This window comes from Artibeus jamaicensis, unplaced genomic scaffold, assembly GCF_021234435.1.
Source record: "Artibeus jamaicensis isolate MK-2021 breed Jamaican fruit bat unplaced genomic scaffold, CSHL_Jam_final contig_466, whole genome shotgun sequence".
NCBI classification, from domain to species: domain Eukaryota; kingdom Metazoa; phylum Chordata; class Mammalia; order Chiroptera; family Phyllostomidae; genus Artibeus; species Artibeus jamaicensis.
Genome location: NW_026521844.1, coordinates 16,193,100 through 16,337,278, shown reverse-complemented (window position 1 = coordinate 16,337,278; position 144,179 = coordinate 16,193,100). Strand labels below are relative to the sequence as shown.

Here is a 144,179-nt window from a genome sequence, read left to right as displayed (position 1 = left end):
GTTTCCAGGGAAGTCTGGGTACCGTTGCCAGTTGGGATGGTGTGGGATGCACACACATACCCCTACACCCCAGTGTGGTGTGGGGCCAGCCCGGTGACAGCATTGCCTCCACTGTGTATCCACACAGCTGCACAGTCATGGAAATGACCTGTGGGCCCTACTGCTGCATATATCCAATGAGGACCCTTTATTAACGGGCCAAGTCTGAACAAGGAAACGAGGGAATTACTGTGCAGATTGCTCTAATCCATCCAGTTCTTCTTCCCTCTGCCTTTCCTCATTAGTCCAGATCTTTTCTCTTTACTTATCCTCTTTCTATAAAATCTGTCTCTCTTACTTTTGCTTTATTCTACATTTACGCTGCTTTCCATTATCATGCACACACACTGCCAGAAGTTCACCAATCTTCTCCCCGCTGGCAAGAATTTCTTTTCTAAGCTAGACTACACACCCCTCACTGTCTGTAATTTCTTGAGAAGTATTGGTTTCTGTAGAGTTCTAAATCTCATAAGATGAATAAATATGCACACTACAGATGGTGATAATTCAGTGTTTGACTAGAGTTTTACAGGAATTATACAGAGTCACTCACTTCCAGAGAAGAACTGTTAAATTAAAAAACAGTCAAATTGAATTACCTACATATACACGAGCAATGTTTATAAAATTACCTTAAAGATCTAATTACTCAGATCTACACTATAGCTAAAAATAGTGTGTCAGTTGTTTCTGCATTTGACTTTGCAAGTACATGCCTTTTACCTCTACCTAATTTAGGGGGTTAAATTATTTATTTTTCCAAATCCACTCTACCCACATATTCATGCTATAAGATTAGGTGTACTGAAAGTTGCAGATAATGAAATGATGCAATTGCCACCCTTCAGGAGGTTATAACTCATTTATCATATTACTATAATATAAAAAGAATAAAAATCTGCAATCCTAAATGTTAAGCCCTGCAGATAGATCAAAAGAGTAAATTGTGTGTAACATTCCTTATTGGCACCCTTGCCCATTTTCATCCACCCACATCTACCTAGAAGCACTATGTTAAACAAGAGATATTGAGTAAGTATTTAAAATATTCCCCAATATTCATATATTCATCCCACTTGCCCTGAGACACTGTATGTATCACCTCTCTTAGTCTCTGGCCTCCTCTACGTTTAACTTAACCTGGAAGTGGTGAGGAGGAGAAGGCCCCTGGATTGTGCCTGCTCTGTTCTTGGGAAGCTTTGTGACCTTGAAAAAACTTTTCACTCCTTCTACAGCTCAGTTTCCTCATCCAGTAAATGGTGTTTACAATAGAACTTATAAAATGTTGTAAGGATGAAATAAAATAATCATAGTATTTAGATAACAGTATTTGACACACGGTACGCATTTAATAAACATTGACCATTGTTACTACTGATCCAGTGGCTTGTGGCTTCTTTCAACAGCGTCCTGGGACTCGGGAACCAAGCTGCAGACATGCACCGCCCGCCTGCAGCCAGATGGTGCTGTCAGACAGGGAGACCCCTGGCACTGAGCTCTGGTAAATGGGACACGGGGATGTCTAGAGGAAAGATAAACTTGCTCTTCCAATTTAGCAGTCAGATAAGGTTTCACAGCAACAGAAAATGTATTGCTTTCTCACACTACCACATAATTATATTTAAATTCTATTTACAATGCTTGCTTCAAAAATTCGAAACAGACTTGCTTTCCATCCAGGTTGAAATGATAGTGTGCTGCACTGGCCCACGACTCCTTCACTGAAAATAATCCTGATACAGGACCAAAATATTCATCTTAAAGTTTGACTGAAATATAATGTTGTCTTGTTCTTTAGAATGCACTTTAAACTGTATACGTGCTTAGCTCTTTACTCTGAGAGCCTCATAGAGGCATTTAAAGGCAACCTCAATTCTAAGGAAGGAAAGACATCACAGCAGGTGAGAAATGTGAACTACGGGCATTCTTATTTCTGTAAGCAGAGCCATCAGCAACAGACTACACATAAAAAAATTAAAAATACTACTATCTCTACAAAGAATGTAAGCATTCTGACACCTGAAGTAAAGAAAAGCTACACAAAGGAGGACACACTCTATGCCAATGGTTTGGCTTTGAGTGACAAGGATAATTTACATCTTTACAAATTAACTAGCAGTATGGCAAACGTGAAACCAGTTGGTATTTGACTTGGGGACATTATTAAATAACTACCATCTTGTAGTATATTTAAATTAGTTCATTTCTTTCGATTCATTCACTTTTAAATTAATCGGTTCTATATGTCCTTTTCACAAATCAAAAAGCTGGCAGGATTTTCCTGCAGCTCAACATCGCTCTCCTGTGGACTGTCTGTCAGTCATAAGATGGTATTTCAGATATTTAAGGAAGAAATAAGAAAAGTATGCTCCTATGAGACCAGTTTTAAAATAAGCAGCAGGTTCTCAGAATCGCGCACAGCAGCACACGTGTCTGGCTCCGCATTTCTAATGCGACCGCATCATATTCGAACGCCTCCCTCTAAGGATCAGCTCTTCCCTGAAGACAGTTCCCAGCTTTAGGCCGTCCTGTAGTCCGGTGGGCAGTTGTCACCAAAACAGGGAGCCACGTTCCAGTCAGTTAGTTAGTTCACCGAGTCTGGCCAATAGTTACAGAGACTTCCAAGGAGATTTTTCTTACTGGGCATCAGGTATTATCTAAGTTAAAAATTTTAAAACCTGTTATATTTCTGGGACGTGTGGTGAGTTTAAAAATAAGAAAATTTTCCATTAATTAAGTATATAATTCCTTGTCAGTTTTACACCCTATGCTGCCAGAGAGAAATAACTTCTTCTAGGAATTCCACCAGAACCTCTGGACTGAGCTTGTGTAAGAGAAAGTGAAGCAGTTGGGACTAAACAGAAACAACCACCAAGTCAAACAACCAAAGAATCGAGGTGGATCAGGAAAAAGAAAATGGGAAGGATTGGGAAAATGCTTTTTTTAAAAAATTATTTTCTGAGAACTTTTATAGGAGTTTATTTCATCCAAACTGATGACATAAGCCATGGAACAAGATTGTCAGTGTTTCAGGGAATAACAGTCTTGTAGCTTCTTTCATGCATTTGAAATTAAGAAGGGGACGTAAGGAAGATTAGAGAAGGTAAAGTGGGAATTAGATTATAGGATAGTTAACAAGATTATGTGCTTTCTTGAGGGTTAATAGCCCATTTCTGGCATTTTAAAGGTGTCTTAATCTAGATGCAAAAGAACAATGTCCAGGGCTGCCTTAAAACTTTCACTGAAGGAGTTATAGGCCTGGGTAGTAACCACTCACCATGGCCTGCCCAGTTAGGAATTTACGGTCAAATCATCCTGTGAGGTTACTTTTTATAGAACCCTTTGCTTTTCCCCCACAGTTCCTTCTTTTGGGAATAAATTAGTCTGGAGGATGCATCGATGACCAAGCTTTTGGTCGGGTAGTGTGGTCTCATAGCACTGGAAATGCATTGCTAGGAAGTCTCTGTAGTGACATCATCTTACTGACCACTGGAGATGGAGCAGTACTGTAATCAGAGGATCTGAGTTGAGGCTGAATTTTCCCCCAAAAAGGAAAGAGTAGTTAGGTTTTTGGCCTTCATTGTGAAAAAGCACTCCGGATCATTTCTATCCTATGAACTATCATGATTTGGGTTTTGCCTTCTCATCGTTCTGTATTCAGCATTTAGTATAACATTCACTAAAAGAATATTAAACAGATATCTTACACTTGTTCAGTAATCATAAGGAGTTGGACTGTACCGAAAAACCTAAATAACAAGTATAACTATTGTTATGACTAATATCGCTAGCAGACAGGTAAAGACAATCAAATGAAAGTTTCTGACTTCAGTATCAGTCTGTAGAAACGCAGGCCTTGTCAGTGTCCTGGGAAGGCCGTCTAGCTTTCCTGCCAGCAGCCCCTCATCCTCAACACGTCTTTGATGCTCACAGACAGGGGGAGATGTCTATTCACATTTAGTGCCTGATTAAGATCCTTTCTAATAAGGTTGGAGTGTGTCTTTTATTAGATGTTCTTTCCAAAAAAACATCTCCAGGCGACGACGATCTTTAAAGTCTTTGGCTTCTGGGAGCCAGCCAAGTCAACCCGATGTGAAGCAAGAGGCCTGTGTGGCACAATGGGCCCTTGTTTGTACCCAGAACTGGGGTCAGGTCCAAGTCCATGGGGTGGTCCTGGATGGCCTTCTTCACATTCCTGCCAGCGACCAAGAAAATGTTGATGCCAGACCATTTCTCAGCTTCTGGAACCATCCAGTGTCATCCCTGTGGTTTCTGCAGCCAGTACAAGTCACAGTGGGGCTGACTCATTTTTTTAAAAAAACTAGAAGTCATTGGATTTACTTTTTAGAAATATCCCTTTTGGAAATTAATATTCAATTAATGTTGATTTAATTAATATCAATTAATATAGTTAATGTAAATTTATTAATCTATATTAATGTTGAATTACAACATTAAGAAAATGTTTTATGTCTACTCAAATGATGATAAAAAGAGTAAGTGGCCCAACATAAGTCGCTCTCTTACAAAGTGCCCGAGTCATCGCAAAACAATTACGGGTCAGTCTAGGATAAGTCGTTTTAACCTTTGTCAGCTCAGTTTGCTCATCTATTGAATAGTATTATCATTCTTATTTTTCAAGTTTGAAGGTGTAAATGAGAAATAAGCTGTACAAAATGCCTTACTTAGCACATATATTGATTGGTACAGAATGGCAGCTATTTGAAAGATGGCTGATGATTAACAGTAGCCATAATTGCTCTCTTAGATTTCAGAGATACAGTTTACATATACAGTTTAATTTCATTTTATAATAGTATTGCAGCCACTGCTCTGTGGTAAAACTTCCCAAGCATTTTCAGAGTGGAGAACAGAGAGACCATCTAACTTGGGAAATTTTAAGAGTAAATCACAAATTAACCATCTCAAGACCAAGTCACAAGAGCACAAACTTTCACTGAAGCCTTATTATAAAAATCCACATGCATAATTTAACATGATTTCAATTGCCTCCCACTTTGGTCCCCTGTAACCACCATAAAAATCTGTATTCCAGAAAAAGCGGTGGGAACTATTTGCAAAAGAACGAAAAGAAATGAGTCCAAGACCTTCCAGCCAGGTCGATTGTGCATCATCCTCAGGAGTCTTTTGGGGGGTCACCTCTTTTCCCTGGGGGTTCTTGGTGTGCAGGATGTGGAGCTCCAGGCACTCACTCGACACAGACTTTCCTGGGCTCAAAGACTCCGACTGTCTTGGTCCCAAAGCCCAGTTTAGGTCAGATGTAGCTTTTCAACATCCAGCACACTTATGCAAGTCAAACAATCATCGTAAGTTAGTATGAGGAAGGTCAATATTCCACTTATTATGCTCCAATCACAGAAAGAAACCTAGCAAGTCTTCTGAGGCAAAGAGTGTGAAGGATGTCACCTGCAGCGCTCACCACAGGTAAATTCAAAGGTCTAGTTGGTGATATCATCCATCTAAAACAGCGATTTTCAACTGGTGTGCCACAAAAAAATTTAAAACATGAAATACCTGACTCCTTAGTCAGGGGCACTGACCTCTTTCCCTTAGATTGTCAAATTAAAAAATGACAACAGCCAACATAACAATAGCCTTCTGGAGTGAACAAAATTAAAGTTGTACCCATTTGTTTTTGTCAGATTGGCAAAATACGTATTTTTTGGTGTGTCACAGAATACCAGTAATTAGTTTATGTGTTTCATGAGATTAAAAAAAAAGGTTGAAAATCGCTGATCTAAAAGGACACTATCTAAGAAAACAGAAAGGAAATGTAATCCAGACTGCGAAGGCATATGAAAAATGAGTTAATTTTTAATCGCTATTCAAGCACTGCTCTAAGTCCTTCTCATAAATTGACACTTTTAATCACTATAGCAAACTTACAAAATATGAATGTATTATTGTGCAGATCTTACAAGTTTGCAAACTGAGATCCAACAAAAGAAACACTCCTTAATCGAGATCACACATGTAGAAAGTTGCTGTACCCACATTAAAACCAAACATGAAGCTAATATTCAAATCAAACATGTCTGATTGCAGAGCCTAAGCTCTTACCACTCCATGATATTGCTTTTCTAAGTTATTAAAATTGTTCATGCATATTTTTCCTCTTAAAATACACCCCAAATCAAAGATATCTTTATGCTGGTTAGGAGACCTAGTAAGCTTTATTAAATGTGTCTCCCTCTAAGAGGTGAAGTGATAAGCTGATATGAGGCAATGAAACATCATGTTTTCTTCTGGTTGGGGAAAGAGGTTTGTGAAAAGTCAGGTTTTTTTGGAAGAGTAAATCTTCGTGAGAGTGATATGGAAGGTCTGGTCCTGACTCACAGACCGGAGTTGCTGCAGATGGTATTACACTGCCCCGGATTAGATGCTGCCCAAAGACACAAGCATACTCTGCTATCTCTCTCAGCCATGAAAAGGGGGAGCCATGTTCCGCAGCCACAGAAATCAATACCTGCCCCAAGGAAAAGAGTGTCTTCCCCCTAAAATTAACATATGCTAGGATAAAGACCAAAGAATCATAGTCAATGACACTTTCTTGTTTGTTTATAACACCCAAATAAATAGGCCTCTTGTCCTTTAAATAAGTGCCCGATGTAAAAGTAATTGATTTAGTTGGTCCATTCTCTTGTGAGTGGAACAATTTACATGAGCTGCTGGAAAACCCATCAGGCTGTATTGGAAGGTGTCCTGGAGCAGCCTCTTAGACTGAGCCTCCCCGATGATGTGCTGGAGGACTAGAACAGAGCAGGGTACGTCAGGGGCCAGACTGGTAAATTTCAGAACCAACTTCCCACAAGTAGAAAGGTTAAAGTCAGTTACAGCACACATAAATCAGAATCTCATTCAGTCAAAAGAAAATTAGTAAGCATTAGAGAACAGTTTTATAAACTCTCTGGAGATCTGGCTCTTTACGAAAGAACTCCTAACCTATCAGAATATTAATCAATTTTAATGTAAATTGTTTATTAAAAACTATATTGTTTTTCAGAACAATCACGAGGCTTTACCAAAAGAATTTTATTCAGGAAGCAAGCACATTGCCAGGGAGGGACATGTGGCAGTCAATTGGAAATAATTGTATATAAAACTCAGGTCCTGCTCACTTTGAAAAAGACTTTCATCTTTGAAAAGATGAAAAAGACTTTATTATTTGAAAATAATAAAGAATACAAAGTAGTCACTTATTTCAGACTTGGAAATGGTCAATTTCTACAATGTTTCAAAGGAACACCATTCAGAAACAAAAAAGAGCCAGTTAGAGGGTTTGAGCCTGAGACACATTAAAAAAAAAAAAAAAACCTTCCCACAAGATTTATGGTCCTAAACACAAATTCAGCCTCCAGAAATACAGTGTACACCATAGCTGCACAGATTTCTTTTCTATATTTGAAAAGAGTTAGCAAAAACTTCCCATCTTCGATAGCTTATTTAACTCCATTTTCAATTAGATATAAAATGTTGCATGATGCATCATCTCGTTTAATTTTTTTAATAAGTTAAATATTTCTGTGGCCCCAAAGTTAAAAGGAAACATGGAAAACTATTTGAAAACGGGCTCCATGAAACTGACTCCTTGTCCCTTTATTTCCTTGTTCTCTGCCCTGTCACTTAGAGGGATGAAATAGCAGAATGGAGAAGGGAGAGGCAGACAGCGCTTAGGAAGGAGCAGCAGTGTGGAGAAGGGGCGGACATTCGTGGGGAGGAGGGGAAGGAAGAGGAAGAAAAGGAAGCAGGGAAGAGCGTAGTGCAATGAGAACTGAGGGAGGAGGCAGGTGGAGGAGAGATAGGAGGTAAGGGTGGAGTAAGGAAAAGGTTACCGATCTCATTATTTCACTAAAGTATAGGATATCATTTCAAGAGTATTTGAGCTGGAGTCGAATAAATTTTCAAGCTATGGAACTGTGAGTTTTAAAGTTGCATACTTTGAGTGAAAAAAAATTAGTTCTAAAGGAAGGCAGGAGGCCAAAAGTTTTTTAAGTACATCATCTGATGATGAGTATATATGATGGTTAAAAGCAAGTCAGTGGCTTCAAAGAAAAATGTGGAAAGATACACAGTATAGAAAGCCAGCCACCTACAAGAAAATATGGAGAAAACATTTCTGGTTATGTTAGTCAAGGCTGGTCTTGAACTAAGGTTTTCCAGATTATTTGCCAGGCTGCTAAAATGGCAGTATATATAAGATGTAATTATTGGTTTGCCCATTGAGAATTATAGACCTTTGAGATGAAAGGAAACCATCGGAGACATCACAAGTCTAAAGTCCCTTAGTTTGCAAACCCTGGAGGTCAGGGACATGGTTGCACTGCCCTAAAAATGCTCTGTGCTCTCCCTGGTCATCCCTCCTTCCCCACTAAGACCAGACAACCACTGATCTTTAAACTGTCTCCACAGTTCATCCTTTTCAGAACATAATATGGTTGGAATCATAGACTATGCGGTCTTTTCAGATGGTCTTCTTTCACTTAATAATATGCAGTTAAGCTTCCTCCATGTCTTTTCATGGCTAGTTAGCTCATTTGCTTTAGTATTGAATAATATTCCTTTTATAGATGTACCAGTTTATTTATTCATTCAAAGATTGAAGGACATCTTGGTTGCTTCAAAGTTTTAGAAATTGTGAATAAAGCTGCTATAAACATCCACGTGCAGATTTTTGTGTGGACATAGTTTCTATTTGGGGTAAACGCCGATGAGTATAATGGCAAGAATGTGTTAAGTTTTGTAAAAAAGCATCAAACTATTTTCCAAGTGGCAGTGCCACTTTGCATTCCCACCAATAATGAATGAGAGTTCCTGTTATTCCAAATCCTCATCAGCATTTAGTATTGTCAGTATTCGAGATTTTGACCATTCTAATAGGTGTGTAGTGGTATCTTGTTGTTATTAGGAGCTCAAGACACTTTGGTTAAAAGACCAAAAGTAAATTGCTCAAAACTCTGGCTTAATTTAATTAATAGAGAGAAAGAGAGAGAGAGAAGGGATGGAGGGAGTGAGGGAAGAACGAATGAAGGAAGGAAGGAAGGAAGGAAGGAAGGAAGGAAGGAAGGAAGGAAGGAAGGAAGGGAGAAAAAGATTAAAAATGTGGTACTCACTTCCTCCCACAACCACACCAAAATTACAACTAAAACTACAGAACAACCATCATTCTGAACTGCCTAAAATCTGGCTGAATGAAAGTATTAAAACCAATGATTTGAAGTTGGTTTGATGTGAAGAAGCCACATCAAGACTGGTAGGAGGGGCAGAAATGTGGAAAAAGCTTATCCCACAACCACTTGTGGCAGATAAAAATAGGGAGGGATATAGGCTACAGAGCTCCTCCTAAGGAACAGGGTCACAGCCCCACACCAGGCCCCCAGCCCAGGGTTCCAGTGCAAGAAAGAGAAGTCTCCATAACTCTAGCTGTTAAATACCAGCCATCAGCAGATTGCTTGGTAGCTAATGCCAAGTGCAATGGGTCCAAACACAGGCAGTTACTGACCAGGAGCCCTGCCTGGGTAGCTCAGTTGGTTGCAGCATTGTCCTGATATGCCAAGGTTGCAGGTTTGACACCTGGTTAAGGCACATACAAGAATCAACCAAGAAATCATAAATAAGTGAAGCAACAAATCTCTCTCTTTCCCTCTCTCTCTACAAAACAAAATCAATTAAGAAGAATTAAAAACCAGCAAGAATTGAAGTTGAGGGAGACAGAGGGTTACTGGGGTCCCAGGCAGTTCCTCTCAAAGGGCCATACAAGAACTTACCCGGACTCACTCCATATGAGCTTCAGTATTGGGCCAGTAGCTGGAAAGGCACCAGTGACATATGGGGAGAAACTGAATAGTTTGGCATCAGAACCAGAGCTGGAAGGATGGCTTTCTCTCAGACAGAAGTGTTGGCAGAAGCCGTTGTTCCTTTAGTGAACTCTTTCCCCGCAGAGCTGATAGGCAGACACCATATCTGAGACTCAGTCAACCTGGCTCTCATTGTTTGCCACACCCTGGTGATTCCCTGAGGCCCCGCCCTACCCCATTTTTGGACCCATCCGACCTGTCTTCAGTGGCTTTTCCATGTGAATTGCCTGTCTTGGCTCATGTGTCAGATTTTCCTAAAACCCCTCTAATAAACAGCATCTGACCTTGGCATGCCCCCTTCATTTTGCTAAGTGGCCCAAGCCTGGTACTTAGCAGCAGTTGGCCTTGGTTCACAGCTTAACCCCACCTGGGCACCTCCAAGCCCAGCTCAAGCAGCAGCCATCAGCACATCGCTTGGTAGCCAATGGCAGATACAATGGGTCCGAACACAGGCAGTTGCTGACTTTGACCTGCACCTCCTGGAGGCCCCAGAGTGAGCACACCCAGTGGGCAGTTTCAGACTACGCTGAATTGCCACCAGCCAACCACCTCCACAAGTGACACTCAAGGGAAAAACTCAGCAGACAGCAGAGCCTCACTGAAGTAAGTCCTGCTCCGTGGGATGGGCCACTGCCCAGCCGATCCTCCATAATGGTAATAGGTTGGTGGTTGATGGTTTCAGCCAGTCCTTGAAGCTGATTGACCTGGGAGTAAATCAATCACAGTGATGTACCAACAGCAATCAAGGCTCAGCTCTAAGAGGAAGTTGTATGCAGTCCACGTGGTGGGCACATCTCCAAAGCCAAGCTTGGGTGATAGGGGAAGTTGTGCCACTGTACCCCACGAAACACCTACTACATTAGGCCCCTCTACCAAACCTAGGAGAGATATAGCAGCTATACTTAATACACTGAAACAAACACAGCGAGGCTGCCAAAATGAGGAGACAAAGAAACTTGGCCCAAATGAAAGGATAGAGCAAAACTTCAGAAAAAGAACTAAACAAAATGGAGACAAGAAATTGACTAGATGCAGAGTTCAAAACACTGGTTCTAATGTTCAATGAACTTAGTAAGGACCTCAACAGCATAAGAAAGATCCAGTCATAGTTGGATCTTTCCATAGAATAGAAATATTCTTTTTCCAAATATCTTTTCCCAAATATCAAATCAGTGATCTGAAATATAAGGAAGCAAAAATAAATAAATTAATTAAAACACTCAATCAGAACAATGAGAGGAAAAAGGAATCCAAAAATTAAGAATAGTAGAAGGAGCCTCTGGAACAACTTCAAATGTACCAACATTTCTACCATGGGGGTGCTGGAAGGAGAAGGGAGAGAGCAAGAAATTCAAAGCCCATTTGAAAAAATGATGAAAATATTTCCTAACCTGATGAAGGAAGTAGACATATGTAGGAAATGCAGAGAGGCTCAAACAAGATAAGCCCCAAAAGGCCTACACCAAGACACGTTATAATAAAAACAGCAAAATTTAGAGACAAAAGGAGAATCTTAAAAGCAGCAAGAAGAAATTAGGTAGTTACCTACAAGGATGCTCCCAAAACACTGTCGGTTAGTTTCTCAACAGAAACTCTGTAGGCCAGAAAGGACTGGCCAGAAATATTCAAAGCGATGAAAAGCAAGGACCTACAACCAAGATTACTCTACAATGCAAAGCCATCATTCAGAATCAAAGCTCTAAAGAGCTTCCCAGACAAGAAAACGTCAAGGAGTTTAGCACCACCAAACCAGTATTATATGAAATGTTAAAAGGTCTTCTTTAAGAAGAAAAAAATCAAAAATATGAGCAACAACAATTTGCTATTGATCAATAACAACAATTGATTCTCCACAGTTCTGAGGTCTGGGAAGTCTGGGATCAGAGTGCCAGCAGACTCAGTGTTGGTGACAGCCCACCTCCTGATTCACAGGGACCATATTTTCTATGTCCTCACATGATGGAAGAGGATAACTACAGTCTCTTCAGCCCCTAAAAGCACCAAGCTCATTCATGAGGGCTCCATCTTCATGACCTAATCATCTCCTAAAGCCTCAACTCCTCTCACCAACACAGTAAGGATTGGAAATCCACAAATTAATTTGGGGGACAGAAAATTATTCAGTCTACGAAACCTAATTAGAATTTCCCAAGACCTTGCTGCTGTTTTATAAAATGGACATAGTCTTCCTCAGCCTCAGATTTCTGATTTCTGGGGAAGTTTTGGAAGTAAACTAAACTTGAAATGCAATAGCACTGTTCATCTGCTGGCCTGAGGAGTGAATTTAACACTCTGTACTCCCAGCTTCCTTTCTGATGCAGGCACTTAAAAGAAAAATTATTGTTGCTCAATTACAGTTGTCCCCACTGCCCCCGTTGTTCTCCCCTGCCCTGCCCACCCCTCCACGTCTAACCCCGCCCCTACCGTTGTCCTAGTCCATGGGTCCTTTATGTACATGCGTGTTCCTTGACTTGACCCAGGCATTCTTTAAAACAGCTTATGTTGCACATCACAAGGGGTTACATTTTGGACAACTATTTTAAACCAAAACTATATGAGATTTTAAAGACAGTTGTAAAGTGGTTTTGTAAAAATTATGTATATTGATATATTGACTATCCAAAAAAATACAAACTTTTCTTGCTTACTTTAATGCAGAGAGTCTAAAACCCATATATTTTTTACTATAATACAGAAAGGCACAATTTTACTGGAATCGAAGGCAGCTCCACAGTCTTTTAAAATTCCATTTTTCCGAAACATAGAGTTCCCATCCAGAAGCTAGTAATTTAGTTTTGATGTGACGGCCCGCCCAGGGAAGGCTGCGAAATTGAATATTTCCACTTTCTAGTCTTGATAGTGGAAGGAGATGAGACCTTTGAATGGCTCGTAGGTGGCCAAACTTCACATCTGCCCATAAACTGACATTCTGGATGACTTGGTGAGGAAACAAATAAGGCACTAAAACTTAGTATCTGGAAATGAAATTCTTCTGCTCAGTGCGGAGTATAATAATAGCCTTTGTAACAGTATTTACAAAGTGTAAACAGCCTTTACAAAGTGTTGGCCCTGCTTAAAAACCAACAAACAAAAACCAGATGAACTATGAACTATGTAAACTCTTTAAATAAAAATAAACGGAAGTGTTTGCAGAGTGCATTAAAATAGTGTCCATAAAATGTTGTTCCTTACAGGACAGTTGATCTTTCAATAATGTAAGCCAGATGTTGACCAGATGCTGCATATACTGACTTCATCTCAAATGGGACTTTGCTGTCACTGTGGGTAAGCTCCAATAACTGCTCTCTATGCTTTATTTAACCTAGGCTTGTACACTTTTAAGTCATGGCAGTCCGTGCTCTCAAAATGCATGTGTGGAAACCTCAGGACTGTCTGCGTGGCACAGAGTACAAGCACGTGGAACTGGAATGTTTCCCCAGGGAGAGCAGTGGTGAACGAGGGCCATAATTAGAACCCAGTTACAATGTGATAAAATGCATAATGATTATCTCTTTAAAAGTTTATTCTTGACCAAAGTTCAGGAATTTGTGAATGAAAATTCTTGTAGGTACTACTTTTTAAAATACACATCAATAAAAAATAATAGATTGGCAATTCGATGACCCTTTTCTGGAATTGTTTCTTTGTACAATGAGTTTGAGATTCTAAACTGACCTTCTCTTTTAATGAATATAAATTCCGCTTGCACTTTTTGTTTATATACACATGAAAAAATTTTACACAGGAAACCTAAAGTGGAAGACAAAAAAGACTATGAATTATATCCAGTTTTTGACCTTTAAAGATAGGAAATAATTTGGAGTTCAACAAGGGAAAATAGGTTACATACATTAAACTTATTATGGGGCTATATTTCTAAATTCTAAACATTATTTTTTAACTGAAAGCAGGAGGTATAAACATATTAAGATTCAGGTAACATTTTCTACCAGTTTCTCTTCCTAAAGGTTCCAAATGTATTTCTCCAGCCCTCAATCTAGGTTCAGCCAAATGACGTGCTTTGGCAGAGGATCAGGTGGCAGTGATGATGGTCAGTTCCAGGTGTAGACCCTCAAGAGGCCTCCTGTGTTGCCACTTGCCCTCTTCTACCCACACCTTCACCAATAAAACATGCTGGGGTTACCCCTGGGGACTGGCAGGGAGAGGAGAGGTGTGTAACAGAGAAAAATCTCACTAAGCTGCCCCCAGGCAACTCATAGATCCCTGAGATTAAATTAGCGTTATTTTAAGGCACTTGGTTTGGGAGTGGTTTGTTATGTGGCTTTTCGTGTGGCAAAGGCTAACTGGTATCTGATATGTACAGAGAAACCAGTCTCTAGCCTCCACAGGATCCCAGTCTTAGGGTAACAGCAATAACAATCAAGATGTCTAGGAAGGTGTTCAGACAAAAGAAACAAGACAAATCCAGTTTTAGTCAATGGTGTATACAATTTCCCCACTGGACTCAAAAGCAAACAAGCTTCAGTACTATTTTTTTACTTAATCTACTTGGGACAATTAAACACTGAGAGGATTAGAACTGAGGTGAAAGCAAACAGGACTGAATCTCTAGGTGAAGGTCTAACGTGTCCAGAAGTGGAAACAAATGCTGGGCAGCTGGTAGTGAGAGGAACACCTTAGTGGCTTATAGAGAGGACTGGGCACAGTAGTAGCCCATGAGTCTTCTTTTGACTTGGCTCTCAAGAGAGCTTAGTGATAGTTTTGTGTGGGATTACAACCCTTCTTATCTTCATTTAATGTTATTAACATCATTCCTTCGAACTATTTCTAACTCAATTTAAGTGGGCATGACAAATACTATGAAGCCTATGAACTAGTGCCTCCAAAATTGTACATTATAATCAGCAGCAAAGTACTTAATATACCAAGAATAATCGGGAATACTACATGAGGGGACTCCTTGACTTAAATAAAGGGCCAATAATGTTTTTTAATGAAATTCTAATTTACTATACTACAACACTAGAGCAATCTAACAGCTTTGAAAGAAATGCCTTTGCCAAAGGACCCTAAGATGCAAGTTTGAATAATTATAGTTATTTTAATTAACCCCTACTCAGGACCATGATTAATTTCACAAGTACCTGAATGAAAGTTTTTCTGCTGCCAAACTTTTTCAAACAACACTCTTTTTAATAACTGGAAGATACCAAAAGTCAAGGAATAAGAAGTAGTTTAATTTGGATATGCTTTAAGACTCAGTATATTAAATAAAAAGACAGCCACTAGCATAGGATTAATGCATATTTTATTTGGAAAAACCTTGAATTTTGAAAGCCATTCTGTATCCCGTGCTTACTGGGCTAAGTCATTTGCTATTGACTACCATCAAAGTTTATTCAGGGTACGATTTTAGGGTGCTTTTATATATATTACATGTCAACCAAATTATATTATGCATAAATTCAATATAAGACATGTTAAATTGAAATTGAACTATAATTTTTTAAATATCCTTTTCAAAGTTTTCTAAACACTTTATAAGAATTAGTAGTAATTTCAATGCTTTTTGTGAAGATTGGCTTTTAAAATTTTCATTTGGGAATTCTGAAAATAATATTATCAGAGATAATTTGGAACACAGAAAAAGTCTGATATTTGCATTCAGATTTTTAAAAAACGACATTTACATACAGTTCAGAAAAACCTCATTTAAGAGCAAAACTCATTTTGTTACATTAGAATCACTGAGGCACTTAAAAATATACCTGTACCTGGGCCTTACCTCCAGGGATTCTGGGTTACTCAGTCAGGGCTAGAACATGGGCACTGGTATTTTTTTAAAAATTCCCCAGGTGATTTTAATGTGCAGCCTGGTTTGAAAACCACTGATCTAGTGTTTTCTCCTGGATCACTATGGTGTGACTCCTATACAAGGTGATGAAATCTTAAGCTTAATTTCTAGAAGTACAGTGGACCGGGCTGAAGAAAGAAAACAGAACCTGCAGTCGTTGGGCAGCTGTGTCCTATCCCAGGGGACAAAGGAGAGAGAAGCAGGGAGTCACAGAGGACAGGATGATGAGATGGTCGTGAAAACCTGCAATGGTCGTCTTGGAGAGCAGATGCAGAAAAGTTACAATCCGCTTGCATGGTTAGCACACTGAAAAAGGCATTCAGTTTAGTCTGTGCTCCTCCAAAAGGCAGACCTAGAGGCAACTGGAAGAAGTTAGGGGGCACCCAGCAGCAGCTCAATATAAGAAAAAGCATTCTGATAACAAGAGCTTTTCGACCACAGATGAGAGATCTCCAAAATGCTCAAGCAGAGGCCAGTCAGTGGTCTATCATGGACATGGGAAGGAAGTTGAACTATACGTATAACCTTTTTCTTTTTACTTGTACAAATAATTTGAATGAATATTTTGGAGCTTCATAAAATTTCTTAAACTGTCCTAGTGTTTTTGGAGCTAAAGCAGAAGATATGTCCGACTGAGGAAATTCAAACTATCAACTGGAACTAAGGCCATCTAACCAGGAGCTATTTCTTCTTTGTGTGATCGATCGATTGCACTAGGTTTAACACAACTGCCTTAGCACTGGTCAAGTCTCCGGATGTAGCATACCCTCAGGAGCAAACAGTTTTGTCTTTCAGTATAAACGTTTTACTTGTAGATTTCATTCTGATTGCCATTAATGCTTGATCAGACATTTTCATTTAATATGGTTCCATTATTAGCAAAATAATTTCATGCAATAAACTATGTTAAAAGTATTGTGTAGTGATAAAAATAATCATTTATCTTTGCTTAAAAAATTATTCAGTGACATTTGTTAAAGCACAATAAAGCGAACTTATCCAGGACCATTGTAATAGGTATAGGAACTACTGCAGTAGAATTTTGCAGTGGGAGAGACTGGACTGAACTTGGAATATAACGTGGGCAAGTGAGAATTTATAGCCAAGGAGCAGTGTGGGGATGGGATATGGAAATGCCTAAGAGGAAACATCTGTAAAAAGGGGGCGATTCTAGGTGACCTCAGAGGATTCCTGCTGAAGGCAGGCCAGGGTGATCGGACGTCATCTGGGGAATGTTGGAGGACGATGACCCCAATCGTACATCAAGCGTGATCAGATGTTGAGGGCAGGGGTGTTCCTGGTACCCTGCCCAGGAATGAGCTTAGGAGAAGGTTCAGGAGCCTGACTAATGTTTGGCCAAGCAAAGAATCTTTGTTACATTTAAAGGCTAAGCAAAGTCTGATCTTTCCAACCGTTGCTTCTTATTGGAAGCACTTAGGGGGCTTTTTAAAATAATTGATGACCTGGCCTCACTCCCAAAGCATGGAATTTAATAGGCCCATTAGAGGGTCACAGCGGTCAATGCTTTTAAAACTCCCAAGTGATTCTAAGAGAAGGCCAAGGCTGAGAGCCCCTAAAGTATATAATCTCTAAGGAAATTCTCTAAAATTTCAGGATTCTATGTTTATTTTCATTTAACTGTAAATAAGTACATTGTTTGTTTTAAAAAGTAAAGTAAGAAATTCATTCCCATAATCAGCTCTCTGATTAGAAAGTTCTACAGAACTTAGTAGTCCATTTCAATGCAGGCAGGACTCTCTGCAGTGACTTGTAAACTACCACGACCCTGCAGTGTTGCTGAAGGTGCTCATCATTGAGGTGTCATGAATCAGAAGGAGAATGACGATATTATGTCAAGTTAAAGAGTCAGCTTTCATTGCAACTAGCTAACACTGTAATCTCAAACTAATAAATGAAATTGAATTGAATAGCATTCTATACTTGGATCAATGAAAACAAGAAAGTAAGTCCTATAAAGTGAAGTCAGGGCTCAATAGCATCCCACATGAACGAAAATAAAACTTGTACCTGATTGTAAATTGTCAGCCATACGACACAGTGGCCCACTCCCACCAAAAGCAATTTGATATTAGGTTGTATTAACAAAACCCCAAACTATGAGTATCCCTTTGTTTATATGTAACATGTTTATTTAGCATATTGAATTTACATCTGTCCACCACCATGGACATAGTGATGAATGACTCCAAGTGTCAGGACAGTGGCTGAAGTACTATTAACACTTTGTAAAATCGGCAAGCTATGCTCAGCGTGGTGGGTCTTTCAAAGATAGTCATACAGGGAAATTCTATTATTGGATGATGTAAATTAAATTGCTGAACTCTAAAATAACTATAGGTTTTTATTACTTTTTAAATTAATTCATACCTAAACCCCAATTAAATATATATTTTTATCACAATGATTTTTGCATTAGGTAAAAATAAGCTACCTTGCAAGCTTTGACACGGTGGCTTCACTTGGCCTTGTGTGTATGTTTCAAATGGGTGAATAATCCACATCACTTCTCTTAGGCCACTGGCCCAAAGCAGTTACACAACCCACCAAGCTGGGAGTGGGTGGGAAATCTGGGAAGCACATGGATACTCAGTGAAAACTCCATGTAACCTTCACAAGAGTAAACCATCACTGAAGACTGAGATTCTGGGCTACACACATCTGAGAGTAGGTGGCAATGGACCATGTGACACAGACAAAAACATCTGCACTTCTTGCTCTGACCTCATTGCGGATCTTAAACAACAGTGTAACACTGGACTGATGTTTGCAAGAAAGTCTGTGGGAAGATGAAACTGTTTAAACAGTGACCACAACATGCTTCCCAAAAATCGAATCTTACATTTTAACGTCAAGACATTTGTCCCAAATTAGTAAATCTGATCCCTCTAATCAATGGCAAGTTTATGTCCATTTTTGGAACATGGATTTGTATCTATTTTTCGCAATCTTACTTTGAAATATAGTTTGACTATAACTTTTGAATCTCATACTCTGTCCCAAGTTATTACCACTTTTCACACTGCAGTTCACCTTGTTAACTTTTATATGTTTAAGACCTGCCAAATCCTTGACCAATTTTAAACAGTTAATACAGCCTCTGTATTTACAGAAAAATAGCTTCCCAAGTCTGTTTATTCAAACTCTTACATGCAGACAAAAAGATTCTAAGTTCTGATGGTTTTTTGTTTGTTTTTCCTGCCGTCACCCCAGTTACAGCTCTCTGAAACAATTCAGTTTTTGAACAGATTCATACAGATCCATCCATAGACAGAAGTTTTGTAAGCTGTGTTTTCTGTTTTTTTCCCCCGACATCATAACCAGTTAACGGCTCTCCTAAACAATTCAGTTTTTGAACAGATTTACAAAGGTCCATACTTTTGAAATTACAAGATTTTAATTCCATTACTTATCACATCTCTTGGACCCTACCGAATAGATACTAAAGTGATGTTGGGTTAAAATCAACAAGGCACACCCAACAAGCGGGGCCATCTGTAACCAGAGTAACAGTAGTTCCAGAGAAAATACACATTGAAGCCACACTCTCCACAGCGTTTGGAAATCCAGTTTTCACATTTCTAGTTTAAAACTGTTTTTAAGTTTAAAAGTGGGAGGATAAAATATAGACTTTTTAGTCAGTACATTGACATAATGCTTTTTAAAGTATTTTTCAAAAAACTGTTTTAAAATGCATAAAACCAAATCCATTCAATTCAAGAAACTTATTGAAAGTCTAAGAAACATAGAGCCCTAAGCGGTCACTCCCATACTGACTGATGTTTGTCTCAGTCCTTTGTGCCAGAATGTTGAGGGTTAACAGTGTTACCAGTTTCTTTGCATAACATCTTAGCACATCATTCTCTTCAACTCAGGGCCACCTACATATACCTCTACTTAGGAATAAATATACAAAATGTCTTAAGTCTTTATACATCATAATCAAAATACATATTGATTTATTTTTATTTTTGGTCTACATGCTAAATTCAAAACTCCTATTCACTCCAGGCTGTATGCTAGGCTCTGAAACAGTAAATACTAAGTTCCAGTGGCCCTACTTAGGCAAGGTAAATAAACAATCCACTCTGCTAAATGCTAAGAAAAGCAGACACCATTAAAGAGGCAATACAGGCAAGTGACCCTGTTTCAGGTATCTGTTGTAGGCTAACAAACTATGCAAAACTTCATGACTTAAACAATGGTATCTTTATCTCTCGTGGCTCTGTGGGTTGACTGGGCTCAGCTAAGTGGTTCTCCCTTGAAGATTCACATGCGGTTGCAGACAGAAGTCAACTATGAGGACAATAGTCATCTGTAGGTTTGACTGGGTTCCATGCCCAAATAATTCAATCACAGGGGATAAAGAAGACCAGGAGCTCACCGTCAGCTGTGCCAGAGGGCCTCTTCATGTGGCATGGGCTTTCCAGAGAAAGTGCCCTAAGAGTGAATGCTCCAAGGGATGGAAGACACAAGGTCTCTCACGACTCATCCTGGAAGTTACGCGGAGTCACTTACCCAGCACTCTCTTGGTTACAGAAGGCCCACCCAGATTAAGCATGGGAGGGAGTAGTACAAGCATTCAACTCCTGGGAGGCATGATTCATTGATGGCTATCTTTGGAGACTTGCTATTACAGGCACCCAATCATTTAGGTTTCAGTAACACATACTTTTAAAAAATGTTCTCTTTTCTTAGCTCATGGATGGTGTGAGCCCATAGGGAAGCTGCCTTAAAACAATATGAAAGTCAGTGAAGTCACTCTAGCGTTAGATGAGGGGCACCTGAATTCGTTCTAGCAGCCAGGACTCACGGTGAACCACATGGGGGAAGGTCCCAAGAAAGATACGTTGTCAACATTTGAATGTACTAGAGGTGAAGTAAATTAAAACTACTTAATACACCTAAATAGGAACAAGTTTTTTAAATTTTCAAATGCCAAACAGGTTATTATTTTATATTACCAACACAAAATATTGATAAAACATATTATCAGTGTATCAATATAAATTTATATTGGCTTATTTAAATTTATATTGATTTATTTAAATTTATTTAATTTATATCAATATTTTAATCACAGGAATCCTATCCTCATTACCATAATGAGTAATTCTGTGATTATAAAGAAAAAATTACTGTGATTTACCTTTCCCAGCCACAAAAAAATTTTGAAAATATATTTGTTTTCATAGTCAAAATCTCTGGAACTGTTCCAGTGTTATGTAAATTCTCTTGTTCGCTTAAAACCAATTACTGGGTCCGTTGTAACTGAGTCTGGCCACTTCCACACTAACTTTAGTATGAGTCCAGGCCCATATTCCCTAGGGAATATAAATTAGCAATTTACATAGTACATAAAAAACAGTGAACAAATTACTTCAGCAGTATGAACTGTAAACACAGTAGCTATCTTATTTCAGAATAAGGTGTCCCAATTCCTCCTTTCAAAATTATGTATTGGATACCACAAAAAAATTCTGAAAAAATTATCTGATCTAATGTTTCTTTTATATTATAGCCTTTAAAAAAAATTTTGAAAGCATGACTTTTTTTTTTAATGTAAAACTCTCTCTTTTCACTGAAAATTTAGAGCACAGTAGTCATCTACAGTAGCCACAAGGTAAGCCGGAGATGGCAAAATTTGGCAAGATTTGTAAATACATAAACTATGCAAACACGGATGAAAATAATTTAATAGTTTAATAGGATAATGTCATTTTCCAAATATGTATTTTTTTGAATTAATCTATTACCTAACCACTAATGCTCAGAAGAAGAAAAATATGCTTTAATTTACCCATTTCTCACTTGGAAGTTATTGAGCTTTGTCAAAATGTAAAATTCTCCTGAGTAGGTGCAGAATTATACAACACAGTGTGATTTCCTTAAAGATTCTTTCTACCACTTCACAATAACATTCCTGAAGAAAAAGTTACTGAACATAAATTATTGTTAAGAATGTCTTTTAAAATTAATGTTTAAAATTATTTTATAATTAAAGAGTTCACTCATTACAAATCAACATAAAAATGTTCTTCTCTACTCCTTTTTTCTTTTGTAGACTAATATTTCCTTTGGTTGAGGATGTTTTCAAAGAAAAGCATTTTCTTATTTATGGCATGCATAATCTGTTCCATTTCATTTATTAAAACTATTATTTAAGTTGACTACTTGTGTTTTGTATTATAAATAGGCAGAAATTCCTTTCTAACTTTCAGAAGAGCATGCATATTCATATTTTTTAGTCAGCCATTTCTCAGGAAAGACAAAACAGCATGTAAAAATAATCACTGTTACTTGATTTATCAAAATAATAAAAATTAAATACCACTACCTCAAAAAGCAACAAAACCTACTTTTCCAAATGAGTATTTTCTAATCTATTTTAATATATTAAAAGACAGTTTGGTATCAGGTATTGTGATCCCTCCTACTTTGTTCTTCTTTCTCAAAATTGCAACTGCTATTCTGGGTCATGTATGGTTCCATATAAGTTTTGGAAGTGTTTGTTCTGTGTCTGTGAAATATTCCATTGGTACTTTAATAGGTATTGCATTGAATCAGTAAATTGCTTTGGGTAATATGGACATTTTCATGATATTAATTCTTCCAATCCATGAACACGGTATATGTTTCCATTTGTTTGTGTCTTCCTTGATTACTTTCTTCAGTGTTGTGTAGCAGAAAGAAAGAAGGAGCTCCCACCCTTTGCAACAGCATGGATGGAACTCGAAAGCATTATGCTGAGTGAAATAAGTCAGGTGGTGAAAGACAAATACCATATGATCTCACCTTTAACAGGAACCTAAACAACAAAACAAACAAGCAAAATATAACCAAAGACACTGAAATACAGAACAGGCTGACAGTGACCAGAGGGAGAGGGGAGGGAATTTCAGGGGAAAGGGGGAAGGATTCACAGGAACTAGTATAAAGGACACATGGACAGCAACTAGGGGGGAAGAAATGGAGGGAGGTGGGGAGAACTGGGGGGGTGGGCTGGGATGGGAATAAAAGACAGAAAACTGTACTTGAACAATAATTAAATTTAAAAAAGAGTAAAGACAAAAATATAATTTAAAATTAATCTTTAATTTTTAAAACCTCTCAGGAAGATTTAAGATTTATAAAGTCCACAAATCCCTAGTATGTATATTTACCTATCCAATTTTTCTAATTCCTTTTATTAGAATAATTTATCTATGTAGTACCTGCATTTTTAAAGCATGTCTACATGTATTTTTCCTACTGCTTTCATTACTTATTTTTAGTTTATTTCTCTTCAAATTTAATCCAGAATTTGCTGCTTTCATTAAATAACTTCATACATATGCCTGCTTTTTCTTACCTTTGGCTTTTTCTTAACAAAGTGTTTTTCTAAAAGAAGTCAGTTATCCTTTAAAAAAAGAGAAAGTCTTGCTATTCTAAAAGACCAAAGGTACACAGTCTTATTTGACAAAGGCTGCTTTCATAAAGTCTGAAAGACTTTAATTTTCCAAAAATAGTCAACATCTAGTCAAAGAGAGGTATTTACTGAAACTGACTTCCAAACTCTGACTAAAAGTTTTATTTGGTTTTCCTGCAACTTGAACAGAGCTTCTGGACAGACTGCTCCACATTCCAAAAGAATGTCAGGTCCCCAACATGTCACATAAGATGGGCTTTAGGGCTTAATGAGCAGGAAAATTCAGTGCATGTGAGAGACAGGAAGATAGTAGTAAAGAAATATATAAAGTCTGTCATTAGGATGGACTACTCAATTCACATGTTGTTTTCCATTTTTTTAAAGACTTTATCTATTTACTTATTTTTAGAGTGGGGAGAGGACAGAAAAAGAAAGGGAGAGATACGTCGATCAATTGCCTCTCACAAGCCGCTAACGGGGACCTGGCCCACAACCCAAACATGTGCCCTGGCTGGGAATCAAACCAGTGACCTTTTGGTTCACAGGCCTGCACTCAATCCACTGAGGTATTGTTTTCCCTATTTTTATTCTGTAGAGAGGTAAAATTTGATCTCTTAGGTAAGTGACCAATAAAGGTAAATTACCAGGGCTTTTTTTTTCCCAAAACTAAAGCCTAATGGGAAAAACTAATATACTAGACCACTACTAAAGAATCCATGTGAGGGGAAAACACTTATGCTGATTCCTATGCACATTAGGAATTAGAAACAAACTGCTGCCATGATGAGCGTTTAAAGCCTTCGGTAATGTGCCCAAGCACATGCACACATGTGCAAACATAACTGGTTACCTTCGACATTAATATACTTTACTTATCCAATTAAATTAGTTATGGGAATTCTCGTTCTACTCTTTTTAAGCTAAACAGCAATATGCAAATTATTTCCCTAGAAAAAAGAATTCATTTCCTCAAAAATAAAAAAATAGCAATGATATAATCTAGGAATTCTACTTTTGGGGACCTAAAGAAAACAAAATCATTATCTCAAAAAGACATCTGCAACCCTATGTTAATTACAGCATTATTTATAATAACCAAGACATGGTAACAACCTAAATATCCATGGACAGGTGACTTGATGAAGAAGTTACACCCACAGACAAAGACACACAAAATGGAGTATTTGTCAACCATAAAAAAGAAGGAAACACTGACACTTGCGACAATATAGATGAGCTTTGAGGGAGTTAAGTGAAATAAGTCAGACAAGGCTAACACTGTATGCTCTCACTTTGATGTAGATTCTAAAAAACATGAACTCAGGACAGACTAATAACTGCCAGAGCTTAGCATGTTTCTAGCTGCTGCTTTCTCCATCCATACAAACCTGATCGTTTTCCATCTTTCACCTTTCTGACCTACTGATAGGAATTTCTCATACTTTTCCTCACTCATCATGAATTTTTCTTTTAAAAAGTACATACAACATTTCATGAACTCTGAGATAGGGACGATAGGGACATCGGAGTGTGTTCAATCTGATTTCTGGAAACATGGCACATGGTTAAATATAGTTACTCTAGGTCAGCACGCATGTACACCACAACCGAGACAAACTAGGATTCTGTAGACGTCACTCCTCTGAGATGACAATAAGGGACAGTGAGCTGGCTCCCACTGGTAGAACTCCACTTTTACAGTAAGAGTCTGTTCCTACTGGTGGCATCCATGACATACCAGCTGTTACGTATATGGAATACCACCCCTGAAATATACTAAATATAAACCACATTATTAAAATGTCTTCTCTACCAACAACTGGACGGACAGTAGGAATTTACTCTGGGTATGAAGTGCCACTGAAGAGGAGAAAAGACGTAGAGCGGCACTTCCTTATCTCCTGAACCCATCTCCCAGTAATTATAACATCTTGTTCATCACCACATCCTCAACACCTACTAACAGTGCCGGGCCCACCGTAGAAACTTGAAAATCACTACTAAAGTGATTTTATATTGAATAAAATTGCGAGTAAAATCAATAATGTAATACATGTATTTCCACTTCCTTACTTGTAAAATAAGTCAGATAAATTTCCAGTCACTTTAAGACAGAAGATATTAATTCTACGTATAATTCCAGTTTTCATTAAGATATGATACCAGGGCCCTGGCTGGTGTGGCTCAGTGGACTGCACACCAGCCTGCGAACCAAAGGGTTGCTGGTTCAATTCCCAGTCAGGGTACATACTTCGGTTATAGGCTGAGTCCCCCAGTGAGGGCACGTAAGAGGCACCCACACATTGATGTTTCTCTCCCTTTCTTTCTCCCTCCCTTCCCCTCTGTCTAAAAATAAATAAATAAAATATTTTTTAAAAACTTAAAAAAAAAAAGATATGATACCAGGAAATATACCAAGCAAAATGTAAAAGAAATCATAGCTTATTTTATCCAGATATTCAGCCTACTCCATTATAATTCCCTTCTTCTTTTTTTTAATCCTCACCTGAGGATATGTTGATTGATTTTAAAGAGAGAGGAGCGGGTAGAGAGAGAAAAACATCAGTGTGAGAGAGAAACATTGATTGGTTGCCTCTCATCTGAGTGCAGACCAAGGGATCAAACCCACCCAGGTATGTGCCCAAATCAGGAATCGAACCTGCAACCTTTCTCTGTATGGGACAACACTCCAATCAAATGAGCCACCTGGCTAAGGCTAATTCTCTTTTTAAGATAAATCACCAATAATGAAGCAAACAACAAAAACTTATTTTAAATTATTTTATTTTTCATAATTTTCTAACACATGGTGTTAGAAATATGAATTTTGGCACCATGACTCAGAACTTCTTTCAAGTTTAACCTATAAATTAAAAACAGTAGCTACAAGAAGGCTATTTAAACCTCACTGAGAGAATTAGTGAAAATCAAGGCACAAATTGTTTTGCGTAGGGAAATTATTTCAAAGTGGGATTTTAAAAAGCTAATAAAAAAAGTAAGAAAGATAAAATAAAGACTATGCTGGGAAGACAAAAAAAAGTGAACAACCCTCCCTAAAAAGAGAGTGAGGAGGGAGGCAGAGGGAAAAGGGAAGAGAGACTTGCTAACTTATTCTCCTGATATAAAATTCAAGTACTTTAAAAATCTTTTTAAATAATAAAATGCTGCTACTCATCTCCAAGAAAAATGTATCTTTATAATTTTCTAGAATTAAAGAAAAACCACCTTCCCCGACATAAGGACACTTAATGATCTTAGTCAATACTTAAGGAATTGAAAGTTTGAAAGCTTTTCTAATATCTACTTAATATAATCTACCTTGGAAAATTCATCTGAAGGAATGAACACAGGGCTTTATTTCTAATACAAATATAAAAAATCTGTCCAAGAATCTAAACAAAAATGTTTTCAACCGGATATGCAATTCATTGTATTTTGCACTAAGTTCTTAGGGGAAAACATTGTGTAATACTGTTCTTTGTATTCCGTCAGGAACTACCATAAAACATCCCTACATAGGAGGTCAAAAAAGTACTTACACATTAACTGCACACAAATTCCGTTAGAATTCCAGTTTTCCAACATTTCAAAAATTGCCAATTTTCATTTATTTCCATTTTATCTAAATGTTGTTAAATAAAATTCTTCCCAGGCTTTGTTAAATAAGAAAATATTATTAGTCTCACTTGTCATTTGTACATTTGTACCTGAATATTTCATCAACTGAAACAAAAATTCAGGAAACTGTCATTATTCTCAGAGACAATAAGGCAAAGAAATAAATATTCACTTTAGCTTTTTCTTTCTTTTCTTCTTCGATCTGTGTTTTAAGGCTCAGAGCAGACATTAGGATATATCAAACAATTTTTTATAAAGTTTTTCAAATGTTTGGCCCAAAGTGAAGTTGTTCTGTTGAAGTTACTTAAATATTCCTCTCATCTTCTCAAGCACAACTTCATATATGTTCATGCCAGTCAACCATTCCAAAAAAAACAACGATTCAAAAGAGAGTGAATAACTTAGGGGTCTATAAACGACACTGCAATGTATCTCGTTCCATTTTTAACAGGAAGTCCTTCATGCAGATGCGTGAGTCTCCCTGGATGCATGAAGCTCCAGCCCTTTCTGGGTGATTCAATAGAGCAATTGTACCTTAAAAACTTGCATCCACCTCCCTAAAAGAAATAGAACAAATCAATGTATTAGCCCATTATGTTTCATTCTTTTTATCGGTAGCAAATTCAAATTATGCCACAAAGCAGAATCTTTTAAAAAAAGGATGAAGGCCTTTTTGTAATGACATATTTGAGAAATGTAAAAAATAAAAGCCATAATTGCCTGAAAATCTTCTCCCACGCTATTGAGTGCAATGTTGATGGTAAACGTAGAAGCATCATGATGAGGACGAAGAGAACGCTGTCTATCCGGGGAGTATTTTACCACAAAATTCAATAATGCAAACCCCTAAACGGCAAGGTGGACAAATGGGTTTGTATTAATAAAAACATAAAATAGAGTATTTGTGTAAAAACTAGTAGAAGGTAGGCAGGACAAACGGGAGAATAACTACCTTCGTATAATAGCCTGCAAAGACTTTCAGTGTAACCGGTGCAATAAACTCCCGGATGAAATGAAGCCATACGTTCTCCAGATCAACTTGCTTCATGTGGATATCATCAGTTGGGACATTTTCATAACCACCAGATATACGGCTATCCTAAAGAAAGCATAATGACATCATAAAGTGTGGTCCATGAGCAATCCACATTTACACTACCTTGGTATTCTTTTCAACCCCAAGACCATTATGAACAAAAAAATGAATAGTGCAATTATGGCACATCATCTACTTCAACTGCAAAACTATAAAAAAATGAAGGTAACATGGCTTTGCAAGTATATCAATGAAGCAAAACACTGTAGAGTCAGTAGACTCCTTTCCAACTTATTTAATGTGTTAACCCAGAATTAAAAGGCCAAAATAAGAGGCAAAAAGTATTTATTTGACATGCCAAAGAATAGCTATTCAGAAAGCACTGATGCAGGCAGAAACCCAGAGTGTTCACATTAGGAGGCAAAGACAAGGGGTATTTATGATGAAGGGAAGGGGAACAACTACACCAATAGAAGGAAGATGTTCCCATAGGAACAGATAAGCCAGCACAGTGTTGCTAACACTAAGCAATGTTTTTCATTTTCAGTGCAGGTAGTCATAGTATTGTCTTTCTTGTCATCTTTGCACATAGTTGTTTGGGAGACAATGCCGCTCTGAGGTCAAGTCCAGGGCCCTTTTGCCCTGTTTCAACATTTTAAAGATTTAAGAAGTAAGATGTGCAAGGCTCTGGGATGGCAGCTCCAACTCCATTTTAAAGTGGCTCCATTTATTCAACGTATTATTTTTTACAAATGTGTATGTGAGGTCTGACTACAAAGTAGATAAAAGTAATTTCCAAAGCCTTCCCAAATCCCCATAAAAATGAGTTTTTTACAGTTATCCTTTGGGCAGTCTTAGCTACTTGATGGGCAAAGATCCTCTGGATTACCAACCACCAAAATGAGCTTTCCCTGCTCTGTTCCTCACATCTACTTTGCAGAACGCAAAGTCCTTCCACGATAGGTTCTTATTATTCTGCCTGTAAAGTGCTGACTTCAAGTTCTCCATCATTCTTTGAACTCCTATCTCCCTGCTCAGCTAACTACTTAAGCAGAGGCAGTAATATCCAACAGTTTCCACCTAAATTTCTCAGTACATGGAGCTGGCATGTGTGAGTTCTCGGAAGGAAGGAAAAACACTGAACCACTGAGAGGAAGACTCCCTGCCAAGTCTTTTCTACACTAATGGCATTTAAACAGAATCTTCCTTTTTACATTTTGTAAAAAAAAAAATAGCTTACAAAATCAACTGGATAAACCTAGCATTTAGAACAAAAAGAAACCTTGAAGAACATCACAGAGTAAAGACATACATTACCTTAACATTTCTAGCCCAGGGACACTGGAACATCCAGTGTAATTACATGAGTAAATGAGAAACTGGGCCCCAGACAGATCAAATGTTAAACACTAATTAGTAGCAAAATTACACTTAAAAATAGCTTTCCTGAGAGTCTTCGCTAGCTCATCCATTTCAGTCTACTCAGAGTTGTACTCAGCTCTGAGTTCTCTAAATATCTTCCCCTGCTCCCACCCCACAAACACATTTTATGTTTCCATGTGAAATTCCAACTTACATGATGCTTCCCTCCAGACCACTGGCCATAATGCTCCATTTCTTCCACCAGCTCATCACAGGCTTTTTCAGAAAATATTGGAAACCAAAAGACATCTGGACAAGGCTATAAAACACAGCGTTACCATTAAGAAAGTAACATTTTGTGCCTTTTAACTAATAATGAGCATTTCAAAGTGAATAGGACAGAATAGTCGATATGTATTCTCTCGTAGATGTACTTTTTAAGAAGTTTGTCCCATACTATTGGCATTATTATTGTATTATAAATAACACTAGTTTGGGGTTTTTTTAACTCATTCAGAAATTTTTTAAAAAATATTTTAACATCAGTGAAATCAACATGTCTTAAAGCCAAGCAGCCACTGCGATGCAGTTTTAATGCCACAGTGCTTGGTCGAACATCCATTCTGTCCTTATCCTACATGTACGTGTTGTGTGTATGTGTCTGTCTGTATACATACATGTATTTAGCTGGTACTGCATTTTCTGAAATGAAGTGTTTAAAATGTCTTTTTACATGATTTACACTATAATTTGCAACAGAAACAAAAAATTATTGTATATACAGTACCCCAGAACATGTAACATCTATGCCTTAGTAGGTCTAAAATAAGCCTTTAAATGTGTAAAATAAAAAATTCTAAATGACTAGAAGACAGTCTGTTATAGTTTAATTGGCAGAATTTTCTTCCTTTCTCACAGTAACAAAACGACTTATCTCAGAATCAAAGATGCCTTACACTCTCTGATACAAAGTATTAGCAATAGTTTAGAACACTAACCTAAAACAGTTCATCTGTAAAAACCACCTCTGAGAAGAGAGTCTTGGGGCCCAATTTCTTTCGAAGGTCACCTGTCACTGAAGATCTGCCAAGGGCCCCTTATCTTTAGTGGTTTGAAAAAGCTATGACATTGAGAGCTCACTTTAAAAAACCCATGACCTTACATTTTTGGTTCATCGCCACATTCTACAGTTTTACAGCTACATGATGATCCTCAAGGCTATAAAATTAGGAATTAAGCCATTTGAATTTCACCTAAATTAGAATAGTTTCTCCTCTTTCACAACATCCTCTGCTAAAGCAGTATTGTAGTAATAATTTGCCCTTCTGGAAAATATATAACAAAAATACTCTATAAATCATAGTAATTTTTTTTACTCATTGTTTTACCTTTAGAGCAAGGGGAAGGGAGGGAGAAAAAAGGGAAGAAATGCCAATCAGTTGCCTCTTGTACGTGTCCTGACTGGGACGGAACCCAAACCCAGACATGCGCCCGGACTGGGAATTCAACAAGCTTTGCTAGACGGTGCTCAGTCAGCTAAGCCACACCAGTCAGGGCTCATAGTAATTATTCATACGAACCTGTTCAACTATATTTTCAGTGAAAATCTTTGAATAATCACGGTTTATGTACTTTTCCTTCCAGTCCTACCAAAAAAAATCAATTGCACAGATTAAAGTGAGTACTTTTACAAAAAGTGTAATAAAAATATAAAGTATATGCATTTTAAAAATTGCTCAAGTAACTTATAAATGACTGTTTGTTTTAGACAAAATAGTTCTCAGAAACCACATTTCTGTTTTTTAATATTTGCCTGTTTCTGTGTTTGATCATATCTTTCTACAAAACACAAAATTTTTATTTATGAAGCTTTGTACCTTAGAATTTCAAAACTTGAGTACTCCCACACTGATTAGATTTATATGCTATATCATATGCATATACACAGGATACATAAATATGTGTTTAAAAGTGAACAAAATCTATCAATAAATATTAGTAAATATTAATGCATTAATCAACTTGAGTCTTATACTTTTATAGTGAATTCCTCTAAAATAATTTCAATATTTAAAATGTATTTAAAATTTCTTCCTGCAATTCAGTTTTTAATATGTATTGATGAATGATAATAGAGTTACTAACACTTCATTTCCTTCAGTTATTAAAATTAATATATAGGACCATATATTCAAAAATAGAAAAAAAAAACCAAAAATAGGTCCTCTTCATGCTAACTCATGAACCTGATTCTTCTCTTTAACCAACTGCTGACACATCAACCACACACTAAAATCTCTCAAAATTTGTCAACATCAGCTAAGGAATCCTTTTCCTGGGTCAAGTGTTTCATTTAAAAACCCAATTACTTAAAGGGTATATATAAAAATATTAAGTGATCTCTTATCGCAAAAGACCTCTTCTGAAAAGTATTTAGACAGTCTAACAAAATTCTTAATTTTCTCTTTACACAGTACAAATACAGGAAGCCAACGGACAAGAACTGAGGTATGGATATAAAGTAATTCCAATCAAAATTATATTCCAAAAATATTTGTTTGAAGTGTACCTTTTGAGACTAGGTTTCGAGAAGTCTCGATAATTTATATGCTATTCTCAGTTTTGTACATCTCTGATTATATGTAGCTCAGATATTTTTGATATAGAGAAGCAAAGCTATCTTCAAATTCTTTAATAAATTTTATTTGTAATGCATAATTATAAGGATCAAATTATTATATTATGTCATTGGTCCCTCTAATATTGATTAGTTTTCTGACTCCCAAATATGAGAAGAAATTAGAAGTAAATAATAATTCAAAACATTTCAGAATCTTTCCATATTCTTTCTTATGTATCACTACTGATTTTTAAAGTTAAAATAAAACCCCTAAAATTTTACATTAATTTTTCATTTCAGACCAAATACCATTGAACAAACTGTGACCTTACTAGTTTCTTAGAAAGTCTGATAGTGGGACTTATCAGAAATTAAGAAAACTGCTAATTCCCTTCCCCAAAGCCAGTACATGTCTTATTTAAATTTTAAAAAGTTCTTGGTCAGGTTTTGATCTACTCTAAAGAACATAAAACATTTAATTATAGCTTTTAAAAAGTCATATAATTAAAAAAAACTTTTAAAGCCTCTTGCCATATTTTCATATTTTTAACCCTATTTATTTTCATCCATTTAGTTATAGGAAAGTAAGTAATAAGTAAAGTTGAGTATGAAATACATATCACAGTCATGAAATATTTTGCTATGTATATCACCCACAAGGCATATCCATAAGGTTAATTTCCAAAATGACGAAGTTTATAAAGCCACAGGAAGAAAAACGGTCCCAAACTTCCTTGTGATAGTATCATTGCATACTCTCCAAAGATTTGAACTTTTACATAAGCATCCACAATTCAGGATATAACTTGGAATACTTTTCCAGGAAGCTAATATTACCCAAGAAATCAAATAATTCTCTTTCTCAAATAACAAGACATCCAGTGCTAAAGTAAAATATGTAATTCTACCCTCACCATTTAAAAAAGCTTCTTCTCCAGTCTACTCCTGTGAAAGATGAAGATACACAGCTAAAAGAGACTGAAGGTACTTTTACAACATAAAAATGTCAAAATATACTCTTTTTCTATTCAACAGATATTTCAGAGGCCATTAAATTGACTATTCGCAGATGTCAACTACTCCTACAAAATAAACAGAATTCTGATAAGATGAATTGAGTCTTTGTCATTTAAAACTTTTACTACTGGCTAGGGAAACCATAAATAGTAGTATTACAAAGATGATTATTGAAGAGAGTACTTCCCGCCACCCCCCACCCCCGCCAAATAAATGTGCTGACTTGACTAAAAAGAACAGGCCCCATTAAGACAAAGAAAAAGTTAGTTCCTGTATGATTTATATCTTTCTGTAAAGAAATGATTTTAGACTTTAACAGGAAATAGTTTCTTCAACTTAAGACTCTCTTTATACGCTGAATCCACTTACTCTACATTTTTGTATGGCTATCTTTGGTATGCATTCACATTCACATATTAAAAAATGATAAAATAAAATGTATTTTCCCAATCTAACTTGAATTTTCTTCCTGAAAATCAAAATGTATTATTGTCATATATTAGCTATTATAAGCATTGCTTATGAAATTGTGATAAAAAATGTGATAGTATTTTACAATACATAAGTAGAAATACTGGGAGAAATTTAAAAAACTGCTAATTCCCTTCCCCAAAGCCAATACATGTCTTATTTAAATTTTAAAAAGTTCTTGGTCAGGTTTTGATCTACTCTAAAGAACATAAAACATTTAATTATAGCTTTTTAAAAAATCATATAATAAAAAAAACTTTTAAAGCCTCTTACCATATTTTCTACCCTTTTTAACCCTATTTATTCTCATTTATTTAGAGTTATAGGAAAGTAAGTAATAAGTAAAGTTGAGTATGAAATACATACCACAGGATTCTCAAAAATCTGCCAAAGGTCATTGTTATAATGGGAAGTATTATAATTAGCAGTTGATAGTAGTCTTCCAAATTCATGTCTGTTAGAAATGTACATAAATACACCCTATATGTCAAAAAATAACAATAACAAAATAGTTATTGTACAGTTAGTGTATTGTATAGTTATTTGTACAGTTAACCATACAAAAATATATAACATTAATTTCAACTTTTATATTTTTGTTCATGAACATGCATTTTTATTTTTCATCTAAAACATGCATGCATGAAAATGAGAGACATAAAATCTTGATTCATTATGAATCCAGCCACCATACGAAACTAACTGCCAGCACTGACACTCAACTGAAAAACAGAAGCGGCAGAATGGACTGTTTGTGTCCCTTTCTCTTTGGTCCTAGAGGTGGACATCGGGGAAAATATTCCTGTTTGAAAGCAGAAGTATTTTTAAACATGCAAGTTCAATGAATTGATTGTACCTCTTCTGGCTTCTTTCCCTTCCAAAGAATATATTACATTTTTAAGCAAGAATTCAAATGTTAATATTATTTCATCACTCTATTTTGTTATTTTATTGTCCTAATATTGAAAAACCAGACACAGATATTACTCATACATTATAAGAAAAAGAAAATTAGTCTTATATCCCTGTCCCAAACCAGATAAATGTGGCAACACCACTAAAGTAAGGTTGTTTCATTTTTGTACCTGTTTTAATGGCAAAAGGGTTAGTTATTAATAATACAAAAAATTTGTGAAGAGTGCGCAAATCTCATTTTTACTGAGAAGTATATTATGCATACTCCTATTTCTTCTCTCCTTTAAAAAGAACAAAAACTAGTGAAATGATTAATTTAGGTTTCATTTTCTCATCTGTCAACATAAAATGTAAATCAGCACAAGGACCTGAGAGCTGAACATCCTGCAATGCCCAACCCCAGTACACAAAACTTACAAGCCCATAAGCAGAGTCAAAACCAATGAATACCAAAAGTTTAACAAGCTAAATAGAAAGACTCTTTAAAAAACATTACTGTTAGTCAGTACACTATATCTTATATTAATTAAATCAACAAAAACAAATAAAAAGAAATAAAAATAACACCTTTGGGGGGCTGAGCATTTGGAATGTTTCCGGAGTAGGGGAGTCTTTTTCCCTTTGTAAAGTCTAAAATGAAGAGAAGCATTAGGTAAGTTGATGGGCACACCCACTCTCTCAGGAATTCTCAGGTAATAAAATAGCAGCCCTTGATGAAAAGCTGACATTCTGAAATGTCCTTCATAGAAAACATGCAGAACAAGCAAAGCTTATAGTGCACACAAAGAAACCATTCCAGCCTTTTTTTTTTGATGAAACATTAATCCAAGCTCATTCCGTAGACTTTCCATTAGACACAAAGTCAAGACAAAGAAAAAAATGTGTAAGAGAGGCCATTCCAGGATGCGCTGTTGAGTCAAATCAGCCAAACATGAGCACAAATTACAATCACAGAGACTGAGAATATTCAATATAAACAATGCACACAGGTTTTGTAGGAGAAACGAACATATTCAAACAATACATGCCTTATGAAATTAATAAAAAAATACTTGCCAACTCTTTTGATTCTTCCCAAAATTATATTTGTTTACACAAATTTGAATAAAATAATTCAATCCTTTCTAAAACAGAAAATCATACAAATACATTTTAAAAGATATTTATACACTTTGAAAAAATAAATTCTTTTCCACAGTCATTTAAGTTATATAATGAAAGTAGAATAACAATGTATCATTAATTTTTTGGATAGATGAAATATACTCCATACCTCAATCCTTCTCCCTGTTTAGTGGTAAGGAGTGTGGAGACACTGATTTTCAGATAAAAGTATATTCTTAACTGTGTAAATGATCATTTCATCTATGCTTTACCTAATTAGTTTTAATTAGGTCAAGTTTTCAGTACAGAATTTCAAATAGAAGTAAAGGTGAATTTAAAAAAAAAAATGAGAAGTTGATTTGTAACAAATCCATGCTGATTACTGAATCCCATTGTTGCTTATAAGTTAGTGTAATCACCAGCGTAATTTTTCAAATGTTTCCTAGGTAAACATTCACTAATTATTTTCCACAATTGTTCCTAATTCTTTAACACAGAACCAAAAAAATTGGCTAGTATTTACAAATCAGAAAGAAGAGGAACATCAAGAGACAACTGCACATCAACTGGGGAAGCAAGCCATTTTCCGACAGCATCCATTAAGCCATCAGCATATCCTCACCATTTCTCTAGCATTTCGGCAAAAAGCCATGTCAGGATCCAGTCTATCCCGAACAAAATAGTTCCTTTCATTCATTTCCGATCGAAGAGTCTTTCCTTTAATTAAGTACACATTAGCCATGTATGGGACATTCCATAGCCCTCTGAAAGTAAAGAGAAGAAAGTCCAAAATACCACAAATACAAAATACTTAAAGTTTTATTCTTGTTTTAAAAATAAATACCTTGTATGTTTCAAATTTTATCCAAATTATTAAAACAAATTGCATGGAAATACAAATACATTTAATGATATCTGACATATATACACACATACATATAATTTAAATGAGATTATTTAGCATACACTATATTTTTATGACAGAAATCACTACCTTACCTAAGTAGATTTTATTTTAAAGTTGATATCGGTTTGACATTTTGGCTGTTGCCCCTCACTTAGTTGTTACAGTTAGAGTATGATATTTTATTTTACAAAAGGTATTTCCATTTAAGATTAAGTAATTTGATAGAAAAAAAATAATGACATACAACTGGTTTGCTACAGCTAGTTTACACTGGCCCTCCAGAGCTGACTTGTAACGTAACTTTTCACTTCTATGCTGTGTGACTTCACATCAGTAGCTTGAAATCAGCCATGGTAGAAGTATTTACACCATGGAAATTGGCAAACACTACAAGTCAGGACACTCTCCAACCCCAAGAACCAGCTGTTAGACATTTACCAGCACACCACTGAATATAGCCTAAAATTCTCCTAAAATACATTCTCTTGAAATTCACTAAGCCATCTCAAATTTTTGTAGGAAAAAAAAAAGATGAAGAAAAGTAGCCAGAAGAGCATAGGATGCACATATTTTGTCCATCATTCTTCCCACAGACCCATCTCCTCACTCTGAACAGGCTCCCTTCCTAAGAACAGAGTAAGAAATTATTTGCCTGAAGGAATATATATGCCTGTAGCTTTCAGAGAACAGAAAGGAAAGATCTTGACCAAAAAATGTACATAGTGACAAGAATATGATGCCATTTTGTCTTACTAGATGAGACTCAAGAGAAATGGTTACAAAAATGTATATATTATGTCATCTGAATTCAGAAATTGATCACATAATAGCATGAACAATAAATACAATTAAAAAAGAAATTAACCACTGGCAGAGTGTACAGTCTTTCAATTTTGAAAGAAAACATACAGGTTATAAGATGTCATTCCTTCATGTAGTTTTTAGATCAGAAACCTCTACCTTGTTCTGACCTTCACATTTTAGACAATGACAGAAGGCTGGACAAAAATCACCAGTGCCTACAGCACTTAAATAAAACACGAATTCTCTATTCTACTTCTGTGAACCCTTATTTCTACTATACCCACAGTCAATATCAGGCGTATGGTCGATACAAATAATCCCAGAGACAATATAAGTACTCTGAAACAACAGAATATATTTTAATAGTGTTTTCTCAGCTATCATGCTTCTTAACTGCAGCTAATAAAAGCCTTTATCATATTTATCTCTCTCAAATTTACTATTACTATTTTCACAAACAAAACATCTTTTTACTACTCAGCTGTAGAACAAGTGTGTGATTTTTTTCTAAATTTAAGGGCACATATTTTAGTAATGAAAGAATGCTGTCCCTTTTTAATTGGGTTGATATACATGAGAAACCAGGCAAAGCACTTAATGTCTCATTCACTCTGGTCTGTTATGCATATGAAAAAATGAATGGCAGTCTTCCGTGATATTACCTTAGCAAAAAACTACTACCTCAGTGGTCATTTTTTAGTTTAAAAAATATCAACTATTGTTAAGCCCTGACTGGTGTAGCTCAGTGGATTGAGCGTGGGTCTGCGAACCAAAGGATCGCGGTTTGATTCCCAGTCAGGGCACATGCCTGGGTTGCAGGCCAGTTCCCAGCAGGGGACGCATGAGAAGCAACCACACATTGATATTTCTCTCCCTCTCTCCTTCCCTTCCCCTCTCTCTAAAAATAAATAAAATCTTAAAAAATATATCAACTATTGTTTTTAAAAATAAATATCAGTTATGCACACACTTAGTAGCGAGTATATTCTTTTCTAATTCTAGAAATTGAAATCAGATACTGATGAGGAAATTGATCTTTAAGCAGAATATTAGTTATTTTAGACAGAAAACACTTTGCAATAGAAAGTGTTGGAAGGTTCTGATGCAGAGAATTGTTTTTATTTGCTCATTTGTAAGTTTTAAAAGCTATCAAAACAATCTTCATCCCAGCCACTTTTAACTAAAGAATAATTACTCTGCTAATAATTGATCATAAGACTGCTATCCATGGTAACCATATATTATCTCTTAGTATGTCCTACAACAGTGAGTTTGCTCCTTTAAAGATTTAGAATTTTAAAAACTTTTTTTTGTAAAATACTAGTTTATATGAGTATTTCAGGATCCCAAGTGGTCCTCAGATTTTCAAATTTCCATTAAACATAAAAAAGATGCCCTGGCCAGGTAGCTCAGTTGATTGAAATGTCATCTCATGCACCAAAAGGTTGTGGGTTTGATTCTGGGTAAGGGTACACACCTAGATTATAGGTTTGATCCTTGGTCAGGGCATATACGGGAGGCAACCACTAATGCTTCTCTCACACTGATGTTTCTCTCTCTCTCTTTCTTCCTCCCACCCCCAAATCAATACACATATCCTCAGGTGAGATTGAAAGCAAAAGATAAATAGTAAAAAAAAAAAAAAAAAAAAAAGAACTCCACTAATGTTAATAAGACCCCATCTCTATATCACAGTATTTTACATAAAAAGATTAAGTAACTTACACTCTATTCCCTTGAACAATGTCCACATAATCTTCAGATCGAGCATAATATCCATCAGGACTAAGTGCTCCCCAGAAGTTGGACCATAGCTTTCCATGGCGAGTTACAAGAGGAGCAATGATCTTTCTAAAGTGAAAGAAAAAGAAATCCAGGTAACTATTTTTTCTTAAAAACCACACAATTATATGTCTGGACTTTGCATGACACATAAAACAATGAAGTTCATTTAACACACATGCAGTTAGTCCAAAAAACTAAGAGAAATTTCTTCCCAACATTGTTTCTTAAATAAGTACACTGCTGATTTTCAATGATCTTTCTTTAAAAGGCTACAAAACTAACTCAAAATGTGAATGAAAGTATAAAAAGGACTTTTAAAAGACCCTTACTTATGTCCAAAAAGTGAAACTACCTTAATTATTTCAGAAACTGTACTATATAAAATCAAATATTTTCACTCTCATTAGAGAAATATCATAATCCCTGGGGCATTCGGGTATCCAATAAATATCCATTGAACGAAGAAAAGAATGATGATGGGCTAAAATATCTGTCAAGGAGCCAGTTGTCCTAAAGTTAAGCCTCACTTTAGCATTTGTTTCCATTTCATACAACTTTGAAAATGGGTAGTGCTAACCCAGGCATCACGGAACATTTGTCTGGTCCTCTACCTATTTCAGAAGACAAAAGAGACAGTAACTGCCAGAGCACTCCACCCACCAGGAAACAGTCTCTTTGAGATAATCACACGTGACAAATCCAAAACAGGGCATACTTCTTCTTAGGAAAATCTAATGTGTCAGCATTTTACAAATTAGGTAACAAAATCTAAATTTCCTCTAGAATTGCTTCTTAAATACAGTACACTATAGTGGTATCTCAGTTTTTAAGAAAAACCCACAAAACTTCTCCAAGAGAAAGCTTATGGCTGAACCACTCTCCACGAAAAAAACCTGTTCCACAACACGCCGATCTTGTGAAGACCAGGTGTGCCCCTCCTCTTACCCACAGAAGAGTGAGACTTAGTCTACAAAATACACAACATGCAAAATAACGATCTTGGTTTAATTTTTCCTGGTTCCTATTAAAATGAAATGTTAACCAGAAACACTTATATTTGGATTTGTTTAAGACACATAGATAACAAATTAGAATCTACATATTATGTTTACTTAAGAAATGATAATTCAATGTCAATAATGGACAAGATTAAATATGTAATATAAAAAAATTAAAATCCCAGCTGCCTCCCAAAGATAGTCAGGCAAAGAAATGTTGAAAATCAAAATCCATGAGCGCTGTGCCTAGTGTTTCTGAGAATGGAAATACAAGAATAATGGTGGGGGTGATGACGTGCACTAAACCACCGAAGGAGTCAAATTTGGGGCAAGGCAGAAAACTGCAGAGGTAGGAGGAGGAGAGGGAAAAGGGGACTAGACGAAATACTGGAAAGCCTCCTACCCTAAGATTTGACCCATCCCCTGCTCCTCTAGCCCTTGGGCAAGTCCACTGAATCTGCAAGAGTCTTGGTATATGTAAATGAGCTGCAGAAACTACATGCTTAGTTATGTGCCACGGTACATGTAGTATTGTGTGAACCTACAGGATTAGATTCACACGATACACTGCCGTAGTGTATCTAATTGGGAAATTAATAGAAATTTATGAAATGGGAGAAAGAACCAAAGTTTTACTGGATCTTATGAACAAAATTTTATATTTTAAAAAGTTTAAAATATTAGATTGACTTTAAAGGGGGATATATGTTAAATGAAGAGTATGGATCCATTAACAGCTCACTATAAGAATTAATGTGTCATATAATAAAAACATCTGAATATTATTAGAAGCATATGTATATTACAATATTAAATTTCAGTCAAATTAGAAGAAAATTAACATGGAAATTTCAAGAAAATATTACTGAATTCCACTGGTTTTAAGAATTACAAATTGCAACTCTATTCATTTGCTTTTCCTTGTATAATGATTAAAACCTTATACATATGATTTGAAAAATTACCTGCAATTTATACTTATCTTAGATAGGTATGTATCTATTCATAGTTATATAGTGGAGCTATATATAAAAATCAATACTGAGAAGTCTTAGATTTTGAAGTAATAACTGAATCTCAAATTGACAAATCATTTATATATAGAGTGGTTTAATGGAGAATAATAAATTTCTCACATATTTTATGCAGTAAAATAAAAACAGTACTATTTCACTGCTAACTATTCTGTCATGAGAAATAATTGTGTTAATATATGTAAATATATTTAGAAAAACCCTGGCACTTAATAAGCACTTATTAAAGGTGAGCCATTAGTACATGTGTTAATAATACTCTTATTAGTGGTAGCAGTAGCATTAATAAATGAAGATTTACTGTCATTATAAGCTGGTATAGATGGTGTCTTTGTCCCATTTCAACTCAGTGCATGAAAACAGGTACAGACCAGTAATAATTAGTTCAGTACTAAATAAAACCACAGATCTGGCTGTGAAAAAATTCGTACCTCTGAAATTTCAGCTTCTAAGAACTACAACTCTCTTTGTAATAACTTTTTAGGTAAAAAGTTTTATGAAATTCTACCTTAAAAATCTCTACAGAGTAATGGCTGGTGTGGCTCAGTTGATTGAGGGCTGGCCTGCAAACCAAAGTGTCCCGAGTTTGATTCCCAGTCTAGGGCACATGCCTGGGTTGTGGGCCAGGTCCCCAGTACCAGGTGCCTGAGGGGTAACCACACATTGATGTTTCTTTCCCTCTCCTTCTCCTTCCTTTCTCCCCTCTAAAAATAAATAAAATCTTTAAAAATTTTATCTTATAAAAAGTTCTACAGAAAATTTAAAAATTCCAAATTTTACTTCTCTCAGATACAATTTCACCTATCTTTAAATAGAAAAAATAAGGCAAATATACTTTGACAAATATCACATTTCTGATTGTAACTAGTAATAAATACTTCTACCTCTTATTAGACTATTTTCTATTTGACTCCTTTAAAAGAAAACTAATTAGAATTGAAAGTTTACAAGGTATAGAAAATACTTAGTGTGGGTTCCCTCAATTTGCTGCCTCCTATTTGTTCCTCCCACAGATATCTTTATAGTGTGTCTACCCAAGGAAGAAAATGATCATTGTTTAAAATATAAATTGACATTGAATTTTATATAGTACCTGTTTTGTTCAATCAAAACCTTTAAAGTTCTTGGATTTGTCAAAACAACATCTGCATCCACACTAAAGTAATAATCACAGCTGTCATCCTGACGGCAAAAATCCCTGACATGGGAAAAAGAAATACAAATTAGAAAAAATAGATATTTGCTGTTGAAAAATGTTAATATAAAGCTTGTATGTAAATTAAAGCTTCTCTAACATAGTTTTCTAATCAAAATAATGAGACAATATCCAAAAGGGTAAGTATTATTTTGAATTTCATAAAGATGTTCACTGGCATATCAACACCAAAAATTTTAGGCCAGGTGAAATGTTTTCAGCTAGTAAATATTTTAGAACGTAAAACATGTCAGAATGGCAATGCAGAATTTATAATTAAATTCTCTCTGAAAGGGAAAAATAACGTACCCCAATGTATTTATCAACTTTTTTTTAAAAAAAGCAAAATGTTTTTGCACACATGTATGCACATGTGCGCGCACGCGCACACACACACACACACACACACACATTTCAAAACCTCAGCTGTCCAGCAAGTCAGGTGTCAGTGACTCTTGCAGATATAGGTCAATTCCACTTTAGGTATTAGCTTTTTTTTTTTAACTTGATTTCCATGGGATTCTGTCTAAGATTGCTACTCCCTTGTTTCTTACCAAGGACACTGACTATAATGTTGCTTTTCTTGGTAGAATCTGTTTTATCAGGACTCCATGGAATGAACCATTAGTGATACATGAAAATCTTCCCATATCATGGTGTCTGCACTTCAGGTCCTTTCCTCCCAGGCTCCCAGTTATCACTTTCAGCTATTGTCAGTGTGTAATTCTACACCACATTGGTTTCTAACTGACCATCAAACTAGTGCCTAGGCGGTAAAGTAGTTAAAACTGTACCAATAATTTTAAAAAATAAGTTTTGAATACGAACCCAAGGGTTCTCAAAAATTGTTTGTAACCACTAGTAAAGACGTCAGTCTGGTTTTCCAGAGACCTGCTTCCTCACATCCCCCTACCCCCTACACTCAGCAGCACAGGCACGCTGAGCCCTCAGCTTTCACAGAGCAAAACAAGAAGTCACCATGACTGTTCACCCCTTCATCAGAAGTTATTAACTGACTGCCTAGAATATCCAACTACCATTTACTGAGTAAAGGATGGCTTTTACTATTACCAGAATTTTATTAGTAATCTCTCAGAAGTATTGAAATGGTTAAACAAAGGACCTGAAATATTTCTTCCAGTATCAGCAGCTAACTAGAATGCAGAAACATCCTCCTTCCCCTTAGTCTAAACCATTCATTTTCAGCACTCACAATCTTCACAGAGTAGACATGTAAATCACTGCTTATATATGTCATACTAGACACTTGTCTGAGCATTTTTTAATCTTGATCTTAAGTTCAATAGCTTGGTTAAATACATACATGGACTCTTAGCCATTAAAATAAAAATGAAAATAACTTCTCCCGCCTTACACACAAATACAGATGGTCTAACAGCAGAAGGTGCCCACACGTGTGCATGACTCACACGCACACACATATAACTGAGACATTCAAGTTAGGGTACAAATTTTTTAAGGTTTTTTTGTTAGTTTTTTTTTAGTAGAAATTGTTCAAATTTATTAAAACATACATTCCCATGTTTCTGGCTTCGGCTTGACTTAGATTCTCTTCTGGTCCTACTATTTTTATAGTACTGATTTCATGTTTAGCTTTATCAAAAAATACCTTGAGGTCCTTTTCATGATAAACTTCCTGTAAAATATTTTAAAAATAGAAAATCAGTGAACAAAATGACAGTAAGATGACTGAAGGACTCATAGGTAGGGATGGGTTCTCATTCACAGTGGTCAATGCCACAGTTCATATCCTCACACAACTACAGACAAAATAATGACCAAATTAAACTTGTTTTATTTAAATATCACCTGTCACATATACAATCTAAAACAGACACATACTCGTCGTATTTTTAAAGAGAAGATACTTTAATATTGTAACATTTACTCCTAGACAGGTGATTACATAAATAATTAAATCCTGGGTACTACAAAGAGTTTCGAACTGGGGGTCAGGAGAAGGGTGTGAATGTGGCTTACGGCCTGAGAATGACAGACATGTGTTGAAAAATAACCATTAAAAATGCATATCAAATCCAATAGCTACAAATCTAAGTTATAAATAATAATTTTATAAAATAAATACCAGTATTACAATATCTGTGACACCAGAGAGAAAACAGAACGGTCATATACAAAACTGTGGTTTTAGAAAAACAGTATGTAACAAAATTTTGTTGATGGGAAAATGATTAACACAAAGTCATCAAATTAGTTTTGTTACATTGTGCTAAAACTTCAATTAAGATTATCTGTCTCCCTCAGAGCATTTCAGAGCTTTATATGTGATAAGTCTCATTAAGCATTTTTAAAAACTTTTCACAGCTTGTTAATACTTATCACATAAAGGCTACACAGAGCTAATTATAAATAAAAGAAGATAAAAATCTCTGCTATCAAAGAGTTTTAGGTCCTATGAAAGGAGGAAAAATACAAAAAAAAATACAATGCAGGCTGGGGCAAAACTAAGCTTAAGATTGTTCATATGGAAAATAATATGGTAATTAATAATAACACAAAAATAAATTCTGTTTCGGGTATTCACAACTATAAACCTACTTTTGCCCAGCCCCGTATATAAAAAAAACTTTAATGTAAGAATATATGCTACAACACATTTTACAAAGCAAATACTCAATGATGATTCACCCTTTAAAACTTATTTTTGCTGGTTTTCTGTAAATTTAAAACATTCTTCGGGAAAGGCAAATGATTAGCTGGAATGTACATTTGGAAACAAGAACAGTGGTAAAGATAAAGTATTTAAACAGAAAGAGAAAATGGCATACTTCACAGCTATGGAGTTTTTCTTGATGATGTTAAATACCAACTGTTTTAAAACAAAAGAGACAAGTTGATAGTATATGTGAGAGGTGTGTGAGAGGCTCTGAATATTTCTGAAAGAAATGATAATATGAAATCCTTTGGGGAAGAGCATGCAATTGTGCAATTAATCAAGTAATACTCTACCCAGAAGATATTTCAAGTTTTAATGTTATGGTATTACCATGCACTACAAACAATTAATGACAGGTTCTATAAATCGAAGTGCCAGAACTAACCCAGGTACAGGAATATAAGGCCCTCTGCCATTTCTTTATTATACATTAAGTTGATCCACAAAAAATGGCTGGTATTTGACCATTTCTGATCCACAAAAACTGTCAATTTCATCAGGCTTATTCCAATATTACGATACTAGTTTCTAGACTCTTATCCTATGTCTGAAAAAGGCAGGGAAGTAATTACTCCCCAAATCCCCTATGTAATTTAACCCCATGGCTTTTTTCAGACACAAAGAGAATGTAACAACTTGTTCCAAGGAAAATAAAAAATATATTTTACATAAATATTCATTTACCAAATACTTACTTTGTTATGAATAAATACTTTAAGTGCTTCTTTTGGGTAATCCAGGGTCAGTAATGTGTCCAGAAAGCGAGGTAGGAAAGGGGTTGGTTGCTCAATAAAAATACCTATTGTTACATTTGGATAGACCTTTGTTTTACAGCAAACATAAGAAAAAATTATCATTAGTGTGGTTTTATTTTAAATTCTATTCAAGTCCTACTCAGAACATGAAATATATTTGAATATAAGTTCAATGTAATCAGCTAAATTCAAATGGCCCTATGGCAATTTTCTAACTTTGGAAATACATTTTGTAGACCCCATCAAAGTGACTGATTTTACTCAATCACAACTTGTCATTATGAATTAGGTTTGAAAGACAATTCACTTTCATATTTATTATATGGATATAATTAAAGATACTACCTACTCTAGTATACAATGTTCCCTTTATGGTAGTCCTTAAAGAAACATCTTTCAGATCTAAATCTATTTTCACAGGTTCATCTAAAATTAGAATGTTAATTTTGTTTCCCATTTTGTTCCCATGACTTAGAAGTTTGGTGGTTAATTTGAAGCTCAAATAAAGAAATTAAGGAGGTCTTAAGCCTTTATTTCTATCCTTGGATGCTTCCTTTAATCTCATTTTATTATGTATAATCTAATTTTCCTATGTATAATATTACGGTAAAGTAAAATAAATTATTTTGGTTCATTATATCATATATAGAGAAGCTATTTTCTTTTATAAGTATATTTCATTGATTATGCTATTACAGTAGTCCCATATTCTTTCTCCCTTTTATTCCCCTCAGCCCTGCACCCCCCTCCCTCCAGCACTGCCCCTCTTAGTTCATACCCATGGAATGGACATGAACTTCGGTTTCTCCACTTTCTATGATTCTGAACCTCCCCGTCTCTTTTGTACCTGCCATTTATGGTCCTTATTTCCTGTACTTTGCTCCCTTTCTCCCCATTCCCCCTCTCCATTGATAACCCTCCATGTGATCTCCATTTCTATGATTCCATTCCTGTTCTAGTTGTTTGCTTAGTTTGTTTTTGTTTTTTAATTTCAGTTGTTGATAGTTATTTGTCATTTTACTGTTCATGTTTTTGATCTTCTTTTTCTTAGATAAGTCCCTTTAACATTTCACATAATAAGGGCTTGGTGATGATGAACTCCTTTAACTTGACCTCATCTGGGAAGCACTTTATCTGCCCTCCCGTTCTAAATGACAGCTTTGCTGGATAGAATAATCTTGGATGTAGGCCCTTCCCATTTATGATTTCCATACTTCTTTCCAGCCCCTTCTTGCCTGCAAGGAATCTTTCGAGAAGTCAGCTGACAGTCTTATGGGAATTCTTTTGTAACTGTCTCCTTTCCTCCTACTGCTTTTGAGATTCTCTTATCTTTAATCTTGTAATTTAATTATAATGTGTCTTGGTGTGTCCCTCCTTGAGTCCAAATTCTCTGGGACTCTCTGAGCTTCCTGGACTTCCTGGAAGTCTATTTCCTATGCCAGATTAGGGAAGCTCTCCTTCATTACTTTTTTCAAAAAGCTTTCAACTTCTTGCTCTTCCTCTTCTCCTTCTTGCACCTCTATGATTTGGATGTTGTAATGTTTAAAGTTGTCTCAGAGGCTCCTAAGCCTCTCCTCATTTTTCTGAGTTCTTGTTTCTTCATTCTGTTCCATTTGAATGTTTACTTCTTCCTTACGTTCCAAATCATTATCTGAGTCCCAATTTTTTTCCCTTCATAGTTGGTTTCCTGTATATTTTTCTTTATTTCACTTTGCAAGCCTTCACTTCTTCCTTTCTTTTGTGTCTGTACTCGGTCATTTCTGTGAGCATCCTGATTATCAGTGTTTTAAATTCTGCATCTGATAGGTTGGCTACCTCCTCATCACTTAGTTCTATTTTTGGAGCTTTGATCTGTTTTTTCATTTGGGCTATATTTCTTTGTCTTGGCATACCTGTTAAGTTGTAAGGGAGTGTAACAACTTGTAAGTTGTTAAGTTGTAAGGCCTTAGGTATTTGCCAGAGTAGGGCAACCCACTTCACTGTGTTGTGGTGCTATCTTTGGGGGAAGGGTCTGAGAAGGAACGATGCCACTAGATTAGCTCTCACCCTACTTTCAGTAACTTTTCCCACTACTCACAAGCAAATCGGGCCCTTCTGGTGCTGATTCCCAGGTGGGTGGGTTTGTGTACATTCTAGGACACTATGGACTCCTCCAATGAACTCTCCTGTGAGGCTGGGAGTTTCTTCTGCCACAACCCCTACAGATTTTTACAGCCAAAGGTTTTGAGGCTCTCTTTCCCTGCATTGGAATCCTCACTCCCCAGCTGTTCCTCTCAGTTTATCCACATCACATGAGAATGTGGGACTGCCCACCAGCTGCCACCTTGCTGCACATCCTCCCTGCCCCGGCTGCCCATCTCTGCTCCTCTCTGCCCCTCCTACCAGTCTGGATGTTGTTTCTTCTTGAACTCCTTGGTTGTTAGACTTCCATACAGTTCAATTTTCAAGCAGTTCTGGTTTATTTTTGTTTTTAAATCAGTTGTTGTCCTTCTTTTGGCTGTGTGAGGAGGCAAAGTGTATCTACCTACATTTCCATCTTGACCAAAAAAAAGCTATTTTCTTTCACTAACACATTTTATCTTGTTATACTTATTTTTAAATATTTTCTCCAATACTCCAATTATGTTTTAGAGGACAGTTTATCTTTCATTCATTGCATGTCAACTTCTGAAATATCTGTCAGTCCTTGTAATAAGCAACATTTAAAAAAAGAAATGAAAGTTCCTTGCTTGAACTTTCATATGGTGATGAAAGATTTTACTTTGGTGGTAACAAAAAATGCAATATATAGATAGTGTATCATAAAATAAACCTATATAATTTTAATAGCTAATGTTATCCCAATAAATTAAATTTTAAAAAAGAAAACTACTCAAGGAAAAATAAAAAATAAAAAAAACTAAAAGCTCCTAACTGTGCACAAGTTAATCTTTATTCTCCTTTCATACAATTATATGAACAGAAGTTGGTAATATTTTACAGTGAGAGTGTTTTGCATTTGCATGGGTTTAGGAGCTACTGCAAACTTTATTTCCATCTATTTATTCATTCTACTTATCTGGCATTCTGTAGATACTCAATAAGCTTATAGTGAATGAAGGGAGTAATCAACCTTAATGACCAAAACCATCCCTAGAACCCACATACATAATAAACTTCCAAGTCACAAGACAAAATTTTTGGAAGAGAACTGACACTATAGAGCATCTTAAAACTGCACTGGTACTGACAGAAGAATTCATAAAAATGTATTTCCAATTGATCATTTACCCTAAAAGTGTAACTGATAAACTATAGTATAATTCTCTATAAAATATCTACAAGGTAAGGCAAAGGTAGGCTTACAGTTCTAACTATGTGAGGCAGAATATATTCTTGTATTGTTATATATTAATTATTGCTTCATTGTCTTTTTTATTTTAAAGATTTTATTTAATTTTTTAGAGGGGAAGGAAGGGAGAAAGAGAGGGAGAGAAACATCAATTTGTGATTGGCTCTCACATGCCCCCTACTGGTGACCTGGCCCCCTACTGTGCCCTGACTTGAAATTAAAACAGCAACCCTTTGCTTCACAGGCCCAAGCTCAACCCACTGAGCCACACCAGCCAGGGTTGCTTCATATTCCATACAAACAACTGTAAACCTACTTTTGCCTCACCCTATGTATATAAGTAACAATGTGCCTGGCATATATGATGTATATGACATTCAGGCAAAATTGCACAGTGATCAAGAATATAGGACCTGAAATCAGACTGCCTAAATTTAAAGCCCACCTCCAACACAAAAATATTATGTGCCCTTAAGCAAGTTACTTAACGTATATATACTTCATTTTTCTCATCATAAAACACAGTCAATAGTACTATCTACTGAAAAAATGTTATGCAGTTTAAATAAATTGCTATATGTAAAATTCTTGAAATAGTCCTTAGTTATACAATAGTATATTATTTTTAAATCAAATTTGAAATCAAACACAAATAAAATGAGTCAATAAAAATGCTGAAGCACTGTAACTATTTTTTCCTCAATGCTTTTACCAAGTTAGCAGACTAAAATTAAGCAAGAATACCCAATCATAGCACATTATTAAATATTAACAACCAAACCCCTTTTACTGGATTCAATTATTAGTTGGCTTTGCTTTCAAAAACAGTTCAGATATACATATATCTACCAATTTTCTTAATTATATTTTAGCTTTATAAATCCATAATACTTATCAAAACTATACAATAACATGCCTCCCCCCTTTTTTTACAAATCACTATATTTCATGGCAACATCTTTTTTTCTCATTACATTTCACCCAGTCAATTCCACTTACATTTACTGCAGACAAGTCAATTGTATCTAGTTCACAGAAAGTGCAGCCTTTGTCCTGTGTCCATGCATTAGGCACATAGTTCCCAAAATAATTCAGGAGAATCTAGTAAATGAAGAAGAACTGTGTTAACAAAAGTTATCCTCTGCTTTCAAGGTACTTTCATTCCATGTAGCTGGTACATCCAACTCGGTAGATTCCTTTTAACAATTCTATTAATATTTATCACTTGGAGGTACATACTGAACAACATTATCTCTAGACAATGAATTATAAAGCAGGTCAAACTCTGTCTAGAAATGCCAAAAATGCTTGATATACCATAAATGTCATTTAATTTATTATATAAGAAATGATACCAGAAGAGACACAATTAAAGAAATATGTCAAACAAGGAAACAACAGTTTTAGTGGGCTAATGAGACTTATCAGAAAAACACCACAAATAAGAGCAGTCATGTGAAGAGTAAGTTGGTAATAAGATGGATGTTTAGAAGGATCAGCACAGTCAGCGACAGCAAATTGGAGCAATGTCAGGGTGGCCTCTTACCAACCATCACCACACAAAGCAAACACTATAAAATTTATTACCAAAGGCACTAAAATATGCTGTCTACTATAAACTCGGCTTCTGGGGCACTGGTTTCAGGAAAAGAAAGCTTGCAAATCAGGACAGATCTAAAATAAACAGCTAATTAATTACAGCCACCTCAGAGATCCTATCAACAATAAGCTCAAATACAATACTTCTTCCCTTTCAGACCTAGCGGAGCATCTCCTTTGTGGCTCACCCTCCCCCGCACTCCTTAAGCACCTACTGGCTGGCATTCCTTTTTTCTACAACGTCTGTATCCTTGTGTGTTCTGGATGAGGGAGCGGGTGAGAGAAGATGGATGGGAAAAACACATAAACACACTAAAATATGTTCTCAGACCTCAGACAAAACTTCAATATCCATAGATTTGAAGATCTTAGGCAAAATTCTTCCAATTTACTTGAATAAAACTACTGCACTTTCTACTGCAATACTAATACTTATAGTGGTATGAACACCTGCAGATTTTTATTTTACTATTTCTTTTCACAAAGTACTTCACTTCAAGACAGCGGAACTGCAGCAAACTAGCTTTGGCTGTGACTTTACTTTTAACAGGAAGCACCTAAAATCCTTGTTATGCTATACATCATTGACTTCTGACTGGAAAGATGAGATGGACTCAAAAGAAAAAGGCGGTGGTCAAAAACATACAGAACTGCCAAGTAAACTTTTCTAGCTTCCTAAGACCATAGAAAACATCTTAAGGGATAGAACAATTGAGGTAATTAGTTCAGTACCATCCTACAAAAATCCTACAAAATATTTGAGATTCCATCCAACTATTTCTACTGAACTGAAACTAAAACATGCTGTTAAGACACATACAGTATTCATTACAGTGGGACAATCTCTGTTAGATTCGGCAGACCTAGTTGCATTCAATCTGCACAGCACACAGATGACATGAACAGCAACAGACTCATTCACATTTCTTATGAACTACATGACATTTCAGGAAATGAATTACAAGGCAGGAAACATGTAGTTCTGGCATTTGCTAATGACATTTCAAGAGTCCGCGTGATCAGTTTAATGTGCCTCTATAACAAAAAATACTTATTTGGCTGTTGTCAAAACACAGACACAAACATTAATTTAATCATTCATGTTCTGTACAAAATTATGGTTTTGAAGGAAGAAAATAAAGTGACTCATGTGAAAATAAATTCTTTATTTAGTATTATGTGTGAAAGAGATTTTCAAGGCTAGTGGGAGATACAGTTTTGTTTAAAACATCCTGGGAAGGAATTTTTTTTTTAAGTAAGAAGAAAATCCCCCAAACAGCTGGCCATATCTAAAATTCCCATCTACATATACTTGGCTCAGAAATCTCAAAAAACATTAAATATTTATTTCATGAATTATTGATGGGTCTATTAGATTCCCAATGTGAATATGAAAATGAGCCATTATTTTTTGAAAAAGTCTGAGCATAAAAGATGTTATCTTTAGTTCTCAAAATCTAAACTTTATTTCATAACCTTTCTACTTTTGCCTGCAAACCTCCCTCTTGGATTTCTCACCACATGGGCAGAGGTAATCACTACTGCAGCCTTCGCTTTACCTCTGTTTTCTTCATTAAAAACCAGACATTTATGCTGGCAGCTTTGGAAAGTGCAGCAACTGTTTATGTATTTAGGCTGCTCTGGGAAGGCCCTAGCTACGAGGTGGCAGTCCTCTCCTGATTCTCCTTTCACAATATCGAGCTGTTGCCAAGTATAATGTCATTTCATTGGCAAAGAAGCTTTTCCAACTCAATCCTTTCTTTTTTTTTCCCCAAATCATTCAATTATTCAAGGTCATATTAACCCAAGCATGATCATTTTTATGCAATAAAATAAATTTTTATTGCAAATATAAATAGTTTCAGAAGTGACTTATTTTCATGTGCAAATTAGGTGACATGATCTTGTTCTGTTAAACTTCTGTTTGTACAAAAATGCCACCGCTTTTGTAATGATTACTTTAAGATGTATATTATCTGATATTTAAAAGAAACGGTTGGGTATTTCATCTTTTCTTATGGCTCAGTAGCAATCTGTGTATACAGGGGCCACATCTTAATCCAGTCATCTATCAATGGGCACTTGGGTTGTTGAAAATAGGAATGATGCAACAAACGGAAGGGTGCATATATCTTTATGAATAAATTATTTGAAATTTTTCATGTAGATACCAAGAAGAGTCATCTGATAACTCTATTCTTAATGTTTTGAGGAACCTCCACACTGTTTTCCATGATGGCTGCACCAGTTTACATTCCCACCATCAGTGAATAAATGTTCCTTTTTTCTCCACAACCTCTCCAACACTTGTTATTACATGTCTTATTAATAACAGACATTCCAACAGGTGTGAGGTGATATCTCATTGTGGTTGTGATTAGCATTTCCCTAATAGCCAGTGAAGCTGAATACATCTGCATGTATCTATTGCTCATTTGTATGTCTTCTTGAGAGAAGTGCCTCTGCCCATTTTTTAAATTGGATTGCTTGTTTGGTGGTGAGCTGTGTGCATTCTTTATATATTTTGGATATTAACCCCTTGTCAGAGCTGTTGGTAGAAAATATCTTCCCCCATTCATAATAAAATAAACATCTGAGGAGCATGTGAGATCTTGCTGCCTGGCTTATGTCATCAGTTTGGCTCAAATAAACTCTTACAAAAGTTGTCCAAAAATGCATCTTAAAAAAAAAAATGAAGCCCTGGCTGGTGTGGTTCAGTGGATTGAGTGCCATCCTGTGAACCAAAGGGTCACCAGTTCAATTCCCAGTCAGGGCACATGCCCGGGCTACAGGACAGGTCCCTGGTAGGGGGTACACAAGAGGCAACCACACACTGATGTTTCTCTTCCTCTCTTTCTCCCTCCCTTTCCCTCTCTCTAAAAATAAATAATATATAATCTTTATTAAAAATATAAGAAGCAGACTGAAATGGCCTCAATAAAATAATCAACTTATTTTTAAAAAAGTATCTTATGATGTATTACTAACAATAAATGAGCTTCAAGAATAAAACGTAAAGCTTTAAGTCAGAAATCATAGTTTCTATCTAAAAACTGATTTATATTAGATTTTATCTAGATAAGGACAAAAATTACATAAAATACAGAAATATATTTCAAATAAAAGGCTACTTAAAAACACAAAACTGTTTATAAAACATTATGAAAACAAATGAAAAATAAGAATGCTCATAAATGTATACTGAAAGACGTAAAATGGAAAACAGCTATGAATGAAAACAATATGGGAGGTTAATGGGATATTAAGTGATTTTTATTTATAAATTGTTCTTCCTAATAATAGCATAGTATTTAGAGAAAGTAACTAAGAAATAAACTCATTTTTATATACTTTAATCTATAAACACACTACAAACAATTTATCATTTACAGATTACAAGTATTCAGTAGTTCCCCATCGGTCACAGTTTAATTCTTTGGCGTTTCAGTTGCCCTGATCAACCTCCATCCTAAATGGTAAAAGAAAAATTCCAGAATAATCATTCCTAAGTTTTAAGTTGTACATTGTTCCAAGTAGCATAATGAACTCTCAAGTTGCCCCACTCCTACAGGACATGAATCATCCCTTTGGTCCAGGTATCAAACCTGCTCATGCTCCTCCCCAGTCTAGTCACTTGGTGGTTAGTCATTGAGTAGCCTTCTCAGTTAGCCGGTGAACTGTTATGGTATCACAGTGGTTGTGTTCAAGTAATTCTTATTTTACTTAATAGTGGCCCCAAAGTGCAGGAGTAGTGATGCTGGCAATGTGTATGTGACAAAGAGAAGCAGTAAGTGCTTCTTTAAGTGAAAAGATATATACGTATAAGAACAAACACTATATATAAGGTTCAGTGTTAACCGCAGCTTCAGGCAGCCATGTGCGGTCTTGGAACATATCCCCTGCACATAAGGGCGGACCACTGTATTACTGCTTCGGTATTAGTGAGTTCAATATTAGGGCACAAAAACCACTGGCATACTCATTCCTCACTAAATAATAACTAAAATTAACTTATAAAACCCCATATAAAAATCCTTTCAACTTTTATGATTAAAAAAAGAGTTTATATCTAAAGAGTAACCTGTCTTCTTTTCCTATTAGCCTGGACACAGGGGAGAGTGTGATAAATCCATGTACCTCTATTTAACTTTAATGTAATGTTATTAAATAAAGTATCAGCAGTGATTCAATGCTTATTTATATAATCTTTTTTCAAATTTTCATATTGTAGCAAATAAAAAGACTTACCATACTTCATGTTTTGTGGTCAAATAAAATCATAGAAAGATAGACTAGACAGGACCATGTCAGAGAAAATACAGTAAGATCATCACACTGTTTCAATTCCAGAATCAGTGACAGCCCAAACTGAGACTGTTTCCCAGAAAACTTAAGTTCCTTAATGTTAGGTGAGGGCTCCACAGCTCAGGGGTTAGAGCACTGGTTTTGTAAAATTCCTTAGTGCATATAAGTCTTTCTAAATGATTGAGGACTGGTGATCCTCTTGTGAGAAATCATTAGTCACTTTGTAAAACTCCAGTCACATTATCCTGGGAATTTGGAAGGAATTGTTAATCACATTGAAATCACTGAACCCACAATAGCTAAATTCTCAGGACCGAGCTCCCTCTTTAAAGATGTTTACATTTGATTAAGACACTACATTACTAACAAGGAACAGCACAGTATTTAGTCATAGGAGATGTCTGTTTACACTTGCCTCAGGGGCGCCCAGACATCAGAGAGGGCTAAAAGAAACTGCCACACGCTCACACACACACACACACACACACACACACACACACTGGAAAGGGCGGCATAGACAAAAATCTGTCCATTTACCAAATTTGCCTAAAGACGGTTATAGTGAACCATAGCAATTTTATGATTATTTTGTCCTGCCAGGAAAAAAAAGTCTTAACATCTTAAGTCGTAAAAGTCTTACTCCCAAGAATAATGTTAGATCATTATGCTATTTAGACTCTAACATTCAAATCCCATTTATGTAAAGGCAAATGTAGGCTACACCTGTGCTGAATGCCGGGGAGGCAAAAAGGGAATGGGACAAGTGTGAGTTCTGTAATTCCTAGGCTAAAGGCCTAGTACGTAAGAGAGACCAAAAAACAGGTAAACTCTGCCACTGTCCTGTGTGTGGTATGTTGGCTTGGGATAATAGGGAACTTTATAAAGAAGAGACTGTGAGGTAAATTAAAAAAAAAAGGGGTTGGGGGGGTTTAAAAAGGGGGAAAAAACAAAAAAAAATTTGTTTTGTCTTGGGGGGGGGGGGGGAAGGAAAAATTTTAAAGGGCTTTTGGAGGGAAAATTGGAATACACAGGGGGTGTTGGTTGTTTGGTTTATGGGGGGGGCGGGGGGGCGGGGGGTTAGATACACCACCATACGCAGCAGTTAGAACAGCCCCTGGTCTGGGAGGGAGAAGCAACTACAGCCAACAGAAAACTCAGGTTTTGGTTCATCACGTAGATGAAAGAGGAAGCAGAGCTTAAGGTCCTGACCTCTAGGTCTCATATGACATGCAAATAAATCTACCAATTAGGCATTCAGACCTGGAGTTCAGGAAAGATAACAGGAGTTAGTTCAAGGATCTGAAAAATCATCAGCATTAAGAGAGGATTTGCTGATGTGGAATGAAGCAGATTACTGAAGAATGTGTATACAAGAGAAAAGGAAGATGCCTCGGATAGATATTTGCAGAACACTTAACTAAAACAGTACAGGAAGACCAGCCCGCAAACACACACCCCCCAACACATACACAAAGGGTTAGATTTTAAAAATATATAGGAAAAAAAGAAAAAGAGAGAGGCAGAGATTGAATAGAAAATTAGTAGACAAACCAACAGAGCATCACGGAAAAGGGAAACAATAGGATTTAAAGTGGGACCGAACGGGGTCAACAATGTGAAAAGTTATCTTTGGGTGAAATAAAAATGCGGGCTGCCGAGTGTGTACTGTTCGGTGAAGATGCCACAACGCACAAGACGCTGGCAGGTGCATGTCCTGGTGTGTGCAAAGGGGAACAACGGTGGCAGCAGGTTGTCTCCACTTGAATTAAGTGTGGCTGTGAAGGGAGAAGACAGGCAGGCTGTAAGACAACCGAGGAGGAGATTACAGTTTGTGTTGGCTTGGTCTTGTTTTGTTTAGAGGATGGGAGAGATTGAGGGTGTGGAAATACTGATGAGAAGGAGAATGCTTCTGGAAACTGACGCAAGATACAGAAAGGAGTGAGCATCATGGGAGAGCAAGAAGGGGACGAAAAGCAAAGCGGAAAGATTAACTAGAGGAGATGCAGAACCTACTTCTATTTCAACGTGGGAAATGCTGCCAACATGGGTTTTCCCTGGAATTTCTTCCCACGCATATGGCTTCTGTTGGAATTCAGACTACTTACTCACTTCCCTGAGAAAGCACACACCTCCCCGTCTTGTCTTCCACAATGCAAAGCTATCTGTAATCTCTTTTCCAGATACTTGAGTAAACCAGTCAACGCAGTACCTCAGAACACAGTTTTAAGCATATACACACACACAAACATAAACTTAAACAATGTGTGTATATATGTGTATACATACATATGCTGTATATATGTGTGTGTATGTGTGTGTATATATATACATATATACACACACACATATATATATACACACATACACACACACACACAGAATTCATGTTCCATTTTAATTGGATACCAGCAACACAAACTTTACCAACTTATCTATAAATTAGCAGTCAATAATATTTTCAGCAAGCTCAAATACATATATCTGAAAAGCATCCAAAATGTCATTAGTCAAGGTTATGTTTGTCAACTATAACCCGGGCAAAAAATAAGTGCAAGAGGAAGCTTCTGTCCAATCTTAGCAGAGCTAAGATTTAGAGTTAATTTAGAAAATGGGGACTAAGATGACACAAATGATCCCTTAACAACTTCAAACATTCATATTCAGAAGATAGTCTATATGAAGGAAATGTGGCTCACTCTCCAGTTAGCTGTTATTACTAAAGTGAAAGGTGTTACAAATGGAATAAAAAGTTATCACTCTGCTGAGAAAAAAATCATCAGCTAATCAGAATGAAACCATATCATACACTGTGTAAAAGATAATGTCAGTAAATTGCTGGTACCGAAATAAAGCCTCTCAAAGATATTTTAAAAAGAGAAGATATCCTTCATATTGCTCCATAGTTTATCTCCAAGAAGTAAGAAAACGGGGAAAAGCCACTGTGAGTCACCTTGGTGGGTCCATTTCCATTAATTGCCACTGGTAATGTTTCGTAAAATACATTCTTAGCTCTGGCTTTGCCATTTTCAAATTTCAAAACAACTTCATCTAAGTTAAAGAGAAAAACAGGTTTTGGTCATTTAAAATGTGAGTGTCTATTCATATATACATACATACATATAGTCTTGTTTTAAAATTTCTCATGCATGCTATTCCGTGTGCTGTAACACTTTCAGTAACTTGGACTACTCCTAGTCAGCAGACCCCCAAAGGACAGAATCAGATTCTGAGCACTTCACTTGCTCCAATCTGGCATCAGCAAACTGAGGTGCTAGGCTCCCGAGGTGTCCGGCGGGAGGAGGGAGAGGCTTTCTGCCATCCTGCCTCCGCCCCTTGATAGTGATGCGATTCTAAAAGAGTTAAATTACAGTCTCAATTTACTCATCAGTAAAATGGGATCCTTGCCTGCTTTTCAAATTATGATGACGATAACAATATATGTACAGCAAACAGAACACTACCAGGAACAATAAACAAAGTTTCTAGTTCTTGAAAATTAGGCTTAATGTAAATTCCAAAAATATGTACAAGTCAGATGGGAGTAGAAAGGTTTTTTGTTTGTTTTTTTGTTTTCAGGTTTCTTCCCTCACATTTCCTGAGCACTCCCCCTAAATTCTTTCCATTCTGAAAATTCTGTTCTCCTATGTACTGCCTAGAGGAATTGTATTGAATTGCAATGTAGTTTTTAATTTTAAAGCATGATGCATTAACAAATTAATGTATGTTGACTTTTAATGTATTGATCAATTTCAATATATTAATATATTTTATCAAGATATATGTCTATTTAGGTAAACACATAAGTACACGTGTGTGCAGGCATGTAAGGATGCACACACAGACATACCCTCCACAGTGAAAGTGCCTAGTTACCAGGTACATTTCAACTAGGTAAAAATACTCTCATACTCCACTATTCCAGAGTAATTCTCAATACAGAGAACTTATAATGAAACATATATAACAATAAGGTGTAATTAATTTAGAAATACATCTATAGTCCCCAGATGATGAGATACTGAATTCTAAGTTACCTAAGACCAGAAGCTAAACCTTTTTGCACTAGTACCAATGATTTTAACGAAGTGTATTTAACTATATTAATAAGCTCAAGTCCAATATTTTTTAAAAGTTGCGGTATCTGCCCTGGCTGGTGTGACTCAGTGGACTGAGCGCTGGACTTCGAAGCAAAGCACTGGCAGTTCAATTCCCAGTCAGGGCACATGCCTGGGTTGCAGGTCAGGTCCCTGAGTAAGAGGAGTAGGAGGGGCAACCACACACTGGTGTTTCTTTCCCTCTCTTTCTCCCTCCCTTCCTCTCTCTCTAAAAAATAAAGAAATAAAATCTTTTTTAAGTTGCAATATCTACCGATAAACTTTAGTCATAGCCCCAAAATATAACAAAAGGCAGACAGTTGAAAACACAGGGGTCCCTGTGAATACACGAGCAATCCAGTGTTTAGGAAGCATACCTACAGCTCCATTCAAAGCCTGGAAAATTCTGCATTTGTGATCCAATGTGATGTTAAAAGCTTCCTAAAATAAGAGCAAAGATAGTATTATAAATGACAACAAAAACAACAAACAATACTATCATGTTAATGTAGTTTTTTCCTTGATTTTTTTTAAATACCTTGTGTAAATTATTCCAGCAGTATCCCTCAGAAAGACTGTAATTGTTTAGCTGATTAAAGGACAGAAAGTATGGGAAAGCATTCATGCTGTTCTCTTCAAGTATTTCCAGTTCTCCACCTTCTGACTAATTCTAACCAGTGAAATTGTTAGCAGAATTAAAATAAATCACTTCCAACCTAGAGATGTCATTACCAGTTCGAGACCCTAAGTGTGCTCCCTCTGCCTGGCACATGAGGCAGTAAGGTTGGAGATGGCTGCTCCACCAGCCAGGGCCCCAAAGGGACTACAATAAGCAGACACACCCTGATGACTGATAACGGACTTGTAACAGAAGATGTAAACCCCTGTTGTGTTAAGCTACTGAGCCTGGGGGTTGTTACTACAGCCTAAACTGCCTGAATGCCACAATAGGTTGGTAATTAATCAATTCAATCATAAAGATTAATCTGCTTTACAAACCTTATGATTCTCAATGCATCAGTTTTTCAGCCACATTGTTCTGTCACTTAAATAATATTCCTAAAATTATATTTGCATGCTGTTATGAACTGAATATCTGTATCCCTGCAAAATTCATATGTGGAAGTCCTAACCCCACTGTGAAGATATTTGTAGTGGGGGCCATTGGTAGATAATGAGGGTTAATTCAGGTCATGACAGTGGGGCCCTCACGTGGAAATTTTGTCCTTACAAGAAGAAATAGGAGAGTTTGGGCACACAAGTGCTGGCTCTTTCTCGCCCTCTGTTTATCTCCCCCCATGTGAGGACATGGCAGGAAGATGGACATCTTCGAGCCAGGAAGAGAGTTCTCACCAGAAACTGACCATGCCAGCAACTTTATCTCAGACTTCTAGACCCCAGAATTGTGAGAAATAAAATTTCTGTTGTTTAACAGTGGGCAGTCAGTGGTATCATGTAATGGTAATCGCAGCATACTAGGACATGCTAACCAGATAACAATCTTAGGTTAGAGGGAAACTTAAACAGGATTTAGACAACCAAAAATATCACAAACCTACAGACAACTACGTAAGCCTCAAAGCACTTTCCCAGGTGAATTACACCAAGGCAAGGTGAGCACCGTGCCGCCTGGGCGAGCACTCCTGCCGGGCGGAGGCATCTTCTCCAGGTGAGAGGCAAGCCCTCAGGCCCGACACGCCAGGCACAAGAGGCAAAGTGAGAAACACAGATGAAGAACATAAACAGTTTAAGAACAGGTTTCTTAAGTACCAAGGGTCTATTTAAAGTATTTATCTGAGAAACAGAGACAGTTTTGGTTACAAATTCACCATAAAATGTACTCTAAAACAATGTTTCCTAATGACAGCACCCACAAAGACCCAATTCAGTAAATTTAGAACTCTACTGGTCATATATAGTAGTAAATTTGTGAAATATTAACTTGTGTTATGTAAATTAAAATACTGTTGAATTAGAGAATTTTCCTTTTTTATATTTTTATTATTTTAATTATATTTTATTAATTATGTTGTTACAATTTTCCCACTTTTTCACTCCCCTTTATTCCCCTCCGCCCTACCACCCTACCGCCCTACCTGTCCACCCTCCAGCATCACCCCCACTCAGTTCATGTCCATGGGTCGTACATATAAGTTCTTTGGCTTCTCCATTTCCCATTCTATTATTAATCTGCCCCTGCCTATTTTGTACCTACCATTTACGCTTCTTCCTCCCTATACCTCTTCCTCTATTCTCCCCTCTTGCCCGCCCCACTGATAACCCACCATGTAATCTCCATTTCTGTGATTCTGTTCTTGTTCCAGTTCTTTGCTTAGTTTGCTTTTGGCTTTGTTTTTTTTTAAGCACTTATTATATGAAATGTTAAAGGGACTTATCTAAGAAAAAGAAAATCAAAACTACAAACAGTAAAATGACAATGAACTCAGTTATCAACAACTAAACCTAAAACATGCTTTTCATGACTTTGAATACTTCTTGCCTATCCCTTCTAGCCTGCAAAGTTTCTATAGCAAAACCAGAGGACAGTCTTATGGGAACTCCCTTGTAGGTAACTAAATGCTTTTTTCTCACTTCTTTTAAGATTCTCTCTTTATCTTTAACTTTGGCATTTTAATTTTGATGTGTCTTGGAATGGGCCTCTTTGCATCCACCTTGTTTGGGACTCTCTTTGCTTCCCAGACTTGCATGTCTATTCCCTTCACCAAATCAGGGAAGTTTTCTTTCACTATTTTCTCAGATAGATTTCCAATTTCTTAAGCTTTCTCTTCTCCTTCTGGCACCCCCATGATGCAAATGTTGGAATTCTTGAAGTTGTCCCAGAGGCTGCTTATACTATCCTCATTATTTTTGGATTTTTTTTCTTCTTGCTGCTCTGATTGGTTGTTTTGCTTCCTTATATTCCAAATTATTGATTTGATTCTTGGCTTCATGCACTCTACTATTGTTTCCCTGTAAATTTTTCTTTATTTCAATGAGTGAATCCTTCATTTCTCACTAGATCTTTTTTTTGCGGCTGAAGTCCTCACTAAGTTCCTTGAGCATTCTTATAAGCAGGGGTTTGCACTCTGCATCCGATAGATTGCTTATCTCCATTTTGTTTAGCACTCTTTCTAGAGCAGGGAAAGGTCAGTCCCCACCTGTGTTTTGCCCAGGGTCACCCGACCTCAGCTACAAAGCGACCTGAGATGGCTGCTACTTATGCTGGACTTGGAGATTCCAGGCAAAGCCAAGCTATGTATCTAGGCTGGCTGCTGCTAGTGCCAAGCCTGGGGCTCATTGAGGCCAGTTGTTGATTGTTTGAGATGATTTATGAAGTTGTGAAACATCAGGGAAGATCAGAAATTCGTATGGAAAACCACCTTGGGTGGAGACATAAGTTGGGTGGGGCAGAGTCTCTGGTGATCTCCAAGGCAGGTCAAATAGCGTTGACCAGCCAGGCTGATAAAGTCTCAGATTTGGCACCAGCCTGCCAGCTCTGTGGGGGGATGGGTTAGGTAAGAGACAATGGCCTCTGCTCACCTTGATGTCAGACACTTCAGTTTCTCCTTATATACCACTGGTATCTTTCAAGCTGCTACCCATATGCTGGAGCTCCAAAGGAGTCTGAGTAGGTAAATCCGTATGAGGGTTCTTCATGAGGAACTTCTTGGGGTTCTAGCAGTTTCTTCCACAGACAAAAATCCCTGCTTGTTTTTGCAGTCAAGTTGTGGGGACTTACCTTCCTGGCACTGGAACCTGGAATGGAGACCTGATGTGGGCTAGGACTCCTCATTCCCAAGGTGTCCCTCCTGAAATTTTATCCATCACACGTGGGTGAGGGATCAGCTCATTCCATGCCAGTCTGGATGGATGCAGTTTCTTTAATTCCATAGTTGTCAGACTTCCATTCAACTCAATTGCCAATGGCTCTGAGTATTTGTGCAAAGAGGCAAGTCACATCTGTCTATGCTGCCATTTTGATCAGTAGTCCTGCTTTTATATTTCTCCAAAGTTTCATTCAAATTAATCTTAAGAATGTTCTCTCTAGGCAGCATGGGATTGGAGCACGGCAGCATAGTGTGGCAGACTGGTATTGGCCCCGTCATCCACACCCCCACCTTAATTATAGGACTCAGGTTTCTAGGACGTATGTACTTGAAATAAAGGACACACTTCCTTTGCATGTTATATATGGCCACATAAACATGTTGTAGTAAAAGAAAAATGTGAGGAAGTATATTGTGGGAACAAAGTTGACAAAAATTAGATGGTCCCTTATTTACTACCCTGCTGCTAACTGCCCAAAATCTCTAGTAGCCAATAAGAAGAAGGCAGTTACACTAAAAATGGGAGCAGGAGCCACTACATACCCTCTTCAGAGGATCGATGTAAATTTTAGTGTAAAATAGTTGATCATCATCATTATCCTGTAGATTCCACTGTTGAACTATACGGTTGATATATGGTGCATAACCAATAAATCCTGCAATACAACAGAGAACAGAGAATTCAGTATTCAAAGACCAAAACTCACCTCTATGTTAACTCCATTAATTCCATAAAACTATTGCACATTGATAAACCCTTAGGTCTAATCCTTAGGCTGGAACCATCACAGTTCCACATGAGAGAAATGAGTTATTAACAGTCGTTTGGATTTTATATATAAATTACAATAGAGTGAGTTTTCATTCCAATTGCAAATTAAAGATTCTTTCCATAAACACATACCCAAAAATTAACTAACACAAGACAAAGAACTAATAATACTTTCCAAGGCTCCTAAGGAAAACAGGTTACTAGTAAAAGAATCGAATAGTCAGAAGAATGTTCTTTCTGACCTTCTAAAATGCTCTTCTTGGCTCCTTTATAGAGGGCTCAATGTTTCAAAAAAAAGAAAACCTCTACTACAATGATTTTAACATCGGTGCCAGATGCTAACGCAATCAAAGGAATGTTGGATTTGTCACCGACTGTAAACATCCCAAAGAAATTTTATATCTAGCACATTTAGGGAATTTTCCCTTTACTTGAGCTAGTCATTATTGTACCTGCTAAACCATTTTCTGGCTAGCTTTTATGTGTCATAGTTTGGAGAAAAGGAAGTCTAAAATTGGATTGTTCCCCTTGGCCTGAGAACATAAGCATTAAGTTTGCCAACAACAGTTGTCTATAAAAAACACAGACAACAGGATCGTTTTTCCCTTGTTTGAGTCTTCCACTGAGTTTTAAAAATGCAGCCAAACTATGTTTCACTGACATGCAATACTTTCTCAAAGAGACCAATTTTACTCCTGTGAATTAAAGAGAAACCTAATGTTTTACCCTCAAAATTAAAATTCCCTCATAAAAATACAAGGATAAAAAAAAATAGGTCCAGGAATATTTCTGTTACATAGCAAAAACAAGACAAAATAAAAATGTGGTTACAGAAATGACTGGTTGCTCCTGTTTGTTATTTTTGCCAAATAAAAAAATCCGAAAACACTGAGAAGTGCAATTTTTAATCCTGTGACCAATCTACTCTGATGAAAAAATATATATATATACAAGTAGACCACAACATTTCCGATAGTTTGTGTTACTGTTTTTCAAAAATTACGTTTTCTTATCTTCTTTATAAATGCCAAACATCCTTAAAAAAATAAAGGGAATTATAGTTGACCCTTGAACAACATGGGTTTGAACTACCTGGGTCTCCTTAGATGTAGATTTTTTTCCAACAAATACACAGTTAATCCTCTACACACATGGGTTTTCATTCTGCGGATTCAACCAGCTACAGATCAAAAATGCTACTTTTGACCCAAGGTTAAGAATCCACAGATGTGGAAGGCCAACTGTACGCATTCTTTTATGCCATTTTACATGAGACTTGAGCACCCATGGACTTTGCTATCTGCGGGGGATCCTGGAACCAATTTCTCTTGGGTACTGAGGGATACCAAAGCTTGGCGGGAGTAAAAAATTATACATGAACTTTTGATTGCACAAGGACCAGTGCCCTTAACTCTTCATTGTCCAGTGGGCAAATATACATCTATTTTCATTGTTTGTGATATATATTTTATATGATTTATATTTTTCTATTAAACCACATTATTTTAAACCAATAAAGTTTCTCATATTCTGAAATTTTCCTTATAAGGAAACATACTCACTTTCCATATTTTTTAACTAAATGATATACCCCAAAACAAAACATGTATTCCTTAAATAACTGTCAATATATCACTCATGAAATTGCATAAACTTTTATTGAACATATTTAGATTTTCTACCACCTCTTTAATTATTACACTACAAAAAGCATAAGCGTTATGTTTTGATTCCTTCTATGATCTTTTTCTCACTTATAAAAATACCCTTTGCTTAACTAAACTTGCTCACAAAGGCACTCACTTGGTGGTTTTTTTTTTGCTATGTTGACAGTGCTCTGCACTGATTGAGATTAATTTACACACTTCATTATATATGCTTTGTTTAAAAAAATTAATAAATATAAAATAAAGCATACCAGAGTCGCACAGCTAAATGGTTTTTAAACTATCTAGGACTTAATGACAGTTTGAAAGCAGAAGCAGCAATCTATCATTCAAGTGTTCAGACAAGAAGTCAAGAGTGGAAGTTTTCTTAGGAAGAAGCTCTGTCTGTTCAAGAACTGGAAATCTAAGGGAAAGGCTGCTAGGATAATGAGGACACAGTCACCAATGTGACAAACCCTAGATTCTGACTTGAATACAAAAGTAAAGTCCAAAGGTGGTAGGTAGATAGAGTAGAAGAAAATAAAATGATCGAGAGATCCCAGAAACCATGAAATGTCATTGTATTGAGATGGAGAGAAAAAGTGAGCTAAAACTTGGCAGTACAAACTGCAACTTAAGGTTTTAGAAGGGTAATATTATTTACATGGCCTGACAAAGTCCCATGGTACAACTACAACAGTGATTTACTTAGGCGAAGGTGCAGATGAACAGAGCTGGAACTCGGGCATCTCAGAGGTTGTAAACCACTTGATAAAGGAGGTTTCGGTATGTCATCAGCTGAGCAAAGCCTAGAATTCAGACACGCTGCTAAGTAAAGCAGCCCTTACTTTGTCTATCCGCACCGGAGGACATGCGTATTGATGTCTCAAAAGAAGGGAAGGGAGGTAAAAAGAGGGAGAGAAACATCGATATGAGAGAGAAACACTGACTGGCTTTCTCTTGCACATGCCCCAGCTGGGACTGAACCCACAACCTAGGTATGTGCCCTGACCAGGAATCAAACCTGTGACCTTTTTGTTTCCAGAACAACACTCCAACAAAGCCACACCAACCAGTGCAAAGTAGCACTTATTTGAACTAGCCCGAATAGTATCAGTTGTATAAATACATATGTAAATCACTCAAAAACATCTGTTCTCCCAGAGTGGCTTGTCTAACATATTCCCAGCCCCATCCTATTCGATTATAACTTATGGCCATATGTTTACATTAATCTCAGTCTAAAAAGAACATTTTAGAGTCACATTAATGACCAGTCAAACTTTATATTTTGAAGGGGGAGAAGCAATGTGACAAGTTGTCCCTTCAATCCATGGTGACATAGCTAATGCAGCAATTTAAAGTATACCAGACAGTGCATGTTGAATTTGTTTTTTTGAATTTTTTATTCATTGATTTTAGAGAAAAGGTAGGGACAAGAAAGACGGGGAGAGGGGAGGGGAAAGAGAAGAAAGCACAGGTTTGTTGTTCCACTTATATATACATTCACTGGTTGGCTCTCGTAAGTGCCCTGTCGGGATGGAACCCACAACCTTGGCGTGTGGAGACTGTGCTCTAACCAACTGCATCTGAGCCAGGGCTGCATGTTTAATCTTTTTGACAAGTGACTTCAAGACTAATTACTCATTTACTCCAATATATTTAAAATACAGATAAAATTAACGCCTATTTTTCAAAAGCTACATGATTATAGCTTACACTTTTTCTTAAGAGTTTACTAAATGCAATTCTGTCCTATAGTCAGAAAATTCTCAATGATACTATAATCAGGGGATCCAGATCTGTATTGCTTTTCCTTTAACAATTGAATGTCTTTTCAAGAAATCACTTAAATTTGGAGAATGTGGGATTTCTCACTCATAATTCGGAAGTAATGGCACACTTAGCATTGCTAAGGGCGTCACATGATATAATATGTATGAGAAAATGCTTTGTCAGCTGTACAATGCACTGTGGGTTTTAAACTGATAAAGTTTGTTCAGAGTAATAAGATAGTGGTTATTTAAAACTACATGTCTGTAGTCATACATATAAAACCAGGTTGTTTCATCATTATTTATAATTTACTATAACTTACATTACACTTTTCTGTCAGTACCTTACCTACCTCCTGAATTCAGGTAGCGTTTCCCAATGTGAACAACAGGGTACTTGTCTGCCAGTCTTTTATCTGGCCACAAAATCCCATCTGCTGCAAAGACCACTTTGTGATTTGACTTCTGGAACTTTCTCAGAACTTCTTCTGGACCACCAGCAAATATGACATCAAAGCTGTTTAGTGAGAGGGAAAAAAGTTTTAAAATACAAAAACAAAATAGACTTCTAGAATTGAGGCACATAAACCAAGAAGCAGTCTCGAATAAAAGTCAGAATCCAGAATCCAACAGGAGATTAACACCAACTACTTAGAGTACACCAATATTCCCTCAATTTAAATTACATAAATTCTATTAAGTTATCCGTGTTTGCATTGCATTGAAAAATTAAGTCCAAATAAAAGACAGATTTTTGTCAGTACTAGTCTTACTATTTTTTCAATAATCACTTATTCACCTATCAAAATTCTAAAAGTCTTACTTGCTATCTAATATAACAATCTAGAAACAATCTTCAACAGAAGTTACCATTGTTAACCACCTAATGTTTTGATTTAATTTGTAACCATCCACAATAATGTCTGAAGATTTCATTGTTTTAAAAAATGTGGCCAACTACTTAAAGTGTCATCAATATTTATATATATTTTCATCACAATTTAGCCTGAAATCCTAAAATAAAGTATATGGACAAGTACATCATTTTAAAGCTCAATAAAACTTAAAAAATGTAAAAATTGACACCTTAGTTTAATGTCTATAGTTCCACTAATCTTTCTAGAAACTTTATCCCTCATAGTCTATTCACAGAATCACAACGACTTAACAAAATATAATTATAAAAGCCAGTACCTAATATATTTGCATTCTGCAATAAGTTCTACATTCTTGCTACAACCAAAAATTCTTCTGCATCGTTTTTTTGGGGGGAGAGCTGGGGGTTGTTTTGTTTTTGTTTTTTGCATCAGAGTACCTCAAGGTCAAAGATTTTCAAATATGATAATGCAATAATTCAACACCCCAGATAACAAACAATAAAATGAACTACTGCTCCTGAATCCTGAATTCAGCACCAGGTCTTCCTCACATCAACAGTGCAGAGGAACTGCCGTGACTGCTCATGGACCAGCAGGAAGTCTGCTCCACAGGCCCCTCCCAGCCAGACTTGCTCTCCAGGAGCTTGTTAATATGCAAGGATAGTAGTGAAACATTAAGCAACATTTAATAACTTTCTATATATGAACTGCCTTAACAAGAAATTTACAATTTCTCATCTCTATAAGAGTAGAAACTCCATAAAATTGTTTAAAATTCCTTTAACAAGAATAGTGTAAGTTTACATTGTATTAATACTTGTGGCAGAGATGCAGGTACCCCAGCCCACAACGTGTACATTCTCAGGCCTTTATTCTAATAACAGAATCTCTGGTGTTACCTGCACATGTGGCCATCCTGCTAAAGACTACTCTGAAGCTAGCTATGGCCACATGGCTACGTCTGTCCAATGAACTGTGAATGGAACTGCTGTGCTCCCATAATCTCCAGGTGCTTTAAAACGGAAATCGCCTGCCTTCCGCTTCCTCTCTCTCTCGCTTTCCCCTTCATGGTGAACCAGACCTTACAAAATACTTGCCATACACACCCTCACCAGATAGTCCACTTCTGAATTTAAAAAAAAGTGAGGATAAAATGTTGTTAATGTGCAACGAAATGTAGTGATTATGCCTAGCCATTTTTTTCTTCAATAGTAAAAATAGGGCTGGGATCAGAGGCATTGACTATTCCTTTTTATTTTGAATTAAATTCTACTTAAAATTATTCTAAATGATTTAAATGTTACCATCTATATTTCAGTTACAGAAAAATAGCAATTCAAAATTAAAACATTTATATGTATTTACGTTTTGGTAAATAGTGTCTTCTTTATTTCAGGACCAACAGGCAAGAAACTATTAGTACTATTAAAATGTAATCATAAAGTGACTTGTGATACACAATTTGAAGTCTGCTGGACGGGTTCTAATCCCAGCTCTGCCACTTGCTATCTATGTAACCTTAGATAAGCCAGTTACTTAAATTCTTATCTGTTAGTTCTTTACGTATAAAATGGAAGAGAAAGTTGTACCTATCTTATTAAATTACTATAAAAATAAATAAAAATGAACAATATATTAAAACAATAAAGTTAACAAAAATTAATACCCTTATTATTAGAAGAAAGGTACTGAAGTAAAAGGAGAGGCAAGAAAAAAGTCCCCTTTGAGTTTACACTCATTTGTAATTTAAAATAATTTTATTTTTAGCCAGATACACATTTTAAGATAAACTTTAAGTCAGAATAAATGTGTTCTAACTAAAACCTCAAACTAATTTCCCCTTTTTTTGTTGTTGGGTTTTTTTGAACGCTCACCCAAGGACATGCTTCTATTGATCTGAGAGAGACGGGAGGGGTGGGGGAGGACACAGAGAGAGATAAAGAGAAGCACAGATGTGAGAGAGAAACATCTATGGGCTGCCTCCTGCAGGAGCCCTGATCGGGGCTGGAACCTACAAACTAGGTATGTGTCCTGACCAGTACTCGAACCTGCAACCTTTCAGTGTACAGGATGACACTCCAACCAACAGAGTCACCCGATCGGGGCTTCTCTGACTGTTGACATAAAAGACTGAATTAATCTGACTTCAAAACACAGTATTTACATAAATATATCAAGTTTCTGTTTTTCTTAGAAGTGATTTCTTCAGTATGACCACTTCCAAATTCTGCCTAAGATAATCTTATCTTTTCTAACAAGAGTATTTTCCTCAAGACTACTAGTTGTTGACATAATTTTTAATACTGAAGATTAGGAAGTAAGACCAGTTTTATGGGTAATTGAGCTGGCACAGCAGCAAGGCAAATAAACCAAACCGTCTGAGGCTGGGACTGCTGGACAGGCTGCAACGGAACCCTGACACGTCGTCCGGAGACCGAAAGAGGAGCCGATTGTGTCCGGAAATCATAAGATTGGAGACTGGAGCCGAACTGATTTAAAAATGTTGCAGGTAGCACCACGTTCAAAGTTATAAAAGCCTATTTGGGAAATGATCATTCTCTGTCTTTGTAAGCCTAGTGAAGGACACAGTATCTACACAGTCAGTGTATTTCAAACTATTACCAGAAGTCAGTGGCCTAAAAAAGAGAAGTTGTTGCAACTTTTACTTTTATAATTGAGCATTTCATAAGAATGCATTACCTGCCTAACAAAAAGTGGTGTTTTTAAAGCAAACTGTGAAGGCAAAAATGTCCTTCATATAATTCAAGTGAGAATTTGATTTTTTTAAGGTTGCTAAAATATTTCCGTTTTATTATAGTGCTGTTGTTATTTCTGTGTTTAGGTACTTCAGAAAATTTACTAGCATCAATTTAAAACTCTTCAAAGTTTTCCTACTTAAAGTTACTTTGAAAACAAAAACCCAAATAGTTTTTTTTTATGCATAAAGGTCATAAAAATAATTCTCATAGGAACTTAGTCCATCTAATATGAAGAACAAAATAAAACTTTCTGCAGTTCACTGGTAAATATTCTGGATCCCGCAGAACCCCTGGGGTCCCACCTCCTGTGGCTGAGCTCTCCCCCATATTGGTCAGTATTCTATCTCCCACAGGTCACTGAAACTTTTATGACCATCTGTCCTTAGGACTTCCCTGTTTCCATGGCAACAGTAACCATGCAGTCATCCAAACTGCAAATCTTTCAGGCAACCTTGATCAACCTTTTCCATGGTCTCCTCTCATCAAATCTTGCCAAATTATATTGATTCCATGCACTTAATGTATTCAGTGTTCAATTCCTCTCCACTCCCACTAGAAGACCCTAGACCAGCTTACTTCAAAAAGCGTCCACATTACCATCTCCTACTTCACTAATAAGGACTGCAACCTCTCCTGAAAACCATTCTGTGCCAGTCCCCAGACTGGATCCGTGGTTCTCAATGGGCTATGTGGTCCCTAATGCAAGGACTCAACTCTGCTGTCGTGACACAGAAATAGCTACGGGAAACACATAAGCAAACAGGCATAGCTGTGTTCCAATAAAACTACTTACAGTAAAAACAGGCACTGGGCCAGACCAGAGTTTACCCTTCCTGACCTATATAACAGTCTAAATGAATCAGCCTCACAGTAAAAACTTTCCATTAAATGACCTGTTCCGAAGCCAAACTAAGTTGTTTGATCTGTCGCCCTATCTTTATTCATGTTGTTTCATTTGCTATATATTAGCATGTCTTCTCACAGTCAGGTCCAAACCATTCAACCTCATGTCTACTTCAAATGTCACCTCCTCTTCAAATCCGTACTTCATCAGCATAAACGAAAAAGACTGCTTGCTTCCTCTTCATTCCCACAGCTCTTTTCCTCTCCCCTTTCATGAAACACTTTATTTTCTGCTTTTTGTGCTGAGACCAGAGCGCAAGTTCTTCTTCTGTGTGCCATACCCACATCTTTATTCGCCTGCGTGTTCCTCTAGCCTTGTGTTTTGAAGACAGTCAATAGCTATTTGTTGAACAAGTGAATGAATAATGAATCCCGAGTTTCAACACTTTCTTCATCATCCCTGATATAAACTTAAGCTCATGTAAACTTTGAGCGGCTAGAGTTTAAAAGTTAAAGTCAGATGAAACTGAAGCACACAAGCAGCCACACACCTTATAATTCTGTCTTAATCAAGTCTTCACCTTAAATACCTATCAACTGGGTTGGCAAAAAAGTTTATTTAGTTTCTTTCTGTAAAATACAATAAAAGACACATTTTTCATTTTCAACAATAACTTTACTGATTTGGATATTTTGAGAATGTTAGCTATCTTCTGTGTGGTATAATGCTGATTGTTCTCACTTAGTATCTTGGCTTGATCACTATCAACTTCAACTGCTCTACCCAACCATGGAGCATAGTTCAGAGAGAAATCTCCAGCACAAAACTTCACAAACCACTTTTAACATGTTCAGATCAGTCACAGCACCTTCTTCACATACTGCACAAATCTTTATTTGCATTCCAGTTGCATTTTTACCTTGCTTGAAATAATAAAACATAATATGCCATCTTCGATATTAAAATGGCCCTTATTTTCTTCCATTTCGATATTAAAATGGCTACACAAAAATTCACCAATTTGGTGGGGTCTTTTTGTTTGTTTGTTTTTTTATCTTTAGAGGACAAGGGAAGAAGAGAGGGAGAGAAATATCAATGTATGGTTGCCTCTCGTGCATCCCTTGCTGGGAACTGGCCTGTAACCCAGGCATATGCCCTGACTGGGAATTGAACCACGATCCTGTGGTTTGCAGGCCCGCACTCAATCCACTGAGCTACACCAGCCAGGGCCAATTTGGTGTTTTTTTAATGCACACTGATATGACAGTTGTCACAATACATTCTAACAATATTGTTTCAATGAAGTTAAAGTTAACTAAGCACTACTAGAGCCATTTTATAGGAAAAAACAAGTAAACTTTTTGTCCAACCCAGTATTTCCATAGATAATACCACAAACCAATATTATGGAACTACCCCTACCCAAAAAACAGTTGAAAATGTCCACCCAGTTGAACCTGCAAAAGAAATCACAATAAAATCACAGTGGAAATGACTAGATTTTTGTAGGGGGTTTGGAGGGAGCAGAAGGATACCAGCTTGTGTAAAACAGTAACTATTTTTAAAATGAAGTATTACTGGGAGAGTTTTCCTCCACATGGAATATAATTGTGTTTCCTGAATACAGAAGTCTTACTGGGGCCGAGAAGAGGTAGAAGTCTAGGAGGACAGGGTCTAGCTGGAGGGTCACTTCCTGCAGATGGTTTTCTGAGAGTGGCCTAGTGCTGCCTGACACCCAGCAGCGAGGAAGCCAGGAGAGAAAGGTGTGCAGACAGCAAAGCACTGCCGGTGCTGGCTACCCAAGGGGCCATGGGTCATGTCCCCTGCTGTTGGGTCAGCCTCTTTATAAATAAATGGTTAATAGATGGATAATTAATGAAAATCTCCTCTTAGTTTTAAAATGATAGTTAAATTTAATCTCTGGAACATTAGTACTTTCAAATCTGACACATATTTAGTGCACCAGAAATATTCATTGAGTCAAGAAGTCAAGAAACCTTTTTTAAATCCCCAAAATACATTATTATGCAGCCAAGCATTCCAGAGACATCATATAGAAAGCTATGAAGAGACAAATGTATCCAGAAAGCAAGATTTCTATCCCAGTCAGCCCCCCATATTTTGCACTTAATAGACACTTAATACATGTTTATTCAAAAAACTAAATTCATGGAGTAAACAATCTAGTTTTAGGAAAAAGTATATATAAATATATGTATGTATGTATGTATGTATGTATGCACACATAAAACAGGAAAATTAATGTCATACGAGAGTTCCCTATATCAATCTCCATATATATAAACAACCAGTGTTCTTGGGCATACACTCTGCTTCTCCCTCATTTCAACATACCTACTAACACTCAGTAAAATTATCAAGAACATTCGAACAATTTGAAAAGATATGTCATTCATTTTCTATATAATTTCTAAGCATATTTCACTATTCTGAATGACCCAAAGGGCAGTGCAATATATTTAATGAGAGCTAATAACTCAATCTTTCCTTTAAAAAAATCAGTACAGAAACTGAGAACTTGAATGTGTTTTGACTTTCCTTCATCCTAATATAACAAAATGTTGTCCATCACCAATGACTAGGTTCTTTAAATTTGCACAATTAAACTGCCATCACTGCCAGGATGTAAGAGTCTGTCAAATACATCTTCCACAGTTTGTTAAAATTACAGCCATCATACATGAAAATCTCTGCCTTCAGAACATTTTTACTCTGCCTTTTGTATAAACAATGTAAGACAATAAAAAATGTAGGCATACTGGGTATGTAACCTGAATTATGAGGGGCATAAAATGTTTATTTCATAGAATAAAATAAGATAGGAATTGATTAGCTGCAGAATTAACCTATAAATTATATTTAAGACAATATCAAAATCATAAAAATATTTTCACAAATAGAAAAATGATGCAATAAAGTAATCTTTCACAATATTCTAAAAGTAAGTGACTCAAAGGAGGAGATTATGCCAATATTCAAATTTTTTGAAAGCATACACCTTTTTTCCAAAGTACATTTGTTCGGTTTTGTTTGCAGCATTAGTACACTATGAGAATTCCTTGGGGGTGGGATCTGTGTTTACCCCCTTTTCTGTAGTATTAGGTTCAACACCTAGATCGCAGTGTGCACTCAAGACACGCACACCAAATGCAGAGTGAGAAATCTGTTCGCTGGTCTCACTTCTGAAGCCAAGTAGCACTTAATTAGAAGTCAGGACAAACAAACGTCAGCTTACATATGAAAGAGCAGAACCAAGAGCATCATTTTCATAGTTTCTAATACAAATTTAATTTTTAAAGTAATTTTAGTCTTTGAGATTTAAAAATTTTCAATGGTTTCCTGCTTTTGTGAGTCATTTAATTTCCCCAAATGAATGAAGAATAACAATCTTTAAAAACAGTTTCAAAGCATCCACCTTATTTCTTCCTCTTGAAAGTTCTGTTTCTCCCTCTTCTAATGCAAGTTACTGTTACCTAATATTTATCGGTTTCTTGATATTTACCCTGACAACATGTAGATCAGATACAACCCCCAGCTTCACTGTCTGAAACACACAATTATACTTCAATTTGATATGTGAACAGAAGCTAGTAATAATGGATCCAAGTGAAAAGGCATACACACTAAAAGCAAAGATTTGTGTGACTGGGATTTTCAGCCAGTATTTATTTACCCAAATCGATCTCCCAAACCAGGGTCGCCTGTAAAACTATTCTAATAGTGGCTTTATTTTACATGCATGTTAATTCTTACATTAACTTTTACATTGTAACACTGACTACCATTCTAGTTTAAGTGACATTCTGGAGGTCTTCCTTACTGCTATCATTAGTTAGCAATAGCCTATAAATTACAAAGTCATTTTAGTTAATTATCTTTTAAACATGTATCTCAATGCACCAGGAATGCCTATATACCAAAATGTTTTGGTAGATGTTTCCACAGAGGAAATATTCCTTTTGATATACTAGTAACCACCCTCAAATGTGCCTTTCAGATATTTCCCAAATTGGGAGACTTTCAAAGTGAAGAGCATATTTGCATTCTGATTATGCAAACTATGGAATATTTATTGCTGCAAAAATATATAAATGTCTGCTCAGTTCAAATTCATATTCAAATAATTGCATCAATTTTATTTCAACTACTTTTCTTCTAAATAATTTAAAGTCTAAAATAAAAAGGGTTAAACAAATAACCAGTTTTCTTTTTTAACTTAAAAAAAAACCTCATCAGAGGATATGCTCTTTGATTTTAGAGAGAGAGGAAGCGGGGAGAGAAGAAGGGAGAGAAAGAGAGAGAGAGAGAGAGAGAGAGAGAAATCAGCTGCCTCCTGCGCACACCCCAAGCATGGATCTAACCCATAACTTAGGTATGTGCCCTGACTGGGAATGGGGCCATGACCTTTTGGCATACCAAATGACACTGCAACCAACTGACCCACCTGGCCAGGGCAATAACCAAAGTTTTTATTAGATATTTATCTAATACCCAAAAGATGCATTCCACATGCTTATTTTAGGATCTGGACTCTACTAGTTTATATTTTACCATACTCATCACAGAATAAGTTTGTGGGGATATTCAGTATGCATCTATTTACTCAGAACTACTCAAACACTTCTTGTTACATACTGGCCCACATGATTCTAAAAAAAGAAACCTTGTCCTTACATAATAATTAGGTCTGTTGGTCATCACTGTGACTACAGTAAAAAAAAAAAAAAAAAGACATGCTTTGGAAGATAATTCTAAACAAATATGTATTTTAACAAATAAAATTGTGTTCAAATTAATTACAAAAGCCAAAAAAATGAGTTAGAGAGATCATTCTGGAGTATTGGAAATGTTTTAAAATTGAGTACTGATGATAACTGCACAACTCTGTAAATTTACTAAAAATTATTCAATTTAACACTGAAGTTTACATATGTATATATCATGGTATAAAATTATTTTAAACAAGCCTATGTAAGCCATTCAGTAAGTATATAAATCCTTGTATTTTTTTCATATAGCAATCCATGCTTCTCTAAAAAACTATTACAGTTGAACGGTCCCTAAAAAATCACGTAAGAACTAGGGATTTGTGTGATTTATTAAAATTAATATATTCTAAATTCTAACCTTAAACAGATGTAAACTTAACTAGGAAATTAGCAATTCTGTATAGAATTCTGATAGATGGATATCCTATTTCAAATAATTTACAAACAACCTAATTCTTATCTCTATAATTTTCAATTGTATTGATCACTCTACACATGATACTTTTTTAAAAGGGTGTTGTTTAAAAAAAAAGGGAGGGTATAAAAGCTCTAAAGTGGCACCAGTTGTCCACCTCTTTTCCTTGGTTACTTTCTCCTTATCACTAGGTTTTTCCAGGACAGACAAGATGGGTGATGACGAAAATGTTAATGATTCTTCTTAGGAAAGGGCTTGGCAGAGGTTAGGCTGTGTGTTTTCAGTTAGCTAGCTGTCCTCACAGAGGAAGTTGTCAGAAATTTTGTCTGTTTGGGTCACTGATATAATCCAAACACTAACAGAGCCTGGCACACCTGGCCTACCATTAAAATTTTACTGCTGTCTTTTTTATCAAGCTCAGTCTTAAAAAGTATCATTTAAATACACAAATGCAACCTTAAGCCGTCTTTGGATACCTGTTTCTTTCTCATTAGAAACAAATTGGCTCCTTACTAAATCAGTTTCCTCCAAGGCTAAATCTTAGATGAGGGTGTTAGGACAGAGCATACATAAAGATAGAGGGAAAGTTCTTCCTAAAACCATCGCTGGCTAATATGCAACAGGTAACTTTTACAAGGATAATCTGCCTCAAGGTCAAAATTACATGTTGTAAAATCTACATGGTGTAAATTCAAACCAACCAAAATGACTGTTTGAAGTCCACAATAATTTTAAATCTAAATATACTTATATTTAACCTAAACACTTCTTATAAGCTTCTACTATTTTAGCAAGGGTATAAGTATATTTAATAATAGATCCTATAGAAAAATTCTCAATACACAGCTAACAAGCTATACCATATCTCCTATTTGCAAGAATGAGTAAACTATAAGCAGAACTTACTTTTTTTTCAGGATCTATGGGGGAAATTTTAGAGATGTAAGTATATAGACCCTTTCAAAACATTTTAAGTGTTCATGGCACTGAGAATTCATTATGTCTATTTTCATTTGAAAATTTATGGCTTTGTTATTGACAGATTTGCATTAAAAAAATTAGCCTTATTTTTATCTGCAATAATGTGTGGTTTGAGATTTTCAAATGGAGGGAGAGATATAAGAAAAGTTTCCTAAATCACAGAAGAAAATGCAAGGGGATTTCAAATGAGTACCAGCACATAAAATAAAAAAGGTAGAGAAATGGAAGAAGGTAGCAACCACTCATGACTCATGACAACACGACATTACTAGAAACACGTCAGAAGGTAAAGAAAGACAGCAGACACTCAAAGTTAAGTGGAAGTAAGGTGGAGTAGAATACAAAAAGTTATTTATACATTACAAAATATATTTATACATATTTCTTAATAAACACAGATTTTCATATTTCTCACTTATAACTTTACATAATCTATCTACTCCTGTTTGACCAGAATCCCAAGTTACTCTCCTCAATAGAAAATCTCAACACAATCTTTACTCCATCTCCGAATCAAGATTAAAGCATTAATTCCAGAAAATTATTAGCTCATGCTATGTTTTCTCATTGGTGTTTATGATAACTCATCAAAATTGATCACATTATATTACTATGTCAGACCATGGTATATGAGTAAAACCTACTTTTAAAAGTAATAATTTCTTGTGAATAGAGTAATTTAATATATAACCTACACATATGAATTTCAACTTTTTAAAAATAATTTAATATAGATTTAAAAATCCACAGATTATTTCTCTTACCATTCAGTAAACAAGACAACCAGATCCTCTTGATCGGCATAACGTTCCATAACTTCCTTCATTAATCTCACTTTTTGGCCCCCTCCAATACTATTAATTCCATCACCTCCTCTCCACTCTTCTCCTTGACCAAGGACCTATAAATAAAATCGACATTTCATCCCTGAGCAAAATTTAAGTGACAGTATCATAAAAACTGGAAGCCATCAGCAACTTGGAGAGTATTACACAGTAACCACCTTTAAACATTTCACTAAATCATAACACTAAAAAAAAAAAAGTAACTTGAAACCTAGGTCAGGTCATAATTTGTAAATATTACCCACCTTATAAAATGCTATTCTCAATGTTACCATTTCAAAAGTAGAGTCTAATCTGGCAGATGTCTAGGGGGAGAGGTGGTCGCAGAAAATATATCTCATATGTTATTTCTATTTGTTCAGATTAAAAAGAAAAGAAACAAAGTTTCCATAACACTTCTAAGCTGACAGCGAATCTATAGTCTATAGATGTCAGCGAACTTGACAGTCTACGAACACTCAAAGCCCTGGAGGCACAGTGACGCCTGACAGAGCCTTAAGCAATTCTCCTACTGACCCAAAATGGGTTGTTCAGGGAAACACAGAGAGCAGCACGTCAAACATCATCTTCTTCTGTTACTCTCAAAAGCTTAATACTAATTCATCCATGCAAGAAACTGCCTAAGCACATTTAATCAAAACTAAACTTGGAGCTGTTCTCATCACTATCTACTGTTGCATCAGCAGCTCCCACCCGAGTTAAAGGTACACGGTGACACACCTGGCCATGAGGGGGCAGGGAGCACAAGTCCCCCACACCCAACATACACCCAGTACAACTTTGTTTCATCCGAAGAAAAGTCTCAAGTTCCCGGAATAATGATATATTTGGAAATTTGTAAAATTAAGGGGTAATGAAATTAAAAATCATTAAAAATGGATAAAATAAATTTAGAAAACAAATTATTAGTTTCAAATTTTACTTAACATTGAACCAAATATAAACCTGGCTGGCAAAGCCCACCTCTCTAGGTATCACTTCATAAAGGGCAGAAGAAGAGGCTAAGTAAGAAAACTCAGACTGACGTGAACCTGGATTCATACTGGGTCTAGTCAGTAGATGTATTAGTTTTTGCCCGAAAAAGTGGCCTCCTCTGGCCCTGAGATTTATCACACTTCCACTTCCATTCCACAGCCCTCCTGGACTTCTCCAATACTGCAGTAATAGCAGGCCCAGGGCATCTGAGAGACTTTCTGTACAGCATTCTGTGCTAGGCTCGATTCTCCATTTTCTTTGCACTCCATCAGTGTGCCAAACTGGGGCTTGTATCTGAATCGCAAAGAGGGCTTGTTAAAACACAGACTGCCACGTCTGCTCCCAGAGCTTGTGATTCAGCAGGTCTGAGCTGGGGTCTGAGAATGCACATTTCCATTCCCCAGATGATGCTGATGCATTTCAAGAGCCACTGAATTGTGTAAAGGGAAGGCAGCAGGAGGATCAAAAACACCAGGTGGCCCAACAGGACTGGGGTCCAAGAGTTCACACGATAGCTCCGTACCCGGGGGCAAGTTTTCCTCACCTATACACAAAGCAGTACCTTAGATAGTTCACATAATGAATCAACAGTACACCATATATGAGGTCTCTCCTGAAGGTATCCAGCCATGTAATATGAAAAATAGAGAGATTTATTGAAGAAGATATAAGAAACATTGCACATAGGACAATGATGCCTCAGTCTCCTTCAAAGCAGGCACCTTGGGACCTCACACAGTTCTCCCAAAAGTCATCAACTGCCCCATCATATCTTCTTGAATCTCACTGAAAGTCTGAAATCTCTTCCCTTTCAAAGGTGATTTTAGTTTGGGGAAAACTCAGAAGTCGTAGACTGCCAAATCTGGGCTACGGCAGATCTGAATCACCTGAGTGATTTAATGTTTCACCGAAAAACTGCATGAGGTGTGATGCATGAGCTTGCGTGTTGTGGCAGTGAAGCTGCCTATCACCACTTGCCCATAGCTGCAGCCTTGTGAATCATTCAAATACTTTCCGTGGAGGAATGTTCAAGATTAACTCAAAATTTGATGCAGATTTATTGCTCTACTCGCTCAGTCATTTTGAATGTGATGACCACATAGTATACATACTCACTCAATGGTGTCTACTGCCCCCACTGACCACCAGTACAGTGAAGTCATCATTGTTCACACATGTGGATTCCAGTCCACTCTCCTCGGCCACCAGGTTACATCTACATCATGCAAACTGTTCTCATTATATTAACAAAGGCTGGACTTTTTCCAGACAGACCACTACACCACATGTAAAGTTCCTAACAGTGATTCACACATAAGAAACATTCCTTGCTCCCCACAGTCTAAAACCTAAAGATTCCCCTCATTGGATTTCAGCATTATTTTACCCTGATTTTTCTCTTACTCCCACTGTGCCTCCTATCAGTGCATACTAGTATATTTCTCCTCTATCCTAAATATTTATACTTTTCATTTATCCTGTATTAAACATCTAGTTGTTAACACTAGCCCTCTTTCCCAGCACAGTTCAGCCTCTTTAACAGGTATTCTGTCTTAACCTAGTCTCCCCGTGGCAGCGAATTCCACCTTCTTTCTGCACTACGTACTGGAACAGCAAGCCCCACCTCTACTTTGTAAGGGTTTTTTCTTCCTGTAAATGCGTTAATTTGTTTTCCTATCTGGGGTTCCTCCCTATTTTCTCTTATTTGTAGGGAAAATAACCTTGCTGAAAGGCCCTCATTTATAGTAAATAAATTTTTCAAAAAGCTTTTCACCGCTCAGTTGATGAGCTCACCAAATTTCTCATGTTTCTTCTGATCATTTACCAGTGAGGTATCCCCTGAAGATGTCTTCTAAAACCTATTTTAATTTTTGTGTTTCCAAACTCCTCTGAAACAAATAAAAAACAGGAAAAGCAATTCTCTGTGATGGGACAGAAAGGCACGCCCTAGTCACGTTTGCATTTCTCTGTAAGCAAAGTAACAGCACGGGAGACAAAAATACTCCTGTCAAATCTCAGGTATGTTGTGTTCACATGTGACCCCCCCAAAAGAAATATAAATATAAAAACACATAAACATATTTTCGTTATTTTATAAACATGTTTATAAAAAGCATCAGCAAGTTTAAGAAATATTGTCTGAGTAGCGGCATATTAATGAGGCCAAAAGGTATCTTTAAAACGATCAAGTATATATAAATTGTAAAAGCAATTATGTAATCAAATTCACCTTCTTCTATGGATTGTAGGTTTGGTTGTTGTTATTACTATTATAAAAATGTACTTTAGGGACATATTTTAATATCTTTGTGAATTAAAGACATACTGTACCTTCACAGTGTAATTGAAGTATTTGGCTGACTGCATAAACCGATGGAATCCATCACTTTCTTTTGTTGCTACAGTTATGACTAATAATTTATCTGCAAAGACAGAAGGAAATAACATAAGATGGTTTCCCATAAAAGAAGTTAAATGCTCCCACTTTACAATCACCATGGTGATTCAAAACCTCATGCACTCATGGGAATACTCTAGTTTGTTAATCTACACAAGGATAAACAAAGAGCCGCTGGAAAAAAAAAACGCAATTCAAGCTGGTGATGCTACTGCCAAAAGATGAACCATTGAATAAAAATCATTTTAATGGTAAGAAAATGCTTTAATGTTTTCAGAAAAGCATGCTCTCAACAGAAAATTTCAACACTAAAAGAAACACTCCCATAAAATACACAACATTTTTATCTGTAAAGATAGTCTCTCCTAGAAATTATCTGATCAACCAGCCTCACTGTCACCTGTATATAATCCCTGATGCACTACACACATCAGTGAGGTCCAGGAACACATTATACATGCAAAAGAAAAGATCCAATCATGAGACTGGTCGTAATTTTTAAATGAATTATAATAAACTGGAGACAAATATTTAAAAACAGAATCTTAATTTTTTTCTTCCTATCAGAGTTGTTGTATAAGAAAATTCTGTAAAAACAACATTTACATCACTTCAGTGTTTTGTTTTTACTTGTAAAGAATAAAAGGAACCAAAATCCACACTACCCTAGTAAATACACAGTTTTTAGTCACCATTTTATTCTACTGGATTATTATTTTAAATCCAACAAAATATTCCCTCTTAGTGAGAAATAAATAGGTTTAAGGAACCTTTTCAAAATACCTATAGAAGCTATCAAAAAATATTTATTAGGAAAACACGTGTTACAAACTGCATAAAAGAAACAACTGCATCAGAAAATGTCAAAGATGCTGGGACTTTTTTTTAACCTGAAGATACAGGAAGACCAGTGGATTAAGAAAGCAAAACTAACATTTTTTTGATATTCTAGGCACTGGCACTAAGCTACATGATTTGATTCTCATTTTCCTGTTATAAATAAGAAAAAAGAATGCAGTCCCCTAAGCAACAGACCATCATTGAATACAGCATTAATGTAGTATAGGAGTCAATTAAAAACAATTTCATATGACCCAAAGTAATGATCAAAAATTGAAAATAATTAAAACTACAAAACATAAGTGCAGTACAAAGAAGTAATAAATTCAAACACTCATTAGTCAACTTAGAAAATGAAAACATTTCCATGAAGATAAACATTCTTAGATTTATTTCTGCTAAGAGGTATTTCTCACATAATATTCACCATTTTGAAAAATAAATATTCAAGAAAAAAATAAGTCATCTTCATAAAGTTGTCACACCCCCAGTAAATATATTTTAAAGTCCTTTAAAATATATTTTTAAAAAGTACTTTAAAGTATTTTTTTCAATTAACTATTCTTTTTTATTTAAAAAATCTCATTTGTAATGTTTCAAACAGTGGTTAACCAATTAAGAAAACCTGACATGTTACCACTCACCAAAAATTTCAAAATAGTGAATGCCAAATTGTATTTATAAAGAGCACGCTTAATAAAGTCTTTTTTCTCTGTAATATAATGACCACTTAAATGTAGTTTTCTTAATTTTTTCTACATAAATCATAAGGACTAGCTACAAGTTTATATTTTAAGTGGATAGATTTTATGCTTACCATTTCCAGTATAAAATTAACAGCAAGGATTTCATCATCCTTAATAGGAAAAGTAATGCCGGCCAAACCCTCGGGCAGACAGACACGTAACCCAATGCAACGACTCAGAAGGTGGACCTAAAAATGCGTAGTCTGGCAATCTAAACAATTTTGTTAAACGAAGGTATGTTTAGTAACACTGTATTTGTACAAACACCTGTCTACTCTCATCTCTAATCAGAATCATTTCTCTGATGAGAAATAAATCCTACTCATTGGGGGACAAAGAAAGTGCTGCGCGTGCACCACCCACAAGCTTGCTCTGACCAACTCAAGGGTCCATCCAGCTTCTCAGCATTTATGGAGTGCTCTTGTCAAAAAATTTAACCTACGTTCGATCCGTACTTTAGATTTCACTAAAATGTACACTACAAACTTACCTAAAATGAAAAGGAGTAGCAACTGACCCATAGAATCAATGGCAAAAAAGTGTTACAGTATATTGACAGAATTAAGAGATAATTCAACCAAAGGTAAATCATGGACTTCAGTTGGGTCCTGATTTGAAAAACTAACTGCAAAAAATGTATTTAGGAGAAAATCAAGGCTCTCTGAACACTAATTGAAAATCTGTTGATATCAAGAAAGTGTTAATTTTTTAACATGGTAATGACATTGATATCTTTTAAAAAGAGTCATTATGATTTAAATACAGATACTAAAGTATCTAACAATGACAGGCTAAAGGGTCCGTGATTTGTTTATACTTTATGTGAGGTCAGATATAAGGCAATGAAGGAGGAGGGGGAGGCTAAATATTAAATAAGACTGGCCATAAATGATAACTATAAAAACTAGATTCCTTTTGCATGTTTGGAAGTTCCCATAATTAAAAAAAGAAGTTCAACTTTATGCACAATCCCTTATCTTCCAACCAGAAAAATGACAAAAAATATTTAAAATAAAACTTTAACAGTCTAAATCACCCAAGGAAAGAAGCCATAGATAGAAAGCAGAAATTTTCTAAACAAATAAAGTTATAATTTAAACAATTCTAATTATTTATTCAAATAATTGCCTTACCTAGTCCATCCAGCTCAACTGAAATGACAAAGTGAGATGACAGGGGAATGGGCTTGAACCACAGGCACCCATCAAACACTACCAGCACCTGTGGCCAGATGTAACCTCCATAGGCAGGGCCTGACTCTTATCTATTAGATAAGAGATTGATACTGTTTTGTGAACAAGAAACATGCAATGTATCTAGAGTGTGGTAGAACAACCACTTACCCATGGAAATCACATCATAGAAAAACAAAAAAAGACACTTCTGTGATCATCTTTATGAAGTCCCACAAAATGCCTATCGGTGTAATAAAATTTAATAAATACTGAAATGGCTAACTATTTAGCTCTCTACAAAAATTCAGATGAATATCTGAACTTCTCAAAAAGTCAATAATTTATTTAGAAAGGTCAAAACACGCTATACCTCTCATGAATGCACTCGCAGATGCGATGGGAAAATGCACTGTTAGATTCAGTATTTTTTCTTCAAATGTTTGTTAACATAAGAGTAGAATTTATCAGTCAATGGTGCTGACCTAATTTTTGTTCAAAGACAAACGATGGATTTAAAACGGGAAGCTTTTTTGCTCATATATCCTGCTAAATGCTAACTTGACACATAAAAACCCTCTGGAACTCAGTCTTAATAACAGGGATTACGTGAAGCAACTCAGCACTAGCCCAGCTGCCTTTCATCCCGCCACTGAGGAATAAAGTTCCTATCTTCCCAAGAAACTTTCTCTACACGGAGCCAAACCAGTCCTTAATTATAAATCTGCAAATATCAAGAAAAATCATTCTACCACGGGAACTCTGAGTTCCCTGTTCTCATTCTGCAGCTCACTCACTTTAAGAGCAGATGTGGCCTCCATCTGTAAAGATCAGTAGCTCTCGACCTGACTGAAGGCACGTTTTCTCAAAATGGGCAGCTAGCGCAGGGGCAGGACACTCTTGCTGCAGAGGTTGAACTGTAAGTATCTTAGGCTTTGCTGGCCACGTATACTTTCTGTCCCGGTTCCTTTTTTTTCCTTTCTTCTTCCTTTAAACCCTTTAAAACTGTTTTTTTTTTCTTTTTCAGTTTTCTGGCTGTTTGTACAAAAACAGCCAGGGGCTGGATTCACCCCAGTGTCATAGAGCGCCTTGTGGTTGGCTGTGTGAATGAGAAGACAAACTACCCAAGTGCAAACTCCGACTCTACTACCATTTATTTGTCAAAAACTGGCCCGTTAAACCTTGTGTCTCACCTGTTTCTCATCTTTAATATGTAATAATAGCACCTACCTGACAGGTTTGCTGTGAGGGTTAAATTAGGTAATATATGCAATGTGGCTAATACACTGTGAGCTCAATGTATTAAATAGTATCTTATATCTTTCTCACTATTTCTATTCTATGATGCATGGAAAAGGCAGGTTGTAGTTGTGCAAATTTCGGCAGGTTGTATCTTTCTTTATCCGAATTATACACTCAAGAATCTAGTTATCTCTTCCAATTCTCAATATTTTACATTAATAATGATTAAAAAAACACTATGTAAAAACAGTTCAACTTGAAGTTGTTCATTCAAATATAATTTAGCAGATAACTAAATTACGCTTTCTCAAATTTTTACATCTCTCTTCAACTCCAAGCAAGTTCTATAAAACTAACTCAATTACAATCACTATTAGCCGGGCTTCTGCAGTCGCCCCCTAAACCCACTGTCCCCACTCCAACCATGTCCCTACGAAGCAGCCAGAGTGATCTTTTCCAGAGGCTTATCTATCTGATCATGTCACCGCACTGCTAAACACCCTTAAATGGCTTTCCATTGCTCTTCAGATGGTGGCTGGGATTCCTCAAAGCGGTCCTTAACTACCTGTGTCCTCTCCAATCTCATCCATTACCGCTCTCTGTTCCAACTGCACTGGCCCTTTTCGGTTTTCCCAACAATGCCCGCCCCCTCCCACCGGATAAAAAGAGCCTGTGCAAGTCACCTAATCCCTCCTGATCTCTTGATGTAGCTACCACCTATTCAAATTTGAGAGTCTTACATATGTGCCATTTTCTCAAGACCTTCCCAGACCCACTAGTATAGGCCAGTACTCATGATACGTTTTTACTTCTCCTTCTACCTGGTGCACATTCTATCTCTCTTTCAGTGCACTTGCCGCGAACTGTTAATTGCTGTAACTGGACACTAATTTGCATGGTTACTATTTGAGATTAAAGTCTCTCTCCCAAACTAAACTGTAAATTGCAGAAAGGCAGGATGTCTGTTGCTCAGCACTACACCTTCTGGGCCTATCACAATGTTTACCATACAGTATGTTCTACGTAAACATTTGCTTTCAATAAAATCCTTATGTAGTTAGCTTTATTATCTTCAGTTACAATGCAGAAAGTCAGGTTTATAGAGGTTAAGCAACTTAGCCAAAGTCACCCAACAAGTTACTAGCAAAGCCAGGAGTGGAACTTCAGTTATTCCTCAAAGTCTACTTCTTTCCAATGTGTCATGTGGCTTTACTTGGTGGTGAGAAGCCAGGAAGCTAAGGGCAAACTCTGAGTTTCATCACACGTGCAGAAGAGATCATGTCTTATGAAGCTGTGCTTGCAGGGTGGCTCCTTGGCTGGCAAATAGAAAGTCACATCTGAGGAGGGTTCCCATCATTCCCAGAGAAGAATGGTTCACTATATCTAAATTGTATAGACAATATATGTATACCAAACACACGCTTTCCTTCTAGGAGATGGGAATTCTGGTGCAGGGTTTGCCTGTTTGAACAGCCCCCAGTAAAAACCTCGGGCACTAAGTCTCTAATAAGCTTTCCTAGCAAATGACATTTCACGAGTGTTGTCACTAGTTACTGAGGGAATTAAACAAATCCTGTGTAACCCTACTGGCAAGGACTGTCGGAAGCCATGTTTGGTTTCCCGGGATTTGACCCATGGGCCCTTTCCCTTTGATGATTTTGTTTGGTGTCCTTTCACTACACTAAATCCTAACCATGAACATGACTGTATGCTGAATCCTGAGTCCTCCTAGTAAATGGTTAAACCTGGGCATGGTCTGGAAAATGCCCTGCCCATTATGCATCTAGCTGCAGGCAGCAAGCCTTTGTCTCAAAGAGGCCCTATGGGATTAATTGGTTCTGTGTCTGACAGAAGGCTGGGTATCAGGTTCTGGTCTCAAAGGCCAGGCTAGAGAGAAATTAGAAAAGCCTCCACACAGATTCTAGAAAAGAATTTTTTACATAAGGCAATGATACACTGCTCACTACTGACGAGAGTCATTTCACTTTAACATAAACTGGCCTCATGAACAGTCCTGCAAAGCCCACTTCTTTTACAGAGTAGTAATCCAGGAAATAAAGGGGAAACAAGACTTGTCCAGGATCCTGCAGCGAGGCAGTGACTCACTAGCTGCCGCTAGTGCTGAATTCAGGGTTCCCAGTTACCAAAACTATGGGTTCCCTAGGTCTTATGCAAAAGTTGCATTGCTTTGTTAAGTGCTGAGTCATGTAAACACTATGACAAATTGAAGCTAGAGGACAAGAAAACAAATTTTATTTGGTGGAACTGTTGAAATTCAAGACAGAAAATCCTCAAGAGCAATTCACAACTCCATTTCAACAAGGAAGTGTCAAAGAGATATCAGAGGATTCTTCAGCCTTTTTGCAAGGAAAGCTAAAAGGGGAATGTAACATTCCATCACTAATGCTGTATAGAGACCACCTTCATACATGTTAGCACTCAGATGGAAGCCTAAGCTTCCATATCCCACTGTGGATGGTGCACAGACACACCGCAAAAGATGTGCTAGGAGGCGGTGGGGAAGGGTAGCATGCAGGGTGACCAACCATGCCAGTCTGCCCTGGACTAAGGAGGCTGCCAGAACACAGGCTCTTGGTTCTGAGACACGGGGAGTCCTGGGCAGACCAGGAGGAGTTGGTCACCCCAGCAGTACATGCAGTAAGATGAGACAGGTGAGGACAGCCAGGTATGTATAAAAGACTGGATGAGAAACAGTCCAGGACACAAAGGGCAGAAGGGCGGTACGTTAAGGATAAACTCTTCCAGGACCAGAATGTCGCCCACACCAGGTAGCAAATGAAGCAGGGCCAGATGAAGACCTCCAGAGGCCGTAGGCTCCCACCTAGTACATCAAAGTGGACTGAAACCAAAGTGGAATAAAACCACCTCATAAGCACTTCAATTCAAAATATATATTTCAAACAGAAAAAAAAATGCTGTACATGAGTTAAAATTAAAAGGCTTTTTGTTTAGGTTTTCTGATTTTCTGTTTGGATACCCATGTTGTCTGATTATATATACACATGTTGAGTTTGCCTGTTGGGCAACCTAGTACTGGATGGGAGACAAATTTCAAGACAGAATCAAAGGGCTATTAATACTATGCTCAAGAATTCCTAGGAGTTAGGAATAGGTGAGGGATTAAAGTTTTTTCTATCTGAAAAAGGAAAAGAAGATTCAGCACTCCCCATCTCCTAATATTTGAAGAGAACAAACAGATTTCCTCTTATTTCACGAGAGATAACTGGCTAGGGAAGAATTAACGGAGAGGAGGCAGGTTTTATCTGGACACTGCGTTAACCCATTTAGACTGCTATAACAAGACAGCACGAGCCAGGTGGCTTATAACAACAGAAATGTATTTCTCACAGATGGTCCGCAACAGCCTTCCTCCTGGTTCACAGCCAGCGCCTTCTTGCTGTGTTCTCATATGGCTGAAGAGACTGGAGTCTCTTTGCTGCCTCTTTAATAAGACCACTAAATCAATTTGTGAGGACTCTACCCTCATGACTTAACCAAAGGCCCCATGTTCTGATACTATACCTTTGGGGGTTAGGATTTCAACATATGAGTTTGGGGGGTGGGGGCACAAACATGGACCACAGGAAATATAACATACAAGTAAAATAATGCACAATGAATGGACTTGTCTTGGAGAATCAGTTTACTATCTTTATAAATATTAATACAAAGAGCATTAATACAGAGACCATTTTCCAGGATTTATGAACTGAAGAGCATACTTAATCACTCCAAAAGTTATGAAATCTATGCCTTGGATACAATTTTAATGTCAGGGGAAAAGGGATCTGCCCCTTTCAAACACAGCAGACTTCAATCTGTTGAATTGCAAGGGTTCAAGGGTTGCAACCTCCAACACAGAAAGATGTACCAATAATAAAACCTCCTTTGAATGAGACTGTGTAACTCATCTGTTGGACAAATGCTTTAGCAGAGACTATGAACTGCCTGCCAGAAATCTAGTCCCAAGGTTGTGTAGTTGATTTAAACAACTCTGATCTATTGCTGTTTATTCCACATTTTATTTTTATTTAAATTATTTTATTGTTGTTCAATTACAGTTGTATTTTCTCCCCACCCTTCCCCACCACCCCCTCCAAACTCACCTCCCTCCCTTGCTTGCACCCTCCCCCTTGGTTTTGTCCATTTTAACTGGACATAATCGACAACAAAAAAGCAAACAAAATATAACCAGAGTCACTGAAATTAAGAACAATCTACTACTACTCCACATTTTACATAGACACTAAAAATATTTCCCACACTCCCAAGCAAAGAGCAGCAATAGTAAAGTGAACAACCAGAACAAAACAGCAGGGGTTGAGTTGATATATTCCTGCTAATTTCCTACAAACAAAAAGAAGAGCCACCTTGGGGCAGAGGCTACCTGGAGATGGAGGAGCAAGCCATGCTCCCTGAGAAAGGTGTAAGGGCAAGGTGCCTAAAACAAGATGACTTCTACTTCTCCCTTGTTACCTTTATGAAGAAATCTGCCTACCTAAAGGAATGAGAATAAATGGATTTGGGATACCAAATTAAAAGCAGCATGGGCCATCACAAAATAAAAGGAAATACACTCACTATAAAAAGAATGGGTTCTGGTTGTACAACAAAGTGATGGAGCGAGGTGCTCTAACTCGTGAGGCTGCAGTGCTAAAGTCTGTTCAATCCTTACTAGATTCATTACTACGCTCTGCTATTTCCCTACACTTCTCTCATGTACCTTACCTCATCCCTCTCCCTCACCAGCGTGCAAGCAAAATGGCACAGTTTAAATGGGCATTTAATTGTTGTGTGTAACTTAAAAGCTCATGATTTAGTGTTCTAATTAAACATCATGCCATGTAGGACTCTCCCCCAATTTTTTTAAAATAAAAGGGGACCAGATACAGTGTGGTGTGGCTTAAAAGGGAAACGAGAGGGGAGAAAAGTTGTAACTTTCACTCACCAAGTACAGTGAAGCATTTACTTCCTCCACTCCACATTCCCATGAACACATAATACTTTTCAGAAGGGAACATCTTCTATTATATCTATCTACCTTGCATCTATCCTCAGTCTTGAGGATAGATAGATCCCGAGTTTTATGGCATCTACCTTGGCAACTCAGAATCCTCCCCAACTTGCTAGTTCTGCATATTGTTCAATAAGCTGAAGTTGCCATATAAGAGCTTACTTGAAAATTGAATCAGTATATGAATGGAGATGTAAAATTAAATGTAGGTGATCTGATATCTATGACTATCGATATCTTCTACAGAATTACCACAAGACTCCAAAAAGATGAATTTTTATTATTCATTTTGGATTGTAAACTGTGATAAATTTCATGTAAGAGAAATGGGTTTTGGGGGGAGTATATCCCATAAAATAGCAGAAACATTCTAGCATTCACTGTACCAAGTCAGAGATTTTAAAATATATGTTTATATATACACATGACTGACTTTTCCTTCGCCAGCCACTCTTGGTAACTCGATTGCTGGACCAGGAGATAATGCGGAAAGTGATGTTCTTTCCCAGCCCCTCCTCAGCTGACTCTCTCCTGGAGATACTGATGGTGCTGCTCCTGCGATGGTTCAAGAAGTATGTTAATACATATAAAACCAAGTACCTTATACTCTACACCCATTTTTGCATTTTTTAAAAATATTTACATATCTTTGAGATATTCTCAAATAAAATCCAACTGTATAATATTCCATCATAGGGATGAGGCATCATTTAACCACCATAATAATGACAGATATCTACACTGTTTCTAATCCAATGCTTTACTTTGGTTTAATTTTTTTATTCAAATATTTTATTGCTTATGCTATTACATGGGTCCCAATTTTTCCCCTTCGCCTCCTTCCACCAAGCCTGCCTCCCACTCCCAGTCAATCCACACCCTGTTATCCATGTCCATGGGTTAGTCATACCTGCTCTTTGACTAATCGCTTCACCTTCTTTCAACCAGCCCCCACCTCTCCCTTCCCTCTCACAGCTGTCGGTCTGTTCCCAAGCCTCTGGTTCTATTTTGCTCATTAGTTTATTTTGTTCATTAGATTCCTCTTACAAGTGAGATCACATGGTATTTGTGTTTCACCAACTGGCTTATTTCACTCAGCATGCTAGTCTTCAGTTCCATCCATGCTGTCGGAAAAGAGTCCTTTTTCTGCTGCATAGTATTTCATTGTGTAAATGTACCACAGTGTTGCTATCCACTCATCTACTGACGGGCACTTAAATTGTTTCCAAGTCTTGGCTATTGTAAATAGCACTGCTATGAACATAGGGGTGTATATATTCTTTTGAATTGGTGTTTTGGGGTTCTAGTATCAAAAAATGGGCAAAGGACCTGAATAGACTCTTATCCGAGGAGAATATGCCAATGACCCATATACATATGAAAACAATGCTTGACATCGCTAGCCATCAGAGACATGCAAATTAAAACCACAGTGAAATATCATCTCACATCTGCCAAAATGAATGCCATCAATAAGTCAACAAACAACAAGTGCTGGCAAGGATGTGGAGAAACTGGGAACCCTTTTACACTGTTGGTGGGAATGCAGACTGCTGCAGCCACCGTGGAAAGCAGTATGGAGATACCTCAAAAATTTATAGATGGAACTGACTTTTTTTTTAGTTCTCTTCCATTTTTATGAAGATTTTATTCATTTATTTTTAGAGAGCAAAGAAGGGAGGGAGAAAGAGGAGAGAAACATCGATGTGTGAGAGAAACATCCACTGGTTGCCTCTCATCTGCAACCCAGGTGTGTGCCCTGGCGGAGAATCAAACTTGCAACCTTTTGGTTCTCAGGCTGGCACTCAATGCACTGAGCCACACCAGCCAGGGCTGTAACTGCCTTTGACCCAGCGATCCCAATGCTGTACTAAAAAAAGACAACCCTGCAACAGATAATGCTAGGGATATACATGTAAGACTGTATCTAGAGAATACATTCCAAGTACAAGCTCTGAGTCAAATATTTTCCTCCCATTTACAATCTATCTTTGACTCTGTTTTGACTACGTGATTTGTGCCAGGCAGAATTTCTTCTTCCATCAGCACTGTTCTAATGGCACTGTGCTTATCAACTGTTATTAGCCCTTGCTTTTTTCCTAGGTTTTATATTATACTTTACAAAGGTCTTCCACATGCTGCAATTATAAAATAATTCATCCATAGTAATTAATAACTTACTATACTATAATACATATTATTCCATAATTTCTAGTACTTTTAGTCTTTTTTACATTTACATCTTTTATCATGGTTGATATTCAATAAATAAAATGATAAACTGCTGAGAATTCATCTCATATTATTCTAAACAAAGACAGCCGTAAGTTTCATTCTGAATTACCAAACCCTATGACAAATTAACATGTTAATGTTTTAATTAGAAATATTATTTATTTCAACTATGATTGTAAGGTGATTTTTTAAAAGACAGAATAGGCCAAAAGTATGCAATGTATATTTGTATAAATTACACAAATTCTGAAACACTAAAATTAACAGGAGCGGTTCCACAATTTGTTTTTCTATGTAAAATTGGCTTTATAACAATATTTTGATTGGACATGAAAGCCCATATCGAAGGTTTTCTGTTTGCTCCCATCAGCTTCACTGACAAAAACTCTTCTAAAATGTAATGAGCTTTGATCCAATCAGCTTCCTGCTGTATAAGTGACTGATTTTCCTGCCTTCTTATATCTTCTCTCAGTTTTGAATAGTGACCTCCTTAAATTCTGCACCAGGTCATATGTTAAAAGACATGCGTGGGTGATTCTCACTGGCAAGACACTGTTGGACAAGTCTGGCCTGCGTCTGCTTAACTTATGGAGCTTACAAGTCTTGAAGGTCAGCAGCAACAGCAGCAGAAGTCAACCTAATTGACCTTGGACTTTATTTCATGCAAAACAATGTAAATCCTAAGCATGTTAACTTTTCTAAGTGTTGCGAGTGCAATGCAAAGCTATTAGAAAAATTTAAGTAAAAGGATGACATAATAATTGCTAAAATACTACTACTACTATCATTAATATCTACCACATAGCTACAATTAACTTATTTAATACAAGTATTCCAACTACACACTTATGTTATGTTGCCCAAAATTAAATAGCCTATAAATGTCAGGGTCTAGATTTGAACCCAGACAACCTGGCCAGAGTCTGAACTCGTTACTGCTGTACAAATACTGTGTCCCATGTGTGACTAGAGTTTAACAGAATTACTCTGGTTCCTATGACTGGATGCTCAAGGGTGAAATGAGGAAGCCTGGTGGGAAGTGTTTACAACAATAATCTCAACTGGAGGCCATGGTGATGCGGAGCATTTGTCCAGTTTGGATCTGCATAAAGGTAGACTAAGCAAACTGATTCATAGATTTAGATGTGGGGTTTGAGAAAAAGGAGTGAAGATGAGCTCCAAAATACTTTAAAAAACTAACTGTAAAAGATTAGCCTGCTTCACAGGAAAAATGGTGAGAAAATGTTTTTAATCAAAAGCATTTACTGGGGCCTTCTAGATGATAAGAAGTCTAAATGCCATATTTCCCGTCTTGAAGCGGTGCCTGAGAGAAGTCCCTGTAACTATCAAACGACCTAAATGTAGATTAAGCATTGTATCACAATGTATAAGACAGGATAATGACCAAGCTCATGCTAAAATATAAACCTTTTCTGTGTAATACTTCATTTAGATTTGCACTGGTTATAGCAGAAATCAATATGCAAGGGTGTTTTTCTTTTTCTTTTTTAAAAACCTACTTGTAGAATAAGCAAGCCGTAGTCGCACATTCCTAACACTTTAATAACTAAATGTCATCACTTTAAGTCATTAGCAGGAAATGTGTTACAGGACTGGAATGTGTATGTTGAAAAGCAACTGGGGAAAAGAAATATCAGTAGTCAGTGATGAACACTGTTAGAGGAAGGCCACTGTGAAAAAGTCGATCCCTGCCTCCCACTCTCTCCCCATCTCTAGCTGCAACACTGGAGAAATGAATAGTTCACCAACTGCTTCCTCAAGAAGAATAAAAGCATAGCAAGTCATTAAGTCATCATAACATGACACGTATTTAAAACAGATATTTATAAAATAGCTCCCTTTTGAATGCGATCTAATCCCAGCAGTTTAAGTCCACATGGGGCAGGACGCTCCACTGTACTGGGTCAGGCTGTATCTGGACAAGTCAGCAGCTCATTCAGGGAACCTGTGTAACAGGAACCAGATACCCTGGTGGGAAAGTTCAGCCAGCGTCACATGGCGCCAGATGCTGTGAAAATCCTCAAAAGCCCAAGGTCTCAAGAAGCCTCTGTACTCCGGAGCCAAGAGAGGAGACACCCCTGCTGCTGAGAGGGATCCTGGCATTACTCATCAGAGAACTGCTCCCGGGGGAGTCCGAGTCCACTGTGCCTGGAAGGAGGGCTGAGTAAGCGAGCGTTCGGTACTTCCTCAGCATGGATGACTTCAACACTCCCCACTCGCTCTTAGTTCCAGAATTTCTCAAAGTAAATGAAAATTCACAATAATGTAATACATCCATATATTGTCGAAAATATAGGTACCTCAAAGAACTGGAATTAAATTATACTATTTAGGAGTAGTTTCTCAGAAATATACAGTATGACTTAAAATAAGAATAAAAATTTTTCTTAAATTCAAACTATTTTCTGTTAGCACGCTTAGGCATTGAGCCCTCCTGTCAGTGAAGCACGGAGCCTCTGACCTTTCTCCTAACACTTTTCAATAAGAATCATTCTGTAAAATAGTATAATTAAGCAAAGACTACCCAACAGACATAACCTCTACCCATGTTTTATGACCCTTACTTACTATACTTTCCAGTGATAGCACAGTTTCCCCAAACACAGCTAATTCTAGAAAGTAATTTATCTCCGGAAGTGGCCCAGCAAGAATGCTTTTTCACCTGCTGTTTCTAGTCTTTAATTTCCTGGTCTCCATTCTGGTGTCTGAGTGTCAATATTCCTGCTTCTCCTATTTCTGCCCCCTTAGAATTTTTATATTATGTCCTAAGAGGTAGAAAACTCATTTGTTCAAACTGTGTATTAAATTAATGCAGTAAATGGTTTTATTATCTTTAATAAGAAGAAATTAAACAGCTAAATGTTTAGATTAATTATTGAAAAAAGTACCAATTTAACTGTTAAAATTAAAAATGCTATATTTCATAAATTCACCAATAATAAAATGATCACTACTACATGTAGCAGTAGAAATTATTCTTGCATCTTCACTGTATACACTCCCTACATGCAGTTTACAAGGGAAGATCGAACATTAGGGAGATTCCAGTTTTCACTGAAAGAAAAGTCAGGCCGACGCAGTGAAAACTATCTCAGGATTCCACGGTATTTGGTGAAAAATCATGTTGCTTTGATAATTATGAGAATGGCATGAAAAAATTCCAAAACTGCTGGGGGGAACAATATACCAACACACAGGCACATAACCTACCTACAGATTCTTCTGCCAACATTAAACAAGTAGTGTCTGAAGAGGAGAAGCCCCTAGACATAAATTCCATCTCTTCTTTCACTAGCATAGTAATCTGGGACCCTACGTGACACTAAAGAGTTTTTTTTTCTTTTATGCTCACCTGAGGACATTTTTTCAGTGCTTTTTTAGAGAAAGAAAGGGAGAAAAGAAAAAAAAAGTTGATGCAAGAAAGAAGCGAGAGAAGCACCAACTGGTTGCCTCCCACCTGCTCCCCAGACCTGGGATCGCAGACAACTGCACTGGGAATCACACCCCCAACCTAGGTATGTGCCCTGACCAGGAATCGAACCCACAATCTTCTGATTACAAGAGGACGGTCCAACCCAGCCACACCAGCCAGGGCCTAAAGAGCTTTTTAAAATACTGATGCCCCGGACCCACCTTAGTTGGACCAACTGATCATTCAGAATTGTCGTGTTTTTGTATTTCCCATTTCAGGGGGTGGAGATCACTGTGGTCAGCCAGAAACTCTCATGCACCACACAGAGTACCACCGAGGCAGGGGTACCTGGAAATGTCAGCCTGTGAAAGAGAAAAGGAGTCCCCAGCCTCAGGAGGAGTTTATATTCCTGAACTAATAATTCTCAATGGCTTCCATCTTCTCTTCTTCAATAAACAGTTATTGGCTATTCTCAGAGACAGGCTCTGTGTGAAATGTCATAGAGGTTTAATGGTAAAACTATAGGACAATGTAAACTGCAGGACCTAATGCACCCCCAATCCCCAGTTGACACATAGTAAGAATTCAGTAAATATTTGGGGAAGGAAGGAAAGCACTCAATAAATACCTTCGGAAGAATCAATCACTGTCTTCATCAACCCTGTAATATAGTGGGGGGGTGGCAGAAAGTAAGCAAATAATTGCATGAATGGGTAAGTGGAAATTGTGGTAAATGCCAACAATAAATTCAAAGCAAGAATAAGATGAGGGATTTTAACCGAAGAATCTGTTTTAAACTGAAAAATTAGGGAAGAAGTCAGGAATTCCCACTAACACTAGGACCTGAAGGGAAGACAAGTTCAGATGAAGAAATGTGCTGTTTGTATAGGGGGTGGAACTAAGTCCAGTCCAGGACACTGATGTCTCAGGGGCCCTCTCTCTGCCAGCTGTTCTTCTTTTCTTTTTTTCCATTTCTGTCCCTAGAGAGTTAGAGGGTTGATACGAATGTCCCCTTCTGTACCACTGACCAAACGTTCCTGTCAAAAAAGCAATTAACAAGTTATAGTTTAACACAATGTCTATCCTACTTTTCAAAAAGGTGAAGAAAATACATATCCATTTGCAACTAACTCTGAATCAGCCACCACTGAAGCTACTCTCTACTGCTACTTAATATGCTTCATTTAAGAAAACCAATTTTTCTATCAGATTTTTGTAGCCTAAATCAATGTGTGTATAGTATTTTCTTTCTTCAGCAAACAGGAAATTATGTAATTCAACAAATTTCTGTTTGAGCCAATTAGCAAAACATCCAGTGCCCAATTCATTCACTGTCCAGCTGCATCAAACTACTCCTTCCTGATGCTTCTCTATTTTTTCCTGTCAATTCATTTCCAGTCTCTTTTTCCAGTTTTTCTTCCTCCATCTGCTCCAGAAAATTAAGTAGCACTTTATAAGAATCACCCAAAACTTTTTTTCCAACTATAGGGTAGCTGCATTTTTATGCGAAGTGTGGTCAGTGAAAATGCCATAAAATCCAAACCTCTAATATTGCAAGAACATTCTTCCCATTGAACAAAATCGAAACCAAAGAAGACAGGAGTAGGTTCCAAGCACATAAATCTCTCAGTGTGGCCTTTAAACATGATTTAAGCCTAATACATAACAAACAGTAAAAGCTAAATTCAAAACGAAGCTTTTAATTAATAATATACTGCATCAAATGTAAGAGAAGGCCACCGTCAGCACATTCCGATCCGTTAAATTAAACATGCTGATGCCTTGGTGCAAACCACGGCCAAGGGGGACTCATGGCAGCAGCCCTGGCCTTAGGTCGTGAAGCCAGGCTCCCCCATCTGCTCCCCGCTCTCCTGGGTTTGGTCGTATGGCAATCTCTGTAAACTTAAAAATCTGCTTCAAGCTGCTCCGTCATTTTTCATCACTTAACCATTTTCCGTTCTCTCCCACACTCACAGCTCAGCGAACACAGCAGCTGCTCTGGCCTGCTCCCCATGAGCCTGTTTACAGCAGGAGCACTCTACTAAATAAGTACTTGGATAACAACATTATAGGCATAAACATACTAAAACTGTTAATAATGGCAATGATTAAAGTAACTGTAAAAGTGTCACCAAAGTCTCTTAAGAAACATGCAATCCATGCAAAACAAGAATGAAAATAGGGAGAACAGGCAGGTAGAGCATATTCCTAAATGATGCAGACTTAGGCAAATTTAAACTTTTAACATGCAAATGTTTAACTCCTCTGTTCCTCTCACATTCCCCATTCCAATTCTCTCAGCCTTACAGAATCCAGCCTCACCTCACCACCTTCTCTGTAACTGGCCCGACCGCCTCCTCCCTGCACCCCGGGAGTGGCCTCCCTGCACTGACCCCTGCCCTCGTCCCTCCACCCTCCGCAGCGCCACCACTAGGGCACATCTACACTCCAGCAGCTAAGCAGCTGCCTGCACACAGCCACGGAAAAGGGCCTAAGCGAAGAATGGGGCAGAAACTCAGCCTTCCTCCATTCAGAGGAGGTAACATTCTAATTCACACAGATCTTGTCTCTTTTTTCCTCAGAAGAGTCCAATGGTTTCCTTCTTGTTCTCAAATTCCAAGTCATCAGCATAGTCTCCAAATCCCTCAGAGATCTGGACCTGACTGTCATCCTGTTCTCCTCCACCACTGGCCCTTCTCTACCCCCACTTCAAGCTCCAGGGTCTCATCAAGCACATCCCAGGCTCAAGGCACTTCCGCTGGTGACTCCTGCTTGCTGCCGGTAAGGCTCTTTCTTCTCCCAGCACTGAGCCCTCCTTTCAAATCTCTGTTCAAACGTACCCAGTATGGAAAGCCTCCCTTGGAAACAGTACCCAAAACGACCTTTCTAACCTCAGCACTTACGCCAATCCTATTTTATTTTTCTTCTTAGTACTTACATCCACTCATCTATTGGTCATCCTTCTTCACTCGTCCGGAACCTATGCTCCACTGACACGAACGTGCACCTCGCAGAAGAGCCGTGGCCAAAAAAATGCTTTTATTTTGGCAACTGAATGAATCACTATGTATTTAAGAAATAAAAAAAGGAGGATAAAGAGAATTAAATCCTATTTTCCCCTAAAAATTAGAAGAGATTTTTTTAAAGCAATGCTGCTGAGAAGAGCATATAACAGACCATACAACAGACCACTCGGTAGCCGACCGGTGCAGCAACTTGATAACATGTAACAAAAGATGCCAGAGTTCACACCCTTTGATTTCTATATTTTGTTTCTTGGACCCATTTGGTAAAAATGAAAACCAAACTCATTTTGAAGAAGATCCCTATAATATTTTGTTAGTACAAAATAGTGCTATATACCAATAATAGGATAATGGTCACACAAATTATGATATAATAATCCAATGACAAACATTAACAGGTAACTTAAAAATCATGACATGAATAATATGTGAAGCCATGAGAAAATATTTACAATATAGTGTTTTATGAATAAGGTAGAATATAAATTATTTTTTGTGCTTATCAGCAAGTGTATGCATCCTAGTTTTATAAAGAAAGCATACAAAGCTACATGAACAGATGAAAAAATACTGCTGCAATGCTTTACATTGTTTACTAATGATATTGAAATCATGGACAAATTTAACTTATCCTTAAATGTCTTCACTTTTAGTTATAAGCAAGTATTTTCTTATAACCAAAAATATAATTTTTAAATGAAGATATGCCATCCTCATGACGTCAATTCTATCCAAGTACTTAACTGATTCTTAATGATGCCCCAACATTCTTGCAAGAGATCTGTTATTTCTTACTACAGCATTCAGGATGATTTATAGACGAAAAACATTATCAGAAAGAGCTAAACTGACTACATACTGGGCACATTATTTTATTGGGTACATGTCATCAAAATAAACCAAAGATTTGTTAAACCTACACAAGCACTATTAATCTAACCCATCCATTCTCAATCTAGTTTTGTTTATTCATTTTAATACTGAAGTATATGTACTTACCACATGTACTTGTCACCAACAATAAGCAAAATAAATATAATTTAAAAATAAATAGTCCTGGCTGGTGTGGCTCAGTGGATTGACCACCAGCCTGAGAACCAAAGGGTCGTTGCTTGATTCCCAGGCAGGGCACCTGTCTGGGTTGTGGGCCAGGTCCCTAGTGGGGGGCACTTAAGAGGCAGCCACACATTGATGTTTCTCTCCCCCTCTTTCTCCCTCCCTTCTCCTCTCTCTAAAAATAAATAAAATATTATATAAATAAATAAATACCACATGTAGCTGGGAAGAGCCCAGAAAAGTCAGGTAAAATGAACCAGCATTTGCATGTCCCAATTCCAAGTAATTTTGAGCAAGACCAACATTCTAAATCTAATGTAAGACATCCTTCTGCAGATTTGCTCAGCAGTTTTGGCCACAAACTTACAGTTTCTGCTATGGGCAAAGAAACTAAAAGGTAAAAAAAAAAAAAAAGGATTACATGAAAAGAAAACTTTCAGCCCCGACGGGGTAGCTCAGTTAGTTAAAGTGTCATGCTGTTGTGCTAAGGTTGTGAGTTCAATCCTGGGTCATGGTGCATACAAAAATCAACCAGTGAATACATAAATAAGTGGAACAATAAACCAGTGCTTCTCTCTCTGTATCTCTTTCTTTCTCTCTCCCATTTTAGATACTATTTTCCATCCACAGCTGGTTGAATCCATGGATGCAAAACTCAGGGACACAGAGGGCCGACTTATTCTCCAGAATTCATTGACAGTCTACACTTTTCTCCCCGCCATCAATCAAGACACAAGAATTAAATCCACATATTCTTGGTTTCACTCTAGAATAATGCTAATTAGAAGTATACTGTTTAAAATAATAGTGCTTACTAAGCAACTTCTGTTTGCAGACCCTATGCTAAGCTCTTTACTAGAATTGTCATATTTAACCCTCCAATCAACTCTCAGAGGCAAGCATCATCATAAAGAAACTGTAAGTTAGACAGGATAAGTAACTTGCTCCAAGGAGATCAGCAAATAACCGTTGGAGTTGGGGTTTAGATGCAGGCTGTGAGATTCCAAAACCCCATGCCCCTAACCACTGCCTACACTGTCTCCCACAGGGCCTCTTTCATAATCAGCACACAAGCCGTTTATGAGCTTCTAGCCTTGGCGTAAGTCATGCACTCCAGGAAGCCAGCGAGGTTCACACAGACCTGCAATTCACAGTTAGAAGTTTCTAGCCCCCTTCCTGTATAGAGTGCCCCCTCTGGCTCTCTCTGTAACAGAAAGCAAACACTCTTCTATACCACCTCTGCAGTTGCCCTAAGGTCTGAAGAGCAAAGCAGCATCTTCCTCAAATTCTTTGGAATACATTCAGGATGCAAGTGGGATCAATACAGCATTCCAGATAAATCAAAGCACAATGGACTTGCACATAAACTTAAAACACCAAGTGATGTGAAGTGAACCTCTTCTACGATGAAGCAAATCCAGGGTTGGCATCATAGTCAGAGTCCATATTTATAAACCTCTGCTGATCACCAAGGCAACGAGCTAATCCCTTCAACCAGATGAACGCAAATCCTGTACCACACACTGTCTCAGTGAGCACAGCCTGCCAGATTAAATGCACACTGGACGCAGGTTCACAGTACGGCAGGAATGACCGGGACATACTGTTGATCACAGCTATGAAATTCTATGCCATCAGTTACCATAACCCAGATCGATAAATCCCTAACACGAGCTACTTAAAGTGTATTTCTGCTTGGGGCATGTCAATTTCAGGAGTAAAGTTCCCCTTCACCAGCATTTGGAACAGTGGCTGCTAGTTCAGGTTTTTCTTAATTAATTGTCTGAACCCATTTAGATCACAAATTTTATAATTTTCTAACAAGCTTGTAAGCAATTTCACCCCAATCCCCATTTATCCTCTACCCTATCATCTCTTCACACCAAATAAAACTCATTTTCAAAAGGTTATTTTACAATTCAAGTATGCTTGAAACTAATTTAAATGTGGGCTTTTCTGAACTTACTAAGACAAATTTACCTTTTGCAACTACAAGAATTTCAATCCATTTATAAGAAAAGGAGATATGTGTCATTTGTATTCATTTCTTAAGTTCTTGTGTATGATTTAAGTAAGCTTCTTAGTTTATCTTTCACCTCCAAATGAAAAAAATCTTAGCTATCCATCCAGACCCAGAGGGTGACACCCACCCCCCCAGGGTGCTGCTGGCTCTGGGCAAACAGCCCTCCCCTGACTGGGGAAGGGGCTTGGCTGATCGGGACTTCATACCCATGATAAAGCCCTATACTTAGGCTTGAGAGACATAAAAACATCAACTACTTTTTATTAAACAGTAACACAATGTTAAAAAACACATTTCCAAAAAATAAATTTTTCTTTAACCTTACTTACTCTACAGGACAAATCACTGCTAACATTAACTTAGTTATTCAATATATCACAGTTAATCTCCAAAAACAACACCCAGACTAAATGGTTCTGTGATTTCTAGTAGCCTTACACGTGTAAAAGTAACAACTGTTTATATTTTCAAAATTAAGACAACACAGAGCAGGACATCAGAAAAAAAGTGCCAACCAAAAGACATTCCAACGCTCTGCTCTGTTCTTAAGGCCTAACAGTAATCTCCATGCTAAGCACATTCGTTTGCACACACACTCATATACACACAAATGCTGCTTCTCCACAATGAACTGATTTTATTTATCATGTCCCTCATTTACTAAATGCGACTATGTTTTAAAGACATTTAATGCAACTAAAGGTAAACCTAGGAGATTTGATAACATTTTCAGGAACAATTTGGAGGAGGGCCTAACTTTTTTTATTGTTGCACATTCATGTAAAAAATGTTTTTAATTTCTAGAGTTGCCAGCATCATTTTTGTTAACCAATATGACTTAAACAGTCAGGACGGAAACAAGAGAAATATAATTGTTTAAGTTTATAATGTTTAAATGTACTAAGGAGTGCATGACTCCTCCCAGAAAACAGAAAATAGCTTCATGTAAACACCAGACTGTTTTCTCCTGTCATATTAAACACTTGGAATAATTTTAAATGTAAATTTAATTCTAATTATTCTTGGCCTTACTTTCTTACCTCTAAATCAAAAGCTAATTAGGAACAAAGCAATACCAAAGTCTGTCCAAGTCCAGCTCCTAAAGGAATAACTAGAATATTAAAATATGAAAGAACTTTGTAGCTGCGCTTCCTTTGACCTAACAAATTCATTGACAGGAAGTTTACTTAAGGCCTCTTTCCTCACGCCTGCAGCACATGACCTCTGCTACACATCCTGACACTTAGAACTCAAGGAACATCAAATGACAGAGCTATGCAGATCATCAACTACAAAGCAGTCCAGAGAGACGAGGTGGTAACTGGCTCAAGGCTGGTGAGTGGAAGGGCTGGACCTCAGACCCAGGTCTCCTAATGTGCAGACGTCTGTGCTCTTCCTCAAGTGCCGGGCTGCTTCCCCACAAGGGTCCCTCTGGCTTGTTCAGCTTTACATACAAGTGATTTCCCCTGTAAGCATCTTACTTAGGGTTTCCATGTGGAGCAGAAACTGGGCCTGGAGTGTCTTTTATTTGTCTTCTTTTGTTTTCCTATTTTTCCTCCAGGTAAGGCAATTCAGAACACAGACTAGTCATTGAATCAACACTTGCTGAACTACATTTTGAAATAGTTACACTTCAGAGTATTACACAATGGGAATTATTCTTAGTATATATTTGTTTCTAAGAAGTTCGGACACTGTTACCTTTAGAGAGTAAATGAACTGCCAGAGAAGTTTTAAAGTTTAGTTAATGAAGTAAATGTAGATTTATGAAAAAATAAAAATCCATGAAAGCAAATGTAAATTACAGCTCAAAACCAAGAATTAAAGCAATACCAACAGACTTATAGGCAAAAATACATAAAAACTTTCACCCACGAAACAAAACATTGTCTAATGGCTACGGATATGCTGACAGGTCCCTACAAAAAGTACACAAACATCTGGTTCTCCTACGTCTTGGAAAACACTGTTGGGTTTCTCCTCTACTGCTTACACGCAGTACTTCTCACAACAACACAGGGTTGTTTCTTTTTCCCCAACACTGACCAATTCTCCCACCCTAACTGGGTATCCTGCAATTCCATTCAATTCAACCAGAGTTAGTGCAGACCCCACAGGTTAAGGTCTCAGGCCCGCAAAACTGCTCCTACTTCAGATGCCAATGACAAGTAGTAGGTCCTCGGTTATCCACAACTTCCGTATGACTTGGTTGCAAATCAGAGGTTCTCAAGACCCCCTCCTCGGGTTCAATAATTAGCTGGAGAGGCTCACCAGAAGGCAGGAACAGTTTACTCACTATGAACTGTTTTATTACATAGGATGTTTTAAAAGATACAAATAAAGAGCTAGATGAAGAGATACACAGAGAAGGTCTGAAAGAGTCCTGAGTGCAGGAGCTTTTGACCCCATTGAGTTGGGGTGCACTATGCTCCTTGATTACAATTGTATTCAACACCCCAGAAGCAAACACCGTACTTCAGAGATTTTCACAGAGGCTTCATCATGAGGGCCAGAACAAATATTAACCTATTTTCTAACCCCTCTCCCTCTTCAGAAGATGGTGGGTAGGGCCGAAAGTTCTAAGAATCTAATGTTGCTAGTAACCAGCCCCCATCCAAGAGCCTATCAACAGGTGTCTCATTAGAACAAAGGATGCTCCTATCACCCAAGAAATCACAAGGGTCTCAGCCTGACCAGTGGGGATCAGTTGGATGACCATCAACCCACAAAGTGAAAGGTCACCCATTTGATTCCCGGTCAGGGCATATCCCTGATTTGTGCACCTGGTCCCCAGGTGGGAAGTGTGCAAGAGGCAATCAACTGATGTTTCTCTCACACCCATGGGGTGTGAGAAACACACCTTGCACCTTGATGTTTCTCTCCCTCTTTTTCTTCCCCCTTTCTTCCCCCTCTCTAAAAATAAATAAAATCTTTTAAAAAAAATTACAAAGGTGTTAAGAGCCATGTGTCTAGACCAAATATTAACAAGAACTGGGAGCAGAGACCAAATATAAAATCTGTATTCTTTCACAACCTATTAACACCTATCTACCCACGGACTTCCCAGACACTAAGCCTGAAGAAAGAGCTGTCTGTGTAAAAGAAAGTGGTGGGAAGCGAGGAGTGGGATGGAAGGAGGGAGGGAGAAAAGCTGAGCAGGACGCAGAATCTAGAACTCCCCAGGATGCCAGATACGCAGGTCTCTATCTAAAGTCAGAGGAAAGGAAGAACTCTGTGTCTCCACTTTGTAAGCCTGTTCCTTTCTTTGCTTTGGTGGTTTTCCAGTTGCAGGGTTTTTGTTTTGCCCTTGGTTACCTAGTAAAGTCACTGTTTAAAAAAATTCCAAACCTGTTTAAAGGAAACGAAGAAGAAAAGGAGAATTGTCCTTCTCGAGACAGGGCTGACAGGAATTTCAGAGGGTCTGGACCAGCAGGGCCCTCTGGTCACAGTCCTGGCACCAACTGCCAGCCAATAAAGACCCAGCAGCCTCTGAAGACAAGGAGCCTGTGAGCTGACTGGAAAATCCCATCAAGGGTCAGGGTTGCCCTCTGCATAACAGCTCTTTAAGACTTCCCAGGTGATTGAATTGGGACATTTTAGCCTGCCTGCAGACTGTTAGCTACCTTCTTAGTTTTTACGAAATTATTTAAATTCTGTATTTGCTGAATTTTTTCTGAGATGCTAAAACAGTTGCTGGTATTTAGTACACTCCTAGAAGCAGGAAGAAAATGATTACATGTTTAAAGAACCAGTTAGAGAAAACATTTAAATTACCTAAAAGCAACCAGCTCCCTTCTTAGCCCAGCGTATTGCACCTGTAATTAGCAACCAAAGGCCCCATGAAAGTTTGGCTTCAAACCTGCAAAACAGACCAGTCAAAGCTGGCGCCTTGCGGATGGGACATGGGCTCTGTGTTGGGGCTTGGGGGTCACTGGAATTAAGAAGTATAACTTCTGGCACATTTCCTAAACAGTGTCCCAGAATTAGAAACCCAAACCGCCTGGACTCCGCCAACGTCTTCCACTTGCTGCCGTGCCTGCAGAGGTGAAGCCGTGTGGCAAGATCTCCTTAGAGATTCAGTGTCTGCTTGGAGCCCTTGAGTGTCTGGGACTGACTGAGGGTGAGAGTGGTAAAACTGCATGTGTTTGAAAGTCCCTTGGTGCCCTAAGAATCTTTACCAAATGGTGCCCACAGTACAGAGGGGCAGAACCAGCACTTAACATCAGAAGCAAACCCTCTGTCTCTCTCAGGAAGGAACTCTACATCATAATAGAGGTAACTAGAAAATACGTCCAATTCCTTTTAAAATTCCGAGAATGTAACCCTAAAGAAAATGAGCAGATGAGCCACTAATGTAATAAACGCCAGGATGACTTATGCATACAAACTAAAAAAAGCAATAGTAAAATCAACATAACAATCAAATGAAATTCAATTTTAACTTTGGCCCACTTTGGAAACTCAACCTTGTTTGTTACAAAAACCTCTGTTGACCACTTAGCCGTTCATTTTAGCTCTATGTCCTCCAAAACACTTATTTAAATGTAAAGTTTTATATGGTATGCTTACAGTAATAAGCATGTTCTTTAAATTACGCTGAAATTTAAATATAAGGTTTTTTTTTCATTGCTAGTGAAAATTTTGATTATAAATACAGGGGTAAATATGAGCCCAGGGAGACGCCATGTACTTGGGGTCCGGAGCAGCACGAGACAGTGAATAACAGCTCTTCAGCTCTGCAATAAAAATGGCCTCCAATAAGACTGCATTGCAAAAAATGGGAAAGAAACGGAATGGGAAGAGTAAAATAGTTAAAGAGGCAGAGCCTGAAGAATTTGTACTGGAAAAAGCATTGGACCGACGAGTAGTGAATGGGAAGGTGGAGAATTTCCTGAAGTGGAAGGGATTCACAGATGCTGACAATACTTGGGAACCTGAAGAAATTTAGACTGTCCAGAGTTAACTGAAGCACTTCTTAATTCTCAAAAACCTGGTAACGAAAAAGACAGTACGAAAAGAAAGTCTTCATCTGACAGTGAATCCGATGATAGCAAATCGGAGAAGAAAAGAGATGCCGCTGATAAACCCAGAGGCTGTGCCAGAGGTCTGGACCCTGAGCGAACGACCGGTGCCACAGACAGCAGTGGACAGTTAGTGTTTCTCATGAAATGGAAAGATTCAGACGAGGCAGACTTGGTGCTGGCAAGAGAGGCCAATGTGAAGTGTCCTCAAATTGTAATCGCTCCTTATGGAGAGAGACTAACTTGGCATTCTTGTCCAGAAAACAAAGCCCAATAATTGTTTGCATTGCTTTTTATATACATTTATGTATATGTAGAAACCTGGGTCTTGGATTTTTTTATTTATTAGTGTGAAGAAATAACTACATTCTAATAAAAATCAAGTTTGAGTTAAAAAAAAAAATATATATATATATATATATAAGGCCAGCTAAGAGGGAGCAGATAACCAGACATAGCAGACAATGCCTGTCTGGGTGGTGACAAAGTGTCCACGTCCCTCAGAAACTTGCCCAGAAACGGTTACTTCCTTGTCAGAAGAGTAAAAGGTCAAAAAGAACAGTAACAGAAAAGATTTCACTGTTGACTGTGCTTGAAATAAAAGCAAAGATTGTCTGCTAACTATTTAAGGTTTTCTCCCTAATTAGCCCTGGCTGCTGTGGCTTGGTTGGGCGTCCTCCCGCAAAGCTAAAGGTCACCAGTGATTCCTCGCAGGACCCAGTGCCTGGGTTGCAGGCCAGTCCCCAGCTGGGGTCCACGCAAGGAGCAGCCGACCTTTGCTTCTTTCACACGTCCATGTTCCTCTCCCTCCCTTTCTCCCTCCTGTCCCCTCTCAGAAAATAAGTAAAATCTTTTTAAAAAGTAATAAAATAATAAAGCTTTCTCCCTAATAAGACATTTGATTCTAAGCCTATACAAACAAAACTTTAAAGCAAATTTCTTATAGCAAAATAGAAACAGTAAACAAAGTATATTTCTAACCTAACAAATCAAGCATTTTTCTCACTTAATTGCATCTCCTTTAAGAAATTAAGGAAATGTATCCATATTTCAATGGGAATAAAAAATGATTGTTATTTTCCCCAAACTGCTACAGTGTGCTACTAATAAAATTAAGGCCTGAAAAATGTTTATTAATCAATCTAGTAATTAAATACGTAAATGTAGCAACCTGAATTGAATTTTTTAAATTAAGATTTACATGTAAAAACAAACTTTCCTCTTTAACACACAAAAGAAAATATGTAATGAAAATCTTTCCCCTATGTAGAAAAATAACATACCTCTGCTCTTTGATTTCTGTTTTAAAGTTGCCCTGAATGGGGAACCTTGAAAGTTTTTTGATGCCACCGTGTTTTTTCATTATAAACAGTATTTGTTTATAGTATTTGAAGGGGCATTCTTGTGACCCAGTTACGAGGGTAGCAATCAGCGTTGCACCACTAGACCATCCTCAGTAACAACCACAAAGGCAGGGCCAACAGACGGGCCTTAAGCTAGTAAGTGGTGTGAAGGCAACACCGTAACCACCGCTCACCATTTCTCCTGTTCGGGTAACTATTTCTTGGCTAAAATCTCAAGCGGTCTGGAAATTAGTTCTATTACTTCAGTAAGTACACAGCACATGCAAACTAGTAAAATATAGTAGAAAAAAATCTGTCACTTCAAAAGCAACCAGTTTCTCAGTTTAGCATAATTTATAGCAAACACTGAAGAATAAAAATACTCATTGATAAATGTGCTAAAAATTTCTTCCCAGGAACCTAGCCACAAATGTATAACCCAGTTCCGAGATCAGATTTCTGGAACACACACAAGCTCTGAAGGAGAAATATGCATCTCCTTTCCAAATGGCCATTGGTGTGTTTTATTCATTTCTGATCACAACTACATTATTCACACCAAAGTACATGTCTAGTTAGCAGTAAGCTCCGTGTTTGAAATGTTGTAACACAGAAGCTCTATATTGGAATTCAAAGGTCTAAAATGAAAAACAGACCTCTGCAAAAGGTACAACTTCACTAGCAATAAATACAGTTAACAATGCTGCGTGATATACAGAAAAGCTGTTGAGAGTTAATCTTAAGAGCTCTCACCACAATGAGAAAACGTTTTCCTTTTTTTTCTTTTCTTCCTTTTCCTTTTGTCCTATCTATATGAGAACATAGACGTGAGCTGAACCTAATGTGGTAATCGTTTCACACTGTATGTAAATCAAACCATCAGGCTGTGTACCTTACACTTTAAAAAATAAATCAATTAATAAAAGATACGTCAAATGCCCAGGGCCAGCTGCTACTGTCCAGAGTCCGGCTCTTTCCAAAGGAGCAGTAGAGGTGCATGAGCCACAGCTGAAGCGGGAATGTTACATCCTATGGCAGGAGTTGGCAAAATTTTCCTGTACAGAGCCAGAGAGTAAACAATTTAGACTCTGAAGGTCACACAGTCCCCACAACTACGCCACTCTGCATTATATCACCAAAGCAACCACAGCCAATATGTAAATGAACAAACGTGGCTGTGAGCCAATAAAACTTTATGGACCCTGAAAATTGAATTTCACATAATTTTCACATGTCACAGTATATTAGTTTTCTTCTGCTATTTTCCAACTATTTAAAAATGTAAAAACTGCCTTAGCTGAAAAGCTTAGTTGGTTAAGAGTACTATTAAGATACACCAAGGTGTGGGTACAGTCCAGGTCAGGACACATACAAGAATCAACCAATGGCCCTGGATGCTGTGGCTCTGTGGGTTGAATGTGCAGCCTACAAACTGAGGGAACACCAGTTCAGTTCCCTGTCAAGGCCCACGCCTGGGTTGCAGGCCTGGTCCCTGGCTGGTGGCCTGTGAGAGGCAGCCGATGAGTGTTTCTCTCACACGTGGATGTTTCTTTCCCTCTCTTTCTCCCTCCCTTCCTATCTCTAAAAAATGTAAATAAAATCTTTTAAAGAATCAACCAATGAATGCATAAATAAGTGGAGCACGTTGATATCTCTCCCTCTCTCTCTCTGTCTCTCTCCCCCTTCCTCTCCTGGGAGCCCCAGTTTGTAACCCCTGGCCTAGGGCACAGTTTGCCTAAAAGTTTGTGCCTATCTCCCCACCCCAGACTATTTACATAAAGTTACAAAGTCTGTGCTTTCTCTTTTAGCAATACATTCTTTCTGCTTCTTTAGGTCTCAAATGACCAGTCTGTTGCTTTCCCACAGGCCCTAAAAGTGCAACAGAACAATGAAGAGCTCAAGAAAGAGGGTGCATGGCTAGAAGAAAGGGCACAAACCCCTCTGGAGCAGCTCTGCAGCTATGTGATCTTCTGCACACATAAGCACTCCAAATCTCATTTCACCATGTATAAAAAGAGGATCGGGGTATCCAACCACTGGAATGCATTTCTGAAGGTGACTCAGAAATGAGCAAGAAAGGTACGACAAAAAATAAAACATGGAGTGCTCGCTCCAGCAGTGCATACACTAAAATTGGAGCAACACAGAGAAGATTAATATGGTCCCTGTGCAAAGACAAGATGCAAATTTGTGAAGCATTCTGTATTTTCAACCAAAGTGTGTTTGTGCATGTGTGTAAAAAGCACCATGGAGAAGAGTTGCCAACTACAATTCAGACACAAGACCTTACCTGATGCCTCACTGTAAACTGCTGGATCATGGTGGTGTATAGGTCCCCAGGATAGAGAGAGAAAGCTCAGTGAATTTCATTAAAATCCTGGGAGAAGGAGCAGCTAGCAATCTTACTGACTGCATGCCACTTTTCATGTTCCTCTGAGTGCGTCAAAAACTTAAGAAAAATAAATTGAGACTCTTCTTTGTGACCAAAAAACAGGGAAGGTACTGTGAAGAGCACAAAGATGAATAGGACTCAGTCCTTCCTTCAAAGAATTTATAATTTATTAAACATAAACATCTATTATACAAGGCAGTTATGATTTGTATAAACCAACTGCCTCACGAAGTTCAAAAGAGAGCCAAACAAAAGATAGTAGGAGGAAGAATTTCCTAGAAGCTAAATTTAAACAGAATTTTAAGAACAGGCAGACAAAGAAATTTGAGACTACAGTTGTCCCTCAAATCTGCAGGGAATTAGTTCCAGAACCCTCACAGACACCACAATCTGCGGATGCTCAAATCCCTTGCATAAAATGGTGTGCAGCAATGTATGCAAACTATTTCCAAAAATTTGAAAATAAAATCAGTCTTTTCTTGTGCAACAAACAAACAAAAAAAAATGTATGAAGTCAGCCCTTTGCAACCATGGATTCCCACCTGCTGATGAAAAAATATTGTTTTCAGTCCACAGTCAGTTGATTCTGAGCACGTGGAACCCTTGGATATAGAGCCCATAGATAAGGAGGGCTGACTGTACTATAGGATTGTAGGATACGAGGCTTCTTAATGCTACCAAACGTTACTAAATTGTTCTCCAAAGATGTCGTTCTCTCATCAACAGTCTGAAAGTTCTCATCCTTACAACACTTAGTGTAATCAGAGTTCATTTTAAATGCTTCAGCCAGTACGATGGCTAGAAAAGGGTATCTCAATTTAATTTTCATTTCCTATCCTAACACTGTCCAGAGCTGTTTCATACATCCGTGTTTATACTGTGAAATAAAAGGCACAATCTGTTTAAGGATAATAAGATGTGTGTGACTGGAGCCCAAAACCAAGAAACTGCACAGAGAACAGACTCTCTCTTCCTTCCAGAGGTTTCTCCAGGACCTTGCTCTTTCTCTCCACCCCATAAATTGCCGGTTTACATCAGCATATAGGGATAAACCTCTCCTTTCCTCCTTGAATGGGCCAGAGTAAATTAAAGAGTTTGTAAATGAACATGGTTGAAAAATACTGGTCTTGACAGAAACATCTGAAACCATTTCCTCCATTTTTGCCCAGAACTTGGTTTCTGCCCAATTTATATTATGAAATAGTCAAGGTGCCTTAGAAAACACACAAAAATGTTGATTCTAGTCTGGAGACCTGGTTGCAAATGCTTGACAGGAATATAGCCACTCTTCTCCTCTCATCTGAAGGGTAGAAAAGTACAGGAAAGATAAACCAAGGTATGAACCTGATTTTTTTGACACTCATTTAGGAGGGTGTTGCCATGAAAGCCCCCATGGGGATATAATTTTATGGTAAAATTCCTGTAAATAATTTTGAGAAAAATTATTATTTTTTTAGATTATTTTCCATGCTAAGAACAACAAAGTGGCAACCAAAAAGAAATAAAAACAGCATGCAGCAGAATGCTCAGTGAATATAACAGAAGCAATATTCTCAACTCTGGTCAATACACAGCACCAAAGCTAGGAAAGAACTATATTCCAAATTCTGATTATTGTAATTCAATTAGTACATTCCCCACTATAGTGGAAAAACAGAAAATCACTATAAATATTTGCTTTTGAAAAAGAGTTGCTATTATCATTCCAGTAACACTAAAAGCTACATTGCTTTAAATACACAGAGATTTGTCCCCTCCAGTCATTTTCAACCCCTCAGGACACACTGGGCCAATTTTCATTTTGAGACAGTTTTCGTTCTCATGCCTGGAGGAGGGTGCTCCTGGAATTTTAGTCGGTTGAGGCCAGAGGTGCTGCTAAGCACTTCAAATGCATAAGACAGCCTGACAACAAAGAATTATTTGGCCAAAATGTCAATAGTACCAAGAAACTCTGAAAACCACTTTTGATATATTTGATCAGTCACAATACCTTCTCCATACACTGGGAAAATCTTTTTTGTGTGTGTTTCAGTTGTGTTTTTACCTTTCTTGGAATAATAAAGCATGACATGCCAAAAATATTGCATATCTTCTTCCACCTTCAATATTAAAATGGCTGCACAAAAATTCACCAATTTTGATTAAGTCTTTTTTAAATGCACGCCAATGTGACAACTGTCACAATATGATCTAACAAAACTGTTTTGAATGAAGTTAAAGACAAGTAAGCACTACTAGAGTCTAGCACTACTAGACTTTTTGGCCAACCCAATACATAAATAAAAATTTCCAATTTAGTACGTTTCACTTGAAATATGTTAGGGAGAATGAATATAGTCCAGGATTCTAGCCATGTTATCAAGCAGTGTTCCATCTATATATATTAGCTTATCACATCTACCTACACAAAAATTCATGATCAAACTGGCTACTGCTGGCTCTACCTATTACAAATTAATATTTTTCCTGCATTTTGGTAATAACTGATTTCCCCAGGTCTACCCACCAAAACCAACTAGTCCTCAGATTTCACCAGTAGGCTTTATGTAGTCATTTTCTAAGGAAATCATTCACATCTGAAATTCCCTTTTCTGATGTTACTACAGTCCATTAAAACTTTATCGTCCAGCTCCATGAAACTCAAAAGCCAAAGAGGGGAGGGAAAGATGATTTGGACTGTAAAGTTAAAGGCAGCAAGGAATAAATGCCTCCTATAAAAAGGGTGTTGGTGATTAAATGAAATAAAATAGACAAAGGCTGAAGAAGTTCCTCTAAAAGTGCAAAGCCATTAGAGGTTATTTTATTTCCCACTAAGATTCCTTGGGTGTTTAGAAAAGAAAGTCATTTTTCTAGTGAATTGTTTTTAATGTCTCCATTTCCAAGTTTGTGGAAGACATTTATTTACTTGGCTGTGTTCTAGCTATTACACTAAAAGAAAAGTTTAAAGTTATGGAAAAAATCAGTTCACATTTAAAAGAACCACAGAGGATTTAGAAATCTATGTCAGCCCTGATCAGGTAGCTCAGTTGGTTAGAGGATGCTCCCAGCACTCCAAGGCTGCAAGGTCCATCCACAGTGAGTGAGAGCACATACAAGAAGCAACCAACGAATGCATAAACAATTGGAACAACAAATCAGTGTTTCTTTCTCTCTCCCTAAAATGAATAAATATTTTTTAAAAAGAAATTCATTTGAAACTATCACATATATCTGAAAGAAAAAGCATCGTGTTAACTGGGAGAAATCCATCTGAATGCTGGTTTCTCAAGCCAACAAAGTAGGAATGTAGAGAGATGGGCAGCTTAGCCACTGAGGTTTTCTGAAACACTTGAAGACGTAGACAAAACTACTGCTACATGTTTTAGCTAAGCTCTACACCAAAAGGTCAACTTCAGAGTGTAAGCTTGAAATAGAAATGTGTGTCTTTGTGTTAAGCACAATTCAAGCAGAAAAGTGCCCTATGTACTTACAAAAAAAACGCCAAATGATCCTAATTTTTTTTTAAAAAGAAGTATAGTAGGGCATTTATATGCAAGACATAATTTCAGGTAATTCACACAGTTAAAACACAAAAATGGAAAACTCCAAGGACACCTCATATGTGGCAAATGGCAGCAAAATGTGTTTAGGCAAACGTGTGGTGAGACTGTCTTTGGCTAAATGTAAAAAGTTTGTTTTACATGAACTTGACCAGACTATTAACTGCAGTCCCAGCTTCTGAAAACAAGAACCGGCACCAGGTTTAGGAAAAGAGTGGCTAGGGGAAGAATCTGTGTGTCCACAGCTTCCCCTCTAAATCCCTAAGGAGGAAAGCTGCTGCCTAAAGGTATTGGGTAACTAGGCAGCCTTACTGAAAACAACCAAGGTCTTGAGCGTTGTTTTTGGCAAGAGTTAGGTGTTACCGGCGGCTTCCTGGGGCGCTTGGAAGGAATGTGTCACCATCAATCAGAAAGTACACTGAGCCCCGTGTTTAGGTCACAGAAGGAGCACTGCCTTGTCCAACACGGATAAATCACGCTAACTCAAGGAGGAGAAAGGAGAGTTGCAGGAAAGGTGTTGGTACCCAGTGTCCTGCAAAACCAAACGGGAACCCAGACTTGTACAGTAGGAAAACTCTTGCGCTGTCAGGTTACAGAGAACTCCGGAGCCCCGGAGGACCGACGCTCCCACTCCCGTGGGGACTAGCACTGTGGTCCTGGGGCGGAGGGGCAGTCCACCCCACTCTCATCATCAGCGGGCTTGGGAATCCTCAAGTCTGCACGCACCTCTGCGATGCCGGGGAGGGACGAGCTCCCGACCTACTCCCTGGCAAGCCCCGCGCCCAGTGCTGAAAGATGAACAAACTGCCCCCTAGGACGAGCCTCACGGGAAGGGGGCGGGTCGAGGGAGTGCTCACCTGTGGGGATGCTGGAGGGCTTCTCCAAGTCTGTACCTAAGCAGGGTTTCCAGAGCTGGATGACCAGGACCAGCCATAGGAACTGAGGTTTCACTACGCACACCCCCATCTTCGGCCCAGGGAGGGCCCGCACGGGTTAGGTCACCCGCAGACCCAGCAGCTGAGAACTTCTCGCGAGAACCCGCAGAGCCCCCCGGTTCCGCCCCAGACGGGGACTGCGGCCGGAGCAAGCGGGCGAGCGAAGTGCGCGCAGCTATCCCGCACCCTGAATCAGGCCGTCGCGGAGGTGCACTGGGCACAGCGAGCGAATTATAGGCTCCCCGAGTGGGAGGTGACAGGGCGGGCGGGCCGCGCCGCGCCCCGACTATTGGCCGCAGCTGACCCGGCGCGCCGCTGCGTGCGGCCTTGCGGTCGCCTCCGCTCGGCTTCTCTGCCCCACGTCTGGGTTTGTTTGCTCAACGCCGGCCTTTTTAGGGAACTGTCTGCGGCTACGTGTAGAGGCTCACGCAGGGATCTGGCTGGTAGCGGGAAGCATGTACTTCAGTTTGGGAGTGGGCCTGGGAGAGCGGGGAGGAGCCGCGGGCGTCTGCGGGCGGGCGGGCGGCGCTCCCCCTCGCTTACCTCTGCTGCCCCAGCCCCAGCCGAGTTCTTTCCATTAGCCTCCAAGGGTGAGACGTTTCCCTTCTCTGGGCTTGGATACTACCCTGTGAGAAGTGGCTGAAAATCCTCACCAACGTAGGTTGAGTGGCACCTAGCCAGACTCTGGCATTGAAATGGATCTCCTACCCCCACCCCTGTTAAACGCAGGGGTCACGTTTCTTCACCCAGCAAAACAAAGGCTCTGTTTTTGTTACTCTAAACTGAAAGTTTTTATTCTCCCGTGAACACTTCTTCCTCTTCCTCCAGTGCCAGGAAAGCCATCGACTCTCTCCAGTAATGGCTTGTAAATCCCGCGAAATTGGAGCCCAGCGGTGTAACCTGGGGCTGTGCCTTACAAGATCGCCCTTCAGTCCACATGGAAAATTACTTTCGGAGATGTCTCAGCCATCTCTCGGCTTCTTGGCGCGTCCTCCCCTGCTTGCAGTTTTGACTCCTGTCTAAGCACATTTCATTTTTCCCTATTCTCACATTTTAGCTAATCCAGTATTTAATCTGTTAAAATGAGCAGGGCAAAATACAAATTAAGGTGAAAGCGTGAAGATACTGCCTCACGTATTTCATGACATGAGCTGTATTATGGGACAAGAATCAGAGTGGCAATATGGCAGTATTTTGTAATCTACTGATTTGAGCCAATACCCTTTCCAACTCTGAACCTTTGAAGTAAAAACAAAAAATTATTGAAAAAGATATATTTCATTATAATTACATTTTGTCTACAATTAGCATGATATCTAGATAAGAGGAGCACTAAATGGTTGCATAAAAAACAGGTGGAAAAACCTGCAAAGAAATGTTCCCTGGGGTGTGACATTTTAGAAAAAGAATCATTTCCTGTGCTCAGAACTAAGCCAGTTGTTAACTGTGTTTTGAAGGTTTGGTCTCAATATTTTAAAAGGAAAATTGGAGAAAGTTCAGAGAGGAATAAGAAATAATTAGATGGAAAGTATGACCTGTGAGAAGAATGAAATGAGGTTGATTCAGCCCAAAGAAGAAAAATCTAAGAGATGGATTCCTTCATAACATCTTCCAGTGTGTGGCCAGCACCACTCTTTAAAACTAGGCAGTAGGCAAATAATATTAGTCCTTTGAGTCTGAGGGCTCTACTGCAAATGGCTGGTCTTTTGGCCAGATCTCTGCCTCCAAAACTCCAAACTTGTCCACTGCACCTGAATTCTGCCAAACTCCTTGAACTGGACTTCTTGTTTCCCTGGTTGACCTATGTCTTCAAGAACTTGCATGGTTAGAACCTAGCTTTCTGCCTTCCTTCATGACCTCATGCACATTTATAGACTCTCCACATCACATGTGTGTGTGTGTGCTTCTACTGCAAAGTCTGCCAATCATTGCAGGTTACCATAACACTCACCATTTTGTTTTGAGTCACAGGTCAGGGCTGTAAGAATTGTGTAAAGCAAGTTTTTCTTTGGGGTTTTCAAAATAGCCAGACACATGTATCACCATCTGAAAAAAGCCCCAATTCTGAAATAAAATTCTTCCTGCCTTCTTGTATTTCCAGCTGTCTGCTGAATATCTCTCCTTGGACATTCCACTGGCACAAAGTCCAAATGTCTTTTAATTCATCAAATCCAAATCCCACTCAGTTCCCTCATCTCTATTAATGATACTGCTGCTCTCTAACTCACATGGCCCCGCTACACACAGAGAACTTAATACCAAATCCTGTTCTTTTTTCCCTTCACATTTTCCCTCCCTCTGTTTCTTTCCATGCTCACTGCCACCTCACTAATGCACTTCTGAATATACCTTAACTGTGCTATTTGAATCCTCTCCTCCTTCCTGTACACGCTCCCTGCCCCCAGTGTTATAACATTGGATACCACAGCTAGATTCATCATACTCAGATATCCTTTTGATTACTTCATCCCCATATTCAAAGATTTCATACAGAATTTGGAAACAATTCAAACTCCTTAATGTAAAATTCAAATTCCTTTGCTATCAAATGTAATCACTACTACCTATATCCTATATCCAGCCAATCCGGTTTGTTTTATCTCCCACAGGCTGCCATTTTTTATTCCTTAGAGTTTGGGTAATAGTCGCTGTCTTGAATTGGGTTCTTCCAGCAGCCAACCCTGTACTAAGACTTAAAGACCAGCAGTTTGTTGGGAGTTTGAAGTAAAAGGGTAGTTGAATGTGAATTGATAAAGGAAAGGGAAGTTAGCTGGTAATGGGTGCCTTGTTAAATCTAACATGGTAGCTGGCTAAAGTTTGCCTGGTTCATGTTATCTATCTAAAAAGCTTTTCTCCAAACCTGTCCTCCTTCTTGCATTAGGCTAACTTTGGTCAGACTCAGATACCACCTCCTACAGGAAGCTCAACTTGAGTGCCTCCCCTACCCTAGGCTGAAGCTGGCTTAGATGTTCATGTTCCATGCTTTCTAACTCTTTAAACAAACCTCTCTAGGGTTTTTTGGACAGATTTTGTTAGTTTGTTCATTATAGAAGGGCAATGAGGGCAAGGTCTAATTTTTTGCATTATTGCATACTAAATGACTGGCACATAGTAGCATGTATTCACCCATATGTTCATTTAAAAACATTGTGTGCTGGGGTGGGGTTCGGGGCACTTCCTGTCAAGATCGCTGCATAGGCGGACATGAGTCTCCTCTTTGTACAACCACATCAAAATTACATCTAAAACATAGAACAACCATCACTCAGAAACTTCAGAAATCAAGTTGAATGGAAGTCTGATAACTACAGAATTAAAGAAACCACATCCATTGAGACTGGTAGGAGGGACACAAACATGGCATAAACTGGTCTCTCACTCCATACAGTGGCTAAAAATTCAGGAGGGAATAAGAAGTCCCAGCCCCACCACAAGCCCCCTAGCCCAGGGTCCCAGTGCCTGGAAGATAAGTCCCCACAACTCTGTCTGAAAAAACCAGTGGGATTGAGTCAGTGGAAGAAATTTCTGGAGCCCCAAGCAGTCCCTCTTTAAAAAAACCCACACGCGCACTCACCTACTCAGACTCATTCCCTCTGAACTCCAGCTCCAGCTCCAGGGTGGCAGCTTAAAAGGCACCAGAGACATACTGGGAGAGGCTAAAGGGTCTGACATTGGAGTAAGCAGAGGCCATTGTCCCTTTTGTGACTCTCCCTAACAGAGCCAAAGCACTGGCTGGCTGTTGCCATATTTTGGACATCACCAACTTGGATAACACTGATCCGGATCCCCCTTGGAGATCCCCAGAGATTCCACCACACCCAGCTTATAGGACCACCCAAGCTGCTTTTCCATATGGATAACTGGTCTTGTATCTTGCTTCACAGCTTCCTAAATCCTATCAACCAAGCAATGGCTGGCCTGAGTGAGCTCCAGGCTGGGCACTAGCAGCAACCAGATTAGTTTCACAGCTTGGCTTCACCTGGGAATCTCCAAGCCCAGTACAAGTAGCAGCCTTCTCAGATTGCTTTATAGCTCAGGAAGAGTGGCCCTGGGCAACACACAGGTCGGGGCTGGCCTTGGCCCGCACCACCCAGGAAATCCCACGGCCAACGCACCCAGTGGACAACTACCACCACCACAGAGTACCACCACCCTGACCCTGCACAGCTAATAGGGGTGCACAGTCATCTACCCTCCATGGAGGGTAGAGGTTGGTGATCAGTGGTCACAGCCAGTCCTTGCAGCTGACTGGCCTGAATAAATTTCTCCCATTAATCTGCCAACAGCAACCAAGTCTCAACTACAAAAGGAGGGTATATTCAGCCCACACAGAGGTCACACCTCGAGTACCCAGCTTGGGTGATAGAGGAGGCTGTGCCACTGAACCCTACAGGACACCTACTACATTAGGCCACTCTACCAAGACTCAGAGTCAAAGCAGCTCTACCTAATACATAGAAACAAACACAGGGTTGCCGCCAAAATGAGGAGACACAGAAACCTGGCCCAAATGAAAGAACAGATTAAAACTCTAGAAAAAGAGCTAAATAAAACAGATATAAGCAATCTATCAGATGCAGATTCTAAAACACTAGTTATGAGGGTGCTCACAAGCTGAGTGAGGAACTCAGTAGCACAAAAAGGATCCAGTCAGAAACAAAGGATACACGAATTGAAATAAAGAACAATGTACGGGGAAACAATAATAGAATGGATGAAGCTGAGAATTAAATCAATGGTTTGGAACATAAAGAAGCAATAAAATAACCACACAGACAAGAAGAAAAAAGAATTTAAAAAATGAGGCTAGTATAAGCAGCCTCTCGGACAACTTCGAGAGGTTCAACACTTGCACTGTAGGGGTGCCAGAAGGAGAAAAGAAAAAGCAAGAAACTAGAAGTCTATTTGAAAAAATAATGAAAGAAGACTTCCCTAATTTGAAGAAAGAAATAGGAAGAAATAGACATGCAAGTCCGGGAAGCACAGAGTCTAATCAAATTGGACCCAAAGAGGACCATACCAAGACACATCATAATTAAAATGCCAAGGGTTAAAGATAAAGAGAAAGACTTACAAACACCAAGAGAAAAACAGATTATCTACAAAGGAGTTCTCATAAGACTGTCAGCTGATTTCTCAAAAGAAGCTTTTCAGGCAAGAAGGGGCTGGCAAGAAATATTCAAAGTGATAAAAAACCAAGGACCTAAAACCAAGATTTCTCTATCCAGTAAAGCTATCATTTAGACTGGAAAGGCAGATAAAGTCCTTCCCAGATAAGGTAAAGCTAAAAGAATTCATCATCACCAAACCCTTATTATATGAAATGTTGAAGGGACTTATTTAAGAAAAGAAGATAAAAAATATGAACATTAAAATGACCATAAACTCACAACTATCAACTAAATATAAAAAAATAAAAATAGCCCTGGCTTGGCCCTGGCTGGTGTAGCTCAGTGCATTGAGCATGGGCCTGTGAACCATGCGATTCAGGTTTGATTCCCAGTCAGGGCACATGCCTGGGTTGCAGGCCAGTTCCCAGCAGGGGACTCACGAGAGGCAACCATACATTGATATTTCTCTCCCTCTCTCCTTCCCTTCCCCTCTAAAGATAAATAAATAAAATCTTTTTAAAAAAGAGTAAAAAAAAAAATTGCCCTGGCTAGTGTGGCTCAGTGGATTGAGTGCCGGCCTGTGAATTGAAAGGCCTGTGAATTGACCAGTTTGATTCCTGGTCAGGGCACATGACTGGGTTGCAGGCCAGGCCCCTAGTAGGGGTCCCCAGTAGGGGTCATGCAGGAGGCAGCCAATCAATGTCTCTTTTCCTCTCTTTCTCCCTCTCTTTCCCTGTCTGTAAAAATGAATAAATAAAATATTGTATTAAAATATTCTTTTACAAAAAAGTAAATAAAAACAAAAACTAAATGGACAACCAGAACAGAAACAGAATCATAGGTTTAGGGATCATTTGGAGGGTTATCAGCTGGGAAGGGGGAAATGGTGTAAGGATCAAGAAAAATAATTGGTCCGAACAAAATATACAGGGGGATGTTAAGAATAGCATAAGAAAGGAAAAAGACAACTTACACACATGACCCATGGACATGAACTAAGGTGAAGGGGGAATGCTGGAGGGAAGGTAGGCAGAGGGAGCCAAATAGAAAAAAATAAATGGGACAACTGGAATAGCATAATCAATAAAATATACTTAAAAATAAAAAACATTGTGTGCCTACATGCCTACATCTTTAGCACTATTCTAGAGTCTGGTAAAACAAATATATCAAAACAAATCTGTTTTTATATAGTTTTTACTCTTAGATAATGAAGGAGATAAACATATAACGGTGAAAGTGGTAGAGAGAAAATAAATCAGGAAAGTTAACTGCAAAGAACCAAGAAGGTCACTGAAACTTTGATGCAGGTCCAAAAGGCCTCACTGAGAAGGGGATGCTTAAGAAAAGACCTGAAAGTGGCGAGGGAAAAAAGTGGTTTCTGAGGCCAGAATATATTGGGAGTGTTGGAACTGGGCCAGGAGGAAATGAGCAGGAGTTCACTGCCTGTAAAATTAGCAGGAGATGAAGCCAGAGAGGTAAAAAAGGAGGGGGGGGGGCGGAATAGACATATAGCAGTGTGATTCCAGTAGAGCCTGGTAACAACTCTGGCCTTGAGGACATTAATGTAAGTGAAATAAGCCAGTCACAGAAGGACAAATACTGCATGATTCCCCTTACAACTGAAATAGCCAAACTAACTCATAAAAGCAAAAGATAGAATGGTGGTTGCCAGTGGCTGGTGAAAGGAAGGCAGAAGGAGCTACTCATCAACAGGTACAAAATTCCTATTATGCCAGATGAATAAATCCTAGATCTGCTGCACAACAGTGTGTCTTTAGATAACAATAATGTATTAACAACACTGCAGAGGCTGTTCCTACCACAAGTGAGAGAGAGAGAGAGAGAGAGAGAGAGAGTGCATGCACCATTGGGATGGTTTTAAGCAGAGAGCAGTGACTTGATCTTACGTAGTGTTTGAGACAGTCACAGAGTCCAGATGCTGGGTTAGACTAAGACTAAGGGACATGCATGGGAAAATTAAACACAAGACCTGAGACCACCTTGGAGGTTAATGCAGTGGTCCAGAAGATGAGGGTGGTTTCAACCTGTTTGGTAGAAGTAAAAGCAAGTCAGTTTCTAAATAGACTTTGAATGTAGAGCCAGCAAAATTTGTTGGAATGAATGTGGGTGTAAGAGTAAATATTCAATGAATATTTGTTGAATGAATGAGAGATAAAGCCTCGAGAACATGTGTTAATAGTTCTGGGGATGGAAAGGGAGGGAGAGGTTAAATGAAATAGATAAGAAGGGAAGGCAAACAGCCAAGAGCTAAAACTAAGAGAAAACAGACCCTTGGGTTGGGCGGAAGGGGAGGGGCACAGTGGAGGGAGGGAGTAGGGACTGGAGGAGTCAGCAGAGCAGAATGATAAAGTTAGGCAAATATAATTCTGTAGAAGAGAGACTTAGGAAATAAGAGGAAGCACAAGAAAAGGCCATTGAGGATAAGGATTTGAGATCAAAGTCTTAGTTAGATGGGAGCAGAAACCACACAGCTTGAAAGACACAAACTGGAGAGAGAGTGTGGGAGACACTGAAGCAGAGCCTCCACTCTGTGACTCTTCCTTCTCAATGAGGCCTCTCCTGACGGCGTCAGTGGGTGGCCTTTGAATTGCAGGTGAGGAAGTTTCCACCAAGGGGAAGGCACTGTCTACCCAAGTGTATGAGGCTTACAGCATACTCTGTGGGTCTCAGCACTTTTTTCTTTAATTTTTAAAGCAGAACTTGAAAGGAACAATTTCCAAGGTGACTTTTTCCAAGAGTAGGGTATCCAAACAAAATTGGTATGAGAAAAATAAAAGTGAACTGCTTAACATATGGTAAGCAAAATATGTTTCTTCACCCAATTTATGCCAGGGAGGCAAAATCTCAAAATGCTCCCTAGGATAACAGTTTTGCAGCTTCTTCTATGCATTTGAAATTAAGAAATGGATATAAGGAAGAACACAGGAGGGCAAGCGCAGGAAGCAAGGTGAGGACTGTGTTATAGGATAATTAAGATTATGTGTTCTCTTGAGGGTGGTTATGGTTTACCTCAAAGGTGTGTTAATCTAGATGCACAGAAACAATGCACAGGGCTTGCTTAAGGCAAAGATACCCCTCTTATTAAAGAAGTTATCTGCATCCTTGATAGACCTTCAACAATCTGACATTACCCTTTTCGTTTGCACTAGGATGTGAAAGAAAAAAATCCCTGCTCTTTGTGGCAACGCGGATGGAATGAGGGACCAAACCTGCAGAGAAAGGAGAAAAAAATGAGAAAAAATAAATAAATTATGCCTGGGATGTGACTACCCACCATGACCTGCCTGCTTCCCATGGAACCCCATTTTTCTTTTAATTCTTTCTTCATTTAAAAGTGTGGAACACTTCACAGATCTTCATGTCATCCTTGTGCAGGGACCATGCTGCTCTCTGTGCTGTTCAGGTTAAGTGTGTGTGCTGCCAAAGCCAGCACTAGGACCCCCCACCTTTTTTTGTCACTCACACTGCCTAGGTAGATCTGAATTGTGAAACCCTGTACCTAACAAAATTATGTCAGTTGTACAACTAAATTCAGCCAGATCCAAAGTAAGAAGAGCAAGCCAGGGCAGTGCCAAGAGCCAGAGAGCATCCCGGAGATGATCCTAACAGATGTGTGATGACTAGCTGTGCTGATTTGGATAGAGCTGTCTAGGCTGTGAGTCACTCCAAAAGGTTAGCAGAAGTTTGTGGCTTCTGCACTGTCTTCCAAACACATTTGACAGAAGTTCCAAGCCATGACACATTTTACCGAAATTCCAAGCTATGACATATTTGTTGGTGTTAGAAATTCGCAAGAAATAGAGGCAGGAGGAACCAGATGATCTGATCCAAGTGCATTTATTTGATGCTGTGCTTACAGGCAGGCTGATGGGCAGGCTGAGTCTGGATCGAATGCAGCCCCTGGGGAGGCAAGAGTGCGGTTTTTAAAAGAAAACTCATGGGGTTGTGTGGGGGGTAGGAGAGGGGTTAGTCTCTTGTTCTTCTGGGTGGGTGCCTCAGCCTTCCAGGATGTGAGCCGGGACAATGGGTTAGGTAAAGGGCCAGGCTGTTCCCAGGGTCAGTCTGACCACCATCCATTGTGTCTGGCGCCGGATGTCTATTCTGCATGGTGAGAGTTTCGATTAAGCCGCGGGCTATCAATTGAGTTGGGATAACTGAGTCGTGTGCAGTCCAGAGGGCTGGGAAACTGGCCTGACCCCTTTCAGGTGGAAATGTGACACCAGTATGACATTATGATTAACCAAAATAGAGTACTATCGATGTAAGAAATGTCCAAAACTGTAACAATTTTATGACTTTACCTGAGCCAAACTGACAAAAATTTCTGGGAAGAAAAAACTCAGTGGATTGAGGAAATGTTCCAGAAAGTGAAGATTTTGCACCTTATTTTATACATTACAATCAAAATGAAGCCAGAAAAGACCAGTATTTGTGCTGCCTGTCACATAACGAGCCCAATAAGCAGAGACAGGGATTGAATCTTTATGGGTGCTTATTCAGATGGCCGATGATCCAGTGAGTTCATACGCTAATAGACCCTCTTACATTTTCTTTCAGACCAGCCTTCTTATAACAGAAAACAAAGTGCACCGAGGGGCTCTGAAATTCAGGTAAAATTAGGTTAAAAAATACTGCGAGATTTTTGCTCTGGGAGGTTAGCTGTCCCCAAGCGGGTGTCTGTCTTTCCCTGGAACACAGTGGCTCCAGCTGTGCCCCAGGAGGTCTGCTGCCTTTCCCGGAAGTGGACCTCATTGGAAGTTCCTGAAACAATAGCTTTAACATGTGCATTACCTACTAAGCTTATTAACTATTTACCTTAAACTAAAATTTTCCAACTCTTGAGTCCTCCATCAAAAAGAGGAGGTATAAAGGCCTTATACGAAAGCCACTGGTGGTAGATTAGGGAGGTAGGAGAAAGCAAAGTGGAGGAAACCTCTGGGATTGAATGAAAAGGTAAAATGATAGACATGTACTTCCTTTACATAGTTGGGTATAGGATAGTTAACAGTCAACAATTAACCCAATAACACTGAAGGGATTTGTGTTCTCTGCCCTGGTGCGTTGGTCGTGCAAGGAGTGTGAACAAGGGATGTTACCTTGACATTCCAAAGTCATGTTACCATAGATGCAAAAGACAACAGACAGGTTCAATTAAGGTAAAGATTGACTTTTGCCAGGAAAGTTTCTAGCCTAGGAGATGACTACCCTACGCACCATAAACTGCTTTTAGTTAAAAAATTTAAATTTCCACACAATTATGGAAATTTAGATTGTGCGGTTACAACCACACAATCCTATGTGGTTGTAACCGTGCAAACTGGGGCTCAGCCACTTGCTCTCTTGAATGTACATGACTCAGCAATCTGTGTGGAAGGAAACAGGTTTTTATTAACAGGGTGCCAAACTTAGGGATCTGAGAGCACTCTTGCTCAGAGCCCTCCTCTCCCACAAGACCAAGCACTTCCCTTGCTCCCCAAGAGACTACAAGCCAAAACCATGCCCAGAAGTTCCCCATACCCTTATCTGTCCATCAACCAGTCGCACAAACAGATCTCCATCCTCTCTGGAATATGCACTGCTGTGCTTCAGGGTCACCGTCCTCTCACAGGGGCTCCCTCCTGGGGTGCACTGGTCTCAGTCTCCACGTAGAGGTTCAGGAAACCATGTGCTTTGTTACACTATCCCAGGAGCAAGAGAGTGCCTTCTGTGTACATCCTTCAGGAAAGCAGAAGTCTGAAACTCTGCATTCCCAGTGACATTTCAGCTCCAACAATCTCTTATGACTCTGGGTGGCCAGGCAGGTCCCCACAGCTCCATCAGCTCTGTCGCCATCTTCTTCAGGCACACCTCTGGGCAGACTTCCAGGCAACTCATGAAGACTGACCTTCGGACTGAAATGGGAAAAGCCAGTGTTCGTGCTGCCCGTCACCCACCAGGCCCAATAAGCAGAGACAGGGGTTGAATCTTTATGGGAGACATATTCAAATGGCTGGTGACCTAAGAAAACGGCAGTTTTGTACCCCAACAGGCAGTCTTAAATTCCATTTTAAACTGACCATTTTTATAAGGAGAAGAAAAGTATAGGTAAGGGGATTGGAATTCAGGGGGGAAGTTAATCAGATGAAAAGCTGCAGCATTCTGTCATCTGCATCCTGTGCATTGGGCATCTCACACTGGAGTACAATGGCTCAGATACCATCTTGATCATTTGAGTCTGCCCGAGGCACAAAGTTAGACTGCTTATGGTCTCCTGGAGTCAAGGTGAGTCATACCTCCAGTTCCTGAAACAACAGCTTTTTACATACATTGATTTCTAAGCTTCTTAGCTATGACCTGAAACTAAAATTTTTCCAACATTTGAGTCCCCCGTCAATATCTGCCACTCCAATTTTAAATGCTCAGTTTAGAACTTTCTGCCCGTCTGACATCCAGCTCTTCCTACGGTGTGTTAGGTCCACCACTTTTGTCAGCTCCCCAGTGTCAGGGTTTGAGGCAAAACCCCATTTTGACTGCCATCTGCAGTCAGGACGAGAGTCTCAAAAATGCATGAGCATCTGGGGAAGGCATCTCTCCTACACCTCATTTAGGTGCTGTATGGGCTGCTGTGTGAGCTTCTGTCCCCACCCTCACACCCCAGGGCTATGTCACAGGTCACTGCAACTGCGTGTTCTCAGTCACACAACTCTGAGGAACCTTTCACAAGTTCTGAGATCTCCCCTTTCAGGAAGTCATGGGCTGTTAACCTGCCTTTGTTGTAACGTGTGTTAATGCTATAACTCATTACTCTGGGCATTTCCCTCCTCACCCTCCTCCTACCTCCCTGCGGGATCTGGGGGGATGGTGGGCCACCCCTCCCCCACCCTCAGGTGACCCGTGCTCTGCACCCCATTACAAGTTACTTTAGGTCTCTGAGTTTGTAAGGCCACCACACAGGACCCCCTTGAGCTCATTATGCTTAGTTGTGGTCCCCTTTTGTCGACAATATAAAAAAAAAATTTTGTTCAACAGTAGATTCTAAAGATTATATATATATATATATATATATATATATATATATATATATATATTTTAGAGAGAGGAAAATACAGGGAGAGAAACATCAATTTGAGCAAGAAACATCAATTGGTTCCCCCTCATACATGACCCAGCCTGACCAAACCTGTAAGGTAGGCATGTGCCCTGACCAGGAATCAAACCAGTAACCCTCTGTTCTGTGGGGACAAGGCCCAACCAGCTGAGCAAAAACCAGTTATGAGTGCAGATTCTCATGAAGATTCTAATGATTTTTTATGCCTCTCTGTCCTTATGGTTTGTCATTCCTCTGCATCTCAGTACTATTCAACTCCTTCACCCAGAATCATCTCTGCCCAGAGGCGGATTTGCCCCTAAACCTGAGAATGTTTAAGTGTCATTTTCTGTCATTTGCAACAGACTTGGTGAATGTTGGGGTAGTTGGGAGCTGTATAATATCTGAGGTTGGAAATGAAGGCAGGTTGTAATGAACAATTACTGGAAAAATAACAACAAAAAGGAAGGAAGGAAGGAAGGAAGGAAGGAAGGAAGGAAGGAAGGAAGGAAGGAAGGAAGGAAGGAAGGACTGAGAAAGACTGATTTTCTAAGAAAGCATTTCTTAGAAACTATCCAGGGAATCTCAGGAAAAAGGGGCTGAGCTCCAAGGACACAGTAAAGTATTAGATTTTATTTTCTTATCCTACATAACTGTGCATTTCTTTCTTTTTAGTTCTTCCTTAAAAAATTACTTATGTAATATAAACTTTAGGCCTCATTAAGCCTTAATTTGCTCCTTGCCTTACACCTAAAATCTTACTCCAGTCCTTTCCATAAATATTGAGAATATAAGGAGTCTATAATTAACAATTCCTGGGCTCAGCATGGAGTTGGACTTTCCTGAGTCAACTCTGAGATAGGGTCCAAAAATAGTGTTCTTTTAAAAATATATATTTTATTTGTTTATTTTATAGAGAGGAAGAGAGGGAGAAAGAGAGGCAGAGAAACATCAGCATGTGGTTGCCTCTCACACACCCCCGACCAGGGACCTGGCTCGCAACCCAGGCATGTGCCCTGACTGGGAATCGAACCCTTTGGTTTGCAGGCCAGCACTCAATCCACTGAACCACACCAGCTGGGGCCAAAAATAGTGTTCTTACCTTATTCCTCTATGATGGAGTGCTTTCTTATACACCTTATCTTGAATCCCCATCTGATATCCTAGCTCATGTCAGGCCAAGACCTTTCCTTGTCTTTTCATAATCTCCAGAGATCCCTAACTGGTGTGGCTCAGTTGGTTGGGTATTGTCCCACAAAGAGAAAAGTCACTGGTTTGGTTCCTGGTCAGAGCACATGTCTGGGTTGCAGGTTCAGTCCTTGGTTGGGGTGTGTACTAGAGGCAACCAATCAATGTTTCTCTCTCAAGTCACTGTTTCTCTTCCTCGCTCCCTCCCTTCCTCTTTCTCTAAAAATAAAAATTTAAAAATCTGTAAAAGGATAAAACTCCAGAGAATGGATTGCTTTACCTTCCCCAACATCTGATCCTTCTCAGGACCACCTGCCGGCATTATCTTTCTAGCTGTTATCGAATCCTATCCTTACATCCCCCCACCCCACCCTGTGACTGGCTGATCTACTGGTCTGGTCATCCCTGTTCTGGCAGAGCTAACTATGACAGAGCTGAACTTAACATACATTGATTACGAGTGTTAAGATTCAGCCAGAATAAGAGTTAAATAATTGTATTATAATGTCACTTGGTGAGATCTTCAAGAGTACTGATTGGAAATAAAGCATAGCCTAAGAACATAATCAGATCCATTATGCAATAAAACATACATAAATAACACTAATATTACATTTTATAAAAAAGAGCAGGGAAAAAGCTCAAATCTAAGATGGCAGCATAATAGGTAGATGCTATATTCACCTCCTCCAAGGACCAACTGGAATTATAGAACAATCAACCTAGATAACCAACAGAAGACTAGCTGAAGAGAAGTCTTATAACCAATGATTTACAAAAGAAGCCACATCGAGACTGGTAGGATGACCAGAGATGGGAAAAGGGTGGGTTCTAATCCCATGGGTGGCAGCTGATATTCCAGATGGATATCTCAGCTGCAAGGGGTTTCCCCAAGAAATGTGAGGTCTCAACCCCACGCTGGGCTCTCCAGCCCAGAACACTAAGAAGAGATGCTGCAACATGTCAGGCTGTGAAAAGCAGCAGGATTCTACACAACAGGGAGAGAGAAACAAGTCTGCTGGAGACACAGGCACCCTGTAAAGCGCCAGTGCACTAACACTTCTTTGCAGCCACTTATCCTGGGCTCAGGTGGAGGGAGGGTGGGGAGGGATAAAGAAAGGAGGACAGGGTTGTCCAGAGTCATAGAGTCACGTGAGGACATTTTAAGGTTTGTGGCTTTGGGAAAAGGGCAGAAGTTACAGCCACCAGGATCCTTGAGCCAAGTTCCTCTCCCACATGCCAGAGAGTGGGGCCCCCCAGGGCCCTCCTGGGTACCCCCCTCCCTGTGGTATCAGCCTGGGGGAAAGAATAGGCCCACTCTCTGGACTCCCTCTCATCCCACCCCGAAAAGTCTACAACTCGCTGAGGAGCTAGCTATCTTGGCAGGGGGTCTGGGCAGACTCAGAAGATGTGAGTGACTGAGTTGTATGGTTTTGGGGTAGAGCCCGTTCCCCCCACTTTCTTATGAACCTGACTGATGCTTCTTCCTTATGGGAGATCCACACGAACCACCCTCTGGGCTCCGGAGGCCCCATTCACTCCACTCCCGGTGGCTCCACCCTGCCAAGGTTGAGGCCTAATCCAGGAGAGACTGAGTTGTGTGCCTCTGTGGTGGAGGCCGCAGCCCCACCTTCTCCCAAAGCTGACCAGCACCTACTCCTCCCTGAAGATCCATTAGCCTCAACCTCTCAACTCCAGCAGCTCCACCCTGCTGAACTCCATCTCCTCCCAGCAAAATCTGGGACAAAGCTGGGTGACTCTAGGACTAGGCCATTTTTCCTCACACTCCTGACTGGAGCAGAGCCCTCAATGGACAGAGCCATGATTGATCTGTTTGGGCCTGAAAAACTATGCATCCTCACCCTGGTGACTCCCTGAGTCCCCACCCACAAACAAAGTCGTGAGAGCACCCAATGTTACATTCGGGGACATTTGCTGAGTGCCTCAGACCTGGTGCTGGCACTGAGTGTGAATCTGTATCAGTCTTGTGAACACTACTTGCCCCTGCCTGTTTATTCACTGTGAAGCTACTTCATCTAATTGAGTACCACCAGAGGATTTTTTAGTGACTAAGCCTAACAGGCAGCCAGCAGGTGGAGGGAGGAGGAAGCTTTTCTTGGGGTGCTTTGGGACTTTTACAAACCTGCCCCTGGGCCTTTAGCTGGTAAAAGCTAAACTTGGTGCACAGCGCACTACTCCCCGTGTGCACCCAGGTCTAGCAGAGGGAGCCCCAAACTATAGTTCACTTTAACTTCAAACAGGTTGCCCAGGGAAAGTCAAGGGCAGTGTCTAAAATTGATCTACACCAGAGCCCCTCACAAGAAGCCCAGGACCAACACATTTGTGGCCATTGACAGACAAGATCAGAGCAGGACCTAATAACCTTCACAAGCAAAGGGAGATCTCAGCAGGCACCTGAGCGGCAGCTTGCATGCCATGATCGGGTTGAGCTTCACAGTCAGCCAGCTGAGGGTCAATCCCACACACACACAAGGCAGTAGAAATCAAGAACCAATTACAATAGGAAGGCCCCAAAATTTATATGGAACCATAAAAGCCCCTGAATAACCACAACAATTTTGAGAAAGAACAAAGTTGGAGGAATCACACTACTTGGTATCAAACTGTACTACAAGGCCATAGAAATCAAAACAACATGGTACTGGTGTAAAAACAGACCTGTAGATCAATGGAACAGAATAGAGAGCCTGGAAATAAACACACACCTTTGTAGTCAGTTCATATTTGACAAAGGAGGCAAAAACATACAATAGGTTAAATATAGTCTATTCAATAAATGGTGTTGGAAAAATTGGACAGATATGTTCAAAAAATGAAACGAGATCTCATTCTTACACCATACTTAAATGTTAGACTTGAAATCATAAAAATTCCAAAAGAAAATATAAGCAGTAAAATCTCAGACATCTTTGGTGGCAATATTTTTTCTCATATATCTCCTGGGGCAAGGGAAAGAAAAGAAAAAATAAACAAATGGGACTACCTCCATCTAAAAGTGTTTTGCACAGCAAAGAAAACCATCAACAAAATGAAAAGAAAACTCACTGAATATGAGAACGTATTTGCCAATGACACATCACATATGGGGTTAATATTTAAAATGTATAAAGAACCTGTAGGACTCAACAATCTCATTAAAAAGTGAGCAAAGGACCTATATAGACACTTTTCCAAAGAGGACATACAGATGGCCAATAGACATATGAAAAGTTGCCCAATGTCACTGAGTATTAGAGAAATTCAAATTCAAACCACATTGAGATATCACCTTACAACTGACAGAATGGCTGTCATCAATAAATCAGCAAACTCAACTGTGGGGAAAAGAAAACCCTTATGCATTCTTGGTGGGAATGCCAAATTGTGCAGCCACTCTGGAAAGTAGTATGCAGCCACCTCAAAAAATTATAATGGAACTGCCTTATAACACAGCAATTACTTCTAGGAATTTACCTGAATGGACCCGAAACAGTACTTTGAAAGAATATATGCAACCCTACATTTACTGCAGCATTATTTACAATAGCTGAGATTTGGAAGCAGCCCAAGTACTCATCAGTAGATAAGTAGATAAAAAAAAATCTGTGGTACATTTATACAGTAAATACTACTCAGCTGCAAGGGAAAAAAGGAAATCTTTCCCTTTGTGACAGCCTGAATAGGCCTGGAGAGTATTACACTAAGTGTAATAAGCCAGCCAGAGAAAGAGAAGTACCATGTGATTTCAGTCGTATGTAGAATCTAATGAGCAAAATAAAATAACCAAAAAATAGAAACAGACTCCTAAACAAAGGAGAGTTTGACAGTTTCCTGGTGGGAGTGGGGTTGTGGGACGATGTGAAAAAGGTGAAGGGAAGGAGAAGGAAGGAAAGATAGAAGAAAGGAAGGAAGAAAGGATGAAGGGAAGGCAGAAAAGGGAGGGAGGGAGGAGGGAAGGAAGGAAGAGTCATTAACACAGACAACTGTATATGTGCATAGGGGAAGGGGGGAAGGTAGAAGAGGTCACGGGGGGATAAATGATGATGAAAGGAGACTTAAGTTGGGTTGGTGAGCATAAAATACAATATAGAGATGATGTATTATAAAATGGTACACCTGAAACCTATATAATTTTATTAACCAATGTAATGCTAATAACTTCAAAAAATAAAGAAAAAAGAACAGGAAAGATAACACAATATAAAAATCTAAAGCTTTGGCCTGAGAGAAATGGATATTATTCAGATACATGCCATACAAACTACTACTACTATTTTTAACTCATCATTTACAAAATCTAGAGAGTAAATTCTATAGCAGACACTGAAAGAAGTAATTTTCAATATAACTGAAAGGAAGGAGAATTTACTTTAAAGGGAGTGCTGATAGAGAAAAGCAGGGCAGTGCCAACATGCCGTGCCACGCCCAGTCTGTCTGCTGCACCCAGAATTATAAGTGTTGTGTCCTTTAAAGTATTTTCCATTACAGGTTTCCAAAAGGGATGGTTTGCATCAGATATAATTTTCTGTACTATAGACACATCACAATGTACCGAGCTCTTCATACTTTTTGAAACTAGCCATAATGATCATGCGGTGCATTTGCTGACTGCTTTCAAGGCCCTTTGCATCCTGCGAGAATGTTCAGTGAATTCCCTGTAGGCATCGGGTTTTGCAGAGTTCTCTGACGTCATAACACCACTCTGGTATTGAAGGTAGCCATTTGGTGACTGCCCTCTAATTTCTTTAACTTCAATCATAGTGTTTTTCTTAATTACTGCTCTAATGTTGCTTTGTTAATGTGTGGCCTTCTTATTTTTTTCCACTTAAGATGATTCTTAAAAATCAAAATTAGAGATAATTAATGCCAATTTTAATTTGAAGTAAAAACACCATTTATGTGCAAAGGATTGTTGGCATTTCAAAACTGTTTTAGGTATAGACTATCAAAGGCAAATAATCATTTAAAGAACAAGTTTTTAAGCAAGAATTGTTTTTTCCCTTAAAACTTAAAAAATGTCTCTGAAAAGTTGATTACGAGAAATCTCATATCAACTACTCTCGTCCTTATAAGACCCTGTAGAGAAGTTTATAAAAATTTATTTAAACTGAAAGGAAGATACACCTTGAGTCAAATTTCAATAGACTGAAATATACGTTCTGGGGAAAAAAACAGTGTTGCAGTTTCTTTTATGTGTTTGGAATTGAAGAGGAGAAATAAGAAAGATTAGAAGGCAGTGAGAGGAAGCCAGGAGGGACTGGAGTACAACAGAGTCGGTAAGCAGATCTGCCCTCCTGAGGATGGTGATAGTTTATCTTTAAGGCTTTTTTATCCGGATGGACAGAAACAAAGGACAGGGCTTGCTTCAGGCAAAGATAAGCCTTTTACCAAAGAAGTTTGTGCCTGGAGTGTGACTGCCGCCTGACCTGTCCAGTTAGAAATTTATGATCAGGCCACCCAGTGAGGTTCCTTTCCGCAGAACTCCTTTTTCCCTTCACACCCTACTGTGTCCCTTTGGATTCTTCCATTTTTTAATAATTATGATTGAATGCCTAAACCAAAATAAACATTACTAGTATCCCCATAGCAAAATTGCCCCAAATCAATCACAAAAGTAGAAAATTTCTTTTTCTCTTTATACCACGCACGGTTTCCTTAAAGTGGGTGCACAATGGTTCATTCACTCAGCCAACAAGCAATTGATGTGCAGGCACCGTGTTCCAGTCACTGTTTTGTCTTCAAGATTCTAAGGTACATGAGACACCTCTCTCGCTTTGGGTACCTCCATGCATGCTTCACTGATCATTCTAAAGAGTAAACTAAATCCTGTTTTTCTTTATACTACAATGTATCTAAATAAGATGTTGTTAAGGAAAAATAAGTGTTCTAAGTGTTGGATGCTACATTATTTTGGACCTATTTTAACATCCCAGGTAAAATAATTTAAATTATCCTTTCAAGATAGTGTTTTTTGTCATTTGTTGTTTTACAAGAATAAGGTACTTGTTTTGGCATATACTTAAATAGAAAAAATATAAAATATTATCTGCTTTTCTGTCTGTATTTTTTGGTCCATGTTTATTCTCAGTGTCAGTGTTTTTGGAAGGTACAGTGCAAGCCAAGGAAATAATTTTGATACTTCAGTTACCAAAAGAAAAATAACAATGACCAAATATGGCTTTATGTTTAAAAATAAAACTATGAAATGTCAGTTCTTAGGGTTTTAATGTGTCTTTAGTCTTGACTAATAAGGCATGTCACCTAAATTTTGTATGCCCTGAATTTTTTCTCTGCCACAAAATTGATTTCTATTTTCAAAGTCTTCTCTGAAGATAAGTCAACAATGGCAATGTTGCAGATGGAAATGGGCTCCAGGCTCTTGATGGTCACGAACAAAGAATTGGACTTACCATACGGATGTTGCAAAGCAGAGCAAGAAGGCAGTTTATTAAGGAAAGTGCACACTTCCCAAGAAGTGGGAGCAGGCCATCTCTGGCCAGGGAAAGGCTCCCTTAGATTTTTTTTTTTAAGATTCTCTTTATTTATTTCTTTGGAGAGAGGGTAAGGGAGATAGAGAGGGAGAGAAACGGCAAGGTGTGGTTACCTCTCATGCACCCCCTCCCCAAAGGATACCTGGCCCGCAACCCAGGCATGTGCCCTGGCCGGGAATTGAACCAGCAACCTTTTAGTTTGCAGGCTGGCACTCAATCCACACCAACCAGGGGGTAGCATCCTTCTACTGAAGGGTTATAATCTATAGGGTTTTTACTTAAGCTTCTACACATGCAATTTTCCACAATCCTTCTTGACTGTCCACGTGGGGAGAAAACCATAATGCTAATTATTATCAAGTGTCACAAGGCAATTTTTGGAAATCAGGATGCTGACTGATAACTGCTGTGTCTCAGGCTTTACTATTCTATCTCTTGCCTCAGCAATATGGCATTATGGTTATCTCAAATCTTTGGTTCAGACTAACCTGGGTTCCTATCCTAATTCTACCACTTACTACCTGTGAGACTTTGGCCTGGTTTTGTGACTGGAAGCTCAGTTCTTCTCACCAGCCCAGTAGAGAATTACCGATCAGAGAGATGAAAGTGGATGAGTGAGTGTTTTACTAGTACATACTCCAGGGAGACAATGGCTTGCCAAGTGTGGCAAGAAAAGGCTTATCATGGGAGAAGCACCAGGAGAGCCTAGGCTGGGCTGCCTTAGCTCACTGGGACGTCAGAGAAAAGGGGCCTTAGGGATGGGTTCACGGGACAAGCCTGGAACAAGCTGTTAGATGCCCATTTCCATAGAGTTTAGGAGATGCATGCCTGTAAAGAAAAGTTGGGTGAGGGATAAGAAAGGAAAGGGAATGAGTGGCAGGGCTGTTCCTCAGAGGGAGAACACAGGAGAGCTGGGTCCTTTGTCTTGAAGCTTTCATCTCTTTCTTGCAAGCAGGAAGGAGTCTTAGGGGAGGTCTGGGGTAGGGGAGAGTTTCAGCAGAATATTCATGTTTTCCAGCTTTGTCCTTTCAGGGTCACGGTCTCCTCTGATTGGTTGGTGGCAGAGCAGGAGGTCATTAGTCACTGCGGTTAGTTCTGGCAGCACCCACCTGGTTTTGCTGCTTTGGGGCCCTGGAGCTGAAACACAACTGAGACCTAGATGTTATCTCTGGGGAAGTGAGTTTTGTATCTGGCTATAAATTGCTCGGCCATTGTGTTCAGCTCTCTCGGGTTCCCTATTCCACTTGCCAAGGAATTTTCTTAGCTTCTCACTATCCTGTCTCAGTTTCTAAATCTCTTGAACTGGCTAAGTTTCTAAGAAATTTACTATCGCACCTCTGAAGGTGTCCAGAAGTAGGGAGATCCCAGACTTGGTATGTTAGATGTCTGGCTCTGTTTCTTTCTGATGCCCTTGGCTCTCCCTACTCTGCATAGTTCTTGGATTGGTAGTAACAAGTGTTCTCTAGTCCTGTTATATTAACAGGAAGATATACAGAAAAAAACAGAGAAAGAAAAATAAACTGCCTTTTTTTTTGTCTTTGCCTAGAAGCTGTTTGAAAAACATGTCAAAAAGCTTCCTGTCATGTCGTTGGCCAGAATTGGTCACATGGTCATTCCTAAACCAGTAAGGGTGGGGAAAAAAGATTGCCACCCATATTTAGTCAGTCAGACTCTTTCCCTGGAGCCAGGCACAGAGTCAGGTTTCTCTGACTCACATGGCAGGGAGTCTGTTTTAGAAATGTTAACAAAATTAAGGTTCCATTAGGAAGAATGAGTTCATGGTTGACAGCCAACAGAGGTAACTGACTATGGTTTCCTTGCCTTTCTTGTGTGCTTCCTGCTTTAACTGCAATTAATAATTACATTATTTTAAAATTTAACTGTCATGTTTTCAACGTGGTATCTTATATCATATTTATGTGATACGGGTCCCTGAGTCCATGCCCTTCTGATTCATGTTCTGCAAGGACTGAATCTCCATTCTGCTGGGGGAGGAGGAAAGGGAGAAATTAAGAGAGGGACAGTTTTCTGACCATGCCAGCTTGGACAGGGCATCTGAGGCTTACATACTTCCTGTACAGACCTTAACGAAGTCCTTTTGTTGTGACCTTAGCACTTACTTTCATTCCCCAGTATTTGATAGCTCCAAATTATGAGCCTTTCTCTAGCAAGAATTGTTTTATTTCTCATGGGAATGCCTGTCTGCAGGCAGTCAGGGTTCAGCTTCTTCTTACCTGCTCTGTCTCCCCATAACTTCATGATATTATTCACTCCCATCTTACTTATTTTACCTTTTAGGTTTACCTGTTTGGATTTTATCCTGTCACTTACATTTTTGCAAAGTTTCTGGAGAAAGACAAAATGCATGTGTTTAATCTGCTACGTGTAACTATGTGTCTGTTTCTTAATTATATAAACTTCTATTTCCCCATCAATAACATAAGAATGTTAATAGTACCTGTATCATGGTATGATAGATGTGTTAAGAAAGTAAAGCATTAAAATTGCTAGTATATTGCCTAACACCTAGTAAACATCAACTCAATACTAATTATTATTATTAAGGTTATATAACAAATATAAATACAACATTTATACCCACAAATAATGCATATGAAGATATATTTGATTCTCTCTGTTTTATATTAAAAATTCCATAAGAATAAAAATATTGCCTGCCCTAATTATTGATTACTATATATTTTTAATTAAATAGAATTGAATTTTCAATACTTGTATTACAAGATATGACTAATTAAGTAGAGAAAACATCTTTGCTATTAAAATTACGTATTTCATAGTTCCAGACATGTTGGTCTGCTAGGCTCAAATCCTAATGGAAGTTCGGACACCGTGTTTGCATCCTTAAACATCGGTGATCTCCCTGCCCACACCCTGCTAGCCAGGAATTATCTCTTGGTTTTCAATAACTGTATTTTTGTAATTATTTCCTAAGGGGAAACTGTTGGTTTTAATAACATAATTTGGACTAGGAGATGAATATTAGGTCTTGAAAATGGATTTATAAGTATTTCTAATATTTCTGATTCTGAAGTTAATTTATCCAAAATTGAGGGACGTCCATAGGTTTTTCTGATAGAAACCATCACCACTAGAGAATGTAGAAAACCAAGTGATTAACATATCATTAGAGGCATGTTCTTTAAGAAGTATAGCATCAGGACGAATTCAGCCACTAGAAATGAACTTAGTAGTGCCTGGACATTCCATTTAAAAAAGGGACACAGTCGATCGTTTTATCACTAAAGGGCTCCTCTGACCCCTGCAGATGCAGATGCTCCCTTCCTGTCTCCCGCCTGGAATTTCATCTGCAACCCTTTATCACACTTGGTGACTTAGCGTTCTTCTCCTTCTTTTATCTTTTTTTTCAAATTGTAAGACAAAGTCTATTTAGAAAGTTACAGAGATAGTAGAAGTGAGCCAGCTGGGCTGTGTGGACTCAGGAAACAAGTTACAGAAGCAAAAGAAGGGCCCTTGGAGCTTAGGAGACAGAAAGGCAAAGGTCCAGGGCCTGAGGGGAAGAAGAGGGAGAGGGGAAAGGCACAGGCAAGGGCTTGAGAGGGAGAGGGCTCAAGTGTTCTTCTTCACCCAGGATAGCACTTTTCTTTGAGGCAAGGGTTGTGTCTGACCCATGTGTGTATCCCCCAAAGCCCTGGCACGAGGCCTTAAAAATTGCAGACATGCAACAAATATCTGATGAATGAATGCATTTTCTCCCCCCCTTTCTCTTGCTTATAAAGGCCAAATTCACTGCTTCCCTTTTTCTGACCAGCATTTCAATAATTGATAGACACTTATTTTATTTACTATGCTGGGATTAATAAAACAGGATATTGGTTCATCCTGTAATTTAAACCATGCTCCTTCTACTCTTTGTCTAAAAGCTATTATAATCATACTTTCTTGCTGCCAATTGCTTTTCTCTTTTGGATCATTATATTTCCCCTTTTTTTGCGTTCAGATGCTACAATGCTGGTGTTGTGCCTGTCATCATGTGGTATCATTTTGGGAAGACTGACTTTTGGACATTTTACCTTTTTAGTCTAGAATGTGGTGTTCAGTTGAGCTACAGCTTATTTATTGTCAAATTCTAAACTTTTGCTATACATGCAAAATCATGTTAATGTTTTTACATTTTGACTCGTGAATCTTATTAAAAAACTGGCATTAAAAATTATGTAAAAACAAGTATGTTGTATTATCAGGTACAAAAATAATAACATATCATAAGGACCAAAATGTTTTCTATCGGAGCGCCTCTGCCGCTCGGGAGTAGAAGTCAATAGGCAATATGCAAGAAGGAACAGAACAACAAGTTTACGAAACTGTACCGGTTGACAAAATCTCTTCTGCTTTTTATACAATATGTACCAGTACTTTGTAAAGTCAGTCAATCCTAACTGGGCATCATTAATAACATGATGTCATGATGAATTTTTTATGACATTCAGTGTCATATTAACTGTATACTATAAAATATTTGTCATTTCTCCAAAGTTTTGAATGATAAATGTTCTAAGGCCTATGATAGGTTATTTGTATTTTGAGGGCCTAAACAAAATTCAATGTTGGGCCATGGGAGTTTATTTAAACATATGCTTACTTTCCTATTGTATAGATTCGTAGGTTTTGGTGAGTCTTGAGCAGTCATTGCACATATAATGATATAATTCATCGCAATCATGGGGCTACAAGTTGCAAAAAATGAGTACAGTCTGTGGGATTAAATTTGAAAGAATAAAAAGTATTTGAAGAGAAAAAGTTTAAATTAATGTTTCTTGTATTTTAAGCATGTGCAGCAAAAATTCAGCACTCTTTTTGGGCCACCAACCCTGTGTCCAGCCCCACTGTTTGGCCTGGGCACACCTACCCACTCCACCATTGTATTGGCGGAATGGGACACACTGCTTCTTTAAAGTGACATCTTTCAGATTCTTGGTGGCTTTTCGAATATGCATACCCTTGATGGCCTGTGCAGTTTCACGAGTGTTCTTAAAATGAACACGAAGATTTGAACCCCTTGATTTGCATGATTTTGTGGGGTTCTCCGGGTCAAGTGAATAGCGAACCATCTTTAGAGGTCACCTCTGGTCGCTTTCGGGAAGAGCTGTTTCTTGTATTTTTAAAATAGTTTTTCCCCAAAGGGGAAAGCCTGTTTCCAAAGCCTGTGGTCTGTAGAAATGTAATCAGCATGTGCTCTTCTGTGTCTGGCTTCTTTCTCTCAACAGAATATTTTTGAGATTCATCCATGTGGCTGCTTTTATCAGTGGCTCCTTCCGCTGAGTAATAGTCTATTGGCCACAGAAATCAGAACAGTGGTTGTTGCTGGGATAGGAGGGGGCTGATGGGAAAGTGACAGGAGAGAATTTTCTGTGACAATGGAAATGTTCTGTATCTTCCCTGGTGTGCTCTTTCCATAGGTTTATATACGAAGGGGTCCCCCATAAAGCGGAACTTATTTATTAAAAATTGTGTATTTATTGTTACCTGTTGTTTAAACTTAAGTCACCCTCAAAGTACTCTCCTTTTGATGCAATACACCTACCGAGACATTTTTTTCACTGCTCAAAACAATTTTTGAACTCTTTGATTTTGATGCCTTTTAGTGCTTCTGCCATTTTTTTTTACCTTTTCCACATCCACAAAATGTTTACCTTTGAGGACATTTTTTCATCCATGGAAACAAACAAACAAAAAGTCACTCAGGGAGATCAGATAAATAGCAAATGTGAGGCTCATGGGTCATGTCGTTTTTGGTCAAAAACTGCTGAACACAGAGTGATGTGGGCAGGTGCGCTTGTAAATCACCCATCATGAAATGGGCGATTGAAAGAGTCTCCAAAAAAAATTACGGAAGCTGAATGCAATCTTTCATAACAACACCAGCTGGTACACTGATACAGATGGGTTCCTAGAACACTCACCTCGTGGGGGAAGCCTGTGCTACAAGGAGACTGACTTCCAGAAGACAATTCCATGGGGGGGGGGTGCGGGGGGTAGGGGGGGGGCACCCCCTCCTCATATTTGATAGCATGTAAGACTTGTGCATTTGACTGTATCTATGTAATTATACCTCAATAAAATTTAAACTTGACCTAAAGGAACAGTTATCTAGAGAGAAATTTTTAGGAAGTGTTTATAGATAGCATATACTTGTTTTATCTGACAACAGAAACATATTTCTATTGGTTCCAACTAAACTGTGAATGTTTCCCCTTAAAGAGACAGTTTGGTAAAGATGTTTTAAAGATGTGGCTTAAAGGGTCCAAATGAAACATCTTCTATTAAAACCACTTCGGTGCTTTATTAAATAGCAAACATAGTAATTGATTTGTAAACCTTTGGGCATTGTGTACATCCTGAGTCCTGGGGGAAAAGTGTATTGAACTAGACAGACACAGTCCCAGGCCCTCCTGGAACAGAAGGAGCTACAAGCCTGCCGGCTGTCACGAAGGGGAGCACAAAGAGACTGGAGGCAGTTGGCTGGAGGGCTCACCTAACGGGGAAGATGCTGATGAGAAATTGTTTAAACAAATACCCGAAGGGTCAGTAGGGTTTCACTAGATGAAGGAGGTGGGAATGAGATATTCTGGGGCTGTGAAGGTCATAAGCTGGAAAGTAACACAAATTGCTGACCAGTAGTGAGCAAGGTGTGTGTGAGAGGAGATGGGGCCAGAGAGGGACGTGGAATTGGAGGGGGGAGGTTGTCCTGGCAGAGGGAACTAAAGAGAATTAAAAGCTGAAGGGAAAATTTGGCCTTTGGTCTTTGGTCACCATCAAGGCAAGCCAAGTCAATACTGGACCTTCTTTAAAAAAAAACATACATTTTTTAAAATTTTATTCCAGAGAGAGAGGAAAATAGAGAGAGAGACAGATGTGTGAAACAAACATTGATCAATTGCCTCCCATAGGGGCCACCACCTGGGACCAAACCAGCAATTAAACCTGTGACCTTATGGTTTCCAGGACGGCACTCCGACCCATTGAGTCACCATGGCCAGGTCAATATTGTACCTTCTTGTCAACTGTTGCTGAGACTTTCACATGTCCATCTATGTGGCTTTTTGCTGCACCATTTGAAAAATGTTTTAGTCTCATGACAGGGTGAAGAGGTTGTCATTGAACATGAGACATAGATTTCACATTTCCCTGAATCTTCGCAACGACCTGCTAACACGGTTTGGCATCATGGATAGTGTTGCTGTGCAGTTCAGCAATAAGACATTTAGACTCTTCGAAGGATGTAGCTAATTGTAAAAGAAGGATGATTCCGTACTGATGTGCAAGGTCACCTTTCGTCCTCAAGATCTTTTGCTTTTCTAGTGAATTCTCACCAGAAATTTCCTTCTCCAACTTGCCAGGGCTCTAACACAAGGTGGGTTCAGAGTTACATCAAGGTTTTCCACTGCCTTGCGGCCTGAACTCTCACTCCCAACCATCTTCCCCCATGAAAACATTTGTAGTCATTCTGAAGTATGAATTAAGTTTAGACATCATTTTTAATACTTCTATAGAATCACTTGAGAGATAGGTAAGTTGTCTTGGGTTGTGACAGAAACAAGAGCCCCCCCCCATTTTTAAAGTTATATCAATAGAATTCTTCTGTAGAGAACTTTGGATGCTAGTTCTAGGAAGAGTTTTTTAATCAAGTGTGAGTTTTTAGCCTTACAAATGGTATAACTCTTGCTCTATCTTTTAAAGCCACAAACTAAATTTTAAATGGTTACACTGATTTTAACCTGTACTGGACATGCAAGAACATGGACAGTGACTTTTCTAAAAGAGAAAAAAATCTTTGATGTGTTGTTCAGTCTAATAAAATGTCTAACTTTAAGATATTATTATTTTATAAGAACCATTTTTTATTGTTTACTTTTTACATGAACTAAAGATAATACGAATGAACTATATGCAATAACAACAAAAATTTTTAAGTTCTTCTAGGGGAAGTTTCAGGAGATCAAAAATTCATCTTTGACTGTTTGCCTGTGTAAGGCTGCACACTTTTAGGAACCGTTCCCTAGTTCCTGCCTACTAATGGTTAGTAGAGATCTTTACTTTTTTGCTTAAGATCCGGCTCAAAATCTTTTTTGAAAGATTTTATTTATTTGTATATTTAGAGAGAGGATAAGGGAGAGAGAGAGAGAGAGAAATATCAATGTGTGGTTGCCTCTCACGCTCCCCTACTGGGGACCTGGCCTACAACTGAGTCATGTGTCCAAACTGGGAATCAAACCAGTGACCCTTTCATTATCAGGCCCTTGCTCAATCCACTGAGCCACACCAGCCAGGGCTTCAACTCAAAATTTTAATCTCAAAGAATTCTTTGTGTTCTACTTAATAAGAAAGCAGAGGCCATGAGTATAAAGGTTTGAACAAACTTCCCTTCTTATGCCCAGGGCTCCAGCTGTAGATGTACCTGCACTCACTGCCGTCACAGATCCTGACCGTCAGTCTCCTCCACCTGTGCTCTGGGTCGAGTCACTTCAACTTACTCTCCTATCGAACCCAGTGGTCATTTCTCCTGTACCT

At 38.3% G+C, this 144,179-nt stretch overlaps 1 protein-coding gene, 2 non-coding genes and 2 pseudogenes across 4 annotated transcripts; 3 read left to right on the top strand and 2 right to left on the bottom strand.

Moving 5' to 3' along the window:
* Positions 1 to 25,974: 25,974 nt before the first annotated feature.
* On the bottom strand, positions 25,975 to 115,900 carry PLOD2 (procollagen-lysine,2-oxoglutarate 5-dioxygenase 2). Of its 2 annotated transcripts, XM_037142382.2 has the most exons (20): positions 115,669 to 115,900; positions 81,642 to 81,733; positions 78,255 to 78,391; positions 67,177 to 67,340; positions 63,174 to 63,286; positions 59,181 to 59,244; positions 57,660 to 57,757; positions 49,805 to 49,906; positions 45,415 to 45,540; positions 43,557 to 43,678; positions 41,920 to 42,024; positions 38,735 to 38,860; positions 35,921 to 36,062; positions 34,762 to 34,824; positions 33,646 to 33,759; positions 30,752 to 30,817; positions 29,386 to 29,490; positions 27,726 to 27,872; positions 27,494 to 27,619; positions 25,975 to 27,330 (listed from the first exon to the last, which is right to left on the bottom strand). In XM_037142382.2, the coding sequence occupies exons 1-20, from the start codon at positions 115,775 to 115,777 to the stop codon at positions 27,175 to 27,177; spliced, it is 2,277 nt and encodes a 758-aa protein (XP_036998277.2). In that variant the 5' UTR covers positions 115,778 to 115,900; the 3' UTR covers positions 25,975 to 27,174. The 2 variants fall into 2 exon arrangements, with proteins under 2 accessions (XP_036998277.2, XP_036998284.2); XM_037142389.2 differs by lacking the exon at positions 34,762 to 34,824.
* Positions 107,264 to 107,814, top strand: LOC119047068 (chromobox protein homolog 3-like; annotated as a pseudogene).
* Positions 110,984 to 111,090, top strand: LOC119047093 (U6 spliceosomal RNA). The gene has a single exon (XR_005082078.2). It is a non-coding gene; the product is annotated as a U6 spliceosomal RNA (small nuclear RNA).
* Positions 115,901 to 123,975: 8,075 nt separating the features above from the next.
* On the top strand, positions 123,976 to 124,092 carry LOC119047075 (uncharacterized; annotated as a pseudogene).
* A 119-nt stretch (positions 124,093 to 124,211) lies between these two features.
* Positions 124,212 to 124,314, bottom strand: LOC119047090 (U6 spliceosomal RNA). Its single transcript, XR_005082071.2, has one exon. It is a non-coding gene; the product is annotated as a U6 spliceosomal RNA (small nuclear RNA).
* Between the last annotated feature and the right edge of the window lie 19,865 nt (positions 124,315 to 144,179).

What these genes read in the sequence shown, in the direction of transcription:
- PLOD2 (XM_037142382.2), bottom strand. Translation starts at nt 115,777, where the DNA reads ATGGGGGTGTGCGTAGTGAAACCTCAGTTCCTATGGCTGGTCCTGGTC. An exon ending in AAGTATTTATTCATAACAAA is followed by an intron (nt 43,679 to 45,414) that starts GTAAGTATTTGG and finishes AATATTTTACAG; the next exon opens with GAAGTTTATCATGAAAAGGA. An exon ending in AGATTTTTGAGAATCCTGTG is followed by an intron (nt 30,818 to 33,645) that starts GTATGTATTTCA and finishes TTTTTTTGGTAG; the next exon opens with GACTGGAAGGAAAAGTACAT.